Source organism: Hibiscus syriacus, unplaced genomic scaffold (assembly GCF_006381635.1).
Source record: "Hibiscus syriacus cultivar Baekdansim isolate YM2019G1 unplaced genomic scaffold, ASM638163v2 tig00002237_pilon, whole genome shotgun sequence".
Lineage (NCBI taxonomy): Eukaryota > Viridiplantae > Streptophyta > Magnoliopsida > Malvales > Malvaceae > Hibiscus > Hibiscus syriacus.
The window spans coordinates 6,336,218-6,480,396 of NW_024061918.1; the positions used below are offsets into that span (position 1 = coordinate 6,336,218).

The following is a 144,179-nucleotide window of genomic DNA, read 5'->3' on the forward strand; positions in this document are numbered from 1 at the left end:
TTTAGTCATCATTTTATGCTATTATGTTTTATTTTTAATTAACTATTGTCTTTTTATTTTATTACATTTTAATCTCTTGGTACTTTTTATTTGCATTTAATTTTGTTGGATAATTTATATTCCTTTCAATGTAGTCATAGAATCTTAATTTTAGATCAAATCCTTAGGTTTAGATTTCTTTTAAATAAATGCCTACTAGAGTAATTAGACATAATATAAAAGAAAAAACTCGTTTTTTTATTTTTTGCCTTCACGATGAAAGAAGAAATATAAAGTTGGAATAATGGACTGAAACGATTAAATTGAGGGTTTTAAAAAAGTATTTATAAAATAAATACAAATAAATTTCTTTAAAAACCAGTTTCCCTTTAAAAACTAATTTCCGTTAAAATCAAATAGAGAGAAATTTCCCTCCTAAATAAAACCTAGGTACCCGTATTTTCGAGTCATCGATACCTGATTAATATTTATTTAATTTATATTAATTTTCAAAAAAAAAATACGTAAGGCTCTTGTACATTTTCAAAAAAAAATCAATTTGGCCATCAAATTATTGTTGCATTCAATGCGACCCTCAAACTTAGAAAAAAAAACAATTAACGCGACCCTTTAACCAACAACTTCTATCATTAACCATTATGAAACTATATAATAAAAAATATTAAAAATAGTTATACAACTAAGAAGAGTATTGTAGTGAATATAACATGATATACGGAAGTAAACTTTACCTAAACTTAATGTAAAAAATTTAATAGCAAATTTACCCAACTATGGTTAATACATATTGTTCAAGACTTACACGGACCGCCTTACCTGAGGGCTTAAATTAGCTTGTTCATTCTCAATTCAATATATATATTGTTCAATTTTTTAACAATTTAATTTTCATTTTTACTATTTTTCATATTTAGTTTTTGTGTATTTTAGATTTTAAATTTAAAATAATAATTTTTTAATAAATAAACAAGCCCCTGAACTTTTTGATAATATATTTTTGTTGTTATATTTTATTTGAAAATGCCATTTAATTATACATATATATATATTATCAGAAAAAAATAATTTTTTTGAACATTTTGTTTTTTATAATATTAATTATATTTTATCATTATAATTAAATATATAGCTGCAAACATAATTTTTTTTACAAAAAACTTAAATTTTTATTCATTTAAAAAAATGAAAAAAAATTGTGATAATTTTTTTATAACAATAATTATTACATATAGTTACAAAACTTGTCATTATATAACATTTTGCACCAAAAAATAGGGAGAAATATTTCTAATAGTATAAGTTTTCATAATGATTAAAATATATAATACAAAAATAATTAATTACAAAAAACTTATATTTTATTAATTACAATATATTTTGTTACTATATAACTTTTTTGACACTAAAAATAAAGAGAAATGGTTCTGATAGTATAATTTTTTATAATGATTAAAATATATAAGTATAAAAATAATTAATTACAAAAAACTTGAATTTTAATTATTTGATGTGATAATTTTTCCTATAACAATAATTATAAATTATAATTATAAAATTTGTCAATATAACTTTTGAAACAAAAAAGTGTAGAAAAATAATTATGACAATATATGCTATCACAATAACTAAAATTTACAACTACAAATATAATTTGTCACAAAAACGTGAATATCATTATTTTGTGGTAATATTTTTTTATAATAATTATTAACACTTATTTTTGTGGCTTGATTTGGGGCTCCCCTCCTCGACTAATCCCATCACTCTAGTTAAATGGGAAGACCTCTGTCAACCTCTCCATATAGGCGGTTTGGGCCTTCGTTGAATAAATTTTCAGAACATTGCTCTCCTCTTCAAAATTTGCAATGATCTCATTCTCTCCCCCTCAGTTTTCTGGATCTTCCTCATGCGAGAGAAATATAAGATCACTGAACTATGCCCTTTTTTGATCTACCGTTCCACTTGATATACCGTTCCACTTGTTCTAATCTTTGGCGTAGTTTGGCAAACGTATAGCGTTCTTTCTACACCATTTTGGCTTGGTCAGTGGGTGACAGGTACTCTATTAATTTCTTGATTGATAATTGGGTTCCCCCGATTGGCTCACTCCTCAACGTTGCAATGACTAACTTTTCGATGGATGTTTCCTTAATTGTCTCTGATGTGTCTTCAGATGGTTGCTGGGATTGGGATCTTTTGAACACACTCTTGGACCCGATAGCTATTCATCATATGAGAAATATTATTGCTCCATCTTTTGCGGTTGGTTAGGATATTGTTTATTGGTCGGTTTCACCAAAGAGGATTTTCACTGTTTCAAGCCCTTATAAATCCTTATGCTCCTCTTCCTGGGCCGCTACGAATCCTTGTTAGTATGTAATTTGGAATGAATTAGGAGTTTTCTATGGCTCGCCATCAGAAATAGAGTGCTCACCAACTCTAACCGATACCGAAGAGGTCTGGGAAATGATTTCTTTTGGTGTTTGTGTCGAATCGAGAATGAAACTTTACACCATATCTTTCGAGATTGCATCACAGCTCGGAGCAATTGGCGGAGACTCTTCCAAGCTCACCCCTTTCCATCTTTCTTTGATTTCGATCGTGAAGCTTGGCTTATGGAAAATATTAGTTATTCTTCCCACTGTGCCGCATCCAATGGCCCTTGGTGCATTCTTTTTGCCTCCTTGGTATGGCAGCTTTGGAAGGCTCAAAATCTTCTCATTTTTCAAGATGTCTCTCATTGTCCGGAAGCTATACTTCAAGTCAGCATATCCTGGAGCAAACTTTACGATGACTGTGCACCTATTCGAAGTTCACACAGACTGCAAACCTCTTCACATGTTCAATGGTGCCCGCCGGATTTGGGGTAGGTCGCTCTTAATAATGATGGGGCTGTGTCGCCTCAAACTGGTTCAAGTTCGATTGGGGGTTCGATGACCTTCCCTCAAATGTAACTGTCGAAGTCGGATGTATTGGCTCCCATTCAAAAAAGAAAAAAAGAATAATAATATGTGGTCTCATACCCTTTCATGTGAACCTTCATTTCTTTTCACTTTAATTTCGGTATGATGTATAATAGTTATTACTATTATTATTTATATTTAAAAATAATAATATCCTTTAATTAACTACTGAATTAATTGTGTCATATGTCCCCAAAATATTATTCTTATTTTAAATTGGTTCCTAAACTTTTAAATATTTTAATCCATCCTTAAACTATGACTCCAATCTAAATTAGTCCTTAAACTTTTGAATATTTTAATTTCATTACTACACTATGACCCCCTTTTTAAATCAGTCCCTAAACTTTTGAATATTCAAATTTCATCCCTAAATCCATACATATATGTGATTATTTTCAACCACAATTTAATCTAAATTTTTTAACATATAATAATATAACTTGGCCTAACGATTTTACTAACAAAGGACATGATTAGTGTATATATATATAGTTTTAGATGAAATTGGAATGTTCAAAGAGTTTGGGGACCAATTTAGAATGAAGGTCATAGTTTGGGATGAAAATGAAATGTTTAAAAATTTAAGAACTAATTTAAAATGATAATCATAATTTAGAGGTGAAATTAAAACGTTTAAAAATTTAGAGATTAATTTAAAATAAGAATCATGCTTTGAAGACATATGATGCAATTAATTCTTTTTCAATCTATTGATTATAGTTTTAATTTATGAGTATCTATAATTGTAGGATTAACAATATTGTATAATAAATGCAACTTTGCTGGCATCCATTTGTCAGATATATAAAAAGTTAGGGTAAATTACATACAAGGTCACTTAATTACATACAAATTATAGATATATCACTCAATTAAAATATTATTACAAATAAGTCAGCTCATCGTTAAATATTAGATAGAATAGTGACATATAATAATAATTAATACTTCAAATTTATATATATTTTATTAATTTAGTCCTATTATAAAATAATAAAATATATTTAACCTTTCATATTAAAAATCTTATGATTTTAGTATTTGTTCTTTTAAATTGTTTGTTATTCTCTTTGAAATATTATATGATTATTTTTTCCTTAATTTCATAATATACTAATATTTTAACAATCTTCCTCTCCTTGCTACGCATGCAACGGTCCTTATCTGCCTTAACAGCAGGTGCATCCCATGCTGGTTCCCATGCTCTTTGCTGTTGGTGACCATGCTTTCACCGTACCTGTCAGCAAGTTTCTCACAAGCAAATTAGAAAAGAGTAGAACAAAGAGAAACAAGAGGAAGAAAAAAAGATTTTTCATTTAATGATTTTTTTTAAGGATCAATTAAAGATATTTTAAAAGTATACTCTTTTGGACTTGTGCTTAAATATAATAGCACTAGATAGCACTTCAATTAAACTCATTTACAGCCCTAGTAGCAAACCATGAATGAAACACCAAAAAAGATGATGAAGCATCAAAATGAATGGCAGACATACCAGTTTTGTAGTTAGGAATAGTTGAAAACCTTTGGAGAGGAGGAGAGGCGAAATGATGGGATCGTAGCATAGAAAATGGAGAAGATGAAAGGTAGATGAAAATGAAGGTTTCAAATTCATTTATTTGCAAACAGGGGAGGCGAAATGAAGGTAGATGCGGCGTACAAAGAAGAGAACTGGCCAAGTGAAAACAAAACGTGTGAAAGGCTAGGGTTTTTGTGTTCTCCTAAAAGTTTTGGTCTAATTAATATACTGGTCCTTGTATTCTCACGTATTTTCATATGTTGTCCCTTGTTTTCCTTTCTTTCAATTTGGTCACTGAATGTTTCTTTACTATTTCTGATCGTGGCTCACTGTTTTGTTTTAGTACAATTTAGTCATCATTTTATGCTATTATGTTTTATTTTTAATTAACTATTGCCTTTTTATTTTATTACATTTTAATCTCTTGGTTCTTTTTATTTGCATTTAATTTTGTTGGATAATTTATATTCTTCTCAATGTAGTCATAGAATCTAATTTTAGATCAAATCCTTAGGTTTAGATTTCTTTTAAATAAATCCCTACTAGAGTAATTAGACATAATATCAAAGAAAAAACTCGTTGTTTTATTTTTTGCCTTCACGATGAAAGAAGAAATATAAAGTTGGAATAATGGACTGAAACGATTAAAATGAGGGTTTTAAAAAGTATTTATAAAATAAATACAAATAAATTTCTTTAAAAACCAGTTTCCCTTTAAAAATTAATTTCCTTTAAAATCAAATAGAGAGAAATTTTCCTCCTATATAAAACCTAGGTACCCGTATTTTCGAGTCATCGATACCTAATTAATATTTATTTAATTTATATTAATTTTCAAAAAAAATACGTAAGGCTCTTGTACATTTTCAAAAAAAAAATCTTGGCCATCAAATTATTGTTGCATTCAATGCGACACTCAAACTTAGAAAAAAAAAACAATTAACGTGACCCTTTAACCAACAACTTCTATCATTAACCATTATGAAACTATATAGTAAAAAATATTAAAAATAGTTATACAACTAAGAAGAGTTTTATAGTGAATATAACATGATATACGGAAGTAAACTTTACCTAAACTTAATGTAAAAAATCTAATAGGAAATTTACCCAACTATGGTTAATATATATTGTTCAAGACTTACATGGACCGCCTTACCTGAGGGCTTAAGTTAGCTTGTTCATTCTCAGTTCAATATATATATTGTTCAATTTTTTAACAATTTAATTTTCATTTTTACTATTTTTTATATTTTATTTTTGTGTATTTTAGATTTTAAATTTAGAATAATGATTTTTTAATAAATAAACAAGTCCTTGACCTTTTTGATAATATATTTTTGTTGTTATATTTTATTTTAAAATGCCATTTAATTATATATATATATATTATCAGAAAAAAATAAATTTTTTGAACATTTTTTATAATAATAATAATAATTATTTTTTATCATTATAAATAAATATATAGCTACAAACATAATTTTTTTTACAAAAAACTTAAATTTTTTATTAATTTAAAAAAAATTTGTAATAATTTTTCTATAACAATAACTATTACATATAGTTACAAAACTTGTCACTATATAACATTTTTGCACCAAAAAATAGGGAGACATATTTCTAATAGTATAAGTTTTCATAATGATTAAAATACAAAATAATTAATTACTAAAAACTTAAATTTTATTAATTACAATATATTTTGTTACTATATAACTTTTTTGACACTAAAAATATAGAGAAATGGTTCTGAGAGTATAATTTTTTTATATTGATTTAAATATATAAGTATAAAAATAATTAATAAAAAAAACTTGAATTTTATTATTTGATGTGATAATTTTTTCATATAAAAATAACTATAAATTATAATTATAAAAAATTGTCAATATAACTTTTGAAACAAAAAAGTGGAGAAAAATAATTATGACAATATATGCTATCACTATAACTAAAATTTATAACTGCAAATATAATTTGTCACAAAAACGTGAACATCATTATTTTTGTGGCAATATTTTTTATAATAATTATTAACACTTATAGTTACAAAATTTGTCAATACATGACTTTTTTGGCGCAAAAAAATATGGAGAGAAATCTTTGTGACAATATATTTTGTCACTATAATTAAAACATATAATGAAAAAATATTTTTTTACTAAAAACTTGAATTTCATTATTTGTTGTGATAATTTTTTTTGTAGCAATAATTATAACTTATAATTACAAATCATGTCACTATATGATTTTGTTTTTGTACAAAAAATTGGAGATAATCATTTGTGACTATACATTTTTTCACTATAATTAAAATATATAATCACAAATAAAATTTGTCACAACAAATCTAAATCTTATTATTTGTTGTGACAATTTTTTCTGTCATAGTTACTAAAACTTTTAGTTACAAAATTTGTCATTATATGCCTTTAATTTGGCGCCAAAAAATTGGAGGGAAACATTTTTGATAAAAATTAGTAATAAAAATTTATTTTGTCAACATATGTTACACATGTTTGCTAATCTTGACAAATTATTATGACGATTTTAGCTTTTGTCATAATTGTATATCTTTTTTTTTTTAATTTAATGCGACGATTATTTATTTTGTCACTAAAAAACTACTAATAGTGACAAAATTAAATTTGTCACGATAGTAGAAATTTCTTGTAGTGCCATAATTAGTTTCATATGTCACAATCTGAATGGTTGTGAGAATGGAACACCAATTTTTTAACACTAATTTGAGGGGAAAAAAGAATCATATACCGATTTGAAAAGGGATAAAAACTTCAGGTGCCATCTTGTATATAAGTTAACAATATTTGTTAGGAATTAAACTTTGATTTTGATGTTTTATTCAAATAAAATTATGGGTAAACTACACATTCAGTACCTAAGTTATCAGTTTTGGTCCGTTTTAGTATTTAAACTTTCAATTTTTTCAAAATCATACTTAGTGTTTAATTTTTATTTCATTTTAGTACTCGACGTTTAAAACTTAACGCGTTTAGTACCTAAACTATCAGTTTTGGTACATTTCAATACCTAAACTTTCAATTTTTTCAAAACTTAACGTTAAAACTTGAGCGAGATACTAAAATGAAACAAAAATTAAAGTTTTTAACGGAGGGGTACTAAAATAAAACAAAAATCAAACTTTTAAGTATGATTTTGAAACTGAATTGAAAGTTTATATACTAAAACCGACCAAAACTAATAGTTTAGGTAATAAATCCGTAGTTTATCCTAAAATTATATATATGCCCTTTTTTCTAATTTTCTTTAAAAACCTATTGTCTCGTCTTTTTCTCTTCTAACCCAAACCTTAAGGTAAATTTTTAAACATATTCACTCGTCTTCTTCTCTTCTCTTCTGACCCAAGCTTAACTTGAATATTGATTTCTACTTTGAATCATAAGATTTTGATTTATATTCAATATGCATCTACATTGCTCTGTTATATTTGATTTTCTGTTTTCAGTCCTACTGATTTACTTTGTCGAGAAGGACTGTGTATTTAAAGCTCTCAATTTATCTATTTTTCTATTATACTGCTATTTGAGACTGTTATTGAATGTATATTTATATGTAATTCTTATGATGGATTAAGAAGATATTGAGGGCATGTTTGTTATGATGGGTGCATGTCAAGATTAAGAATATATTGAGGGTATTTCATTAGTCATTTAAATCATAATTACCTTTGGAAATAGTAGTGAATCTTCGGTTGATAAATGAGTTGGAAAAAGAGCTAAAGGTATTAGGTGAAGACCATTGGGGATATTTGATTTCTGCATCTGTTTGTGCATTACTCTGATGTATTTGATTTTCTGTTTTTTGATGATGTTGTTTGTTACTCTGTCTCCCATTGTTTATTTTGCTTTGTTGAGAAGATATATATTTTCTTGAAAAGCTATAGGTTTAGTTATTTTTGGTTTACGGATTGGGCCTTTGGGTTTGGGAGAATTTAAAAAAATCATTTTAACGTGCCATATTTCCCTTTTCCTTCTTCTCCACTAGCTGTTCGGTGTTTAATTTGGATTTGATTGAAGAGGGTATATGGGTAAAGTGAAAGGGAAACATAGGTTAAATGTCTACTATAAGTTAGCCAAAGAGCACGTCTATAGTTCCAGAGCATCATGGAAGTTAGTACAACTGGATGACAAGTTTAAATTTCTAAAATCAGCGCATGTTGTCCTTGACCTTTGTGTCGCCCCGGTGGTTGGGTGCAAGTGGCCCTGCAGTATACACCCATCGGCAGCCTTGTACTCGGTCTTGATCTTGTTCCCATTGCTCTTATACGAGGTGTTACCGCTCTCCAACAAGATATAACCAAATCCAATTGCAAGTCCAAGGTTAAATGAGTCATGAAAGAGCACAGGGTTATGGCTTTTGATGTCGTTTTGCATGATGGATCCCCTAATGTTGGTGGTGTTTGGGCTCAAGAAAAAATGAGCCAAAATACTTTGGTTATTGATTCTGTTAAGCTGGCTACCCAGTTTTTGGCCCCTAAAGGCACCTTTGTCACCAAGGTTTTTATGTCCCAAGATTACAGTTCCATTCTATATTGTCTCAAGCAGGTGATAAACAAAACCATAAGATATTCTCTCTGTGAAGTTTTGTTTTTTCCTTTGACACGCGTGTTTGGTTTACAGCTGTTTGAGGAGGTTAAAGTTTGGAAACCACATGCTAGTCGCCCAGAATCAGTTGAGACTTATGTTTTGGGGCTAAGGTATAAAGCCACAATAAAGATTGATCCACGTCTTCTTGATTTTAAACATTTGTTTTAGGGATCGATAGAACCACAAAAGAAGGTTTTTAATTTCATTTTAGGTTTCAAAATCTCTTAACTGACTACTTTTGTTCTCCTATTGATTGTATCTCTGCTCATTATTGTTCTTTCTGCCACATACTTGATGTAGGTGATTGATGTACTTAGGGTAACAAAACAGAAGAGACACTGTGATGGGTAAGTTTTCCCTTTATTATACAACAATGTTACTGCTTTGTTGATAATGTTTGAACATTTTCATAGAATTGATTCCTCTGCTATATGGTTTTAAGGTTTATGTTATGCTTTGTATCTAAGTACATGCCAATTTCAGTTATGAAGACGGGGAGACAATCTCAAAGAAAATGTCTACTGCTTCTGATTTCATTTGGTCTGATTCTCCTCTCGAAATCCTAGGTTCAGTTACTACCATAACCTTTGGCGATCCAACTTCATTGCCTATTAAGGATCACAGTTCTACCACAAAAGAAGTGATTATCTTTTACAGTATTGATAATCATTACCTTCGTTAATACTTGTCATTACTTACTTTGTTGCTGTAATGACAGGTCAAAGCTTTTTGTGATGATTTGCGAGTTCTACGAAAGCAGGATTTCAAGCATCTTTTGAAGTAAGAAACATAATCCTTTTCAGATTTTCTCTTTTGAGTTAATGGAAACAATGCTCTGGCCTGCGTTACTGTGCAATACTAAACTGTTGCTTATAGTTGTGGTTCTTTGATATTTCCTGAAAAGTTACTTAGGTTGTCTTTTAAGCTTTATACTTTGGTAGAAACATTCATTAATGTCAGTCAATTACCATCTTTAGGGTAAGAAAGATCTTGCGGTAGTTGATTCCACCGAGTATGATGGTGGCAACGTTGATCTGAGGGGTAGCGAAGATGAACAAAACCGAGAAGAAAGCACCGAGGATGAGTAATCCAGTGATATCAATTCTGATGAAGAACGCAGAAGGTTAGTATTTGCTTCTCATGACTGATCCTTAAACCAAACCCAAAGAAAATATGGAATGTTAAAATGATTTTTTAAATTCTCCCAAACCCAAAGGCCTAATCCTTAAACCAAAAATAACTAAACCTATAGCTTTTCAAAATAATATATATCTTCTCAAAAAAGCAAAATAAACAAAGGGAGACAGAGTAACAAATAAAATCATCAAAAAGTATAAAATCAAATATAGCAAAGTAATGCACAAACAGAGGCAGAAATCAAATATCTCCAATGGTCTTCACCTAATACCTTGAGCTCTTTTTCCAACTCATTTATCAACCGAAGATTCACTACTATTTCCAAAGGTAATTACGATTTAAATGACTAATGAAATACCCTTAATATCTTCTTAATCTTGACATGCACCCATCATAACAAACATGCCCTCAATATCTTCTTAATCTATCATAAGAATTACATATAAATATACATTCAATAACGGTCTCAAATAGCAGTATAATAGAAAAATAGATAAATCGAGAGCTTTAAATACACAGTCCTTCTCGACAAAGTAAATAAGTAGGACTGAAAATAAAAAATCAAATATAACAGAGCAATGTATATGCATATTGAATATAAATCAAAATCTTATGACCCAAAGTAGAAATCAACATTCAAGTTAAGCTTGGGTCAGAAGAGAAGAGAAGAAAAGAAAAGAAGACGAGTGAATAGGTTTAAAAAATTTACCTTAGGGTTTGGGTCAGAAGAGAAAAAGACGAGACAATAGGTTTTTAAAGAAAATTAGAAAAAGGGGCATATATATAATTTTAGGATAAACTACGGATTTAGTACCTAAACTATTAGTTTTGTTCGGTTTTAGTATCTAAACTTTCAATTCAGTTTCAAAATCATACCTAAAAGTTTGATTTTAGTTTTATTTTAGTACCCCTCCGTTAAAAACTCTAATTTTTGTTTCATTTTAGTATATCGTTCAAGTTTTAACGTTAAGTTTTGAAAAAATTGAAACTTTGGGTATTAAAATATACCAAAACTGATAGTTTAGGTACTAAACACGTTAAGTTTTTAACGTCGGGTACTAAAATGAATAAAAATTAAACACTAGGTATGATTTTGAAAAATTTGAAAGTATAAATACTAAAACGGACCAAAACTGATAACTTAGGTACTGAATGTGTAGTTTACCCATAATTTTATTTGAATAAAACATCAAAATCAAAGTTTAATTCCTAACAAATATTTTTAACTTATATACAAGATGACACCTGAAGTTTTTATCCCTTTTCAAATCGGTATATGATTCTTTTCCCCCCTCAAATTAGTGTTAAAAAATTGGTGTTCCATTCTCACAACCATTCAAATTGTTACATATAAAACTAATTATGGCACTACAAGAAATTTCTACTATTGTGACAAATTTAATTTTGTCAAAATTAATTTTGTCACTATTAATAGCTTTTTGGTGACAAAATAAATAATCGTCGCATTAAATTAAAAAAAGATATACAATTATGACAAAATCTAAAAGCGTCATAATAATTTGTCACGATTAGCAAATATGTGTAACATATACTGACAAAATAAATTTTATTACGAATTTTTATCACAAATGTTTCCCTCCAATTTTTTGGCGCCAAATTAAAGGCATACAGTGACAAATTTTGCAACTAAAAGTTTTAGTAATTATGACAAAAAAATTGTCACAACAAATAATGAGATTTAGATTTGTTGTGACAAATTTTGTTTGTGATTATATATTTTAATTATAGTGACAAAATGTATAGTCATAAATGATTATCTCCAATTTTTTGTACAAAAACAAAATCATATAGTGACATGATTTGTAATTATAAGTTATAATTATTGTTACAAAAAAATTTGTCACAACAAATAATGAAATTCAAGATTTAGTAAAAAATATTTTTCATTATATGTTTTAATTATAGTGACAAAATATATTGTCACAAAGATTTCTCTCCATATTTTTTGCGCTAAAAAAGTCATATATTGACAAATTTTGTAACTATAAGTGTTAATAATTATTATAAAAAAATATTGCCACAAAATAATGATATTCACATTTTTGTGACAAATTATATTTGTAGTTATAAATTTTAGTTATAGTGATAGCATATATTGTCATAATTATTTTTCTCCACTTTTTTGTTTCAAAAGTTATATTGACAATTTTTATAATTATAATTTATAGTTATTGTTATAGGAAAAAATTATCAAATAAAATAATAAAATTCAAGTTTTTTGTAATTAATTATTTTTATACTTATATATTTTAATCATTATAAAAAAATTATACTATCAGAACTATTTCTCTATATTTTTAGTGTCAAAAAGTTATATAGTAACAAAATATATTGTAATTAATAAAATTTAAGTTTTTTGTAATTAATTATTTTTGTAGTTATATATTTTAATCATTACGAAAACTTATACTATTAGAAATATTTCTCCCTATTTTTTGGTGCAAAAATGTTATATAGTGACAAGTTTTGTAACTATATGTAATAGTTACTGTTATAGAGAAATTATCATAAATTTTTTTCATTTTTTAAATTAATAAAAAATATAAGTTTTTTGTAAAACAATTATGTTTGCAGCTATATATTTAATTATAATGATAAAATATAATTATTATTATAAAAAACAAAATGTTCAAAAATTTTATTTTTTTCTGATAATATATATATATATATAAATTAAATGGCATTTTCAAATAAAATATAACAACAAAAATATATTATCAAAAAGTTCAGGGGCTTGTTTATTTATTAAAAAATCATTATTTTAAATTTAAAATCTAAAATACACAAAAAATAAAATATAAAAAATAGTAAAAATGAAAATTAAATTGTTAAAAAATTGAACAATATATATATTGAATTAAGAATCAACAAGCTAACTTAAGCCCTCAGGTAAGACGGTCTGTGTAAGTCTTGAACAATATATATTAACCATAGTTGGGTAAATTTCCTATTAGATTTTTTACATTAAGTTTAGGTAAAGTTTACTTCCGTATATCATGTTATATTCACTACAATACTCTTCTTAGTTGTATAACTATTTTTAATATTGTTTATTATATAGTTTCATAATGGTTAATGATAGAAGTTGTTGGTTAAAGGGTCACGTTAATTGTTTTTTTCTAAGTTTGAGGGTCGCATTGAATGCAATAATAATTTGATGGCCAAATTGATTTTTTTTTTGAAAATGTACAAGAGCCTTACGTATTATTTTTTGAAAATTAATATAAATTAAATAAATATTAATCAGGTATCGATGACTCGAAAATACGGGTACCTAGGTTTTATTTAGGAGGGAAATTTCTCTCTATTTGATTTTAAAGGAAATTAATTTTTAAAGGGAAACTGGTTTTTAAAGAAATTTATTTGTATTTATTTTATAAATACTTTTTTAGAACCCTCAATTTAATCGTTTCAGTCCATTATTCCAACTTTATATTTCTTCTTTCATCGTGAAGGCAAAAAATAAAACAACGAGTTTTTTCTTTGATATTATGTCTAATTACTCTAGTAGGGATTTATTTAAAAGAAATCTAAACCTAAGGATTTGATCTAAAATTAAGATTCTATGACGACATTGAGAAGAATATAAATTATCCAACAAAATTAAATGCAAATAAAAAGAACCAAGAGATTAAAATGTAATAAAATAAAAAGGCAATAGTTAATTAAAAATAAAACATAATAGCATAAAATGATGACTAAATTGTACTAAAATAAAACAGTGAGCCACGATCAGAAATAGTAAAGAAACATTCAGTGACCAAATTAAAAGAAAGAAAAAACAAGGGACAACATATGAAAATACGTGAGAATACAAGGACCAGTATATTAATTAGACCAAAACTTTTAGGAGAACACAAAAACCCTAGCCTTTCACGCGTTTTGTTTTCACTTGGCCAGTTCTCCTCTTTGTGTGCCGCATCTACCTTCATTTCGCCTTCCCTGTTTGCAAATAAATGAATTTGAAACCTTCATTTTCATCTACCTTTCATCTTCTCCATTTTCTATGCTACGATCCCATCATTTCGCCTCTCCTTCTCTCCAAAGGTTTTCAACTATTCCTAACTACAAAACTGGTATGTCTGCCATTCATTTTGATGCTTCATCATCTTTTTTGGTGTTTCATTCATGGTTTGCTACATGTATGCATGCATGTTAATTTTCATTTGTTTTCGTTAACATATTCTTAAAAGAGTTTGGGATTTTTTTCGTTAACATGGTTTGTATTGTTTTTGTTTGCTTTTTAGGTTATGAGAATAATTCATGCCATTCTCTTTGATGGAACTGATGTCACAGATGTTGAGGTATATTTGTTAATTTCATAAATTAAAACTATAATCAATAGATTGAAAAAGAATTAATTGCATCATATGTCTTCAAAGCATGATTCTTATTTTAAATTAATCTCTAAATTTTTAAATGTTTTAATTTCACCTCTAAATTATGATTATCATTTGAAATTAGTTCTTAAATTTTTAAACATTTCATTTTCATCCCAAACTATGACCTTCATTCTAAATTGGTCCCCAAACTTTTTGAACATTCCAATTTCATCTAAAACTATATATATATTCACTAATCATGTCCTTTGTTAGTAAAATCGTTAGGCCAAGTTATATTATTATATGTTAAAAAATTTAGATTAAATTGTGGTTGAAAATAATCACATATATGTATGGATTTAGGGATGAAATTTGAATATTCAAAAGTTTAGGGACTAATTTAAAAAGGGGGTCATAGTGTAGTAATGAAATTAAAATATTCAAATGTTTAAGGACTAATTTAGATTGGAGTCATAGTTTAAGGATGGATTAAATTATTTAAAAGTTTAGGAACCAATTTAAAATAAGAATAATATTTTGGGGACATATGACACAATTAATTCAGTAGTTAATTAAAGGATATTATTATTTTTAAATATAAATAATAATAGTAATAACTATTATACATCATACCGAAATTAAAGTGAAAAGAAATGAAGGTTCACATGAAAGGGTATGGGACCACATATTATTATTCTTTTTTTCTTTTTCTTTTTCTTTTTTATTTCTTGAATGGGATCCAATACATCCGACTTCGACAGTTGCATTTGAGGGAAGGTCATCGAACCCCTAATCGAACTTAAACCAATTTGGGGTGACACAACCCCATCATTATTAAGAGCGACCCACCCCAAATCCGGCGGGCACCATTGAACATGTGAAGAGGTTTGCAGTCTGTGTGAACTCCGAATGGATGCACAATCATCGTAAAGTTTGCTCCAGGATATGCTGACTTGAAGTATAGCTTCCGGACAAGGAGAGAGACATCTTGAAAAACGAGAAGATTTCGAGCCTTCCAAATCTGCCAGACCAAGGAGGCGAAAAAATGCACCAAGGGCCATTGGATGTGACACAGCGTGAAGAATAACTAATATTTTCCATAAGCCAAGCTTCACGATCGAAATCAAAGAAAGAGGGAAAGGGGTGAGCTTGGAGGAGTCTCGTCCAATTGCTCCGAGCTGTGATGCAATCTCGAAGGATATGGTGCAAAGTTTCATTCTCGACTCGACACAAACAGCAAGAGGAATCATTTCCCAGACCTCGTCAGTATCGGTTAGAGTTGGTGAGCACTCTATTTCTGATGGCGAGCCATAGAAAACTCCTAATTCGTTCCAAATTACATACTAACAAGGATTCGTAGCGGCCCAGGAAGAGGAGCATAAGGATTTATAAGGGCTTGAAACAGTGAAAATCCTCTTTGGTGAAACCGACCAATAAAAAATATCCTAACCAACCGCAAAAGATGGAGCAATAATATTTCTCATATGATGAATAGTTGTCGGGTCCAAGAGAGTGTTCAAAAGATCCCAATCCCAGCAACCATCTGAAGACACATCAGAAACAGTTAAGGAAACATCCACCGAAAAGTTAGTCATTGCAACGTTGAGGAGTGAGCCAATCGGGGGAACCCAATTATTAGTTCAAATATTAATAGAGCGCCCGTCACCCACTGACCAAGCCAAATTGGTGTAGAAAGAACGCTATACGTTTGCCAAACTACGCCACGGATTAGAACAAGTGGAACGGTAGATCAAAAATGGGCATAGTTCAGTGATCTTATATTTCTCTCGCATGAGGAAGATCCAGAAAACCGAGGGGGAGAGAATGAGATCATTGCAAATTTTGAAGAGGATAGCAATGTTCTGAAAATTTATTCGACGAAGGCCCTGACCGCCTGTATGGAGAGGTTGACATAGGTCTTCCCATTTAACTAGAGTGATGGGATTAGTCGAGGAGGGGAGCCCTAAATAAAGCCACAAAAATAACTATTAATAATTATTATAAAAACATATTACCACAAAAATAATGATATTCACGTTTTTGTGACAAATTATATTTGTAGTTGTAAATTTTAGTTATAGTGATAGCATATATTGTCATAATTATTTTTCTCCACTTTTTTGTTTCAAAAGTTATATTGACAATTTTTATAATTATAATTTATAGTTATTGTTATAGGAAAAAATTATCACATCAAAAAATAAAATTCAAGTTTTTTGTAATTAATTATTTTTATACTTATATATATTTTAATCATTATAAAAAATTATACTATCAGAACCATTTCTCTCTATTTTTAGTGTCAAAAAAGTTATATAGTAATAAAATATATTGTAATTAATAAAATTTAAGTTTTTTGTAATTAATTATTTTTTTATTGTATATTTTAATCATTATGAAAACTTATACTATTAGAAATATTTCTCCCTATTTTTTGGTGCAAAAATGTTATATAGTGACAAGTTTTGTAACTATATGTAATAGTTATTGTTATAGAAAAAGTATCACAAATTTTTTTCATTTTTTAAATTAATAAAAAATTTAAGTTTTTTTGTAAAAAATTATGTTTGCAGCCATATATTTAATTATAATGATAAAATATAATTATTATTATAAAAAACAAAATGTTCAAAAAATTTATTTTTTCTCATAATATATATATATATATATATATATATAATTAAATGGCATTTTCAAATAAAATATAACAACAAAAATATATTATCAAATAAAACATAATAGCATAAAATGATGACTAAATTGTACTAAAACAAAACAGTGAGCCACAATCAAAAATAGTAAAGAAACATTTAGTGACCAAATTGAAAGAAAGGAAAAAAAGGGATAATATATGAAAATATGTGAGAATACAAGGGCTCGTATATTAATTAGACCAAAACTTTTAGGAGAGCACAAAAACCCTAGCCTTTCACGCGTTTTGTTTTCACTTGGCTAGTTCTTCTCTTTGTGCGCCGCATCTACCTTCATTTCGCCTCCCCTCCTCTCCAAAGGTTTGCAAATAAACGAATTTGAAACCTTCATTTTCATCTACCTTTCATCTTTTCCATTTTCTAGGCTACGATCCCATCATCTCGCCTCCCATCCTCTCCAAGGGTTTTCAACTATTCCTAACTACAAAACTGGTATGTATGCCCTTCATTTTGATGCTTCATCATCTTTTTTGGTGTTTCATTCATGGTTTTCAACTATTCACGCGTTTATATTTTTTAGATCGGTGAACTCTTGAATCAATTTGTTTGGTTCTATGTTTATACTGACGTCGATTAAAATATTGTGTTATTGAACTTTCTAAATTTTAAATTGAGATAAATATTGAAAAAATTTCATCGAATTTATAAGTGAAATTTATAATCATATAGATTTTAAATGAAGCATAATAACGTTTAAATATTGAAGTAGTTCAGTTTTATCATTAAAATTATGAGATAAAAGAAGCATTTTGTGGAGTAAAAAAATTTAGAAGTTGTGAAATAAAATAAGAAAGAAAAACATAAAATTTGGATTCTAAAAGTATGATAATCCGACTGATTTGAAAGTTTTGGTACCAAATTTTTTTTAACGGAGGGTACTAAAATGAAACAAAAATAAAACTTTTAGGTATGATTTTGAAACTAAATTGAAAGTTTAGATACTTAAATTGACTAAAACTAATAGTTTAGGTACTAAATCCGTAGTTTATCCTAAAATTATATATAGGCATTTTTTTCAAATTTTCTTTAAAAACCTATTGTCTCGTCTTTTTCTCTTCTGACCCAAACCTAAGGTAATTTTTTTAAACCTATTCACTCGTCTTCTTCTCCTCTTCTGACCCAAGCTTAACCTGAATATTGATTTCTACTTTGGGTCATAAGATTTTGATTTATATTCAATATGCATCTACATTGATCTGCTATATTTGATTTTCTACTTTCGATCCTACTGGTTTACTTTGTCGAGAAGGACTGTGTATTTAAAGCTCTCGATTTATCTATTTTTCTATTACACTGCTATTTGAGACCGTTATTGAAGGTATGTTTATATGTAATTCTTATGATGGATTAAGAAGATATTGAGGGCATGTTTGTTATGATGGGTGCATGTTAAGATTAAGAAGATATTGAGGGCATTTCATTAGTCATTTAAATCGTAATTACCTTTGGAAATAGTAGTGAATCTTCGGTTGATAAATGAGTTGGAGAAAGAGCTCAAGGTATTAGGTGAAGACCATGGAGGATATTTGATTTATGCCTCTGTTTGTGCATTTCTCTTCTATATTTGATTTTTTGTTTATTCGTAGAGTGGTTACAGAACGCAGTACAAGCAGGCATGTTTGACGATTTTATAGGTAGCACTTCTGCAGAGAGCCCAGTTGCCAAACCTGGAAGTGGTTTGAAGACTGGCGGTAGCAATATGGGCGGTGGCGGAGGTAGCGGTAACGAAAACAAGAGAAAGAATAAAGGAAAGAAACAATGGTAAGCAATCATCAAGCGACTCGAAGGCATTGATGATTAGAAAGTCCCCTTGTAAGCATAAAACATGCAGATTTTGTATAGCATTTTATCTTCATCCTAAGAAATAGATATGGAGGATTATATTCATACTGATTTAAAATGCATGGCAAGAATAGCTGACAATAGCTTATATAACAATAGGAGAGGTTTTGCTTTGAAATGAGTGGTTTCTCATCAGTGGAATTATACGTCAAATGTGCTTGGGCTTGGGTGGGTCAGGTCAATCTAGTTTTTGGTTAATTCGGGTTTTATATTTTGGGGTCATTTTGATTCGGGTCAATTTCAATTTAGAATTGTTGAGTTTAGGTCATTTGGGGTTGAGGTTCGTGTTTTCAAGGTATGATCATTACGTATTCATATCATTTCGAGTTTAGGTCAAGTTCGGAGTTGGGGTGGTTTGTTTTACGTTTGAATTAGGCCAAAATGAAATTATAATAAAACCAAAATTTTAATTCGTTATTAGTCTCTAAACTATATGTAAGTTGTTTAATTTTTTTACTTTAATTTGGTTATTTTTAGGAGTTGTAATTTAATTTTTCGTGTCATTTGAGTCTTGACTAAAATTTTAAAATTTAAAAGTCTAGAGGTTAATTTTGACTAAATAAAAGTATGGGAATTAAATATATAACTTTACGTATAATACAAATGACCGATGTTGGAATTTCACTGTCTAATAATTCTATAGTGCAAATCTTAAACTAGGATGGTACGAGCATTAATTATATATTTAATATTTAAATATGAAAAATATAACATTCTTTGAACTTGATCAATTAAGCTTAAAATTAGAGGTTTGATCTTGTTTTAATATTAGTTTTTGAGTTTAAAGTTTGATTAAAAAGCTAACGTATATAAACACATTTAAAGATTATATTATAAAAATTACCAAACACAAGGACTAAAAAGTAAAGTTTATCTCATTTAACAAAATTTCACTTGTGAAAGACTTGAACTACACTTAAATTGTAGGAGTATATTATTTGGGGACCTTCCCGTAATTTGAAAATAATATTGAGGGCAAAACGATGAATTTACTAAAAATACGTGAGGTCAAAACGGTGAAGTGCAAAATAAATATCGGCTGCTGTCCCGAAGTGAATTCTCAGTAGCAGAACAGAAGGAAAACGAAGTCTTTCGCATCATATTCTCCGATCCTCTGGGTAAATCCTTTTCCTTTTTTTATTTAATATTTTTGTTTATCATTGCAGTCCAGTGATTTATCATCAATCCGCTTTTCATTTATTTAAACTGTATATAACTGTTTCTGTTTGAAGGATTTGTCGATGCTTAGATCTAATACGATCCATAGGTTTCAATCATCTTGGATGTGAGAAGATTAGGTTAATTTTTCTTATTTTATTTCGTAATTTGTACTAATTACTTCAAATTTTGGAATTTTTGATATATCATCTTCTTTTGAATCCAATCTCCAAAAGCTGCCGCCCTTACTTCTCTTGGGTTATTGGAATGGTAAAGTTTAGCTCTTTTTTGGTTCTCTCCAACATGCCTATGGATTTGGATTATTTAGTTTCTATTGGTTGCTTCTTGAGCAAATCTCGCTTTTTTATTGTTTCTTCGAGTTGATTCGAAAAACCTTGTTAATGCTCCTTTGGGATTCTTGGGTTTGATGTTCCTATGCTTTGTTCCAACTTCCAAGTGTTTGTCTTCTGCTTCATTAGGTAATTCACCTTGCAAGTTGCAACTTGGGGAAAAATCAATCTTTTAGGTATGATTTTGAAACTGAATTGAAAGTTTAGATACTAAAATCGACCAAAACTAATAGTTTAGGTATTAAATCCGTAGTTTATCCTAAAATTATATATAGGTCCTTTTTTCTAATTTTCTTTAAAAACCTATTGTTTCGTCTTTTTTTCTTCTGACCCAAACCCTAAGGTAAATTTTTTAAACCTATTCACTCGTCTTCTTCTCCTCTTCTGACCCAAGTTTAACCTGGATATTGATTTCTACTTTGGGTCATAAGATTTTGATTTATATTCAATATGCATCTACATTGCTCTGCTATATTTGATTTTCTATTTTCGGTTCTACTGGTTTACTTTGTCGAGAAGGACTGTGTATTTAAAGCTCTCGATTTATCTATTTTTCTATTACACTGCTATTTGAGACCGTTATTGAAGGTATGTTTATATGTAATTCTTATGATGGATTAAGAAGATATTGAGGGCATGTTTGTTATGATGGGTGCATGTCAAGATTAATAAGATATTTAGGGTATTTCATTAGTCATTTAAATCGTAATTACCTTTGGAAATAGTAGTGAATCTTCGGTTGATAAATGAGTTGGAGAAAGAGCTCAATGTATTAGGTGAAGAAGACCATGGAGGATATTTGATTTCTGCCTCTGTTTGTGCATTGCTTTGTTGATTTCTATTTTTTGATGATTCTGTTTGTTACTCTGTCTCCCTTTGTTTATTTTGCTTTTTTGAGAAGATATATATTATTTTGAAAAGCTATAGGTTTAGTTATTTTTGGTTTAGGGATTAGGTCTTTGTGTTTGGGAGAATTAAAAAAAACTCATTTTAACGTTCCATATTTCCCTTTTCCTTCTTCTCCACCAGCTGTTTGGCGTTTAATTTGGATTCAATTGAAGAGGTAATATGGGTAAAGTGAAAGGGAAGCATAGATTAGATATCTACTATAAGTTAGCCAAAGAACACGGCTACCGTTCCAGAGCATCATGGAAGTTAGTACAACTGGATGACAATTTTAGATTTCTAAAATCAGCGCATGCTGTCCTCGACCTTTGTGCTGCTCCCGGTGGTTGGATGCAAGTGGCCGTGCAACATACACCCATCGGCAGCCTTGTACTCGGTCTTGATCTTGTTCCCATTGCTCCTATACGAGGTGCCATCGCTCTCCAACAAGACATAACCAAATCCGTTTGCAAGTCCAAGGTTAAACGAGTCATGGAAGAGCACAGGGTTATGGCTTTTGATGTTGTTTTGCATGATGGATCCCCTAATGTTGGTGGTTCTTGGGCTCAAGAAAAAATGAGCCAAAATACTTTGGTTATTGATTCTGTTAAGCTGGCTACCCAGTTTTTGGCCCCTAAAGGCACCTTTGTCACCAAGGTTTTTAGGTCCCAAGATTACAGTTCCGTTCTATATTGTCTCAAGCAGGTGATAAACAAAACCATAGGATATATCTCTCTGTGAAGTTTTGTTTTTTTCCTTTGACACGCGTGTTTGGTTTGGTCTGCAGCTGTTTGAGGAGGTTAAAGTTTGGAAACCACATGCTAGTCGCCCAGAATCAGCTGAGACTTATGTTTTGGGGCTAAGGTATAAAGCCCCAGCAAAGATTGATCCACGCCTTCTTGATTTCAAACATCTGTTTCAGGGATCGATAGAACCACAAAAGAAGGTTTTTTAATTTCATTTTAGGTTTCAAAATCTCTTAACTGACTACTTTTGTTCTCCTATTGATTGTATCTCTGCTCATTATTGTTCTTTCTACCACATACTTGATGTAGGTGATTGATGTACTTAGGGTAACAAAACAGAAGAGACACCGTGATGGGTAAGCTTTCCCTTTATCATACAGCAATGTTACTGCTTTGTTGATAATGATTGAACATTTTTATTGAATTGATTCCTCTGCTATCTGGTTTTAAGGTTTATGTTATGCTTTGTTTCTAAGTACATGCCAATTTCAGTTATGAAGACGGGGAGACAATCTCAAAGAAGATGTCTACTGCTGCTGATTTCATTTGGTCTGATTCTCCTCTCGAAATCCTAGGTTCAGTTACTACCATAACCTTTGGGGATCCAGCTTCATTGCCTATTAAGGATCACAGTTCTACCACAGAAGAGGTGATTATCTTTTATAGTATTGCTAATCATTACCTTCTTTAATACTTGTCATTACTTACTTTGTTGCTGTATTGATAGGTCAAAGCTCTTTGTGATGATTTGCGAGTTCTACGAAAGCAGGATTTCAAGCATCTTTTGAAGTAAGAAACATAATCCTTTTCAGATTTTCCCTTTTGAGTTTTCTAGTGAAAGTTAAGCTATAATCAGTGCACTGGGTCCTTGATCTTTTGAGAGGAGCTTGATTTGAATTCCTATTGTTCATCAGATGAAAATATGTTAGATTTATGTGCATGAATGTGATGTGTATTGATTACCTTGATTTAGGTGGCGGATGCAATTGAGAAAAGCTCTGTCTCCTTCAGAAAAGGCTACTCCTCCAACGCCTACCACTGCTAAAGATGATGATAAAGGGGATGAGGAGAACGAAGATGATAAATTACTCAATGAGATGGAGGAGCTCACATATGCCATGGAGCGTAAGAAGAAAAGAGAAAAGAAGCTTCTTGCAAAAAGACGAGCAAAGGTTTATTGCCTTATTAAGAAAAATCTGATCCCTATGTTTATGTCTTAGTGCATGTTACCATGCAAATGGAACGAATTTTGTGATTGTACCAATGATTATGTATCCACAATATAGTGATTAAATGATGCCTGGTAATCTTTTTGAAAGAATTACGCTTCCATCTTTTCGGGGTGATGATATTTATGGTGTTCCACTTTGTTGTAGGATGTTTTGATGCGCACTCGTTTATTTGCTGATTTGGTACCTTGTTATTTTGCAGGACAAATCACGGAAGGCAACAAGAATGCAAATAGATGCCCTGGAAGATGGTTACGTTGATCATGAGTTGTTCTCTCTTTCTTCCATTAAGGTTTGTTTTACCAAGGCTGCGAACTGGATAACTCCAATAATGTTTGTAACTAGTAAAAATACAATTTATTACTGCAAGTATAAAAGACCAAAACTGACACTCATCACAAGGCTGCAGTTATGTCATTTGAACCAGGGGCATAGTTGATGTTTAACCTTATTGATTATTAATATACTGTTTCTGAACTGAGACAAGTTTTATTCTTAACATCGTTTCGGTTTACTTACACTTTGTTAATGGAAACAATGCTCTGGCATGCGTTACTGTGCAATACTAAACTGTTGCTTACAGTTGTGGTTCTTTGATATTTCCTGAAAAGTTACTTAGGTTGTCTTTTAAGCTTTATACTTTGGTAGAAACATTCATTGATGTCAGTCAATTACCATCTTTAGGGTAAGAAGATCTTGCGGCAGTTGATTCCACCGAGTATGATGGTGGCAACGTTGATCTGAGGGGTAGCGAAGATGAACAAAACCGAGAAGAAAGCACCGAGGATGAGTCATCCAGTGATATCGATTCTGATGAAGAACGCAGAAGGTTAGTATCTGCTTCTCATGACTGATATATATATATATATATATATATATATATAATTTCTAACATTCTCTGTTTGTTAACCTTGTAATTTTAATGCTAGATATGATGAAAAAATAGAAGAGATCCTTGATCACGCGTATGAAGAGTATGTGTCGAAAAAGGATGGAAGTACGAAGCAGAGGAAGCGTGCAAAAGAAGCCTATGACAAGTTAGAGGTATGAAGCTCTTAAAGTGTGTATTAGAATTTAGAACTAAAAAATATTTGATCTTTTGTAGAAACTTTAACTAATAAGTGTTAACAGACTCCTCTTTTCTGCATCAAGTACTACTTCCCTATGCTTCTCTTTTGTTAATAGAAATCCTGTTTTCGCGGTGCTAGTGTCATTCCCTTATTTATTTATGCTTTTAATAGATAATGACGAATAGTTGTTAATAAAAGCTGAATATTGTTTATTGAATTTCCGTTCATGGCTGTTCAGGGTGGTGATGGTGATATTATTTTTTCTGATCATGATTCGGATATGGAAGAGGCTGATCCTGAAGCAAATCCTCTTATGATACTGCTAGATGACGGGGAAGGACCAACTCAGGAGGAGATTACAGACAGGTGGTTCGGTCAGGATATTTTTGCTGAAGCCGTAGAGCAAGGGGATTTAGGGAAGTATGACAGTGATGATGAAATGGAGACTGATAAACGACAGGAAAGGGCAGCTATTCTAGAGAGGTCCAAAGTAAAGAAAAAACAGGAGGAAAAACTCAATATTCCGAACAAGGCCGAGGAAAAGAAAGCAAACGATGCTGCAGGCCCCAAAAGCACCAAACTCCAGGCTTCCAATGCACAGGATGATTTTGAGATTGTCCTGGCTCCAGCTACTGATTCCAGTGATGACTCGTCCTCAGATGACTCGGAAGATGATGATGTTGAGACGAAAGCTGAGGTATTAGCTTGTGCTAAGAAGATGCTCAGGAAAATGCAAAGGGATCAAATTCTCGACGATGCGTATGGTAAATATATGTTTCATGATGATGGTCTACCCAAGTGGTTCTTAGATGAGGAAAAGAGGCATTGTCAACCAATTAAGCCTGTTACAAAGGAAGAAATTGCTGCAATACGAGCACAATTCAAAGAGATAAATGCTCGACCGGTTAAGAAAGTTGCAGAGGCAAAGGCTCGAAAGAAGCGGATTGCAATGAAAAAGCTAGACAAGGTCCGCCAGAAAGCAAACATCATATCAGACCAAGCCGACATCTCTGAGCGGTCAAAGGGGAAGCAAATCGAACAACTTTACAAGAAGGCTATGCCCAAAAAGCCCCAGAAGGAATACGTGGTCGCGAGGAAAGGGGTTCAAGTTATGGCCGGCAAGGGGAAAGTCCTTGTTGATCGTCGGATGAAAAAGGATGCCCGGGCACGGGGAACTGGAAAACCAGGAAAAGGTGGTTCAAAGAAGGGAAAGAACGGAAGAGCGTGGAAAGGTAAAGGATCTGTCAAGGCTTCAGGGGGCAAGGGAAACAAAGGAGCGCGCATGCATGACTGAAGCAACTTAAGTTTTGAAAGGCACACTTTTGGATGAAATTAAACAATTAATACAAATGTTAGGACTAAAGAGCTCCAATACTTTATTAAATTGTACCTTACATAGATGTTTGATATATGCTCGGTAATCAAATAAATCTCTATTATATTCGAAGTTAACTTGGGATGGATGCTCGGTAGTCAAATGAATCTCGACTATATTCTATGTTAACTCGAGTTAAACACTTAAGTAGGGGGATAGAGTTTCACACTAAGGTGTTTAAATGCTCACTAACAGAAGTGAATTTCAAGTGCGGATAGAGCTGTTCCCATCAACGCTGAATATATGAAAGTCATCTCCATATTCTCCGGATATGAACTCTCTGCAAATTCCGAACAAGAACCAATCTACCACTAAAACAAATCCAAGTAAAAGCTATAACAAGTAATAGTTCTCGATAATCTTTTGCGATAATGGTGCATTACGCGTACCGTTGATTCTCCAAAGAATCTCCCCTTCTTGTACATAAATCTTCTCGAGTTTTTTCACCCATTTTATCCTCCCACATTGCTACCAGCTGATTCATGGAGCATGCATTCCCCGGGGGTCTCAGATACAAAATCTAGTGTTCGAGGATAGTCTATGGCACTGATGGTGCATGCTGCAACGTAGACATCCTTTACAACTTTATCCTTGACAGAATTCGCCAAAGACTGGATGGATGGTCTGCAAAAACTCTTTCTTTCGCCGGACGGGTCACTCTTGCAAAATCAGTTCTTCTTTGTGTTCCCTCCTTCATTATGCAAGCTTGCAAATTGCCGAAATCTCTCTGTAATGAGATCGAGCGAATGGTCAGGTGCTTTATTTGGGGTTCCCCCTCCTCGACTAATCCCATCCCTCTAGTTAAATGGGAAGACCTCTGTCAACCTCTCCATACAGGCGGTTGGTTAGGATATTGTTTATTGGTCTGTTTCACCAAAGAGGATTTTCACTGTTTCAAGCCCTTGTAAATCCTTATGCTCCTCTTCCTGGGCCGCTACGAATCCTTGCTAGTCTGTAATTTGGCATTTACATGTGGAATGAATTAGGAGTTTTCTATGGCTCGCCATCAGAAATAGAGTGTTCACCAACTCTAACCGATACCGACGAGGTCTGGGAAATGATTCCTCTTGCTGTTTGTGTCCAGCCGAGAATAAAACTTTGCTCCATATCCTTCGAGATTGCATCACCGCTCGGAGCATTTGGCAGAGACTCCTCCAAGATCACCCCTTTCCCTCTTTCTTTGATTTCGATCATGAAGCTTGGCTTATGGAAAATATTAGTTAATATTTTAATTTAATAATTATATCCACCAACCAGGTGGTGAAACGTGTCACCACCTTTGTAAAGGGGAAAAAGTTGTGATTATGCTGCCAAGGGGTTTCGAACTAGGGACAATTAGTTCTATTAAGCAAGCTCTAACTGATAGTTTTAAAAAAATTGAAAGTTTATATACTAAAACAGAACAAAATTGATAGTTTATGTGCTAAATACTTTAAGTTTTTAATGGTAGAATACTAAAGTAAAATGAAAATTTAATATTAGGTATGATTTTGAAAAAAATTAAATGTTTAGGTATTAAAATGGATCAAAACTTATAGTTTAGATACTAAAACGGTCCAAAACTTATAATTTAGGTACTTAATGCACAGTTTACCCCTCTAGATTTTACTTGACAAAAATGTAATTTTTAAAATAAAAAGTAAAATAATTTAAGAACAAGGACCTTTGAGAAAGTTCTGTTTCTTTTATATTTTCAGTTGTCCTCTTGTAATAATAACATCACTCCTTTTTTTGAAAATAAAAAGTTTATATCACACAACTATTTAAACTATATTAATTTTTTATTCAGATATTAGAATTTTTTTTCCAGAAACGTTTATTTATATATATATATTTATTTTATGGGTTAGGTTTACAATCAATCGACGTCCAATAATTCCTCCATTGTTTTAGAACAAAAACTTACTAAATAATTTGACTTTAATCACCTTTTTTGTGAAAATTTTCACTTTCCACGAACAAAGGTTGGATTGCACCATGCACTATAATTAAGGAAAACACTATGACACATGATGAATCACAATTCCTCGTGAAAACAATTTATATTTAGGGTAAAGTACACAAATGGTCTCTGAGTATAAAGTGTTGTTTTATTGAGTCCTTCAACTATCAAAAGTTATAAAATCACCCATCGACATGTTTCTTTGTTGAGTCCCTCGACTATTAAAAGTTACAAAAAGATCACCCGACAATTCATTATGTTCCAAATTTGTTCTTTTTTGTTAAAAAATTGACGATAGTCTAAGCTGGATATTAATCTATTGTCTGAGATATGATGAAATTTGATCTAGAATCTCAAACCACTATCATATCTCAGAGAACAAATTAAAATCAAGTTCAAATTGTCGTAAATCTTCTAATGAAAAAGGACAGTTTTGGAACATTATGAATAGTCATGTAACACCCTAATCCAGTTCGACCGAAGAACGACGAACTACAATGCCACATGGAACCACCAAAGTGGCTAACCAAAAAATTTTCTTTTAAAACAGTTGTAACCATGTTATAAAAAGTCACCCATAGCAATATAAAATAAAAAGTAATAAATTTAAGTTTACAATACAACGGAGCTCCTAAATCTTCCAAATAATACACTTATAAAATAAAAAGTAATAAATTTGAGTTTACAATACAAGGGAGCTCCTAAATCATCCAAATAATACAATGAGTTTAAATCAAAATAGAGTTACAATTGAGTACAAAAAGGGTATACAATAGTACATGCCCTATAATAAAAATCAAGACGTACTTTGAGTATTTTTGTTGAGCTGGAATATCTGGTGACGATAACGCTCCACGGACGATCTCCTAAGAACCTGCACACGGAATCACATTCCGAACGTTGAGCTTATGAGCTGAGTGCCACACTAATAAATGTACTATACTAATTCATTCACTAAATGAGCATTCTAGTGGCAGGTATGAAGACATAGGATGCTAATATGACATGTTAGGGTAGGCATCATAGTATGGCTGAGTGTTATGCATATCGGAGTGCACACCCCTCTAGCCTTCCTAAAATAACCTTGGGTATTTGGGGTAAGATCTGAAACTACATCGAAAACATACACCCGATCAACTTATTTTGTCGAGTCTTGGAGTACCTACGCCTAGTTGGCTTCTAAAGCACATTGACACTGACTGGGATATATCCGAACTGAACGATCGTCGTCTACTAAAGTGACTCGTGTGTCCTGACTATTTCCCGAGCATCAAACAAGGCTAGTTTTATTTCATCCTAGTTGTTACTGTTTCTAACTATTCTAACTTGTAGTTTTATTTCATGGCATTCTGGCATTATTGGGTCCCTCAATTATATCCCTTAAAACCCTTGGGTACTATTCATAGGAATCGATAATAAGCCCCTTAGTATTGGTACTAACCTATGGGTATCGATACTAACCCCTGGATATCGATAATACTAACTTATTGAAGGCTGATAGGAAAAGGGCTAGTATCGATACTCGTGATATGTGGTATTGATACTTTCTTGAGTATCGATATCGAATTTGACTTCGATGTTCTAAAAAATTCCTAAGAATCGATATCCATATTGGAGAGTATCGATACTCTACCCTCGGTATTGATACTTCCATGAGTACCAATACCAAACATGGCTACTGGAATCTACTAAGTGAACTTGGTATAGATTCCACCCTGTGAGTATTGATACCTTACCTACAATATCGATATCCATTATAGTATCGATACTTCTATCATAAAATCCCCTTATTTTTGGCTAGGTGAATAACAATATAGATATTGTTCTTCTAGTACCGATACTCGAGCAAAAAAAATACTCTGTTTTGGGTACAAAATGCCCCTCCAACACTCCTATGAGTTCTACTAAGGTCCCCAAATCTTATTAAAGTGTTATGTATAAGAACAGGGGGTCATATTAATCCATAAACATGTTGAAAACACCAACCACTGAAATCTATTATGAACATGTTTCATGACTCATGCAAGCTAACAAAGCATACCTAGTGTCCTACATATGGTATAGTTGAGTTAGAAGTGAGTTACCTTGAATTTCTAAGTTGATGGAAACACCCAAGGTTCAACCAAGGACTAACTCTTCCTTTCACTTAGCTTTGGAGCTTTCTCCAACTTATATTACTAGACAAGAACCAATCACAATTGTTAATAACATTGGTGGGGAGTTTAGAAAAGAGTTTAGAATGTTTCTTGAGGTTTGAATCCCTCAAAAAACGAGTTGGTTTGAATTAGGTTTTTAAACCCCCACTAAACCCATATTTTGGATACTATGGTGAAATGAAGAGATTGAGGTCTTGAATTGAAGCCTTTAAGGTGGAGGTTATGATTCTTACATTTAAAATGCTAAAATAGGATTGGAAGGCCACTAAGTTATCACCTTTGAAGATCACAAGAGGAAGAAAGAATGAGAGAAAGATGAAGGATGAAGACAAGGGTGGAGAAAAAGAGACAAAACTCTTCCACATTGACATCATCCCATATTAAGGGAATTCAACTTTTGAAAAAGGTGATGGGCAATTTGTTTCTTTGTTCCCTTAAGTCTTAACCCCATTATAAAGGTGTCCCCCTTTATAATAACTTGGGCTCAACCCAAGCCTAAATTTGCACTATATGGGTCAAGTTTTCTTATAAGGCTAATGGTCTTATCTAAAATACCCTCGAATTAACCTGAAACTATTAATCTAGGATTTAGAGCGTTACAACTCCCACTACTAGAAAGAAATTTCATCCTTGAAATTTACCTAGATAGAAGATGTGAAGGTACTAAAGCTGCATGTCTTCCTCGGTTTCCCAAGTTGCTTCTTCAAGGCCATGGTTTCTCTACAACATATTTACTAAATGAATCCTCTTGTTCCTTATCTCTTTTCAACTCTTGCTAAGATTCTGATCGGTTCCTCCTCTTAGGTTATGTCTAGGCTCAACTCGATCTATTCTAGTGGTATGACGTGAGATGGATCGGAACGATATCTCCTAAGCATGGGTACATGAAACACATTCAAAATTAGAAATCAAAATGAAAATATTTAAACATATAAGATACTAATACATATATAGGACTAAAGTGAAATATATATAATATACACAACTCGAAATAAAAGGATGACATTTCATTAAATAACTGAAATATAAACATTACAAATGAAGAGGATTAAAAGTGGTATTAACCCCGAAAGTCCTGAACACACGGAGTGAGATTACACAACAACAGGGATCAAAGTTGTAATTATCTCCTTTAACAAATGAAAACACGGGTATGGGACATCGAAACTACGTCATCTCAGTCCTTGAATATAAGGCTAACCCAAAGCCTTAACTCAGCCAACAATTTCATTTTCTCTCCTTTCAGAAAACCAAATAGAGAGAGAGAGTCAAACACTCTCCATTTACCCTCGTCGGGGAGAAAAAAAACAACCGCCACCGGCGGCACCAACGGCGGTGCACGACGGTCAGAGAGAAAAAACACCAGAGTGTTCCCTTTGTGTCCCTTAGCACAAATCTGACCTTCCCTTTTGCTTAAAACCTAACCTAGAAACATAGATATAGGGTTTTACCTCTCGGTGTCAACAAGGAAATGGTGTCCTTTGAACTTCCGACCTCAAGAACCAAGGCAGGTAGCTTCTCTTTTCTCTCTTTTAATATTTTGTTTTTCTTTTCCTTTTCGTTTTGGTTCGAATCATTTTCTCTCTGTATTTTTTTTATTTTTTCATTGCGGTTCCAATCTCCAAACCTCAAATGCTTTATCTTTATTTTTCTCTCTGATTTTTCCCCTTACTTGGTATTTCGAATGAGTGCCCCCTGAATCCTATCTGTCTCCTCCTTTTATTTTCTTCTTTTTGTTGCTTTATTAGGTAAAATAGGGTAGGTAATATTTGATTTCTGACTTGGGTGGATTAAATCCTGAAAAATCGGGATTTGCTTTTGTTTTTGAATTTGGTGCTATTTTGTTTGATTTTTGGGTTATTGTTTGACAAGTTGGACGATAGTGATGGCTCAACATGGGGGAGTAGAGTATGTGGGACAAAAATTGGTGTTTACAGTTGCCCCTCTTTGCACATTGTTGTGAAACAGGAATAGAGCAAAGAAATAAAACACCAATTTTTGGACTGTCAACAAGTCTCGAGCTCCGAATTCTTCTTATTATGAACCTTTACTCTTCTTTAAAGGCATCAGTTGAGGTTGAGCAAGCTCTTCTTTGATCGGCTCCCATTTCTTTGAATAATCATTTTTTGTTGACAACATTCTTCTTGGAGGTAATTTTGATGCTAAAAATGACGCTGCTCATTTACGTTGAGGAGATCTGGCTGCTTTCAAGTAAATTATTTGCTAAAGATGACACTGTTCCTTCTCGTTGAGGAAGTCTGATCAATTTTGGAGATAATTTGTTGCTGAAGACGACACTACTCATCCGCGTTGAAGAGATCTGGTTGTTTTCAGGTAAATTATTTGCTGAAGATAACTGTGTTCCTTCTTATTAAAGAAATTGGGTCAATCTGGGTCATTTGGGTCCTGACGGGCTACTGGAGCTAAAGCAAAAAACTGATGGGTTTTCCATGTGAGTTGTGCATTGGGCCACCGTTTGGGCTTCTTGTAATGGCTTCATTTATGGGCCTACAAAATGTAAATATTGTATTAATAATAATAATAATAATAATATATTTTTTTAGATTTGTTGTTTATTGTTAGGGAAGACAACACTGCTCATATGTGATGAAGAGTTTGGGTCATCTAAGGGTGACAAGACTCCTACATAATGAAGAAATCTAGTCAGGATATGACACTGCTCATACTATGATGAATCTTGGACATCTAAAGGTGATAACACTGCTCATACTATGATAAGTCTTGGTTATCTAGGATTGACACGACTCCTACGTGATGAGGAGTTCTGGTCGATGGATGACATTGCTCATACTATGATGAATCTTGGACATCTAAAGGTGATAACACTGCTCATACTATGATAAGTCTTGGTTATCTAGGATTGACACGACTCCTACATAATGAGGAGATCTGATCATGTGATGACACTACCCATCTGTTCATGAGTCTTGGTCATCTAAGGGTGATAACACGGTTCCACTCTGATGGGGATGGCTGGTTATCTAGGTTGACACAGTTCCTACATAATAAGGAGATCTGGTCAGTTGATGACACGGCTCATACGTGATGAAGAGTTCTGGTCATCTAAAGGTGATAACACGGTTCCTACGTGATGAGGACGACTGATTATCTAAGGGTGATAACACGGTTCCTACGTGATGAGGATGGCTGGTTATCTGGGTTGACACAGTTCCTACATAATGAGGAGATCTGGTCAGTTGAAGGGTCATATCCCCTACTGATGTCAAAATATATGTCAGAAAAGGGTGTTGGACACTATACTTAAAAAAAAGCAAGATAAGTTCCAGTAATATTTAGCTTTAGGCAGTGAAATTACGGTTCAACTGTTGAAGCTTTGTAAATTTTAGCATCCATTTCCACATGCATCTTTATAAATACAAGATTTGCCATTTGGCTCAAAAGTTTACACCTTGCCTTGTCGGTTCCTCGTGTTTCGGAACCTTGAGCGCTACCATGAACTCTCAAGTTAGTTGTGAGGATAGTTTCTTCTTAAACTCTCCCATGGAGATTATCAATCCTCGAAAAAGCACAATCTACTTTGAATTGAAGCAGGCTCTCTCGTTGTCTTTCCTGAACCAAAATCGCTCCCTTTTGGCTCAAAAGTTTACACCTTGCCTTGTCTGGCCTCGTGGATTATTTGTGGTAAGGAAATGAAAGAGGGTATGCATGCTCGTGAAGATCATAGCTAAGTAGAAAGGATTTTTTTTCTTTTTTGTTTATTTTGCCTATCATCACAAAAAAAGGAAGGGAAGGGGAAAATAAGAATAATCCTATTACAAGAAATCAATCCTTTTACCATATATACGCATAGTTTGCGGTGATTTTTCATTAGTATCTGATCGAGCAATCGGTTTTGCTTTTCTTTTTTGCTTCATTATGGTGGTAATATAGATTATCCAAATATTGGGGTCATTTCCGGTTTAATAAATTTAGATTATTAAATTTCTTAATCAAATTGAATTTATAGAAGAAATTTATGAAAAATGGGTTCAATAACCTCGGAAAAAGAAATAAAAAAACTACACTACACAAAGAAATATTTTAACTTATTTTTTTCATTTAAAAAAAAATCATTTTCTAATTTTACAACTAAACAGTTTTTTCAATGCTTTCTATTTTCTAAGAAAATGAAAATAAAAATAGTCAATATTTTATAAAACCAAACGGACCCCTTTTCTACTTTTAATCAACATAAAATAAAATATGTTTATTAATTTCAATCAAATTAGATTTCCTACTTTCTCTATTTTTTTAAGTTTACATCTTCATTAATATGAGTTAGATCAAATTCATGATGAATCTAGAGCGCACATCGCACACCGAAACAACCACTAATATGACACACCGACACACACCACTAATTAAATTATTCTTATTAAATAAATATGAAAAAAATATAATGACATTTATTATTATTTAATGTAAATTTTAGTAGGAATATAATTAAATTATATGTTTTATAATTATTTTAGAAAATTTTCTTTATTTAGGATTGGAGCACTTAACTTATTTAAGTTTGCAAAATCTTTCCAGTAGTAACCATAAAAAACAATCGTTGACAACTCTATCTAACGCTAAAAAATTATGTTCTTCGACATATATTGTTGCCGCCAAGAGGAAACTGGGATAAATAGGAAGGGAGAGATTGATTGTGCATGCTTTACGGATGGTGTAACACACCGAAAATCCCCAATTTAAAACCCTAGTAATTGAGAATTTTTGACCTAAAATTCATAAATTGAAACAAGTGACCAAACTGTAAATTGGTAGAGATTGAAGTTGTAGTTGCAAAACCCTAAAAAAATATTACTTACCTTCAAATTAACACAATTCTATTTGATATCAAACTCTCCTCTTCTCCGTTTATAACTCTGCGCAACCCTCCCCTTTTATTTTTAAAACCATAGCAGCAGAACCTCAAAAAAACCTAGCAGTAGAACCTCAAAAAAACCCTAGCAGCAGAACCTCAAAAAAACCCTAGCAGCAATCCCATCTCCCTTTAAGCCGTCGCCGCTCACTCCTTCATTGCCCTTCACGCCATCTGACCGGTCAGGTAAGCTCGTCGACCGTCTCCTTTAACTACGTTCCTGTTGTCGTCGACCTGAAGTCGCGTTCGCTCGAAACCAGTGAGCTTTTCTCGTGAATGTGCCGTCATCGCGGCTTGCTTTGACCGTCCGTGGCCATGGCGTGGCCGGAAGTGACGTGGGGAAAGTCTATCTGGTCATAAATTCAGTGGGCAGACCCTCATCAGCCTTATTTTCTTTATATACTTTCACCATTTGGCAGCTAAAAGGCCTTGGTGGCCGGCCGTTTAAGGCCATAGTGAGCATGGTCGTGAGTTCGCCATTCCTTAGGGCTGCTGTCGGTACACCCTCATCGCCGATAGTCTCACTTTTCTGTACTGGCAGCATCCGTAATCGAGCCAAATTCAACTGTCGGTTCATCGATTCGAACCAGAAAAAAATATTTTCGTCACCTTAAAAATTATTATTTAAGTTCTGAAATTCGTCATTGGAATATGAAATTATGCATCGTGATTTTCGCATGATGTTTTGATCCGGGAATCGAGTTACCACCTTCGTCACCGTTACCTGCTAACATCGAACCGACTCGAGCTGCTTGAGTTACCTGTGAGTGTGAATTTATTATTTTAGTTTGTTAGCCATATTGGGAAGTTTAAAATAAATTATTAATTGTTAAATAATGTTGTAGGCACTGATTTGGATCGACCGACCAACCGTGGAAAGTGTTATCACCTTCCTTAGCTATTTATCGAGGTGTGTCTCTATCGGTGCTATATATGATTTGTTTGTCTGTTTACTTGGTTGTTTGATAATAACTTGAAAAAATGTTTAAATATGGAATTAGTTGTGTTTATTATGATTAAGAAGGAATAAGTTATGTGATGCAAGATTGAATGTCAGAAATGTGGATTATGTGATGTGCGTGCAAATATGTGTGTAGACACTTATTTTCATCCGGATTTATTTTTATTTTATTTTATTTATATATATATATATTATAAGTTTTCAAAATGTTTTAAAAACCATATATTATATATTTTCAAAATGTTTTTAAAAACCATATATTATATAAGTTTTCAAATAATTTTTAAAATTTACAAAACAATTGTAATGAAAATACTGAAAACATCTTTTTTTATGTTTTCATATTTTCACTTATTTTTTTTCATTTTTCAAAAATAATTTTCTAATTTTACAACTAAACAATTTTCAATGTTTTCTATTTTCTAAGAAAATGAAAAAAATTGCCAATATTTTATAAAACCAAACGAACCCGTTTTCTACTTTTAATCAACATAAAATAAAATATATTTGTTACTTTCAATCAAATTAGATTTCCTACTTTCTGTAATTTTTTTTTTAATTTTACATCTTCATTAATACGAGTTAGATCAAATTCAGGATGAATCTAGAGCACACATCACACACCGAAGCAGTAACTAATATGACACACCAATGCACACCACTAATTAAATTATTCTTATTACATAAATATGAAAAAATATAATAACTTTTATTATTATTAAATTTAAATTTTAGTAAGAATATAATTAAATTATATTTTTTATAATTATTTTAGAAAATTTTATTTATTTAGGATTAGAGCACTTAACTTATTTAAGTTTGCAAAATCTTTCCAGTAGTAACCATAAAAAACAATCATTGACAACTCTATTTATCGCTAAAAATTATGTTCTTCGATATACATTGTTACCGCCAAGAGGAAACTGGGATAAATAGGAAGGGAGAGATTGATTGTGCATGCTTTACGGATGATGTAACACACCGAAAAATCCCCAATTTAAAACCCTAGTAATTGAGAAATTTTGACCTAAAATTCCTAAATTGAAACCAATGACCAAACTATAAATTGGCAAAGATTGAAGCCGTAGTTACAAAACCCTAGAAAAAATTATGACTTACCTTCAAATTAGCGCAATTTTATTTGATATCAAACTCTCCCCTTCTTCGTTTATAACTCTGCGTAACCCTCTCTTTTTATTTTTAAAACCCTAGCAGCAGAACCTAAAAAAAACCCTAGCAGCAATCCCATCTCCCTTTAAGCCGCCTCCGCTCACTCCTCCATTGCCCTTCACGCATCTGACCGGTTAGGAAAGCTTGTCGATCGTCTTCTTTAACTTCTTTCCTACTATCGTCGACCCGAAGTCGCGTTCGATCGAAACCAGCAAGTTTTTCGCTCAGCTACCCCAATTTGTTAGGGAGAGTTAACAAACACAATTATATGAATAATCCCTTTTTCCTAAAAGAAATAACTAAAAAATTTGGCAGAATACTCACTGCCATCGTTAGAATGAAATATTTTGATACAACTCTGAAATTAAGTTTCAACCATCTTATGGAACCGTTTAAAGTATCGCTAGCCCCAGACTTAGCTTTCATGAGGTATGTCTAAGTGGTTCGAGTAAGTTCATCGATGAAAGAAATAAACTACCGGAATCGATTTAAAGTTTATACTCGGGATGGTTCCCAAATGTCACTGTGAATCGTTTCAAATGGTTTGGATGATTTGTATGGAGAAGGTGGATAAATGTTTTTCGTTTGTTTTGCAAGATGAAAAATATCATAAGAAAAAGTTTTTGGGCTTTTATTGATAACTAAATGAGGGAACAACTTTGCAAGATAAAAGAAACTTGGGTGTCCTAAGCGAAAATGTAATAACATAACATCGGTGGAGGTATCTAATAAGGAGGTTTGTGATTCAAGACTTGAAGGGATATGTTATGTGATAGGTAAGGTTACCGGAAGGAGGTAAAGGCCCCCAAAAAGCTTAGCACTCCAATCACCTTCCCTGAACACGAATCCTAAAATTCACAGGTATCATAGTCAAATATCGTGGTACAATTTAAATCGGCACATAACTTACTAATGGAAATAAGATTACATATAAGATTGGGAACATAAAGAACGTGTGGTAGTAGAATGTATGGATTAATCCGAACGAACCCATATCTGTAACACGCGAAAGGGAACCATATGTTGTTCGAATCTGAGAAATGGATGAGTTCCCATTGAAGGATTGAAAGAGCCGAAGATCACATGTCATAGGATCACTTGCACCAGAATCCACAATCCACATAGAAGTGCCAGATTTGTGAGCCAAAGTAGCAAAGGAGATATTACTTGTAGGAGAGGAAGATGTCGTTACAGAAGGAGGATGTAGTTGGCCAAAGAGCTTCTGGAATTTTTCTATTTATTTCGTACTAAACGAACTTCCCTGCAATCCATGGACAAGGCACAATTACCTTGAGTATTACGTTGTTGATATTGCTTTGAAGATTTTCCATCATTCGGGTTACCATGTAGTTTCCAACAAGTGTCTCTCACATGGCCAACATTCTTACAGTAATCACACCAAGGTAGCCCCTTCTTAGATCGAGGGTTATTTTAAGAGTGAGTGAGTAGCGCAGATCCTTCAATGGACACAGAATGAGGAAGCATAATGTTGCACCGACTCTCTTCTCGTCTAACTTCAGAAAAATCCTCCCAAATCGAAGGAAGAGGTTTAAGCCCTAAAATTCCTCCTAAACTTCATTAAGATCCTGATGCAACCCTGACAAAAATTGTAATATCCGACACTTTTCCGCGATAAGAGAGTGAAGTACTGGGTGACAGACATACTTTCCTCGGTGGATGGAAACCGTTAGTCAATTCATGGTCAACGCCTACGGTTGACCAAGCACGTACACATGGACGAAGAAGCTGACGTGGCTTGTCCAACTCATGGTACATGATGATGTGGTAGATCCACTTGGACTAAATGTTGACGTGGCATGTCCACGTGTGATGCCATTTCATCAAACATTTTTTAAATTAATTAACAATTATTTTTTACTTAATTAATTATAACAAATCAAATACTGCCACGGGGCACATGTAATTTTTTTATTAAATTGAGAAGGAAGGATGGATTAAAACCCCAAAGAATACCACCCATGAGATTTGAACCTAGATCTGGTGGATAAAAAGCTCAAAGCCTAACCACTATACCAAATCACTTGAATGATATTATCATGTTAATAACAATATTTAAAGTATTGTAGCCGTTAAAACCACAACATAAACACTTTATAAATTTAAGTTTATAAATTTATTTTTTATTAAATTTAAATTACATACTTTCTAATTAAATTATATTTTAAATTTTAATTAATTTTAAATTTATAAAGTTGAAATAGAAAAAAAATTAATTTTTTATTTTAAATTTATATAAAATATTTATTTAGTATTATGTCCAAAAGATAAATTAAAATAAAAGTTTATAAACACAAGAACTTTAAAATCTTTTATTTTAAATTTATAAAGCATTTTAATTAATTTTAAATTTATAAAATTTAAACAGAAAATAGAGTATTTTAAATTTAAATAAACTATTTAAAATTAAAAATTAATTAGAGATTATGTAATTTAAATTTAATAATGTATAAATTTAAAATTAATTAAAATTTAAAATATAAATTTAATTAGAGAGTATGTAATTTAAATTTAAAAAAAAATAAAAATTTACAAATTTAAGTTCATAAAGTTATTATGTTGTGGTTTTAATGGCTATAATATACTTTAAGTATTGTTATTAGCATTATAATAGCATCCAAGTGAATTGGGCTGGTGGTTAAGCTTTGAGCCTTTCATCCACGTCAGTATTTAGTCCATGCGGATATGCCACATCATCATGTACCATGAGTTGGACAAGCCACGTCAGCATATTCATCCACATGTACGTGTTTGGTCAACAACATGCGTTGACCGTCAGTTGACTAATGGTTTCCATCCACTGAGGGTGTTTTTTAACCCAAAATGAGATATTGAGTGGTCAAATGTGCCAAAAAAACAATACGGGTAAATTTGACAATACTATCAAACGTTAGTGTTATTTTGTTGCATTATGCTAAATTATATTACATATAATTTATAAAATATTAAAAATTCATAATATTTATTAAATCTCGCATTAATCCCACCCGACATCAAATTAATGTGATTCAAGAACAGTTGGAAAGCTAAGAGATAGACATTTGTAACTCCAAAAGACATGTTGACCAAATAACATCAAGATCCTATCCAAAAACTAGTTGCATGTCTGTTACTCTGATGTTCTTATTTTCCAATGCTTTGTCGTATGGATCATTTAGAAGTGTTAGTCTATATTCTTTTGATACGAGTCTTGTGATGCATCTATCATTTGCATTGAAATGAATTTTATAAATTTTTTCTACACTATATACTCATGGGTTGGATGGATACTAACACATGCTTTAGGTTATTCGTGTTATATGTTTGATGTATTTATAGACAACAATCAAAATCGATATCAAACTAACAACAAAGGAAAAGAAAAGGATCGAGCTTAAAGCTTAGCGAGGCTTAAATTTTAACTTGTATAAAAAGTGTCAAGGTGAGTGCAATGCATACATAACATGAAGCATGGATGTTTTATACATCATTATGAAGACTTGCGATGAGTCGACCTTATTTATATTGGCATGATATATATGTCATTTATCATGTATTTAACATGTTCTAGTTATGTTAAAAGATGAATATAAATGCATGGATCACTAGTTTATATATGATGTTTATCATGAATGTTATTTCTAGTATGAAGTGTCAAATGTTAAATTAAATTATGTTGATACACTTTTCCATGGATGAAATAAATATAGACTATATGTCCAAGTATTTCATTGAAGGACAATGGTATAATTGGCATGCCATAGAGTCTAGCAGCAAGTTGCATATTTGAATTATCATTATAGTGTATATAAAGGAAACTTAGTGTATATGGTAGGCACGACCTTGTGTGTATAATGGTGGGCACAACCTTATGTGTATTAGCACTTCGGTGTATATTTTGAGTCGTATACTCAGGGTTATCATAGGCTTATATTTGGGATATGGTTATCGGTTAATAAATTATAAACATGTGAAAAAGCTTATGAGCTTTTGAAATGAATGACAAGTATATTAGTAAGAAATTTTATATATGATTTATATCATGTTAATATATGGTAACATGACTGAAATATAGGTAAAGTGATCATAATTAATTGAGTAATGTTATTTATTTATATTTATATGTTGTATTGCATTAACTATTACTATGATTGCCTCACTAAGTGTATACTTGCATGTGATGATTTTCATGTGTAGGTAAAAAGCAAGAATCATAGTAAGGATTTCTTGGCATTGTAGTTATCGAGGAGTATATCTATGTATCAATTATGACATCTATATGATTTATTGTGATTTTACTAGTTGGCATGTATACAATAGTAATAGATGATCATAAACTAGTTTAGACTTAGTTGTAATAATTTATGAATTAGTTTATGTTATTAAAATGAATGGAGATAGTTATATTAGTGTTGAAAATGTTTAAATGGATTACAGGTATAATATTCAGTAAAATAGAATAAAAATGGAGAAACCAGTTAAGGTTGAAATTAGGCAGTTTCTGAACTGCTAAGTTGCTGCTTGAAATCGAAATTAGCTTGAAAAAAAATAAAAACTGATATTACTCGATTAATAATAAATGATTAATTGTAATTTTTGAATAAATTAATTCTAATGAATATTAGTAAATCAATATGTGACATTTTGAATCATATTTAGGAATTATATAGGGTAAGGGTGTTACATTAGGAATGCTAGAGGGGTGTGCACTCCGAGATGCAGAACCCTCAGGTACACTATGATATCTACCTCGTCATGTCATATTAGCATTGTATGTCGTTATACCTATGGCACTTGTATGCTCATTTTGTGGTTCCTAGGACCCGTGGGATAGAGTTAGTCATGCTCTAAACGTGTATATGCCTCTAGAGAGTCAAGAGTACTATATAGATTAGAATGACGATAATAACCTCCATTTATTTCTAATTTTAGATAAAACCTATTGTAGATGATCCATAAAACAGTTAGGACGGTAGGGACAAGATTCATGCATCTCTAGCAGCCGACATCGGTGATGAGTTCATTCCGGACACGGACCATCATGATGTACTAGTAGATGCAGGGGTCGAGGATGTAACCTTCTTTAGGAATCTTACCTCATCCCTTGGGTAGATAGTAAGGGTTATACCCAATGTAAATCCCCATTTTTTAGTTAAGGACAAAAATGTAAGTTTTAAAAGTTTGGTGACTAAAGTATAAACTTTGTGAAAGTTTATAGACCAAAAATGTAAAATTAAAAAGTTATATATTTTAGCCCGTAAATGAACCGTTTGGCCTAAAACAAGAATTTTTGTGGGAATCATATTTTTGGCATGAGATTCGTGTTAAAATCTATAAAGCGATAAAGTTCAGTATAGAAATCGGGTAATCGGATCGAATCAGAATTTCACAAAAATTTGAAGGTGCTATATAAAGGTTGGAAACATTATTTCCATACTTTAGATCAGTGAAATTTGGCATGGATCAGTGGAATTGAAGTTAATTTGTTAGATTTGGCCGAACAAAGGAAATTTAATGAATAAAATGCAATTTTTGAAAATTGCATGGCCAAAGTAGAAATTCAAAGACAATTTGTTCATATTTAAATAAGGAATATTTTAATGGAGGATATTGCAATGGCATGGTTGAAATTATCAAGTTTTATTAATAACAAAATGGTAAACTAGTTATAAATGAAATTTAAACTCATTTATATTATTGTAAAGACGTGTATTAGTTAATTAATATAGAAAAGTCAAGAATTTTTCTCTTATTCTCTAGCAAACCGTGAACACCATGGCTAAAAGAGGTAAAAAAATTCAAGTTCATTTTTAAACTTATTCGATTGATTTTTGGATTAAGCTATAAGATAGAGAATTAATCCTCTTGAAATTCTTTATCATTTGGTATAAAAATTTCATGGAAATCATGCTTTTATGATGAGTTTGGTGATTAGGCTTTATGAAGAACATGTTTGATTTTGAAGATTTAATGGAAGATTATTATGCTTTTGATATTGTAGATTAATTTCCAAGTATGTCCGATGATTAAAATCAAGTGTAGAGTTATATAAGACATTCGACCATACCAGGGTTTATTAAGAATGATTGGATTTTAATTTAATTTGATGTTGTGATGATTGAAATAACATGAATTTGATATAAGAAAGTTGAATTCATGCTTGAAATTTAATGTAAATTAAGCCCTAGATGACTTGGGACATTCAACCATAAAGGGAAATTTAGGGCGGAATATTGAAAATTTTCCTATGATTTAGAATTGATATTAGATGTGTCCTACAAGCTTTGGAGATCAATTCGGAAGCTTGAAATAGAAAAAGGGCTATTTTACAAGTTTCGAAAATTGTGAGATATTATTGCATAATTGTGTTAATTGGGGTGTTCAATTTGAATTTTAATACTGAAATGTTGGAATTTTAAGTTAGATTAATGATTGAGGGTCAAAATGCAAATTTGGATAAGTATGATTATGGAATTCGAATAGTCTCAATAGATGGGACTTAATTGTGAGTTTTTAAAAGTGATGATATTATTTTGTTATGAAAATTACAATTCTGTAAAATTTATTAGCATGCTGATTTTTAGAGTTAAAATATTATTTTGGGATCAAATTGCAAGTTTATTAAAGTAGGTGGTTGAATTAGAAAAGTCTAAAGAAAAAGAGGATGAAATTGCAAGCCTTTTATGTTGAGGTATTAAATTGAGTACATTATCAAGGTGCTGGAATTTTAGTAAATTATGTGAAATGATCATGATGGTGAAGGATCATTATGAATTAAATGGAAAGGTTGATATGAATTCTAAAAGAATTCATAATTAGTAATTTGAATGCAATGTTGGTAAAAGTTGAAGTTTATGATGATAAAATAAATTTTTATAGAATCGAATGAGTATTTTGAGAAGTTTGAAATTTATGATGGAATTATGATTTTGTTTTATATCGATTAAGTATCGATTTTATTTCTATAGACTTTTATATTATTAAGTTTAGATTATGTTTGTATGATACTAACATATAGTTTGAATATTTTATGTTATTATATGATGTTGTCATACCATGATCAATCTAGTGACCCAAGTGACTTGAAAGTGAAGGAAAAAGTGTGGGATGAGAAGATTATCGTAGGAAAAGTTCGATAGTGAGGCAAAAATGAGTGCATATTTAATTTTTATTTATGTTATCGAACAAACATTGACTTGAATGAGTGATGGAGTTACTATGGTAAGAAGTGACTCCTAAATATTATTAGATTTGTGATTCATGTATAAATGTCCATTTGATACATTAATAGAATTATGTAATAAGCTAAGGATGTTAATTAAGGAAAGTTGCCTAGAAATTATGATTTGAATAGTAAGTTTAGAAAATCATCATAAATTATACATAAGTGGTTAGAGAATGATCTATATACCGTTGGATTTTTATTTCAGCCTAATTTCATTTAAAACAAATGGCTACTGATTTCGAGGTGTATACAAAAAGATATGAATTTTTAATCGAGGATAGGTCAGAAAATAGGGCAGCAGATTATTCTCAAAATAGTTTCTATAAGTGAACTTTGAAAATTCGCTATAAATTGTACAAGTTGAACTAGAAGAAGTAACTTATATGGTTAGATTTGTATTCGAGTCTAGTTTCCAGTGGTATAAATGGAATAATTTTTTAAATATTTATATTAATATATAATAATACTTCTTTGAAGGTAGTGGAAACTGCTAGATATTGAAATTTCGATAAATTTTGTAGTCGAAGCAATCGAAAGCAAAGGATTAAACCTATAGCTTAGTGAGACTTATATTTTGATTTATAAATAAAGTGTCAAAATGAGTACAATTAGTTTATTTAATTAATTTGATTGAGTGCGACTTGTGATAAGTCAATCTCGTATTATTTTAAAGTATAATATATATTTTAAATATGAATTATTTACATAGTGTTTGTATAAAGTTTTATGGATGATTTAGGGTATTAACTGACCATGTTCTATTTTGACGATGATGAAGTAAAAAATTGATTTTGAATTTGAAATATGGATTATGAAGCAAATAAGATAGGATCTGAAAGCCCATTTTGTATTGCATTGAGAGTCGTAGGTACAATTGGCATGCCATGAGGTGAAGTGATTCTGATTATGATATGGTACATTTGTATACATTATGAGTAACACCGTTGGTGAACATTATATAAATGCACATGGAGTGCATTATTCTGATACGATGATAGCATCGTGAAGTACTTATTTCACACACTCATTTGACTCACTAGTACCTTATATTCTCTTGCATATACATTGGGCTAAGAAGGTAAATGTGAGAGTGATGATAAGTATATAAAAGAAAAGAATATGGAAAATGAAATAAAAGTTCTGAAGTATGAATGAAAAGAATATAATTGTTTATTGTATTTGATGTTATTTTACATGATTGTTGATAAAATCATAAGATGATGATTTTAAGGTTTTATGAGGAAAACAACTTGAATAGCTCGGTTTGAAAGTTTAAATGTTTTTAATTAAATTATACATTTATGGTTTAAAGTATTTTATGATAATTATATTTTATCTTACCTTAGCTATGTTATTGCCTCACTAAGTATTTCTTAGCGCGTTATGATTTTCATGCGTAGGTTCGGATAGAAAAGGAACGTGAAGTGAGGAGCCTCTTGAGCATCTTTTCAGAAAATCATACCTAATATAAATATCAGTAAGACATCTTATATTTGACTTATTAGTGGCATGTATATTATATATGTACGTTGCCTTATTGGATTTGTTTTTAAATGATTTATAATAGTAAATTAGGACCATTTTATTTTGGCTAGTCTAGTTATGTTTGTATTTATGAATGAATAGTATATATATGTGTGTGTGTGTTTTAAATGGTTTTCTAATTAAGTAGTGTTTCAGCAATTTTATATAATTTATGAAACAACACTAAACTGCCTAATTGTTGCCTAAAATTAGATTTGTTTTAGGTGAAAATTATTATTTATGACTTTACGCGATTAACGAAATAATTTAAAAGTTGGTAAAGGGATGTTTTGTAATGAAACAAAATTTTAAGAGTCTATCATCAATGAATGTCTATAGTGTTAATGCAACATCTTTAACTCGTATCTCGAGAAGTATACATGTTATGGGTGTTACACCCAACGCCTCAGCTACACCACCTCCCTCACCAGTACCTCCATCTTAATCAATAGTAGCATCTTATGAGTCCCATTAAAGAGACTCTACGGATAAAAGATCACTGAGTTTTTTGGTTTAGGAGATAATGATCTCATAGAAGTATATTAGTGGATTAGAAAGACCCTCCACACCCTCCAACAACTGTACCTTAACCCTAATAGTAAGCTCGAGTACGTCAGTGCCCTGTTCAAGGGTGATTCCATTGACTGGTGAGAGACGATAGAGTTGGCACTAGAGCCAGTGAGGTCATCTTGGGAGATGTTCTTGTTCGAGTTCCACCAGAAACACATAGGAGAGGCTCACACTGGTAATCTGAGGGAGAAATTTCTATATCTGGCTCAAGGGGATCGTATCATGATAGAGTACAAGCGAGAGTTTCTCAAGTTCAATAGATACGTTCCTGATTTGGTTTTGACAGACGATAACCACTTTCATGGATTCAAAAAAGACCTATACCTTGATATTTTGTCGCTCTTTGTAGCCAACTCTCCTAGGGTCTGTGCTGAGTTATCCTGCCATGTGAAGGAAATTGAGAGGGTCTTGAGTAAGAGGGCTAGATAGTCCAGTGAGACTGTGGCACAATCCAAGAGAGCTAATCAGTCGACAAGTCCATCGTAGACTCTATCTAAGAGGTTTAGAGATAGTCAGAGTATGTGGATACCCCCAACAGTGCAGTCGAGAAAAGCTGGTCAGAGTTCAGACCACGGAGGTAGGTTTGAGTCTATGAGGAGACCCCTGACGTTAGTCTCTGGAGCAAGCATCGTTGATTTAGTGAGAGTCTTCACTCATCATATATGTGCTCATTATGGAAGAGGCACCCATGGATTTACCAGCAGTGATCGAAGGGTACTTCAGTTGTGACTACTTTGATCACTTCATCAGAGACTGCCCAAGGACTCATGAAGTAACTCTAGTAGTGACTCAGAGGTCGGCTTCGTCTGTGTAGAGGGTTCGAAGACCAGTGAGGGGTAGTAGTACTACATCTGAACAGTATAGAAGATGGATAGCCAGATCAGTGGCCAATGCAGATCTGAAGGTAACCTCCAAACAGTATACGGTGAGAGACTGTGAAGTGTGTGATGCAACAGACATGATATTAGGTACATTAATAGTGTTTTCTATTCCAGTTACTGCATTGATAGATCTCAGTTCCACTCACTCTTATATCTTCTCCAACCTAGTTCAAGATATAGAAATCCCAGCCAAAGACATAGAGGTAAAATTTTGAGTATCGAGCCCTCCAAATCTAGATGTTCTAGTAGATAAGATTCACCGGAGATGCCTAGTAGAAATTCAAGGTCAGACCTTCCTAACAGACTTGATGGAGTTACTATTCTGAGAGTTAGACATAATCTTAGGTATGGATTGGTTAATTAAGCACGATGCCATATTGAAATAAAAAAGTAGACATGATGGTAATAAGTTAGTAATGACTAGTTAGAAGTCGGGCCAATACAAGATCATACTGGCTATAAAATCTCAACGGATAATCGATCGGGGATGTGAGGCCTTCTTAACTCATGTGGTCGACACTCAAATTTCAAATCCAATACTCGAGGATATCCGACCACTGCTAGATTTCCCCAATGTGTTCCTAGAAGAATTATCGGGTTTACCACCCAACCGTGAACTGGAATTTGGCATCGAGGTAATTTCGGGTTTGGCTCTAGTGTATATTGCTCCCTATTGTATAGCTCCAATGGAGCTGAAGTAGTTAAAGGCTCAAATTCAATAATTATTAGAGAAAGGCTTCATATGACCGAGCATCTCTCTGTGGGGAGTGTTTGTCTTGTTTGTTAAGAAGAATTATGGGTCGATAAGGTTGTACATCAACTATAGGCAGTTGAACAAGTTAACCATCAAGAACCGTTACCCACTTCCTAAGATAGAATATATCTTCGACCAGCTGAGGAGAGCATGTGTGTTTCCCAAGATTGATTTACGGTCAGGTTATTATTAGTTGAAGATGAAAGATACCGATGTGGTGAAGACAACCGTTAAGATGATGTATGATTATTATAAGTTCTTGGTAATGTCGTTTAGACTTATCAATGATGCGAATATATTCATGGACCTGATGAATCGAGTCTTTCACCCCCTATCTAGATCAATTCATAGTGGTATTCATGGATGACATCATTATGTATTCTCGATTAGAGGAGGAACATGATTAGCATCTTCGCATCATCTTGCAGACGCTTTGAGACTGTCAATTGTATGCTAAGTTTGGAAAGTATGAGTTTTGTTTTCCAGAGGTTTCATTCATAGGCCATGTTGTGTCAGCATAGAACATTCGAGTTGACCCACAGAAGTTCAGGCAATTGTGGAGTGTGAGCCACCTAAGAATTTTTTTGAGGTATGTAGTTTCCTAGGTTTATCCAGGTACTATCATTAATTTGTTTATGTTTTTTATGATAGTTTCCCCACTAACCAAATTGTTTCAAAAGTAAGTTCCTTTTATGTGGGATAAAAAGCGACAAAAGAGCTTTGATCAATTGAAGACCATCTTCACTCAGGCCCTAGTGCTGACTTAACTAGAATCGATTAAGGACTTCATAGTTTTTAGTGACGCTTTGTTTAATGGTCTTGGATGTGTCTTGGTGTAGAAAGGTAAGGTCATAGCTTATACATCCAACCAGCTTAAACATCATGAGTGCAATTACCCTACCCACAACCATGAGCTAGCAACAATGGTGTTTGAATTGAAGATTTGGCGATACTACATTTTTAGCGAGAAATGTCACATTTTCACTGATCACAAAAGTCTTAAGTATCTACTCGCATAGAAATAGTCTTAAGGACTATGATTGTATGATAGAATACCATATGTGTAAAGAAAATTGTTGTGATTGAAGCCTTGAGCATGAAGTTGATGATAGAGTTGCAAGCTCTCCAAGCACGATTGAGCTTGACTAGTGAAGGTAGGTTGTTAATTGAGTTGTGAGTTAAGTTAGAGTTAGTAGGTGAGACCAAGATGCCACAGAGTTCAGATGATCAGTTAAGGGCTCGGGTTGAATAGGTTCGTCGAAGCAAGGCTTTGAGTTGCGTGATGAGGGTGTGTTATACTTTAAGGGTCAATTATGCATACCCATGGACATTCATTTGCACAGTAAAATTCTTTACAAGGCACATTGCAGTCCACTCTCAGTTAACCTATGCAGTAACAAGATGTATTAGGAGCTTCGACAGTTTTATTAGTGGACGGGCATAAAGGGAATTGTCAGAGTTTGTCGTTAGATGCTTAGTGTATCAGCAGGTTAAAGTGGAACACCAAGTCCAACCACCGGGTGACACAAAGGTCAAGGACAGCATGCGCTGATTTTAGAAATCTGAAATTGTCATCCAGTTGTACTAACTTCCATGATGCTCTGGAACGGTAGCCGTGTTCTTTGGCTAACTTATAGTAGATATCTAATCTATGCTTCCCTTTCACTTTACCCATATCACCTCTTCAATTGAATCCAAATTAAATGCCAAACAACTGGTGGAGAAGAAGGAAAAGGGAAATATGGAACGTTAAAATGAGTTTTTTTTAATTCTCCCAAACCCAAATGCCTAATCCCTGAACCAAAAATAACTAAACATATAGCTTTTCAAAATAATATATATCTTCTCAAAAAAGCAAAATAAACAAAGGGAGACAAAGTAACAAACAGAATCATAAAAAAAAACATAAAATCAAATATAGCAGAGCAATGCACAAACATATGCATAAATCAAATATCCCCAATGGTCTTCACCTAATACCTTGAGCTCTTTTTCCAACTCATTTATCAACTGAAGATTCACTACTATTTCCAAAGGTAATTATGATTTAAATGACTAATGAAATACCCTCAATATCTTCTTAATCTTGACATGCACCCATAATAACAAACATGCCCTGAATATCTTCTTAATCCATCATAAGAATTACATATAAACATACCTTCAATAACGGTATCAAATAGGAGAGTAATAGAAAAATAGATAAATCAAGAGCTTTAAATACGCAGTCCTTCTCGACAAAGTAAATCAGTAGGACTGAAAACAGAAAATCAAATATAGAAGAGCAATGTAAATGCATATTGAATATAAATCAAAATCTTATGATTCAAAGTAGAAATCAATATTCAAGTTAAGCTTGGGTCAGAAGAGAAGAGAAGAAGACGAGTGAATAGGTTTAAAAAATTTACCTTAGGGTTTGGGTCAGAAGAGAAAAAGACGAAACAATAGGTTTTTAAAGAAAATTAGAAAAAAGGGCCTATATATAATTTTAGGATAAACTACGGATTTAGTACCTAAACTATTAGTTTTGGTCAGTTTTAGTATCTAAACTTTCAATTCAGTTTCAAAATCATACCTAAAAGTTTGATTTTTGTTTTATTTTAGTACCCGTCCGTTAAAAACTTTAATTTTTGTTTCATTTTAGTATATTGTTCAAGTTTTAACATTAAGTTTTGAAAAAATTGAAAGTTTAGGTATTAAAATGTACCAAAACTGATAGTTTAGGTACTAAACACGTTAAGTTTTTAACATCGGGTACTAAATTGAAATAAAAATTAAACACTAGGTATGATTTTGAAAAAATTGAAAGTTTAAATACTAAAACGAATCAAAACTGATAACTTAGGTACTAAATGTGTAGTTTACCCATAATTTTATTTGAATAAAACATCAAAATCAAAGTTTAATTCCTAACAAATATTGTTAAATTATATACAAGATGACACCTGAAGATTTTATCCCTTTTCAAATCGGTACATGATTCTTTTTTCCCCTCAAATTAGTGTTAAAAATTGGTGTTCCATTCTCACAACCATTCAGATTGTGACATATGAAACTAATTATGGCACTACAAGAAATTTATACTATTGTGACAAATTTAATTTTGTCAAAATTAATTTTGTCACTATTAGTAGCTTTTTGGTGACAAAATAAATAATCGTCGTATTAAATTAAAAAAGATATACAATTATGACAAAAAACTAAAATCGTCATAATAATTTGTCACGATTAGCAAACATGTGTAACATATGCTGACAAAATAAATTTTATTACGAATTTTTATCACAAATATTTTCCTCCAATTTTTTGGCGCTAAATTAAAGGCATATATAGTGACAAATTTTGTAACTAAAAGTTTTAGTAACTATGACAAAAAAAAATTGTCACAACAAATAATGAGATTTAGATTTGTTGTGACAAAATTTGTTTGTGATTATATATTTTAATTATAGTGACAAAATGTATAGTCACAAATGATTATCTCCAATTTTTTGTACAAAAACAAAATCATATAGTGACATGATTTGTAATTATAAGTTATAATTATTGTTACAAAAAAGTTGTTACAACAAATAATGAGATTCAAGTTTTTAGTGAAAAAATGTTTTTCATTCTATGTTTTAATTATAGTGACAAAATATATTGTCACAAAGATTTCCCTCCATATTTTTTGCGCAAAAAAAGTCATATATTGACAATTTTTGTAACTATAAGTGTTAATAATTATTATAAAAAATATTGCCACAAAAATAATGATATTCACGTTTATGTGACAAATTATATTTGTAGTTATAAATTTTAATTATAGTGATAGAATATATTGTCATAATTATTTTCTCCACTTTTTTTGTTTCAAAAGTTATATTGACAATTTTTATAATTATAATTTATAGTTATTGTTATAGAAAAAAATTATTACATCAAATAATAAAATTCAAGTTTTTTGTAATTAATTAGTTTTATACTTATATATTTTAATCATTATAAAAAATTATACTATCAGAACTATTTCTCTCAATTTTTACTGTTGAAAAAGTTATATAGTAACAAAATATATTGTAATTAATAAAATTTAAGTTTTTTGTAATTAATTAATTTTGTAGTTATATATTTTAATCATTATGAAAATTTATACTATTAGAAATATTTCTCCCTATTTTTTTGTGCAAAAATGTTATATAGTGACAATTTTGTAACTATATGTAATAGTTACTGTTATAGAAAAATTATCATAAATTTTTTTCATTTTTTAAATTAATAAAAAATTTAAGTTTTTGTAAAACAATTATGTTTGCAGCTATATATTTAATTATAATGATAAAATATAAATATTATTATAAAAAACAAAATGTTCAAAAATTTTATTTTTTTCTGATAATATATATATATATAATTAAATGGCATTTTCAAATAAAATATAACAACAAAAATATATTATCAAAAAGTTCAGGGGATTGTTTATTTATTAAAAAATCATTATTTTAAATTTAAAATCTAAAATACACAAAAAATAAAATATAAAAAATAGTAAAAATGAAAATTAAATTGTTAAAAAATTGAACAATATATATATTGAATTAAGAATCAACAAGCTAACTTAAGCCCTCAGGTAAGGCGGTCCGTGTAAGTCTTGAACAATATATATTAACCATAGTTGGGTAAATTTCCTATTAGATTTTTTACATTAAGTTTAGGTAAAGTTTACTTCCGTATATCATGTTATATTCACTACAATACTCTTCTTAGTTGTATAACTATTTTTAATATTTTTTATTATATAGTTTCATAATGGTTAATGATAGAAGTTGTAGGTTAAAGGGTCACGTTAATTGTTTTTTTCTAAGTTTGAGGGTCTCATTGAATGCAACAATAATTTGATGGCCAAATTGTTTTTTTTTTTTTTGAAAATGTACAAGAGCCTTACGTATTTTTTTTTGAAAATTAATATAAATTAAATAAATATTAATCAGGTATCGATGACTCGAAAATACGGGTACCTAGGTTTTATTTACGAGGGAAATTTCTCTCTATTTGATTTTAAAGGAAATTGATTTTTAAAGGGAAACTGGTTTTTAAAGAAATTTATTTGTATTTCTTTTATAAATACTTTTTTAAAACCCTCAATTTAATCGTTTCAGTCCATTATTCCAACTTTATATTTCTTCTTTCATCGTGAAGGCAAAAAATAAAACAACGAGTTTTTTCTTTGATATTATGTCTAATTACTCTAGTAGGGATTTATTTAAAAGAAATCTAAACCTAAGGATTTGATCTAAAATTAAGATTCTATGACTACATTGAGAAGAATATAAATTATCCAACAAAATTAAATGCAAATAAAAAGAACCAAGAGATTAAAATGTAATAAAATAAAAAGGCAATAGTTAATTAAAAATAAAACATAATAGCATAAAATGATGACTAGATTGTACTAAAACAAAACAGTGAGCCACGATCAGAAATAGTAAAGAAACATTCAGTGACCAAATTAAAAGAAAGAAAAACAAGGGACAACATATGAAAATACGTGAGAATACAAGGACCAGTATATTAATTAGACCAAAACTTTTAGGAGAACACAAAAACCCTAGCCTTTCACGCGTTTTGTTTTCACTTGGCCAGTTCTCCTCTTTGTGCGCCGCATCTACCTTCATTTCGCCTCCCCTGTTTGCAAATAAATGAATTTGAAACCTTCATTTTCATCTACCTTTCATCTTCTCCATTTTCTATGCTACGATCCCATCATTTCGCCTCTCCTCCTCTTCAAAGGTTTTCAACTATTCCTAACTACAAAACTGGTATGTCTGCCATTCATTTTGATGCTTCATCATCTTTGTTGGTGTTTCATTCATGGTTTGCTACATGTATGCATGCATGTTAATTTTCATTCGTTTTCGTTAACATATTCTTAAAAGAGTTTGGGATTTTTTTCGTTAACATGGTTTGTATTGTTTTTGTTTGCTTTTTAGGTTATGAGAATAATTCATGCCATTCTCTTTGATGGAACTGTTGTCACAGATGTTGAGGTATATTTGTTAATTTGTACATCGCTCTCCTGTATTGGAAGTATACTTGGCCTAATTTGATGAATGTTGCACTTTTTTTTAACAAACTCCAATTCTATTTAAATAGTATTTTCCACGAGTCGTTTAGCAATTTTCGAATCTCAGAAGGGACTGACGAGTCCTACAACTTATATTTCAGCAAACGAGAGTCGCTAGGTACACTTAACAGAGGCACATACAAACACATAAATCTCAATGAATTGGGTGTGGATTGAACTTTACAGATTCTCTATAGATGAGCTCCTTAATGTTTTCTTCTGTAACAGATGTGAAGATACTAATTTTTTTTATCCATATTATTATTATTAATATTATTATTATTATTATTATTATTATTACTATTATCATTATTATTATTATTATTACTATTATTATTATTATTATTATTATTATTATTATTATTATTATTACTATTATTATTAAATATATTAAATACATATAAATATTATTAAAAATAAATAAATAAAAAAAAAATATAATTATAGGCCCAATTACAACTGGACCGGCCCAGTTACAAACCAACCAGAGCCGGTCCAAATCCAACCAGAAACCCTAAATATTTGGGTTTCCAGTTAGGGTTTCCTAACCCTAATTTACCCAGCCGCCTCAGCTCACAGCCGTTGGATCTGGCAAGATCCAACGGACCAGATTGTCCCAGATGGAAACCCTAGGGTCTGATACCCTAGGGACACGCGGCCGCCGTTGCTATCTCGCCGCCTCCGCCGCTGCCACGTCCCAACCGAAGACTCCAGAAGACAGAATACCAGCCGTCCACGCCATGGCTACTCGGTGAGTCACCACTGGTAGTCCGGTGACTCACCGAGAGCCCTTCTTCGGACCGGTTCGACGGCTACAACGGTGGTGGCTATAAAAGCCACCACCCCATCTGCAAGAAAAAACCGGAGAGAGACAGAAACTAGAGACAGAGACAGAGAAAAAAAAAACAGAGAAAAAAAAAACAAATATACCAACGATCTCAGTCAACATCAACGCAGCAAGGAAAAAAAAGAAAAGAGAGGAAAGAAGCTTACCCTGTCAACGGAGAACCACAACCGTCGCCGGATCTCACCAAAAATTTCGAAAAGCCGAAGGTATTATTTTAGATCTGCTCCGATTGGGAGCCGTTTAACGAAAAAAAACATCGGAACCGTCATTAGGACGGTCCGATCTACATTTAGGGTAAAAAAAAATTTTTCCGGCCACCGAAGACGGTGGCCGGCGGCGGCGGTTGACGGCGGATGAACGCCGGCTAACGGCTGCCGGCCGGCTGGGCTTCTCTCTATTTTAGAGAGAAGCGAGAGAAACTTCTCTCTCTCAGATAAGAGAGAGAGAAGGAAGAAAAGAAATGAAATGGCTGGCCCTTCGGGCCAGCCGGTTTGGACCATATATAGTCCTTCCCGAACGACGTCGTTTCGGGAAGGACTATGCGCGTAAATATAAAATAGTTAAATCCCGTCCGTAGTCCTCCCAACTTGTAAATTTTATATTTTGGTCATTAAACTGAATTTATGATAATTTTAATTCAGTATTTGAATTTTAATTTTATTCATTTTAGTCTTTTTTATTAAAATAATATATTTAGGATAAATAACAGATTTAGTCCCTTATTTTTAATAAATAATATTTTAATCCCTGGTTCATATTTTTAATTTATCTTATTCTAATATCTGAATTTTAGATAGTTTTATTTTAGTCACTAAATAAAATAAAAAATAATAACATATTTAATCCCTATAGTTTTGATTAATTATGAATTAGATTTTTAATTTTATTTTTACTATAATTTAGTCATTTATTTTATATGTTTTAATTTATTTTATTATTTTTAAAAAATATTGTTTTAGTAGAATTTTTCTTTTATTATATTGTTAAATATTTTATATATATTCATAAATATATATAATAAATAATAACTTTTAAATATTTATTTTTAATATCGAAGAAAAGGACAGTCTTAATACAACTGGATGTCCTATTCTGATATTTTAAAATTAAAAATTAAACAATATTATTTAAATTAATATTTATCAATATCAAAGAAAAGAGCTGTCTTAAGGCACCTAGAAGTTCTTTTCTGATATTTTTAAATAAATAAATATATTTTTGAAATAATAAGATTAAAAATTAAATATATTTTAAAATTTTTAAAATTTTAATAATAGAGACAATTTATAATTAAAAAAAAAGTACCAATTTTGGGCGTTGTAGGGGTGCTAATCCTTCCCTAAACGTAACCGACTACGAATCCCTTTTATTATTAAAAAGAACGAATTCTTGGTTAAAACGCAGATCAGTTTATCTTTTAATTGATGTTTTCTTAAAAACTCTTTTAAAAGATATTTTTTAGGTATTCGATCTACCTGACCCAAAAGGCCGATGGCGACTCCCAAATTATTTTCAAAACCATTTATTAACATCAATTTTCCCGCCAAACAAATAAATTCGTGCCCGGACGAAAACCGGTTACGACAGCTTGGCGACTCCGCTGGGGACCGGTCAAACTTTTAAAAAATCAATTATAAATTGTCTCTATTAGTTAAAAATTAAAAATTTATATATTTAATTTTTAATTCTTTTTTTCAAATTTTTTATTTATTTATTATTTTTATAATATTTATATGTTTTATTTTTGCAAGTATTTTATTTCAGTATTTATTTTTCTGTCAGAGGTATGAATATTTCTCTTCACACACAACACTTGCATTGCATAACATAAAACTCTATAATTGAGTTGTCCCTTTTAAGTGGGAGTGAAAGCGACGTCTTCGTGAGAATTTATTCTCCGTGTCAGACCTAGCAAGTAACTTCCGGGGTTCATATGCTCTATATCTTCGTGAGAATTTATTCTCCGTGTCAGATATAGAGAAATGTATCCCCTCGAATTGAACTCGATCCACTTTAGCCTGTGATGGACTAGGATTGAGGGTTAGCAACCCAAGGGGGCACTAACAAGGACAATTCGGGTACCTTTATTCTTAGATCTGAAACCTTGCATATAAAAAACCCTTAGAAACTCTTCCGATCAGAAGTCATGCCGAAATTTTGTCCAAAATAGGTGTACACACAGGAGAAATGAATTCTGACTTTCTTGTTAATTTATTTATTATTTAAATTACATGTTTATTTAAATTATTTAAATTTAGAAAAGCATGTTTAAATAAAAATTATTTATGTAAATGTTAGATTTCTTTATTATGTAAACTAATTTATTTTCTTTTTGTGTGTTCTTTATTTTTCTGTTTGCATTGCATCATACAGGATAAAAGACATTGATCCTTGTGTTAATTGTCTCATTGGAAAGCCTTCATCTATGGATAAAAAGTGTTCAAATCAAGTAATTCTAAACTCAGAAGTAAGGCAGTGGGCTGAGGACTTACAAAGACAAGAAGGAGACAGTCTGCAGGATGATTATATATCTGACTTGGCCAGCTATGCTCCAGTTTCACTAAAAAGAAATGATATGCAAGATTTGCGAAGCATTTGGGAAAGTTGGGATTCAAACAAAAAATTGCAGTTTTATCAGACTTACGGAGACATCCCATATTTGCTCTATGTTGAAGTTGATGATGAATTACTCAGAGCCCTAGTTCAATTCTGGAATCCAGGGTACAATTGCTTCACTTTCAATAAGGAGGACTTGGTCCCTACTATTGAAGAATACACAACTTTACTACATATAGATGGGGCTTTGGAGAGTCGAATCTATTCAAAGTCAATTAAAACTCAACCCTTTCGAGTTAAATTAGCAAAGATTGCTGGGGTACGAGAAGAATGGGTGGCATCCCGTACAAAACAAAAAGGCGAAAGTGAAGGCATTGCTTGGACCAACATCAGAGAAATTATTCAGAGCCATCCAGATATTAAAGTACGATTCGATCTATTTGCTCTGGGTATATATGGTATGGTCATCTTCCCAAAAGTATTGGGATATATTGAAGCTGCAGTGGTAGACTTGTTTGAACAGCTACCGAAGAAGATTAATCCTGTTTCTGCAATCCTAGCAGAGACCTTCAGATCATTAAATGCTTGCAGAAGGCTAGGAGGTGGACGATTCTCAGGGTGTACTCAGTTGTTATATGTTTGGATCCGTAGTCATTTCTGTAGGACAGAAAAGGTTTCATACCGACGCTTTAATACGGATTATTCACCATTAAAAGAATTTCTGGAGCAGGAATGGCCTAAAGAAATTAAGAAAGATATGTGGATTAATGCCTTTCGAAATCTGCAAAGCAATGACGTTGTTTGGCGAGCCCCGTGGCAAATACAAAGAGAATTCTTTTACAGGTGTGGTGATTACAACTGGATAATGCTGCTCGGATTATGGGGAGGAATTGGATATGCACCACTTCTGGTTATAAGACAGTATGAAGGTCGTCAATTTGTACCTGTTACTGCTGGACTACAGTCATCTGAGTTCGCATTCCACAGCAAAAATTATAAAAGAAATATCATGGAAGCCGTTACAGCTTGGAAAACAACTTTTTGTATCCGAGCTAAAGCAGCAAAAGAAATGCTAACTCCTGATTATGAAGAATGGAGATCTGTCAGGAAAAACGAAAATATTCCTCTACCAGATCAAAATGAGGATATTTCTATGGAAGATCGCATTAAGGTGGTTCCATCAGAGATTGAAATCTTGAGAGCTGAGTTTGAAGAAGAAAGAGATGGCTGGTCGAAAGAGTTAGAGCAAATGAGACAAGATAAAGCTATGTTGGGGGTTGACATTGACTTTCATTCATCACAATGTGCAATGTTGAGAAAAGATAAAGAAAAAGGTGAGGATGAGTACAGAGCCTTACAGAAAAATTACCAGGAGTTATATAAATCCCGAAAAGCATCAGGACCCAGCCAATCGACGGTACAGATGACCAGAGAATTGAACATTGAGAAAAGACGAGTTGAAGATCTGAAAGGAAAGAATAGCCGTCTACTCAAAAGCCTGGAAAAAGGAAAGCAAAAAATGGAAGATTTCGAGGTTGACAGGAGAGCGAATTATAAAACACAAGGCTGAACACCGCGAGATCATGAATGAAATGCAAAGAGAAAGGGATCGAGCCAAAGATTTAGAAAAGATGAAGAATGAAATCTTTGATAAATTTGAAGGCGAGAAAAATATCATGTTCAAGGGATTTGAATCTGAAATGAACCAGTTGATTGCTGAACTTGAAGTCAGAGGCCAAAAGATGGAAGAATCCAATGTTGAAAAAGAAAAATGGGAGCTAGAAAGAAAAAATTTCAACACCAGACTTGAGGTAGAACAAAAAGTGGCTAGCAATTGGATGCAAAGATGCAGAAACAAAGATGTTCAAATCCAGAAGCTTAATCAAAGAACACAAGAAGCACGAACAAAACTGGAAGAAGATCTGGATCAGTCTAGAACCAAAAACTCAGAGTTTAATGCTTACATTTTGCAACTGGAAGAATCATTGTTTCAAGAAAAGGTTCGTCTAGGACCTAATGATCTCAAAGAAAGTAATGAAGAAAATGCTTCACTGCGAAGACGCATTAGAGATCTTGAAAAAATTCTGCACGATTGTCAAGTCAGGATTACTGAGTTAGAGCAGACTCTTGAAGGAACAAATGAACAATGGCAAAAGTCAACTGATTTTTATGTTGAAAGAAGTGAAGAAAGAAGTAATATGGTGTTCGAGGCCATGGTACAAATGAGCGAAGTTGCTAGATATGTTGGGGAACTAGCTGTTGAAGCCAAAATAATTGAGCATCAAGTTGATCCAGTTTCTAAGTATGGAAAGAAGGTTTCATGGTTAATGAAAGAAGTTATAGAGCTTAATAGGAAAGCTATGCCTTATCTGTAGTTATGAACTATTATAAAGAAACTTTTGTATGCCGATGAAAGTTGTTCTATGACAGTTAACTTTTTGGGATCAATGTTTTTACATACATGCATTTTGCATACATTCATCATTCATTTCATAATTTTCGCTATGAATTATTTTATTAAGTTAAATTTCATTAATTAAAATTTGAAAAAATAATATTAGAAGATTTTTCAATCGCAGTTACTCTGGCCAAAAGAGAAATACTACATCACTACGGTACTAGACAAGCTACTAGGAGAATTATGGAGGATAAAATACAGCGTATTGAGGAACATCATCATAAAGAACAAGAAGAAATGAGAATGAAGTTGGAAAAAATTGAAGCCAGTATTGCAAATTCACAAGACAGTATGATGAAGAAAATAGAGGATATGTTTAAAAGGCAAGCTATCAGTGGAAAAATGCATGAAAATCCTGTATCTTTTGACCAAGATCCTATGTATCCTTTAGGTTTTCCACCAGAACCAATTTATCATTCTGGTACTACCCCTATACAAATCAATGCTCGTACATCTGCATTACAAGAAGCCAAACCACATGAAGAGCAACAAGTGGATCCTGCATCTTCAAGCAAAAATCCGCTTATATCAGATGTGAAAATAGGGGATCTTAATACTGATCATTTGATCCCAGATTTGAATGAGCTGAATGAGAAACAAAAAGTAAATGAAGAATTAACCAGACAGATCAAGAACTTAGAAGAACGAATGAAATCTGTGGAAATAACTGAATCATTCTATGGGTTTGATGCTAGTGAGTTGAGTTTGGTTCCAGACCTAATCCTCCCTATCAAGTTCAAAGCTCCCGAATTTGATAAATATGATGGTACTACATGCCCTTCATCCCACATTACTATGTTTTGTCGAAGAATGGCAGGATATGTGAAGGACGAAAAATTGTTAATTCACTGCTTTCAGGATAGTTTGACAGGACCGGCTTTAAAATGGTATACTCAATTGACCAAAGCCAACATTAGATCCTGGAAAGATTTGGCTAAAGCATTTTTAGAGCAATATCGCCATGTAACAGACATGGTTCCTGACAGATGGACTCTCCAGAATTTGGAGAAAAAGAATAACGAAACATTCAGACAGTATGCCCAGAGATGGCGTGACACTGCGGCCCAAGTTCAACCACCTTTGTCGGAAAAAGAGGCCACAGTAATGTTTGTCCATACATTGAAGGCCCCTTATTTAAACCATCTAATGGGGAATGCAACTAGAAATTTTGCAGATTTGGTCATTTCTGGAGAATTAATTGAAAATGTCTTGAAAAGTGGCAAGATTGAATCAAATGATGGGTCTAGTTCCAAAAGACCTATGTACCAGAAAAAGGAGAATGAAGTCAACAATGCAAATTCCTACAGCAAGGATTCATCGAAAAGTGTTACAATAACCCAGCCAAGGGTTAAGAAAGAGGAAACAAACACTAATCGAGCAGAGTCCAGAGGATCTCGAAAGGAAAATGAAAGGTTGTCTTTTACACCTTTACCAGTACCATATGCAGAGATCTATGATTCGCTGTTAAAAGCAGATGTTATACGGCCCTATCCTTTGGTTCCCATGCAACCACCATTCCCTCCTTGGTATGATACAAAGGCACACTGTGTTTACCATGAAGGAATTACGGGTCATTCCATTGAAAACTGTTTAGCATTCAAAAGGGTGGTTCAAAATTTGATCAACACTGGGAAGTTGGAATTCAATACACCATCTGCATCAAATCATCCATTGCCAAATCATGGAGATAAAAACGTGAATGCAATTCAGGAAGAGAACAGAAAGAAAGCAAAGACTGACATTTCTGAAATTAAATCTCCGTTTGTTTGGATATTCCAACAACTTTCTTTAGCCGATATAATTCCACAACAATTCAGGCCAAAGCAGAATGAAGGCAAGAATTATTGTGAATATCATCAGGAGAAAGGGCATAAAATTCAACTATGTCCTGAGTTTAGAGATTTGGTGCAAAAATTGATGAACAACAGAGAAATAGAATTCTTTGAAGAAGAACCAAGAAAAAAAGAAGATGATGTTTGCTCATCAGAGGATTCTAAACCAAGTCAGAGAATAAATGATCCTGTGATCATCAATGTAAAATCATCTACGACGATTCCTGTACCAATAAAGCCAAAAGTAGTTATCACCACTCCTCTACCATTTCCATACAAAGATACCCGCAGGGTACCTTGGAATTATACTACCAATGTTTCAATGGTAGGAGGATCTGTTTCTCTAGAAAAAACAGAAGAGAAAATACAAAGCCTGAGTACAACATCGACGTCTGAAGCAGTGAGCGAGGTCGGTTTCTTTACAAGAAGTGGGAGATGTTACTCTCCCGAAACACCCAATGCTTCAGAACAAGTGAAAGCCAAAGGAAAAGCCATGGCAAGACCTCAGGAGGTATTTGAGGATGAATCCCTTCCAGCATTTAATGAGCCTGTGACAGAAAAACAAGCTCAAGAATTTTTGAAATTTTTGAAACACAGTGAGTATAGTGTGGTTGAACAACTACACAAACAACAAGCGAGAATTTCTATTCTTGATCTCTTGATGAATTCAGAAGTGCATAGGAATGCTTTGATGAAAATTCTCAATCAAACATTTATCCCCGAAGATATATCCCTCAATAAACTTGACAGAATTGTGGGACATATAGCCGCTGACAATTACATAACGTTCACAGATGATGAAATACCAGAAGGCGGAATGGGGTCAGTAAAAGCTTTGAACATCACGACACATTGTCATGGTCATGTGTTGCCAGGAGTATTGATTGACAATGGATCCGCTCTCAACTTGATGCCCCTAGTTACACTTCAAAGAATGCCTCTGGATCAATCACACATGAAGAGTTATCAGAATGTGGTACGAGCATTTGATGGTACTCAAAAAGAAGTGCTTGGGAAAATGGAAATACCGTTGTTAATTGGCCCAGTTGTGTACAATATTGACTTTGTAGTGATGGACATCCACCCTACATATAATTGTCTATTAGGAAGGCCATGGATTCATTCAGCAGGAGCCGTTCCTTCTTCATTACATCAGAAATTGAAATTTGTTGTTGAGGGACAACTAATATGCGTCAGTGCTGAAGAAGAAATCATTGCGTCTGTAACAAGCGATGTTCCATATATCGACACCAATGATGAGGCTCTTGAATGCTCTTTTCAAGCTCTTGAATTTGTAAATGCAACCTTTATTGTAGAAGGAAGCAAAATTCCATATCCCAGATTGTCTGATTGCACCAAGATGACGGTACAACAAACTTTAGGCATCGGAGCTAAAGCTGGGAGAGGTCTAGGAAAGAATCTTCAAGGGATTTCAGTTCCTATCAGTATACAGATGAAAAAAGACCGTTTTGGGCTAGGGTTTAAGCCCAATCTTCAGCAAAAGAACAAAGAGATGAAAAGAAGATGTGAAGACAGAAAGGCAAAATTGAAAGGGGGAGAAATCCTTTGGAAACACATGTCTTTCCCACAGTTGAAGACCACATTCAGATCAGGGGGAACAATTAATGTAGAACAGCAGCTTGTTGAAGCCTTTAAAGAAGAGAAGTTGACGAAAAATCAAGACATAGTTGAAGAAGCTATGAATGTATTATTTATCAATATGATCATGAATGACAACAAGACTGGCAAGTACTTGGATAGGATTCGCCCATGTTTTCCTGGAGAAACACTCACCAATTGGACCACTGAAGATCTTCCTATAGTTTTTAATATTAATGCAGAGTAATATTCAGAACTAATCTTTATGTTTAGCTCAAAAATATAAAACTTTTTGTTACCTTGTAAAAGAAATTATGTTAAATATAAGAAGTTTTCTTTAAAATTTTCAGATGGCAATCATTCTTTACATTTTCTTACATTTTTACATTTATTTATTTCATAAATTTACTATATTCTTTCGGAAATATGTCCGACTTAAATTTGCAGGTGTCACCGTGTTAATAGCATGTGTATTCCTAAATTTAATCCAGTGATAAATTTAGAGCAGCCTATATGTCTGGAAGAAATCAATGGTTGTGAGGATGAACTGGAATGTGATATTCCTACTGAACTATTAAGATTGGTAGAAAAAGAAGACAAACAAATTCTACCCCACAAAGAAAAGATTGAGACTGTGAATCTGGGAACAGATGAAGAAATAAAAGAGGTGAAAATTGGTACCATTCTGACAGTCCAGATAAAACAAGAATTGATAAATCTCCTTCAAGAGTTCAAAGATATATTTGCCTGGTCTTATCAAGATATGCCTGGTTTGAGCACAGATATAGTGATACACAAGCTTCCAATTAATCCAGAATATAAACCGGTCCAACAAAAGCTCAGAAGAATGAGGCCAGAAATGTTGTTGCAAATCAAAGAAGAAGTGATGAAACAAATCAATGCAGGTTTCCTACAGGCATCTAAATATCCAGAATGGGTAGCCAACATTGTGCCCGTACCAAAGAAGAATGGGAAGGTTCGAATGTGTGTGGATTACATAGATCTCAACAAAGCTAGTCCGAAAGATAGCTTTCCATTACCCCACATAGACACATTGGTGGACAATACTGCAGGACACGCATGGTTTTCATTTATGGATGGCTTTTCAGGATATAATCAGATAAAAATGAATCCTGAAGACATGGAAAAGACGACATTTATAACCATGTGGGGCACATTCTGTTATAAAGTGATGCCATTTGGATTGAAAAATGCAGGGGCAACGTATCAAAGAGCCATGGTAACTTTGTTTCATGACATGATGCACAAAGAGATTGAAGTATATGTAGATGACATGATTGCCAAATCTCAAACTGAAGAAGAACATATTCAAAATCTGAGAAAGCTTTTCCAGAGATTGAGGAGATATCAATTAAAGCTCAACCCCGCAAAATGCACTTTTGGGGTAACTTCCGGAAAACTTTTGGGATTTGTAGTCAGCAAAAAAGGAATCAAGATTGATCCAGATAAAGTCAAAGCAATTCAAGATCTTCCACCACCCAATACAAAAAAAGAAGTTCGAGGCTTTTTGGGAAGATTAAATTATATATCTCGGTTCATTTCTCAATTAACTGACAAATGTGATCCAGTGTTCAAATTACTTCGAAAGAACAATCCTGAAGTCTGGAATGAAGAATGTCAAGAAACTTTGGATATTATTAAGAAATATTTATCCAATGCCCCCATTTTAGTATCACCAATGCCTGATAGACCATTAATTCTCTACTTGACGGTCTTCGAAAATTCGATGGGATGTGTATTAGGACAGCATGATGAATCTGGAAGAAAAGAAAAAGCTATATATTATCTGAGCAAGAAATTTACTGATTGTGAAATTCGATATCCACCAATACAAAAATTATGTTGTGCTTTGGTGTGGACTACTCGAAGACTCAGACAATATATGTTATACCATACTACTTGGTTGATATCAAAACTTGATCCTTTGAAATTCTTAATGGAATCACCAGCTTTGACAGGCAGAATGGCTAGATGGCAGATGTTATTATCTGAGTTTGATATTATATATGTCAACCAAAAAGCGATAAAAGGAAGTGTCATAGCTGATTTTCTGGCCAGTCGTGTATCAAATGATTATCAGCCTTTGAACTTTAATTTTCCCGATGAAGATCTGTTGTGCATATCCATGAATAAAGAAGTCAAAACAAATGATGAATTTGCAACTTGGAAGCTTTATTTTGACGGAGCATCTAATGCTTTGGGTCGAGGAATTGGGGCGGTGCTAATTTCTCCAGAAAATGTTTATTATCCCTTTACAAGTAGACTGGAGTTCTTTTGCACCAATAACATGGCGGAATATGAAGCTTGTGTCATGGGATTGAAAGCAGCTATAGAAAGAAAAATCAAATTTCTCAAGATATATGGAGATTCATCTTTGGTGGTGTATCAATTGCGAGGAGAATGGGAAACAAAAGATCCCAAATTGTTGGAATACAGAAATTTTACCCTTGAATTAGTGAAGGAATTTGAGAAAGTTACCTTCAATTATCTCCCTCGAGAAGAAAATCAAATGGCAGATGCTTTGGCTACATTAGCTGCTATGTTTCAAGCAACTAAGAAGGTTGATATGATGCCAATCAAAATGCAAGTATATGAAATTCCTGCACATTGTTATAGTGTGGAAGAAGAGATAGATGGTAAACCATGGTAACATGATATCCTGCAATATATCAAAAATCAAAGTTATCCACCAAATGCATCGGAAATTGATAAAAGAACCTTGAGAAGAATGGCTGCTGGATATTTTCTTGATGGAGAGATTATGTATAGAAGAAGCAGTGATCAAATGCTATTGAGATGTTTAAATACCAGCGAAGCTCGAGGCATCATTGAAGAAGTACATAGTGGAATATGTGGAACACATGCAAATGGTCTTTCCATGGCCAGAAAAATAATGAGATATGGATATTATTGGGCTACCATGCACACAGATTGCATTGATTATGCAAGGAAATGTCATAAATGCCAGATATATGCAGACAAGATTCATGTACCCCCATCTCCTTTACATGTAATGACAGCACCCTGGCCATTTTCTATGTGGGGAATAGATGTCATTGGAGCAATCACACCAAAAGCATCGAATGGACATTGCTTCATCCTTGTGGCAATTGATTATTTTACCAAATGGGTTGAAGCTGCTTCATATACCAATATTAAGAGGTCCACAGTCTGCAAATTCATAAAGAAAGAGATAGTTTGCCGGTATGGCCTACCAGAAAGGATCATTACAGATAATGCTCTGAACCTGAACAACAAAATGATGACTGAACTTTGTGCACAGTTTAAGATCAAACATGCAAACTCAGTGGCATATCGTCCAAAGATGAATGGGGCAGTTGAAGCAGCAAATAAGAACATCAAGAGAATCATTACAAAGACCACTGAAACTTACAAAGATTGGCACGAAAAGTTACCTTTTGCTCTATACGCATACCGAACTACTGTTCGAACATCTACTGGGGCAACACCGTTTTCTCTAGTCTACGGAATGGAAGCAGTCTTACCAATTGAAGTTGAGATTCCATCGCTTCGAATATTGAGAGAAACAAAATTGGATGAATCTGAATGGATCCAAGCTAGAGTTGATCAATTGAACCTTATTGAGGAGAAAAGATTGAAAGCTATTTGCCATGGACAGATGTATCAAAAACGGATGATGAAGTCTCATGATAAAAAAGTACATCCAAGAGAATTCCAAGAGGGTGATCTAGTATTAAAAAAGATCTTGCCTATACATAAAGATTTCCGTGGGAAATGGATGCCTAATTGGGAAGGGCCATACGTTGTGAAAAAGGCCTTTTCCGGAGGAGCGTTGATCTTGGCAGAAATGGATGGAAAAATTCTGAGAAATCCAATAAACTCAGATTCTGTCAAGAAATATTATGCTTGAAAAAAAGAAAAAAAAAAAAGAAAAAGGTGGGTCAAGGTGAAAACCCGCAAAGGGCATCTTGTAACCAAAGGGAGGATTTGAGTTGAAAACCTGAAAAGGTGGCTCAAATGCAGGTTGATATTAGACATCCGACAATTGAATTCTCTTAAGATTTTGACAGTTTGGGAGAAACTTCACATCTACAAGCATTTTGACAACGTTTGAGATCTTCCAGACAAAAGCTTACATCATTACTCTAAATTGTGTCAACTTGATTAATTTAGAAATACTTATGCTTATAATTTGTTGAGACATTTGAATTTTTATTCTTATGCTTGCCATAACTTTGAATACAATTATATCTATTTCAAGTTCAATTTATTTGAGATTCAATTTATTTTTGGAAATTCAATTTATTCTTTTCTATTGAATTAACATAATTTTGAAATAATTTAAAGATTTCTGAATATCACTTTATGTTAATATTTAAAAAAAAAAACATGGAATACAAAGTAAGCAAATCATCACTAGCTTAAAGCCATGAATATCAAGATTGTTACAAGTGGTGCTACCGACAACAAGGTCGAATCCGCCAAATCTACTCATCAATTGCTCCAACTGATCATCATTCAGTTCTTACACATCTGTTTTCAAAGATATACTAAGGCAATAGAAAGCAACCTTTTGTAGCATTGATTCCGGCAAAAAGAAACAAGACATTGATATCACTGGAAAACATGTCTCTATACAGATCCTTGTGTATGTTTTTTTAAAGGAAACCTAGAAACATTTCCACCTCATCAGGTTCAAGTGGAGTAACTTTATTCCTTCCAACCTCTACTAGATTCCATTTTCAGCACTCATCAAGAACATACTTCTGGACACTCGAAGGAAGGCCATCATTTCTTTGTCAATGGAAAAGCATCAGCACATGGAGGAAGCAAAATAAGAGAAAATCTGTTCTTAATTGGTAAAATTATGAATATAACCCTTTTCAGTGTAGTAGTATGGAAATACTTCGAATCTACAAATTCTGGCTCTACATCAAATAAGTATTGTGATATCCTAGTCCAAACATTAACTGAAAGATGAATTTGCTCATAGCATCTTCTGGAAGTGTTCTTTGAGTTATCTGATCTGGTTGGACAGAATCAATCATTGAATTTAGAAGATGAATTTGTTAATAGCATCTTCTGGAAGTGTTCTTTGAGTTATCTGATCTGGTTGGACAGAACCAATCATTGAATTTGGAAGATGAATTTGCTAATAGCATCTTCTGGAAGTGTTCTTTGAGTTATCTGATCTGGTTGGACAGAACCAATCATTGAATTTGGAAGATGAATTTGCTAATAGCATCTTCTGGAAGTGTTCTTTGAGTTATCTGATCTGGTTGGACAGAACCAATCATTGAATTTAGAAGATGAATTTGTTAATAGCATCTTCTGGAAGTGTTCTTTGAGTTATCTGATCTGGTTTGGCAGAACCAATCATTGAATTTGGAAGATGAATTTGCTAATAGCATCTTCTGGAAGTTTTCTTTGAGTTATCTGATCTGGTTGGACAGAATCAATCATTGAATTTGGAAGATGAATTTGTTAATAACATCTTCTGGAAGTGTTCTTTGAGTTATTTGATCTGTTTTGGTAAGAACTACAGAACCAATCATTAGAATTAAAAGATGAACTGCATGATCTTCTTCATTAAGAAGTTTCTTTTCAAGTTTCTTTTGCTTATTCCTTTCCCAAAAATCATAGCACAAGTTTCGCCTTTGCTTGTAACTGGGATCATCACATAATGGCTTCCCACCTTTTACCGGAAGAAAGCTATTTGAAGTTTCAACTTCTGAGAATCACATTTTTGTCAAGTATAACAGTTTATCTCTTCATCAGAATCAGAAGTCAAGATTTCTCGGTATTAGAAGAACTATCGATATCTGTGAAATCATCTTGAAAGGTCACTTCATAATCAGATAAGTTGTTATCAGAATCAACATGTTGCCAGAATGCAAGCTTTTCAAGAGTTTATACTATTGAGTTTTATTCTCAAGAGGTTTTGTGACATTATATCTACATCTACATTTGTCAAAGATGATAGATTCTTTGATTTGAAGAAGACAAATATATTGGGTTTTTACAATTGAAGAAATACTCAATTCACCCGTATGAAATCAAACAACTTAATATTCATGCATCATATTTAGGCATTTGCAAAAATAGATGCATTTTCATTCATTTTTGTTGAATTTCTAACAGGAATTTCAAAAATTTTAGCAAAGATTCAAATTTATCATTTGAAGGATCAGCTTTTCGAGTTCATAATGAGAAGAACTCATCTGAAGAAGGAAGAATAAGTTCATAATGAGAAGAATTTGTTCAACCTTTTACCTGAATCCATCATTTGGTGGATCATCTTTTCCAGTTCGAGTTCATAATGAGAAGAACTCATCTGAAGAAGGAAGAAGAAGTTCATAATGAGAAGAATTTGTTCAACCTTTTATATGAATCCATCATTTAATGGATCAGCTTTTCCAGAGAAAGTTCATAATGAGAAGAACTCATCTGAAGAAGGAAGAAGAAGTTCATAATGAGAAGAATTTGTTCAACCTTTTACCTGAATCCATCAATTGATGGATTATCTTTTCCGGAGAAGTTCATAATGAGAAGAACTCATCTGAAGAAGAAAGAAGAAGTTCATAATAAGAAGAACTTGTTCAACTTTTGGCATAATTCTATCACAGAAGGAGATAGATTAACATCAGCCTTTCTAGAGAAAGTTCATAATGAGAAGAACTCATCAAGAGCTTATTCAACCTTTTGAATGACTCTATCACAGAAAGGAGGTCATCATTATCCCCAGCAGAAAGTTCATAATAAGAAGAACTTATTTGGAGAGAGAGAAGAATTTATTCAATATCTCCATTATGATCAAAGTAAAGTCAAATGGATAAAAAATTTTATTATCTTTTCATCTTTGCCCTATTCTTGTTAACACAAGAATGAGCAAAGAGGGGCAGCTGAAGATACTAATTTTTTTTTATCCATATTATTATTATTAATATTATTATTATTATTATTATTATTATTACTATTATCATTATTATTATTATTATTACTATTATTATTATTATATTATTATTATTATTATTACTATTATTATTAAATATATTAAATACATATAAATATTATTAAAAAAAAATAAATAAATAAAAATATATAATTACAGGCCCAATTACAACTGGACCGGCCCAGTTACAAACCAACCAGAGCCGGTCCAAATCCAACCAGAAACCCTAAATATTTGGGTTTCCAGTTAGGGTTTCCTAACCCTAATTTACCCAGCCGCCTCAGCTCACAGCCGTTGGATCTGGCAAGATCCAACGGACCAGATTGTCCCAGATGGAAACCCTAGGGTCTGATACCCTAGGGACACGCGGCCGCCGTTGCTATCTCGCCGCCTCCGCCGCTGCCACGTCCCAACCGAAGACTCCAGAAGACAGAATACCAGCCGTCCACGCCATGGCTACTCGGTGAGTCACCACTGGTAGTCCGGTGACTCACCGAGAGCCCTTCTTCGGACCGGTCCGACGGCTACAACGGTGGTGGCTATAAAAGCCACCACCCCATCTGCAAGAAAAAACCGGAGAGAGACAGAAACTAGAGACAGAGACAGAGAAAAAAAAAACAGAGAAAAAAAACAATATACCAACGATCTCAGTCAACATCAACGCAGCAAGGAAAAAAAAGAAAAGAGAGGAAAGAAGCTTACCCTGTCAACGGAGAACCACAACCGTCGCCGGATCTCACCAAAAATTTCGAAAAGCCGAAGGTATTATTTTAGATCTGCTCCGATTGGGAGCCGTTTAACGAAAAAAAACATCGGAACCGTCATTAGGACGGTCCGATCTACATTTAGGGTAAAAAAAAAAAATTTCCGGCCACCAAAGACGGTGGCCGGCGGCGGCGGTTGACGGCGGATGAACGCCGGCTAACGGCTGCCGGCCGGCTGGGCTTCTCTCTATTTTAGAGAGAAGCGAGAGAAACTTCTCTCTCTCAGATAAGAGAGAGAGAAGGAAGAAAAGAAATGAAATGGCTGGCCCTTCGGGCCAGCCGGTTTGGACCATATATAGTCATTCCCGAACGACGTCGTTTCGGGAAGGACTATGCGCGTAAATATAAAATAGTTAAATCCCGTCCGTAGTCCTCCCAACTTGTAAATTTTATATTTTTGTCATTAAACTGAATTTATGATAATTTTAATTCAGTATTTGAATTTTAATTTTATTCATTTTAGTCTTTTTTATTAAAATAATATATTTAGGATAAATAACAGATTTAGTCCCTTATTTTTAATAAATAATATTTTAATCCCTGGTTCATATTTTTAATTTATCTTATTCTAATATCTGAATTTTAGATAGTTTTATTTTAGTCACTAAATAAAATAAAAAAATAATAACATATTTAATCCCTATAGTTTTGATTAATTATGAATTAGATTTTTAATTTTATTTTTACTATAATTTAGTCATTTATTTTATATGTTTTAATTTATTTTATTATTTTTAAAAAATATTGTTTTAGTAGAATTTTTCTTTTATTATATTGTTAAATATTTTATATATATTCATAAATATATATAATAAATAATAACTTTTAAATATTTATTTTTAATATCGAAGAAAAGGACAGTCTTAATACAACTGGATGTCCTATTCTGATATTTTAAAATTAAAAATTAAACAATATTATTTAAATTAATATTTATCAATATCAAAGAAAAGAGCTGTCTTAAGGCACCTAGAAGTTCTTTTCTGATATTTTTAAATAAATAAATATATTTTTGAAATAATAAGATTAAAAATTAAATATATTTTAAAATTTTTAAAATTTTAATAATAGAGACAATTTATAATTAAAAAAAAAGTACCAATTTTGGGCGTTGTAGGGGTGCTAATCCTTCCCTAAACGTAACCGACTACGAATCCCTTTTATTATTAAAAAGAACGAATTCTTGGTTAAAACGCAGATCAGTTTATCTTTTAATTGATGTTTTCTTAAAAACTCTTTTAAAAGATATTTTTTAGGTATTCGACCTACCTGACCCAAAAGGCCGATGGCGACTCCCAAATTATTTTCAAAACCATTTATTAACATCAATTTTCCCGCCAAACAAATAAATTCGTGCCCGGACGAAAACCGGTTACGACAAGATGGTTGCTCGAAATCAAAACTGAATGGCCTTGGGCAAACAGGCTCCACGTTGATGTCGTGAAAAGGTGCCAAGTAAGGGTGGCATAGAGCCTCGTCGACTGTAATGCGCATATGAATTTTGCAATGAGAAGAGTGTTGTTATAAGTTGTTAGGCTGTAATCTAGATGGAAGTAAAGGATAACAAATATGGTAATAAAGCGGGTAAAACAAAAGACAACTTAGGTACACTAGCATTGAATCTGAGAAGTTGCAAACCATCATTTCTTTTCATAATTTGGAGTCCTGAATATTGTTAGATTTGGAAACAAATTATAATATGTAATCACTACAAGTTTCTCTAGGCTTAGACTTAGATTTGACACAAGTGTCAGATACGGATTTATGGTATGACATAGGTGCATTATAAAAAAAAAGTGTTTTCATGTATTTTTGGAGGGTCAACATAGTCTATAGGCATAAAAGGTGTGCTTATTTGTACAAAATGAGTTTAATTGAAGTGTTATCTGGTGCTATTATATTTAAGCACAAGTCCAAAAGAGTATACTTTTAAAATATCTTTAATTGTTCCTTAAAAAAAATTCATTAAATGAAAAATCTTTTTTACTTCCTCTTGTTTCTCTTTGTTCTACTCTTTTCTAATTTGCTTGTGAGAAACTTGCTGACAGGTACGGTGAAAGCATGGTCACCAACAGCAAAGAGCATGGGCACCAGCATGGGATGCACCTACTGTTAAGGCAGATAAGGACCGTTGCATGCGTAGCAAGGAGATGAAGATTGTTAAAATATTATTATATTATGAAATTAAGGAAAAAATAATCATATAATATTTCAAAGAGAATAACAAACAATTTAAAAGAACAAATACTAAAATCATAAGATTTTTAATATGAAAGGTTAAATATATTTTATTATTTTATAATAGGACTAAATTAATAAAATATATAAATTTGAAGTATTAATTATTATTATATGTCACTATTCTATCTAATATTTAACGATGAGCTGGCTTATTTGTAATAATATTTTAATTGAGTGATATATCTATAATTTGTATGTAATTAAGTGACCTTGTATGTAATTTACCCTAACTTTTTATATATCTGACAAATGGGTGCCAGCAAAGTTGCATTTATTATACAATACTGTTAATCCTACAATTATAGATACTCATAAATTAAAACTATAATCAATAGATTGAAAAAGAATTAATTGCATCATATGTCTTCAAAGCATGATTCTTATTTTAAATTAATCTCTAAATTTTTAAATGTTTTAATTTCACCTCTAAATTATGATTATCATTTGAAATTAGTTCTTAAATTTTTAAACATTTCATTTTCATCCCAAACTATGACCTTCATTCTAAATTGGTCCCCAAACTTTTTGAACATTCCAATTTCATCTAAAATTATATATATACACTAATCATGTCCTTTGTTAGTAAAATCGTTAGGCCAAGTTATATTATTATATGTTAAAAAATTTAGATTAAATTGTGGTTGAAAATAATCACATATATGTATGGATTTAGGGATGAAATTTGAATATTCATGTAACACCCCAATCTTTAGTTAATTAATATTCACATGGTTTACTTAGTTATAATGTGGACAAAGTGTTGGGTGGAATAGGAATAAAATAAGGATAGTGGCAACCCATAATTGAAAAAAAAAATATAATAAACAAGTGCTTAGTGGGATTGAAACGTGTTATGCAATAACGGAGCATGCCTTTGTTAACTAGTGGAGGGTATTATGCTATATTAAACTATTAAAATTATTTTATAACTATAGATGGAAGAAATCATATTCTCCATTGGGGGGGACGAAACCAGTACTCAAAAGCACCAACAAACAAGCTTTGTTTTCGGCCACCAGAGGAACAACATTTCTCGGTCTTGGCACCATCGAATGGTTGCTAGCAGCGAACAAAAGCCTTTTGTTTAGAGAAAATTGAAGGGTTTTTGGTAGATCTACAACCATCTATAAAGTTTCAAACTAAACGAAGGTTATATTCTTGATGAGGAAGATAAGGTGCTTCAGGAAGTGTATTTGTGTTTCGAACGACGGTCGGAGAGGTGGCCAACACGTTAGTCACCGGCGTTTGATTTCTATTGGACCGGTGAAGTTTTCTTGCTTTACTTCGGAGCATTATGTTAAGGATAAAAAATGCATGATAGAATAAAAGAAAGTGAGAAAGGTAGGAATGTTAGAGAGCACGTGAGTTTAGGAAATGGTGATAAAGGATGAAGGGTAAATCGTAGCATAAGTCCTCCAAAGTTGGTGAGTACTTAACTTTGCCTTCTAGTTACCATATGGTTATGAATATTGCTTAATGATTTTAATAAGATTATTTTGGTCACTAAATTTGGTAGCTAAGTATTAAATTGACCCCATAAACTCTAATTTTGTCAATTAGGTCCCTCGATTTTTAATTTAAATTTTAATAAGCTATCTTTATGGAAAGGGAAATTATTTGGATACGAGTTAGAAATTTTGATGGCCTGGATCGTGAGGAAAATATTGAAAGTTGATTTCAAGATCAAGGACACTCGAATGGGAATTTAATGGTCGATCAGTATGGCACAGAAATCGAGGTAATATTTTACTACCTCTTTATGCTTTATGAAACATGTTGATATTGGTAAATGCATTAATAAGATAATGTTGGTCACTTTTGTGGAGTTGGTTAATTTATACACTCGATATGAATGTGGTAGAAATTCGGTAACTGAATACAGATCGAATAACTAATATAAGAGATTGAGGGATTGTTAGAATTAAATTACAAGTTTTGTGATTAGTGATAAAGAAATCAGCCTTGGATTTATAGTTTATATTTTATATCAACAAAGGTTAAATATTAAAGGTACTTGGATGAGAAATTATGAGAATACTCTAATGGGGTAAAATTACGAAATTACCCTTATGTTGTAAGATGACAAGAATTGTCCCTGGAAGTTGGTTAATAACTTTGAAAAGACATATTGATATGGTAAAAATTACTGATGTGCATAAGAAATGTTAGTTTTGCATAGGAAATGCGAATAACCGGTTTTTAACCCCAAGAGGGTTTATGCAAGATACTAGAAGTATGTTAAGGAATCATTTCAGGATTAGAGAATGTTCGAGGAAGCAATTAACCATAGAATCTCTAAATTATATTATTTCTATTAAGAGTTAATACCGAAACTATCTGGTTAAGAAATTACGAAAATGCCCTTGAGAGGTAAAATAGTTCGAGTTGACCTTGAATGAGAAAGTACATTGAGGATTAGTACTTAACTCGATTAAGTACGGATCTGATTGTTAAGATCCTGACTTAGTGCAGAAAAATTCCTGATATTCCGTTGGTAAAAATCTGAGAAGACACTTCACCTGAAAATATCTGGGTTATGAGTAAATACCTAAAGAACAATTTATCGGGCGTGTTCTTTTGTCAGAACTATTCAAAATGACTGGAAAATATGATACGTTTGAATCAAATAATAAGATCAGATGGATGGAAAGGATTGGAATACATCGGATCCGTCAGAATAGTTTGATGGGACTGACATATATGATAAGTTTGAATTTAATAATAAGATCGGACGGAATGAGTTATTGGACTACAATGGATCTGTAAAATGACCAGAATACCCTTGTAATAGAAATGACCCAAGAATATCACCAAGCTCATGAATGATTGGTTATCCTCGAGCTCTGTAATGAATGGAATAAAACTAAATGCCAAAATGACCAAAATACCCTTATGGCCTATACTAAGTAAATGCCTTGGATTAATTAAGGAATCCAAATAAGTATAGGTATTGGATTACCTTTAAAAGTAATGGAACACAATTTAAGTGAATAGATCAACCCTAAAGCTATGTCAATACCTGAATGACATAGATATTACTTGAATGCGTATTCGTCTTCTCAAGTTTGGCTCGATGATAAATTTTAGAAGTATTCAGCTCAGCTCTTGATCGTATTCAGTACTAAGAATTGGATGTTTCTTCGAAAAATCAACCACGAAGACCAAATTGAATGGAATGGAAGTACAACATGTATCTGAAATTCAGGAACGTTTGAATTACTCTGAAAAATCCTGAAGTAACTGGAATGGACATGACTGCTAAATGAACTAGGTAACCTCAATGACTGAGGATTTAATAAGTGATTTGGATAAGTCTGGAAACTCTGATGAGTTTACGTAGTGTACAATTACAATGGGTTATGAACAAATTAATCAAGTATGTCAGCATTTCATGATATTGTGGAAGCGTGGAAATGAAATAAAGACATTAGAAGATTTATTCAGCGATGATTCCGAAATTGGTCTACGAACAAGAAATTGTGGTATTAAAGAGTAAATACCCTAGAAGGAAAATGAATTGACCAGTCGACATAGATTGTTAAGGTTCTGAATCTTCGTTCTCAAGTTGTTCGATTATCCGATCAATTGACATGGATGTAAAGGATTTTGAATACTCTTCTGATTACATACAACTTCTGAAAACTGTCTGAATAAGATAATATCCTGATAATTCACATTCTGAATAACTGATGATTCTGTCAGTTAATGAACTCTTCCAATAGTGATTCTAAATTCCAACATTCTATCGACATACTGAAGAACTGTGTTTCTCTGCCTGATACAATACCTCTAAATAATACATGTAAACTCTGGTGTGTTCCCTAATTACATGAATATTTTATCTGATTTCAAATTTGAATTCTGTTATGATACCTGACCTGGATTCTGATCTGATATTGACATGGATTCTGATATGATACTTGACTTGAATTATGTTTTGATTTTTGATATATCCGTTTACGGACGGAACATGTTTTATTGGGGGTATTGTTGGAGGAAGATTACTTGGAGGTTCCTCGGCTGTGTGCTCAGGGCCTTACTTACCGGTTCCTCGGCTGTGTGCTCTGGACCTTACTGTTCGTGACGGGGTTGTACGGTTCTGGGGAACCTACACATTTTATTCGTGACGGATGGGGGTATATATATATATATATATATATGTTTTAAAAGAACTGTATCTTTTTATTGGTTTTGCGGGAATACACTAGATAACCTATCTTGATCTCCTGAACCTAGATATCCGAAATCTTTCCATCTAAATTGAATACTATCTGTTACTACCCGAAATATCAATGGGACCTCAGCTCAGCCTAAAAAAATCTGTAGATATCTGAACCAATAAGAAAACATATGTTTATCTGTATCTGCACGTTCTTCAGCATCATCTGGTAGTTCTGTATTATTGAGCTTTCCAAAGCTCACTCTATTACTCACCTTTTCAGGTTAAAAGAATTGTACCAGTGCATCTATCAACTTCAGTAAGGGAGTTCTTCCGGCGTTGTTTGCAGAGTACGGTACATGTGATTAGGGGGCATGTAATTGTATTTTGTTTTATATACGAGTCTGAAAATATGCTTTTATTTCTGAATACTGATAAATGATTTTATAAGTTACATGTTTAATAAAAGTTTTAAATTTTTCGCTATTTTTACAGTGGGTCGCTCCGGTGGCCTTAATGTGACACTCCAGATTGGATCGGGTTACCCGCATCGGTCTGAGGTGGTTACATTTAGTGGTATCAGAGCTATGGTTTGAGTCAAAAATTTTCAAGTTAGACCGGCTAGTCGAATGTCAAAATATGTCTGATCAATACATGCCCCTAAACTGCAATCGTACCTCTCTGAGCTGGAACTCCAGGGTTGAGTCCCTATCTGTAATAAGTAAACCGAAGTTTTTATCCATAAAGGAATACTAGTAACTTTTATCTGAATTTTGTGAAGTACCTCACGAGCCATGTGAAAGTTACTAATCTGAGAAAATTTCGATCCAACTCCGAACATGAAATTGGGATACGCTACTACTCTATGAGCCTATTCTCGTAACCGAGACTGAATTGATTCCGCAAGGAAATTTTCGTTCGAATTCTTTTATTGAAATGAGGAAAAGTTCTGATGAGAATGTATACTCAACTCGTTAAGGATTAGTAGAGGACACGTACTTTTGTAAAAGTTACTCGAAGATATGAAAGAACTTATGGAAGTTTTATTTATGCAATTTTGTGACAAGAATGAATTTCGAGTACAAAATTCTTTTAAGGAGGGGAGAATTGTAACACCCCAATCTTTAGTTAATTAATATTCACATGGTTTACTTAGGTATAATGTGGACAAAGTGTTGGGTGGAATAGGAATAAAATAAGGATAGTGGCAACCCATAATTGAAAAATAATAATATAATAAACAAGTGCTTAGTGGGATTGAAACGTGTTATGCAATAACGGAGCATGCCTTTGTTAACTAGTTGAGGGTATTATGCTATATTAAACTACTAAAATTATTTTATAACTATAGATGGAAGAAATCATATTCTCCATTGGGGGGGGGGACGAAACCAGTACTCAAAAGCACCAACAACCAAGCTTTGTTTTCGGCCACCAGAGGAACAACATTTCTCGGTCTTGGCACCATCGAATGGTTGCTAGCAGCGAACAAAAGCCTTTTGTTTAGAGAAAATTGAAGGGTTTTTGGTAGATCTACAACCATCTATAAAGTTTCAAACTAAACAAAGGTTATATTCTTGATGAGGGAGATAAGGTGCTTCAGGAAGTGTATTTGTGTTTCGAACGACGGTCGGAGAGGTGGCCAACACGTTAGTCACCGGCATTTGATTTCTATTGGACCGGTGAAGTTTTCTTGCTTTACTTCGGAGCATTATGTTAAGGATAAAAAATGCATGATAGAATAAAAGAAAGTGAGAAAGGTAGGAATGTTAGAGAGCACGTGAGTTTAGGAAATGGTGATAAAGGATGAAGGGTAAATCGTAGCATAAGTCCTCCAAAGTTGGTGAGTACTTAACTTTGCCTTCTAGTTACCATATGGTTATGAATATTGCTTAATGATTTTAATAAGATTATTTTGGTCACTAAATTTGGTAGCTAAGTATTAAATTGACCCCATAAATTCTAATTTTGTCAATTAGGTCCCTCGATTTTTAATTTAAATTTTAATAAGCTATCTTTATGGAAAGGGAAATTATTTGGATACGAGTTAGTAATTTTGATGGCCTGGATCGTGAGGAAAATATTGAAAGTTGATTTCAAGATCAAGGACACTCGAATGGGAATTTAATGGTCGATCAGTATGGCACAGAAATCGAGGTAATATTTTACTACCTCTTTATGCTTTACGAAACATGTTGATATTGGTAAATGCATGAATAAGATAATGTTGGTCACTTTTGTGGAGTTGGTTAATTTATACACTCGATATGAATGTGGTAGAAATTCGGTAACTGAATACAGATCGAATAACTAATATAAGAGATTGAGGGATTGTTAGAATTAAATTACAAGTTTTGTGATTAGTGATAAAGAAATCAGCCTTGGATTTATAGTTTATATTTTATATCAACAAAGGTTAAATATTAAAGGTACTTGGATGAGAAATTATGAGAATACTCTAGTTGGGTAAAATTACAAAATTACCCTTATGTTGTAAGATGACAAGAATTGTCCCTGGAAGTTGGTTAATAACTCTGAAAGGACATATTGATATGGTAAAAATTACTGATGTGCATAAGAAATGTTAGTTTTGCATAGGAAATGTGAATAACCGGTTTTTAACCCCAAGAGGGTTTATGCAAGATACTAGAAGTCTGTTAAGGAATCATTTCAAGATCAGAGAATGTTCGAGGAAGCAATTAACCATAGGATCTCTAAATTATATTATTTCTATTAAGAGTTAATACCGAAACTATCTGGTTAAGAAATTACGAAAATGCCCTTGAGAGGTAAAATAATTTGAGTTGACCTTGAATGAGAAAGTACATTGAGGATTAGTACTTAACTCGATTAAGTACGGATCTGATTGTTAAGATCCTGACTTAGTGCAGAAAAATTCCTGATATTCCGTTGGTAAAAATCTGAGAAGGCACTTGACCTGAAAATATCCGGGTTATGAGTAAATACCTAAAGAACAATTTATCGGGGGTGTTCTTTTGTCAGAACTATTCAAAATGTCTGGAAAAGATGATACGTTTGAATCAAATAATAAGATCAGATGGATGGAAAGGATTGGAATACATCGGATCCGTCAGAATAGTTTGATGGGACTGACATATATGATAAGTTTGAATTTAATAATAAGATCGGACGGAATGAGTTATTGGACTACAATGGATCTGTAAAATGACCAGAATACCCTTGTAATAGAAATGACCCAAAAATATCACCAAGCTCATGAATGATTGGTTATCCTCGAGCTCTGTAATGAATGGAATAAAACTAAATGCCAAAATGACCAAAATACCCTTATGGCCTATACTAAGTAAATGTCTTGGATTAATTAAGGAATCCAAATAAGCATAGGTATTGGATTACCTTTAAAAGTAATGGAACACAATTTAAGTGAATAGATCAACCCTAAAGCTATGTCAATACCTGAATGACATAGATATTACTTGAATGCGTATTCGTCTTCTCAAGTTTGGCTCGATGATAAATTTTAGAAGTATTCAGCTCAACTCTTGATCGTATTCAGTACTAAGAATTGGATGTTTGTTCGACAAATCAACCAAGAAGACCAAATTGAATGGAATGGAAGTACAACATGTATCTGAAATTCAGGAACGTTTGAATTACTCTGAAAAATCCTGAAGTAACTGGAATGGATATGACTGCTAAATGAACTAGGTAACCTCAATGACTGAGGATTTAATAAGTGATTTGGATAAGTCTGGAAACTCTGATGAGTTTACGTAGTGTACAATTACAATGGGTTATGAACAAATTAATCAAGTATGTCAGCATTTCATGATATTGTGGAAGCGTGGAAATGAAATAAAGACATTGGAAGATTTATTCAGCGATGATTCCGAAATTGGTCTACGAACAAGAAATTGTGGTATTAAAGAGAAAATACCCTAGAAGGAAAATGAATTGACCAGTCGGCATAGATTGTTAAGGTTCTGAATCTTCGTTCTCAAGTTGTTCGATTATCCGATCAATTGACATGGATGTAAAGGATTTTGAATACCCTTCTGATTACGTACAACTTCTGAAAACTGTCCGAATAAGATAATATCCTGATAATTCACATTATGAATAACTGATGATTCTGTCAGTTAATGAACTCTTCCAATAGTGATTTTAAATTCCAACATTCTATCGACATACTGATGAACTGTGTTTCTCTGCCTGATATAGTACCTCTAAATAATACCTGTAAACTCTGGTGTGTTCCCTAATTACATGAATATTTTATCTGATTTCAAATTTGAATTCTGTTATGATACCTGACCTGGATTCTGATCTGATATTGACATGGATTCTGATATGATACTTGACTTGAATTATGTTTTGATTTTTGATATATCCGTTTACGGACGGAACATGTTTTATTGGGGGTATTGTTGGAGGAAGATTACTTGGAGGTTCCTCGGCTGTGTGCTCAGGGCCTTACTTACCGGTTCCTCGGCTGTGTGCTCATGACCTTACTATTCGTGACGGGGTTGTATGGTTCTGGGGAACCTACACATTTTGTTCGTGACGGATGGGGGTATATATATATATATATAAATATGTTTTAAAAGAACTGTATATTTTTATTGGTTTTGCGGGAACACACTAGATAACCTATCTTGATCTCCTGAACCTAGATATCCGAAATCTTTCCATCTGAATTGAATACTATCTGTTACTACCCGAAATATCAATGGGACCTCAGCTCAGCCTAAAAAAATCTGTAGATATCTGAACCAATAAGAAAACATATGTTTATCTGTATCTGCACGTTCTTCAGCATCATCTGGTAGTTCTGTATTACTGAGCTTTCCAAAGCTCACTCTATTACTCACCTTTTCAGGTTAAAAGAATTGTACCAGTGCATCTATCAACTTCAGTAAGGGAGTTCTCCCGGCGTTGTTTGCAGAGTACGGTACATGTGATTAGGGGGCATGTAATTGTATTTTGTTTTATATACGAGTCTGAAAATCTGCTTTTATTTCTGAATACTGATAAATGATTTTATAAGTTACATGTTTAATAAAAGTTTTAAATTTTCCGCTATTTTTACAGTGGGTCGCTCCGGTGACCCTAATGTGACACTCCAGATCGGATCGGGTTACCCGCATCGGTCTGAGGTGGTTACAATTCAAAAGTTTAGGGACTAATTTAAAAAGGGGGTCATAGTGTAGTAATGAAATTAAAATATTCAAAAGTTTAAGGACTAATTTAGATTGGAGTCATAGTTTAAGGATGGATTAAAATATTTAAAAGTTTAGGAACCAATTTAAAATAAGAATAATATTTTGGGGACATATGACACAATTAATTCAGTATTTAATTAAAGGATATTATTATTTTTAAATATAAATAATAATAGTAATAACTATTATACATCATACCAAAATTAAAGTGAAAATAAATGAAGGTTCACATGAAAGGATATGGGACCACATATTATTATTCTTTTTTTCTTTTTCTTTTTCTTTTTTATTTTTTGAATGGGATCCAATACATCCGACTTCGACAGTTGCATTTGAGGGAAGGTCATCGAACCCTAATCGAACTTGAACCAATTTGGGGTGACACAACCCCATCATTATTAAGAGCGACCCACCCCAAATCCAGCGGGCACCATTGAACATGTGAAGAGGTTTGCAGTCTGTGTGAACTCCGAATGGGTGCACAATCATCGTAAAGTTTGCTCCAGGATATGCTGACTTGAAGTATAGCTTCCGGACAAGGAGAGATATCTTGAAAAATGAGAAGATTTCGAGCCTTCCAAATCTGCCAGACCAAGGAGGCGAAAAAAATGCACCAAGGGCCATTGGATGCGACACAGCGGGAAGAATAACTAATATTTTCCATAAGCCAAGCTTCACGATCGAAATCAAAGAAAGAGGGAAAGGGGTGAGCTTGGAGGAGTCTCGTCCAATTGCTCCGAGCTGTGATGCAATCTCGAAGGATATGGTGCAAAGTTTCATTCTCGACTCGACACAAATAGCAAGATGAATCATTTCCCAGACCTCGTCGGTATCGGTTAGAGTTGGTGAGCACTCTATTTCTGATGGCGAGCCATAGAAAACTCCTAATTCATTCCAAATTACATACTAACAAGGATTCGTAGCGGCCCAGGAAGAGGAGCATAAGGATTTATAAGGGCTTGAAACAGTGAAAATCCTCTTTGGTGAAACCGACCAATAAACAATATCCTAACCAACCGCAAAAGATGGAGCAATAATATTTCTCATATGATGAATAGCTATCGGGTCCAAGAGAGTGTTCAAAAGATCCCAATCCCAGCAACCATCTGAAGACACATCAGAAACAGTTAAGGAAACATCCATCGAAAAGTTAGTCATTGCAACGTTGAGGAGTGAGCCAATCGGGGGAACCCAATTATCAGTTCAAAAATTAATAGAGCGCCCGTCACCCACTGACCAAGCCAAATTGGTGTAGAAAGAACGCTATACGTTTGCCAAACTACGCCACGGATTAGAACAAGTGGAACGGTAGATCAAAAATGGACATAGTTCAGAGATCTTATATTTCTCTCGCATGAGGAAGATCCAGAAAACCGAGGGGGAGAGAATGAGATCATTGCAAATTTTGAAGAGGATAGCAATGTTCTGAAAATTTATTCGACGAAGGCCCTGACCGCCTGTATGGAGAGGTTGACAGAGGTCTTCCCATTTAACTAGAGTGATGGGATTAGTCGAGGAGGGGATCCCCAAATAAAGCCACAAAAATAACTGTTAATAATTATTATAAAAACATATTACCACAAAATTATGATATTCACGTTTTTGTGACAAATTATATTTGTAGTTGTAAATTTTAGTTATAGTGATAGCATATATTGTCATAATTATTTTTCTCCACTTTTTTGTTTCAAAAGTTATATTGACAATTTTTATAATTATAATTTATTGTTATTGTTATAGGAAAAAATTATCACATCAAATAATAAAATTCAAGTTTTTTTGTAATTAATTATTTTTATACTTATATATTTTAATCATTATAAAAAAATTATACTATCAGAACCATTTCTCTCTATTTTTAGTGTCAAAAAAGTTATATAGTAACAAAATATATTGTAATTAATAAAATTTAAGTTTTTTGTAATTAATTATTTTTGTATTGTATATTTTAATCATTATGAAAACTTATACTATTAGAAATATTTCTCCCTATTTTTTGGTGCAAAAATGTTATATAGTGACAAGTTTTGTAACTATATGTAATAGTTATTGTTATAGAAAAAGAATCACAAATTTTTTTCATTTTTTTAAATTAATAAAAAATTTAAGTTTTTTTGTAAAAAATTATGTTTGCAGCCACATATTTAATTATAATGATAAAATATAATTATTATTATAAAAAACAAAATGTTCAAAAAATTTATTTTTTCTCATAATATATATATATATAATTAAATGGCATTTTCAAATAAAATATAACAACAAAAATATATTATCAAATAAAACATAATAGCATAAAATGATGACTAAATTGTACTAAAACAAAACAGTGAGCCACGATCAAAAATAGTAAAGAAACATTTAGTGACCAAATTGAAAGAAAGGAAAACAAGGGACAACATATGAAAATACGTGAGAATACAAGGGCTCATATATTAATTAGACCAAAACTTTTAGGAGATCACAAAAACCCTAGCCTTTCACGCGTTTGATGCTTCCCCTCCTCTCCAAAGGTTTGCAAATAAACGAATTTGAATACTTCATTTTCATCTACCTTTCATCTTTTCCATTTTCTAGGCTACGATCCCATCATCTCGCCTCCCCTCCTCTCCAAGGGTTTTCAACTATTCCTAACTACAAAACTGGTATATATGCCCTTCATTTTGATGCTTCATCATCTTTTTTGGTGTTTCATTCATGGTTTTCAACTATTCACGCGTTTATATTTTTTCGATCGGTGAACTCTTGAATCAATTTGTTTGGTTCTATGTTCATACTGACATCAATTAAAATATTGTGTTATTGAACTTTCTAAATTTTAAATTGAGATAAATATTGACAAAATTTCATCGAATTTATAAGTGAAATTTATAATCATATAGATTTTAAATGAAGCATAATAACGTTTAAATATTGAAGTAGTTCAGTTTTATCATTAAAATTATGAGATAAAAGAAGCATTTTGTGGAGTAAAAAAATTTAGAAGTTGTGAAATAAAATAAGAAAGAAAAACATAAAATTTGGATTATAAAAGTATGATAATCCGACTGATTTGAAAGTTTTGGTACCAAAACTTTTTAACGGAGGGTACTAAAATGAAACAAAAATAAAACTTTTAGGTATGATTTTGAAACTAAATTGAAAGTTTAGATACTTAAATTGACTAAAACTAATAGTTTAGGTACTAAATCCGTAGTTTATCCTAAAATTATATATAGGCATTTTTTTCAAATTTTCTTTAAAAACCTATTGTCTCGTCGTTTTCTCTTCTGACCCAAACCTAAGGTAATTTTTTTAAACCTATTCACTCGTCTTCTTCTCCTCTTCTGACCCAAGCTTAACCTGAATATTGATTTCTACTTTGGGTCATAAGATTTTGATTTATATTCAATATGCATCTACATTGATCTGCTATATTTGATTTTCATTAGTCATTTAAATCGTAATTACCTTTGGAAATAGTAGTGAATCTTCGGTTGATAAATGAGTTGGAGAAAGAGCTCAAGGTATTAGGTGAAGACCATGGAGGATATTTGATTTATGCCTCTGTTTGAGCATTTCTCTTCTATATTTGATTTTTTGTTTATTCGTAGAGTGGTTACAGAACGCAGTACAAGCAGGCATGTTTGACGATTTTATAGGTAGCACCTCTGCAGAGAGCCCAGTTGCCAAACCTGGAAGTGGTTTGAAGACTGGCGGTAGCAATATGGGCGGTGACGGAGGTAGCGATAACGGAAACAAGAGAAAGAATAAAGGAAAGAAACAATGGTAAGCAATCATCAAGCGACTCGAAGGCATTGATGATTAGAAAGTCTCCTTGTAAGCATAAAGCATGCAAATTTTGTATAGCATTTTATCTTCATCCTAACTTCAAATAAATAGATATGGAGGATTATATTCATATTGATTTAAAATGCATGGCAAGAATAGCTGACAATAGCTTATATAACAATAGGAGAGGTTTTGCTTTGAAATGAGTGGTTTCTCATCAGTGGAATTATACGTCAAATGTGCTTGGGCTTGGGCGGGTTAGGCCAATCTAGTTTTTGGTTAATTCGGGTTTTATATTTTGGGGTCATTTTGATTCGGGTCAATTTCAATTTAGAATTGTTGAGTTTAGGTCATTTAGGGTTGAGGTTCGTGTTTTCAAGGTATGATCATTACGTATTCATATCATTTCGAGTTTAGGTCAAGTTCGGAGTTGGGGTGGTTTGTTTTACGTTTGAATTAGGCCAAAATGAAATTATAATAAAACCAAAATTTTAATTCGTTATTAGTCTCTAAACTATATGTAAGTTGTTTAATTTTTTTTACTTTAATTTGGTTATTTTTAGGAGTTGTAATTTAATTTTTCGTGTCATTTGAGTCTTGACTAAAATTTTAAAATTTAAAAGTCTAGAGGTTAATTTTGACTAAATAAAAGTATGGGAATTAAATATATAACTTTACGTATAATACAAATGACCGATGTTGGAATTTCACTGTCTAATAATTCTATAGTGCAAATCTTAAACTAGGATGGTACGAGCATTAATTATATATTTAATATTTAAATATGAAAAATATAACATTCTTTGAACTTGATCAATTAAGCTTAAAATTAGAGGTTTGATCTTGTTTTAATATTAGTTTTTGAGTTTAAAGTTTGATTAAAAAGCTAACGTATATAAACACATTTAAAGATTATATTATAAAAATTACCAAACACAAGGACTAAAAAGTAAAGTTTATCTCATTTAACAAAATTTCACTTGTGAAAGACTTGAACTACACTTAAATTGTAGGAGTATATTATTTGGGGACCTTCCCGTAATTTGAAAATAATATTGAGGGCAAAACGATGAATTTACTAAAAATACGTGAGGTCAAAACGGTGAAGTGCAAAATAAATATCGGCTGCTGTCCCGAAGTGAATTCTCAGTAGCAGAACAGAAGGGAAACGAAGTCTTTCGCATCATATTCTCCGATCCTCTGGGTAAATCCTTTTCCTTTTTTTATTTAATATTTTTGTTTATCATTGCAGTCCAGTGATTTATCATCAATCCGCTTTTCACTTATTTAAACTGTATATAACTGTTTCTGTTTGAAGGATTTGTCGATGCTTAGATCTAATACGATCCATAGGTTTCAATCATCTTGGATGTGAGAAGATTAGGTTAATTTTTCTTATTTTATTTCGTAATTTGTACTAATTACTTCAAATTTTGGAATTTTTGATATATCATCTTCTTTTGAATCCAATCTCCAAAAGCTGCCGCCCTTACTTCTCTTGGGTTATTGGAATGGTAAAGTTTAGCTCTTTTTTGGTTCTCTCCAACATGCCTATGGATTTGGATTATTTAGTTTCTATTGGTTGCTTCTTGAGCAAATCTCGCTTTTTTATTGTTTCTTCGAGTTGATTCGAAAAACCTTGTTAATGCTCCTTTGGGATTCTTGGGTTTGATGTTCCTATGCTTTGTTCCAACTTCCAAGTGTTTGTCTTCTGCTTCATTAGGTAATTCACCTTGCAAGTTGCAACTTGGGGAAAAATCAATCTTTTAGGTATGATTTTGAAACTGAATTGAAAGTTTAGATACTAAAATCGACCAAAACTAATAGTTTAGGTATTAAATCCGTAGTTTATCCTAAAATTATATATAGGTCCTTTTTTCTAATTTTCTTTAAAAACCTATTGTTTCGTCTTTTTTTCTTCTGACCCAAACCCTAAGGTAAATTTTTTAAACCTATTCACTCGTCTTCTTCTCCTCTTCTGACCCAAGCTTAACCTGGATATTGATTTCTACTTTGGGTCATAAGATTTTGATTTATATTCAATATGCATCTACATTGCTCTGCTATATTTGATTTTCTATTTTCGGTTCTACTGGTTTACTTTGTCGAGAAGGACTGTGTATTTAAAGCTCTCGATTTATCTATTTTTCTATTACACTGCTATTTGAGACCGTTATTGAAGGTATGTTTATATGTAATTCTTATGATGGATTAAGAAGATATTGAGGGCATGTTTGTTATGATGGGTGCATGTCAAGATTAATAAGATATTGAGGGTATTTCATTAGTCATTTAAATCGTAATTACCTTTGGAAATAGTAGTGAATCTTCGGTTGATAAATGAGTTGGAGAAAGAGCTCAATGTATTAGGTGAAGAAGACCATGGAGGATATTTGATTTCTGCCTCTGTTTGTGCATTGCTTTGTTGATTTTCTATTTTTTGATGATTCTGTTTGTTACTCTGTCTCCCTTTGTTTATTTTGCTTTTTTGAGAAGATATATATTATTTTGAAAAGCTATAGGTTTAGTTATTTTTGGTTTAGGGATTAAGTCTTTGTGTTTGGGAGAATTAAAAAAAAACTCATTTTAACGTTCCATATTTCCCTTTTCCTTCTTCTCCACCAGCTGTTTGGCGTTTAATTTGGATTCAATTGAAGAGGTAATATGGGTAAAGTGAAAGGGAAGCATAGATTAGATATCTACTATAAGTTAGCCAAAGAACACGGCTACCGTTCCAGAGCATCATGGAAGTTAGTACAACTGGATGACAATTTTAGATTTCTAAAATCAGCGCATGCTGTCCTCGACCTTTGTGCTGCTCCCGGTGGTTGGATGCAAGTGGCCGTGCAACATACACCCATCGACAGCCTTGTACTCGGTCTTGATCTTGTTCCCATTGCTCCTATACGAGGTGCCATCGCTCTCCAACAAGACATAACCAAATCCGTTTGCAAGTCCAAGGTTAAACGAGTCATGGAAGAGCACAGGGTTATGGCTTTTGATGTCGTTTTGCATGATGGATCCCCTAATGTTGGTGGTGCTTGGGCTCAAGAAAAAATGAGCCAAAATACTTTGGTTATTGATTCTGTTAAGCTGGCTACCCAGTTTTTGGCCCCTAAAGGCACCTTTGTCACCAAGGTTTTTAGGTCCCAAGATTACAGTTCCGTTCTATATTGTCTCAAGCAGGTGATAAACAAAACCATAGGATATATCTCTTTGTGAAGTTTTGTTTTTTTCCTTTGACACGCGTGTTTGGTTTGGTCTGCAGCTGTTTGAGGAGGTTAAAGTTTGGAAACCACATGCTAGTCGCCCAGAATCAGCTGAGACTTATGTTTTGGGGCTAAGGTATAATGCCCCGGCAAAGATTGATCCACGCCTTCTTGATTTCAAACATCTATTTCAGGGATCGATAGAACCACAAAAGAAGATGATATATCAAAATTTTAGCTGGATTTGGATTATTTAGTTTCTATTGGTTGCTTCTTGAGCAAATCTCGCTTTTTTATTGTTTCTTCGAGTTGATTCGAAAAACCTTGTTAATGTTCCTTTGGGATTCTTGGGTTTGATGTTCCTATGCTTTGTTCCTATGCTTTGTTCCAACTTCCAAGTGTTTGTCTTCTGCTTCATTAGGTAATTCACCTTGCAAGTTGCAAGTTGCAACTTGGGCAAAAATCAATCTTTTAGATATGATTTTGAAACTGAATTAAAAGTTTAGATACTAAAATCAACCAAAACTAATAGTTTAGGTACTAAATCCGTAGTTTATCCTAAAATTATATATGGGCCCTTTTTTCTAATTTTCTTTAAAAACCTATTGTTTCGTCTTTTTTTCTTCTGACCCAAACCCTAAGGTAAATTTTTTAAACCTATTCACTCGTCTTCTTCTCCTCTTCTGACCCAAGCTTAACCTGGATATTGATTTCTACTTTGGGTCATAAGATTTTGATTTATATTCAATATGCATCTACATTGTTCTGCTATATTTGATTTTCTATTTTCGGTCCTACTGGTTTACTTTGTCGAGAAGGACTGTGTATTTAAAGCTCTCGATTTATCTATTTTTCTATTACACTGCTATTTGAGACCGTTATTGAAGGTATGTTTATATGTAATTCTTATGATAGATTAAGAAGATATTGAGGGCATGTTTGTTATGATGGGTGCATGTCAAGATTAATAAGATATTGAGGGTATTTCATTAGTCATTTAAATCGTAATTACCTTTGGAAATAGTAGTGAATCTTCGATTGATAAATGAGTTGGAGAAAGAGCTCAATGTATTAGGTGAAGAAGACCATAGAGGATATTTGATTTCTGCCTCTGTTTGTGCATTGCTCTGTTGATTTTCAGCAAACGAGACTCGCTAGGTACACTTAACAGAGGCACATACAACTTATATTTATGGTATGACATAGATGCATTATAAAAAAAGTGTTTTCATGTATTTTTGGAGGGTCAACATAGTCTATAGGCATAAAAGGTGTGCTTATTTGTACAAAATTAGTTTAATTGAAGTGCTATCTGGTGCTATTATATTTAAGCACAAGTCCAAAAGAGTATACTTTTAAAATATCTTTAATTGATCCTTAAAAAAAATTCATTAAATGAAAAATCTTTTTTTCTTCCTCTTGTTTCTCTTTGTTCTACTCTTTTCTAATTTGCTTGTGAGAAACTTGTTGACAGGTACAGTGAAAGCATGGTCACCAACAGCAAAGAGCATGGGCACCAGCATGGGATGCACCTGCTGTTAAGGCATATAAGGACCGCTGCATGCGTAGCAAGGAGAGGAAGATTGTTAAACTATTATTATATTATGAAATTAAGGAAAAAATAATCATATAATATTTCAAAGAGAATAACAAACAATTTAAAAGAAGAACAAATACTAAAATCATAAGATTTTTAATATGAAAGGTTAAATATATTGTATTATTTTATAATAGGACTAAATTAATAAAATATATAAATTTGAAGTATTAATTATTATTATATGTCACTATTCTATCTAATATTTAACGATGAGCTGACTTATTTGTAATAATATTTTAATTGAGTGATATATCTATAACTTGTATGTAATTAAGTGACCTTGTTTGTAATTTACCCTAACTATTTATATATCTGACAAATGGGTGCCAGCAAAGTTGCATTTATTATACAATACTGTTAATCCTACAATTATAGATACTCATAAATTAAAACTATAATCAATAGATTAAAAAAGTATGTAATTAAGTGACCTTGTTTGTAATAATGTTTTCATGTATTTTTGGAGGGTCAACATAGTCTATAGGCATAAAAGGTGTGCTTATTTGTACAAAATGAGTTTAATTGAAGTGCTATCTGGTGCTATTATATTTAAGCACAAGTCCAAAAGAGTATACTTTTAAAATATCTTTAATTGATCCTTAAAAAAAGATTTCATTAAATGAAAAATCTGTTTTTCTTCCTCTTACTTGTTTCACTTTGTTCTACTCTTTTCTAGTTTGCTTGTGAGAAACTTGCTGAGAGGTACGGTGAAAGCATAGTCACCAGCAGCAAATAGCATGGGCACCAGCAGCAAAGAGCATGGGCACCAGCATGGGATGCACCTGCTGTTAAGGCAAATAAGGACCGTTGCATGCGTAGCAAGGAGAGGAAGATTGTTAAACTATTATTATATTATGAAATTAAGGAAAAATAATCATATAATATTTCAAAGAGAATAACAAAAAATTTAAAAGAACAAATACTAAAATCAAATACCCTCAATATCCCCAATGGTCTTCACCTAATACCTTGAGCTCTTTTTCCAACTCATTTATCAATCGAAGATTCACTACTATTTGCAAAGGTAATTACGATTTAAATGACTAATGAAATACCCTCAATATCTTCTTAATCTTGACATGCACCCATCATAACAAACATGCCCTCAATGTCTACTTAATCCATCATAAGAATTACATATAAACATACCTTCAATAACTGTCTCAAATAGCAGTGTAATAGAAAAATAGATAAATCGAGAGCTATAAATACACAGTCCTTCTTGACAAAGTAAACCAGTAGGACCGAAAACAGAAAATCAAATATAGCAGAGCAATGTAGATGCATATTGAATATAAATCAAAATCTTATGACCCAAAGTAGAAATCAATATTCAAGTTAAGCTTGGGTCAGAAGAGAAGAGAAGAAGACGAGTGAATACGTTTAAAAAATTTACCTCAGGGTTTGGGTTAGAAGAGAAAAAGACGAGACAATAGGCTTTTAAAGAAAATTAGAAAAAAGGGCCTATATATAATTTTAGGATAAACTACGGATTTTATACTTAAACTATTAGTTTTGGTCGGTTTTAGTATCTAAACTTTTAATTCAGTTTCAAAATCATACCTAAAAGTTTATTTTTGTTTCATTTTAGTACCCCTCCGTTAAGAACTTAACACTGAATCCAAAAATAGGTAACACTGACCCCATCGAGTTAATGTATTGAACTTCCCCTATCAGAATAGGTCCCAACATGACATGCAAAATGACGTAAAATCCGTAGTCCGATTCGATTAAGAGGTATCACATGATTAAGTTTTCCAAAGCTTAATGTTGAAATCCTAATTTGGAATTTGGGCTGGGTCAGACCCACCTGATCGGGTCTGCTGGGTCAGGCTTACCCGATTGAGTTTCCTACCGGGCCTTTGCTGGACTTTGGATTGGACCTGAAAATAAAAAAATAACAAAGAAAACTAAGTAAATAAATAAAATTAAATAAATAATAAAAAATAATATTAATATAATATATAGTTTTAAAACATTATTAAAATTATATATCATATAAGCGTTTTTAAAATAATTGTTTTCAAAACCATATAATATAATATATTTTCAAAAATATTTTAAAATTATATATTATATATATTTTTAAAAATGTTTTAAAACTATATATTATATATATATTTTTTCAAAATGTTTTAAAAATTATATATTATATATATGTTTTCAAAATGTTTTAAAAACTATATATTATATATATTTTTCCAAAATGTTTTCAAAATTATAAATATTTTAAAACTATATATTATATAAGTTTTCAAAATGTTTTAAAAACAATATATTATATATTTTCAAAATGTTTTTAAAAACCATATATTATATAAGTTTTCAAAATGATTTCAAAAATCTATAATATATACATTTTCAAAAATCGTTTTCAAAAGTATATATTATATATATATTTCAAAAAATCATTTGCAAACTAATATATATATATATATATATAATAAAAAAATCTTGACGAAAATGAGTGTTGACACACATATTTGCACGCACATCACATAATCCACATTTCCGACATTACATCTTGAATCACATAACTTATTCTTTCTTTATCATAATAAACACAACTAATTCCATATTTAAACATATTTTCAAGTTATTATCAAACAACCAACTAAACAGACAAACAAATCAAACATATGTAGCACCGATAGAGACACACCTCGATAAATAGCTAAGGACGGTGATAACACTTTCCACGGTCAGCCGGTCGATCCGAATCAGTGCCTACAATAATATTTAACAATTAATAAATTATTTTAAACTTCCCAATAAGGATAACAAATTAAAATAATAAATTCACACTCACAGGTAATTCAAGCAGCTCAAGTCAGTTCGATGTTAGCAGGTAACGGTGACAAAGGTGGTAACTCGATTCCCGGATAGAACTTCCTGCAAAAATCACGATGCATAATTTCAGATTCCAATGAGGAATTTCAGAACTTAAATAATAATTTTTACGGTGACGGAAATATTTTTTCTAATTCGAATCGGTGAACCAGCAGTGGAGTTTCGCTCGATTACAGATGCTACCAGCACAGAAAAGTAGGACTGCCAGCGATGAGGGTGTACCGACAGCAGCCCCAAGGGACGGCGAACTCACGGCCACGCTCACCGTGGCCTTAAACGACCGGCCACCAAGGCCTTTTAGCTGCCAAACGAGGAAAGTATATAAAGAAAATAAGGCTGATGAGGGTCTGTGCAATGAATTTCTTACCAGATAGACTTTCCCCACGTCACTTCCGGCCACGGACGGTCAAAACAGGTCGCGACAACGGCACATTCGCGAGCAAAGCTCGCTAGTTTCGAGCGAACGCGACTTCGGGTCGACGGTAGCAGGAACAGAGTTAAAGGAGATGGCCGACAAGCTTACCTGACCAGTCAGATAGCGTGAAGGACAATGGAAGAGTGAGCGGCGACAGGAGATGGGATTGCTGCTAGGGTTTTAAAAACAAAATGGGAGGGTTGCACAGAGTTATAAACGGAGAAGGGGAGAGGTTGATATCAAATAAAATTGCGCTAATTTAAAGGTAAGTCATATTTTTTTTCTAGGGTTTTGCAACTACGGCTTCAATCTTTACCAATTTACAGTTTGGTCACTGGTTTCAATTTAGGAATTTTAGGTCAAAATTTCTCAATTACTAGGGTTTTAAATTAGAAATTTTTCGGTGTGTGACACCATCCGTAAAGCATGCACAATCAATCTATCCCTTCCTATTTATCGCAGTTTCCTCTTGTCGGCGACAATGTATGTCGAAGAACATAATTTTTTAGCGAAAAATAGAGTTGTCAACGATTGTTTTTTATGGTTACTACTGGAAAGATTTTGCAAACTTAAATAAGTTAAGTGCTACAATCCTAAATAAATAAAATTTTCTAAAATAATTATAAAAAATATAATTTAATTGTATTCCTACTAAAATTTAAATTAAATAACAATAAAGGTCATTATATTTTTTTCATATTTATTTAATAAGAATAATTTAATTAGTGATGTGGTGTGTCATATTAGTGGTTGTTTCGGTGTGTGATATGCGCTCTAGATTCATCCTGAATTTGATCTAACTCATATTAATGAAGATGTAAAATTTAAAAAAATAGAGTAAGTAGGAAATCTAATTTGATTGAAAGTAATAAACATATCATATTTTATGTTGATTAAAAGTAGAAAACGAGTCCGTTTGGTTTTATAAAATATTGACTATTTTTATTTTCATTTTCTTAGAAAATAGAAAACATTGAAAAAAACTGTTTATTTGTAAAATTAGAAAATGATTTTTGAAAAATGAAAAAAATAAGTGAAAATATGAAAACATAAAAAAGATGTTTTCGGTATTTTCATTAAAATTGATTTGGAAATTTGAAAAATATTTTTTAACTAAACTTACACATGTTTAAATCATTCTAAAAATATTTTTTAAACTATATATTATATATATTTTTAAAAAAAATTAAACTATATATTATATATATATATTTTTTCAAAATGTTTAAAAAACTAATTTACATAATATATATTATATATATTTTTAAAAATGTTTTAAACTATATATTATATATATTTCTAAAAATGTTTTAAACTATATATTATATATATTTTTAAAAATGTTTTAAAAATGTTTTGGAAATTAAAAAAATAATTTGAAAACTTATATAATATATGGTTTTTAAAAACATTTTGAAAATATATAATATACGGTTTTTAAAACATTTTGAAAACTTATAATATATATATATATATATAATAAAAAAAATCTGGACGAAAATGAGTGTCTACACACATATTTGCACGCACATCACATAATCCATATTTCCGACATTACATCTTGCATCACATAACTTTTTCATTTTTAATCATAATAAAAACAACTAATTTCATATTTAAACATATTTTCAAGTTATTATCAAACAACCAAGTAAACAGACAAATAAATCAAACATATGTAGCACCGATAGAGACACACCTCGATAAATAGCTAAGGATGGTGATAACACTTTCCACGGTCGACCGGTTGATCCAAATCAGTGCCTACAACAATATTAAACACATAATCCGGTCGAAGGCAGTAGGAATCAAGGTAAAGGAGTTTTTAATGACGAATTTAAGAACTTAAATAATAATTTTTACGGTGACGAAAATATTTTTTTCTGGCTCGAATCGGTGAACCGACATTGGAGTTTCGCTCGATTACGGATGCTGTCAGTACAGAAAAGTGGGACTCTGGTGACGAAGGTGTACCGACAGTAGCCCCAAGGGACGGCGAACTCACAGCCACGCTCGCTGTGGCTTTAAACGGCCGGCCACCAAGGCCTTTTAGCTACCAAACAACGAAAGTATATAAAGAAAATAAGACTGACGAGGGTTTGCCCAATAAATTCCCGACCATATAGACTTTCCCCACGTCACTTTCGGCCACGCCATGGCCACAGACGATCAAAGCAGGCCGCGACGACGGCACATTTGCAAGCAAAGCTCACTAGTTTCGAACGAACGCGACTTCGGGTCGACGGCAGCAGGAACAGAGTTATAGGAGACGGTTGACGAGCTTACCTGACCAGTCAGATGGCGTGAATGGCAATGAGGGAGTGAGCGACGACGGCTTAAAGGGAGATGGGATTACCGTTAGGGTTTTTTTTGAGGTTATGCCGCTAGGTTTTTAAAAATAAAAGGGGAGGGCTGTGCAGAGTTATAAACGGGGAAGGGGAGAGTTTGATATCAAATAAAATTGCGCTATTTTGAAGGTAAGTCATAATTTTTTATAGGGTTTTGCAACTACGACTTCAATCTTTACCAATTTACAGTTTGGTCACTGGTTTCAATTTAGGAATTTTAGGTCAAAATTTCTCAATTACTAGGGTTTTAAATTAGGGATTTTTCGGTGTGTTACACCATCCGTAAAGCATGCATAATCAATCTCTCCCTTCCTATTTATCCTAGTTTCCTCTTGGCGGCGACAATGTATGTCGAAGAACATAATCAGCGATAAATAGAGTTGTCAAGGATTGTTTTTTATGGTTACTACTGGAAAGATTTTGCAAACTTAAATAAGTTAAGTGCTCCAATCCTAAATAAATAAAATTTTCTAAAATAATTATAAAAAATATAATTTAATTATATTCTTTCTAAAGTTTAAATTAAATAATAATAAATGTCATAATATTTTTTTCATATTTATTTAATAAGAATAATTTAATTAGTGGTGTGCATCGGTGTGTTATATTAGTGGTTGTTTTGGTGTGCGATGTGCGCTCTAGATTCATCCTGAATTTGATCTAACTCATATTAATGAAGATGTAAAATTAAAAAAAAAAAGTAGGAAATCTAATTTGATTGAAATTAATAAACATATTTTTTTATGTTTATTAAAAGTAGAAAACGGGTCTGTTTGGTTTTATAAAATATTGACTATTTTTATTTTCATTTTCTTAGAAAATAGAAATCATTGAAAAAAATTGTTTAGTTGTAAAATTAGAAAATGATTTTTGAAAAATAAAAAAATAAGTGAAAATATGAAAACATAAAAAAGATGTTTTCAGTATTTTCATTGAAATTGTTTTGGAAAATTGAAAAATAAGGAAACATGATATTTAGATTTTTTAACTTAACTTACACAAGTTTAAATCATTATAAAAATAATTTTTAAATTATATATTATATATATTTTTAAAAAATATTTTAAAACTATATATTATATATATTTTCAAAATGTTTTAAAAACTATATATTATATATATGTTTTCAAAATGTTTTAAAAACTATATATTATATATATATTTTTAAAATGTTTTCAAAAACATATATTATATATATATTTTCAAAATGTTTTAAAACTATATATTAAATAAGTTTTCAAAATTTTTTAAAAACCATATATTATATATTTTCAAAATGTTTTTAAAACCATATATTATATAAGTTTTCAAAATGATTTCAAAACTATATAATATATACGTTTTAAAAATTATTTTCAAAACTATATATATTTTATATATATTTCAAAAATCATTTGCAAACTATAATATATATATATATATATATATATATAAATAAAATAAAAAAATACGGACGAAAATGAGTGTCTACACACATATTTACACGCACATCACAAAATTCACATTTCCGACATTACATATTGCATCACATAACTTATTATTTCTTAATCATAATAAACACAACTAATTCCATATTTAAACATATTTTCAAGTTATTATCAAACAACCAAGTAAACAAACAAACAAATCAAACATATGTAGCACCGATAGAGACATACCTCAATAAATAGCTAAGGACAGAGATAACACTTTCCACGGACAGCCGATCGATCCGAATCAGTGGTACAACAATATTTAAAAATTAATAAATTATTTTAAACTTCCCTATAAGGCTAACAAACTAAAATAATAAATTCACACTAACAGGTAACTCAAGCAGCTCGAGTCGGTTCGATGTTAGCATGTAACGGTTACAAAGGCAGTAACTCGATTCCCGGATCAGAACTTCCTACGAAAATCACAATGCATAATTTCAGATTCCAATGACGAATTTCAGAACTTAAATAATATTTTTTACGGTGACGAAAATATTTTTTCTTGTTCGAATCGGTGAACCGGTAGTGGAGTTTCGCTCGATTACGGATGCTGTCAGTATATAAAAGTGGGACTGCCGATGATGAGGGTGTATCGATAGCAGCCCAAAGGGACGACGAACTCACGACCACACTCGTCGTGGCCTTAAACGACTGACCACCAAGGCCTTTTAGCTGCCAAACGACGAAAGTATATAAAGAAAATAAGGCTGACAAGAGTCTTCCCAGTGAATTTCCGACGAGATAAACTTTCCCCACGTAACTTCGGGCGAACGCGACTTCGGTTCGATGACAACAGGAACAGAGTTAAAGAAGACGGTCGACGAGCTTACCTGACCGGTCAGATGGCGTGAAGGGAAATGGAAGAGTGAGCGACGACGGCTTAAAGGGAGATATGATTGCTGTTAGGGGGTTTTTTGAGGTTCTGTTGCTAGGGTTTTAAAAATAAAAGGGGAGGACTACGCAGTGTTATAAACGGGGAAGAGGAGAGTTTGATATCAAATAGAATTGCGCTAATTTGAAGGTAATTCATAATTTTTTATAGGGTTTTGGAACTACGACTTCAATCTTTACCAATTTACAGTTTGGTCACTGGTTTCAATTTAGGAATTTTAGTTCAAAATTTCTCAATTACTAGGATTTTAAATTGGGGATTTTTCTGTGTGTGACACCATCTGTAAAGCATGCACAATCAATCTCTCCCTTCATATTTATCCCAGTTTCCTCTTGTTGACGATAATGTATGTCGAAGAACATAATTTTTTAGCGATAAATAGAGTTGTCAACGATTGTTTTTTATGGTTACTACTCGAAAGATTTTGCAAACTTAAATAAGTTAAGTGCTCCAATTCTAAATAAATAAAATTTTCTAAAATAATTATAAAAAAATATAATTTAATTATATTTCTACTAAAATTTAAATTAAATAATAACAAACGTCATTATATTTTTTCATGTTTATTTAATAAGAATAATTTAATTAGTGGTGTGCATCGGTGTGTCATATTAGTGGTTGTTTTAGTGTGCGATGTGCGCTCTAGATTCATCCTGAATTTGATCTAACTCATATTAATGAAGATGTAAAATCAAAAAAAAAAAATGAGAGAAAGTAGGAAATCTAATTTGATTGAAAGTAATAAACATATTTTATTTTATGTTGATTAAAAGTAGAAAACGGGTCCGTTTGGTTTTATAAAATATTGACTATTTTTATTTTCATTTTCTTAGAAAATAGAAAACATTGAAAGAACTATTTAGTTGTAAAATTAGAAAATGATTTTTGAAAAATGAAAAAATAAGTTAAAATATGAAAAAATAAAAAAGATGTTTTCAGTATTTTCATTAAAATTGTTTTGGAATTTTGAAAAATAAGGAAACACGATATTTAGATTTTTTAACTTAACTTACACAAGTTTAAATCATTCTAAAAATAATTTTTAAACTATATATTATATATATTTTTAAAAATGTTTTAAAACTATATATTATATATATTTTGCAAAATGTTTTAAAAACTATATATTATATATATGTTTTCAAAATGTTTTAAAAACTATATTATATATATATATATTCAAAATGTTTTCAAAATTATATATTATATATATATTTTCAAAATGTTTTAAAACTATATATTATATAAGTTTTCAAAATGTTTTAAAAACAATAACAACAACAAATCCCTATTCTCATATGCAATGGGGTAAGGGGGAGGTATGGTAGTAGGCTGCCCCCAACGCCAGGTTGAGGCAGCTTCCGTGGGAGACCTCCGGCAGTCATAAAATTAAAAAGAAAGATAAAATGCAATGCATGTATAGATAAATAAATAGTTGAACCTTCTTCATACGCAGTCTTCATATGTGCGTCTGTAATGGGAAGTAATCCCTGGAAATAAATCCATGCGTAAAAATCTCTGCATATAGACAGAAACGTAAGACACGACTAAATTTAAAAGAGGAAACATGGAGAGAATGATACACAGAAGTCAACAATAGCAAGCTACGAGAAGGAATAAAGTCAAATGTGTTAAAACCTAACTAAGGCAACACTAATCCGCTACCCTAGTTCTAAGCCTTCATAAATTCCAATGACAGAAACGTATAAAAAGTAGAAGTCATGAAAATTACTACAAAGGCATAAAAGAAGACAGAGATGATATACCCTATGGATGTGACCCGCACTACTCAGTTACCCTGGTCTTAAGTCTCCATACTTTCCTGTCAGAGGTCATGTCCTCGGTAAGGGCTAAATCCTTCAAATCAGATCTCAAGCAGTCTTCCCACTTCCGCCTTGGTATTCCTCTCCTTCTGGCACCGTCGACTGTAATCGACTCTACCCTCCTAACCGCATCCGACGGTTGTCGCCGAAGGACATGCCCAAACCATCGTAGTAATATATTATATATTTTAAAAAAAAATTTAAAAACCATATATTTTATAAGTTTTCAAAATGATTCCAAAACTATGTAATATATACATTTTCAAAAATCGTTTTCAAAACTATATATATTATATATATATTTCAAAAATCATTTTCAAACTATAATATATATATATAATAAAAAAATCCGAACGAAAATGAGTGTCTACACACATATTTGCACGCACATCACATAATCCACATTTCCGACATTCATCTTTCATCTCATAACTTATTCTTTCTTAATCATAATAAACACAACTAATTCCATATTTAAACATATTTTCAAGTTATTATCAAACAACCAAGTAAACAGACAATCAAATCAAACATATGTAGCACTGATGGAGAAACACCTCGATAAATAACTAAGGACGATGATAACATTTTCCACGGGCGGCCGGTCGATCCGAATCTGTGCTTACAACAATATTTAACAATTAATAAATTATTTTAAACTTTCCAATAAGGCTAAGAAACTAAAATAATAAATTTACACTCACAAGTAACTAAAGCAGCTCGAGTCGGTTTGATGTTAGCAGGTAACGGTGACGAAGGCAGTAACTCGATTCCCAGATCAAAACTTCCTGTGAAAATTACGATGCATAATTTCAGATTCCAATGACAAATTTTAGAACTTAAGTAATAATTTTTATGGTGACGAAAATATTTTTTTATGGTTCGAATCGGTGAACCGACAGTGGAGTTTAACTCGATTACAGATGCTGCCAGTACAAAAAATTAGGACTGCCGACAATGAGGGTGTACCGACAACATCCCCAAGGGATGGCAAACTCATAGCCACGCTCGCTGTGGCCTTAAACGGCCGGCCACCAAGGCCTTTTAGCTGCCAAACGACGAAAGTATATAAAGAAAAAAAGGCTCACGAAGGTCTGCCCAGTGAATTTCCGACCAGATAGACTTTCCCCACGTCACTTCCGGCCACACCATGGCTACAGACTGTCAAAGCAGGCTGTGACGATGGCACATTCGCAAGCAAAACTCATTGGTTTTGAGCGAACACGACTTCGGGTCGACGACAGCAGGAACGGAGTTATAGGAGACGATCGACGAGCTTACCTGACCCGTCAGATGGCGTGAAGGGCAATGGAGGAGTGAGCGGCGGCGGCTTAAAGGGAGATGGGATTGCTGCTATGGTTTTTTTGAGGTTTTGCTACTAGGGTTTTAAAAATAAAAGGGGAGGGCTGCGCAGAGTTATAAACGGGGAAGGGGAGAGTTTGATATCAAATAAAATTGCGCTAATTTGAAGGTAAGTCATAATTTTTTTCTAGGGTTTTGCAACTACGGCTTTAATCTTTACCAATTTACAGTTTGGTCACTGGTTTCAATTTAGGAATTTTAGGTCAAAATTTCTCAATTACTAGTGTTTTAAATTGGGGATTTTTCGGTGTGTTACACTATCCGTAAAGCATGCACAATCAATCTCTCCCTTCCTATTTATCCCAGTTTCCTCTTGGCGGTGACAATGTATGTCGAAGAACATAATTTTTTAGCGATAAATAGAGTTGTCAACGATTGTTTTTTATGGTTACTACTGGAAAGATTTTTCAAACTTAAATAAGTTAAGTGCTCCAATTCTAAATAAATAAAATTTTCTAAAATAATTATAAAAAATATAATTTAATTATATTCCTACTAAAATTTAAATTAAATAATAATAAAGGTCATTATATTTTTGCATATTTATTTAATAAGAACAATTTAATTAGTGGTGTGCATCGGTGTGTCATATTAGTAGTTGTTTCGGTGTGTGATGTGCGCTATAGATTCATCCTGAATTTGATCTAACTCATATTAATGAAGATGTAAAATTAAAAAAAAAATTAGAGAAAGTAGGAAATCTAATTTGATTGAAAGTAATAAACATATTTTATTTTATGTTGATTAAAAGTAAAAAACGGGTCCGTTTGGTTTTATAAAATATTGGCTATTTTTATTTTTATTTTCTTAGAAAATAGAAAACATTGAAAAAAACTATTTAGTTGTAAAATTAGAAAATGATTTTCGAAAAATGAAAAAAATAAGTTAAATATGAAAACATAAAAAAGATGTTTTCAGTATTTTCATTAAAATTGTTTTTGAAATTTGAAAAATAGTTCGAAAACTTATATAATATATGATTTTTAAAAACATTTTGAAAATATATAATATATGGTTTTTAAAACATTTTGAAATATTATAATATATATATATATATATATATATATATATATATATATATATATATATATATATATATATATATATTTATATATGTACAACTAATTCCATATTTAAACATATTTTCAAGTTATTATGAATCAACCAAGTAAACAGACAAACAAATCAAACATATGTAGAACCGATAGAGACACACCTTGATAAATAGCTAAGGACGGTGATAACACTTTCCACGGTCGGCCGGTCGATCTGAATCAGTTCTTACAACAATATTTAACAATTAATAAATTATTTTAAACTTTCCAATGAGGCTAACAAACTAAAATAATAAATTCACACCACAGGTAACTCAAGCAGCTCGACTCGGTTCGATGATAGCAGGTAACGGTGACGTAGGCGGTAACTCGATATCGGATCAGAACTTCCTGCGAAAATCACGATGCATAATTTCATATTCCAATGACGAATTTCAGAACTTAAATAATAATTTTTAAGGTGACGAAAATATTTTTTCTGGTTCGAATCAGTGAACCGGCAGTGGAGTTTCGCTCCATTACGTATGCTGTCAGTACAGAAAAGTGAGACTGTCGGCGACGAGGGTGTACCGACAGCAGCCCAAAGGGACGACGAACTCACAGCCACGCTCACCGTGGCCTTAAACGCCTGACCACCAAGGCCTTTTAGCTGACAAATGGCGAAAGTATATAAAGAAAATAAGGCTAACGAGGGTCTACCCAGTGAATTTCCGACCAGATAGACTTTCCCCACGTCACTTCCGGCCACGCCATGGCCACGGACGGTCAAAGCAGGCCGCGACGATGACACATTCGCGAGCAAAGCTCGCTGGTTTCGAGCGAACGTGACTTCGTGTCGGCGACAGCATGAACGGAGTTAAAGGAGACGATCGACGAGCTTACCTGACCGGTCAGATGGCATGAAGGGTAATGGAGGATTGAGCGGCGTCAACTTAAAGGGAGATAGGACTGCTGCTAGGTTTTTTTAGGTTCTGTTGCTAGGGTTTTAAAAATAAAAGGGGAGGGCTGCGTAGAGTTATAAACGGGGAAGGGGAGAGTTTGATATCAAATAAAATTGTGCTAATTTGAAGGTAAGTCATAATTTTTTCTAGGGTTTTGCAACTACGGCTTCAATCTTTACCAATTTACAGTTTGGTAACTGGTTTCAATTTAGGAATTTTAGGTTAAAATTTCTCAATTACCGGGGGTTTAAATTGGGGATTTTTCAGTGTGTTACACCATACGTAAAGCATGCACAATCAAACTCTCCCTTCCTATTTATCCCAGTTTCCTCTTGGCGGCGACAATGTATGTCGAAGAACGTAATTTTTTAGGGATAAATAGAGTTGTCAATGATACTGCAAAAGATTTTGCAAACTTAAATAAGTTAAGTTCTCCAATCCTAAAAAAATAAAATTTTCTAAAATAATTATAAAAATATAATTTAATTATATTCCTACTAAAATTTAAATTAAATAATAATAAAGGTCATTATATTTTTTTCATATTTATTTAATAAGAATAATTTAATTAGTGGTGTGCATTAGTGTGTCATATTAGTTGTTGTTTCGGTGTGCGATGTGCGCTCTAGATTCATCCTGAATTTGATCTAACTCATATTCATGAAGATGTAAAATTTAAAAAAATTAGAGAAAGTAGGAAATCATATTTGAGTGAAAGTAATAAACATATTTTATTTTATGTTGATTAAAAGTAGAAAACGAGTCTGTTTGGTTTTATAAAATATTGGCTATTTTTATTTTCATTTTCTTAGAAAATAGAAAACATTGAAAAAATGTTTAGTTGTAAAATTAGAAAATGATTTTTGAAAAATGGAAAAAAATAAGTGAAAATATGAGAACATAAAAAAGATATTTTCAGTATTTTCATTAAAATTGTTTTGGAAATTTGAAAAATAAGGAAACACGATATATAGATTTTTTAACTTAACTTACACAAGTTTAAATCATTCTAAAAATAATTTTTAAACTATATATTATATATATTTTTAAAAATGTTTTAAAACTATATATTATATATATTTTCAAAATGTTTTAAAAACTATATATTATATATATATTTTCAAAATATTTTAAAAACTATATATTATATTTTTTTTGAGAAAATCGCCTCAGTGACCAAAAATGCCTTATAATATACGATTTTAACCAACTTTTTTTGGATTTGCCAAAATGACCAACAAAATCGCAATGCGAAATAAAAATCGCAACGTGATCTCCAGAATCGCAAATCAGTTTCAGAATCGCAACGCGATTCTGGAAAATCGCAATTCGATAGTACAAATTCGCGTTGCAATTTTCCAGAATCGCAACGCGAATATGAAAAGCGCAACGCGAACATATAAATCTCAACGCGATTCTGACTATCGCAACGAGTATCCGTAAAAATCGCAACGCGTATCCGTAAATCGCAACGACAATACGTAAAATCGCAACGCGTATCCGTAAATCGCAACGAGAATACGTAAATCGCAACGTGATTCTGAAATCGCAACGAGAATCCGTAAAATCGCAACGCGTATCCGTAAATCGCAACGAGAATCCGTAAAATCGCAACGCGTATCCGTAAATCGCAACGACAATTCGTAAAATCACAACGCGTATCCGTAAATCGCAACACGGTTTTTAAAGCGCCATTAGAATCGCTACGCGTATTTTATTTTCAAATTCCAAACACGAATATTAATTATCGGAACACTGAACCATCCACAGTATATCCCGTAATCGCAACTCATAACCTAAAACCTAAAATCACAACTCAGTCCCATCTCCATCTCTCACTCTCTACGGCGAAATCCGTCCCCATCTCCGAAGATTTCCGTCCCCATCTCCGGCGAAATCCCTCACAACCATTCACGGTCAGAAATCCCTCACAATCATTCAGAAATGGAAAATCAACCTCCGAGGGTTAGTTTTTTTAATTATTTTTATTTTGAAAATTTTGCATTATTTTAGGTTTTTCATATTGAAATTGATGATAAGTTTACTGGTAATTTCAATAATAGATTAACCATTTCACTTAGATTTCTTATTAAATTCATTCGATTGTTGCCAATACTGCTAAACTGTTTAGTCTTTAACCCTGTGAAGTTAGTATTTGTCTTTGTTTTGTCTTTTGGTTGAAGTAATACAATCCATTCAAGTTTCAATTTGCAGAAGAAGAATAGTTTCTAAACTTAAAATCGCAACACGAAAATGACTATCGCAACGAGAGAAATGAAAATCACAACGAGAGAATCGCAACGCGAAATGAAAATCGCAATGCAATTTTGGTTTCGCGTTGCGATTCTCTCGTTGCGATTTTCATTTCGCGTTGCGATTCTATATTTGAGATTTTCATTTCGCGTTGCGATTCTCTCGTTGCGATAGTCATTCTCTCGTTGCGATTTTCATTTCAACCAAAAGACAAAACAGTGTTGCAAATTTTAGTTTCAAGAATAAACTACTACTCTTTATGTTTATTGTTTTTGGTATATCTTCACAGTGTAGTTTTTGGTATATCTAACTTGGTATGTTTATTGTTTTTGTAGAAATTTTTTTCGGCTTCATTGACATTAAGGAATAAAGTTAGCCTAGCCACTACAATTGCTTCGAAGCTTTCACCTGCACAAAGAAAATTGTTTGAGGAAACATGCTTCGGGCCATGGCTGAGAGTACAACATCCGGCTGGAGATGCTAATTTGACCCATTTGTGGCTTCAGACCATGACTAGCGATCTACCCGACAGTATACAACGTGGTGAGGAAGAGATATGGTTTCATTTTCCACCGGCGTATACTTGTTTTGGGCGGAAGGAGTTCTGCTTAATCACTGGTCTACGATACGGACAAGATGATGTAGGCTGGTACACTCATCATATCGCCCGCCCATCATGGTTATCCCGGGTTTTTCCTGATGAGTCAATGGAGAAGCCGAACTTACACGTCGACGACCTGAAGAAATTGTTTAATAAGAAAGATGGTTTTACTCGGATGGATGACGTCGATGTTGTCCGAGTATGCCTTCTAGTACTTTTGTATGCCGGCTTTTTAGGCATAGAGGCCAGACAACCTATTCCTCAGGAGCTAATATTATTGGTAGAGGACCTAAATGCATGGAATTTGTTTCCGTGGGGTTCGTATATATGGAAAGCTACCTGGACTAAGTTGTCGTCTGCCTTTGATGACCGCAAAAGTTTGCATGGTGATGGGTCGAAATACACTTTGTCAGGCTTTGTTTGGGCCTTTAAGGTAAGAATTTCTATATAATGTTTCCAAAATTATAATTAATTATTTAACAGTTACTGATGTTTGTTATTATATTGTTTGTAGATTTGGATATTCGAGGCTTTCCCCAGCATGCGGACATATGCATTAAAAACTTCAAATGATATTCCTAGGGCTATTTCCTGGAAGAGGAAACGTCTGTTGGATTGGGAAGACTTAATACCATATGCGACAATAAATAATGTAAGTTAACACAAATACTTTCATATATAAATAAGTTATTAATAGTAGACGTTTAACTTTGTTTGAGTTTTTATATTGTTAGGAGGCCAACACTCCATTACAAAGACTGACACCCACGGAGGATGAGCTTGCCACTGATTGGTGGCAAGCTAGTCAGCGTTTTTTTGATGGCACAGATGATGAGCAGCCTCCACTTCCTCCACTTCGAGAGCCATCACCTCACCCAGAACCATCACCTGATCGACCCGACTATACACCTCTACAACGAGAGCAATCACCTATCCCGTCACATCATCGAGCCTCTTCTCCACCATCACCTCATGATAGGCGACCGACAAAGATGCCACGACTTCTATCTCCCTGTTCTCCACCTCCACCTCCACGGGATGAGTCAAGGGAGTTACGTGATGAGGTCAATGCCTTGCGTGAGGAGATCGGTACTCTACGCGATAACGATGGTGCATGGCATGTGGAGGTGTCTACATTACGTGGTGAGGTTGCCGCTCTACGTGAGATGGTAGTATCGTTGTAGAATGAGGTTCATACTCTACGCAACGAGGTAAGTTTAAGATTTTCCATATTTAACTTGATGATAAATTTACTCGTAATTTCACTTAGATTAACCATTTCACTTAGATTGCTTAGTAAATTTATTCGGTTGCTGCCAATACTGCTAAACTGTTTATTCTTTAACACTGTGAAGTTAGTATTTGTCTTTTGTTTTGTCTTTTGGTTGAAGTAAATTTATTCGGTTGCTGCCAATTCTGCTAAACTGTGTATTCTTTAACACTGTGAAGTTAGTATTTGTCTTTGTTTTGTCTTTTGGTTGAAAGTAAATTTGTTCGGTTGCTGCCAATTCTGCTAAATTGTGTATTCTTTAACACTGTGAAGTTAGTATTTGTCTTTGTTTTGTCTTTTGGTTGAAAGTAAATTTGTTCGGTTGCTGCCAATTCTGCTAAACTGTGTATTCTTTAATACTCTGAAGTTAGTATTTGTCTTTGTTTTGTCTTTTGGTTGAAGTAATGCAATCCATTCAAGTTTCAATTTGCAGAAGAAGAAATAGTTTACTTTCGCAACACGAAACTTAAAATCGCAACGTGAAAAATGACTATCGCAACGCGAAACGAAAATCGCAACGAGAGAATCGCAACGAGAAATGAGAATTGCAACGAGAGAATCGCAACGACAAAATCGCAACGCGAAACCAAAATCGCGTTGCGATTTTCGTTTCGCATTACGATTTTCTCGTTGCGATTTTCATTTCGCGTTGCGATTCTCTCATTGCAATTTTCATTTCTCGTTGCGATTCTCTCGTTGCGATTTTCGTTTCGTGTTGCGATAGTCATTTTTCACGTTGCGATTTTAAGTTCCAGAAACTATTCTTCTTCTGCAAATTGAAACTTGAATGAATTGCATTACTTCAACCAATAGACAAAGACAAATACTAACTTGACAGTGTTGCAAGTTTGAAACATATTTGTCTTTGTTATCTGATGCATTTTGTGAACTATGATAGAATAATGACTTGGGTGAATACAATGCAAGTTTGAAACATATTTGTCTTTGTTTTCACTGTTTAAATATCATGTCTGTTTATTTACTGATTTTTGTATTTGATTATTTAGCGGCCCGATAAGGTGGATGCTTTACGTCGGGTTTTTCTTGCACGACGGAGTTCACGCATCAGACGGCGTGCACGTGCTATTAAGTCTCCGTACACTCCAATAGTGCAAAGACACCGCAAGAAGAAGCCCGACTCGCCTGTCATCCCTCAAGAGTCCACTCCTATCGTTGAAGAGGCCCCTATCATTCCTCGAGAGTCCCCTCCCACCGTTCAAGAGGCCACTGTCATCGTTGAAGAGGTCCCTCCCACCATTCAAGAGCCCGATTCACATAGCGTCATATGTAAGATTCTTGAGAAACCCTCTGACGTGCCGGACATGATGGATGAGAGTTGGCTCTCGTATAAGTTACCGGCCAGTACCATTCCGGTATCTGAAGTGGAGAGGAGACAACTACTGGACACAATTCTGGATAACACCGTTTGGGCTAAGACCGCAGTTGATTTTTATCTACATGAGCGGAGCCAGGGGTGTTTCACTGACATATGTAAGCTCTGACGTGCCGGACATGATGGATGAGAGTTGGCTCTCGTATAAGTTACCGGCCAGTACCATTCCGGTATCTGAAGTGGAGAAGAGACAACTACCAGACACAATTCTGGATAACACCCTTTGGGCTAAGACCGCAGTTGATTTTTATCTACATGAGCGGAGCCAGGGGTGTTTCACTGACATATGTAAGCTCAACGATGATATCTATTTGTTGCTTGATCGGTCTTGGTGGGGCGTATTATTAGGGGTCGAAGACAATGGCTATTTCGATGGGGGGGTAAGTCTTATATTTTTCTTATATTTCAATTTGATTAATTTGTTTTTTAAATTTATGTAAGTCACTAATATATGTCTTTTTTTGTAAAACAACATATCGATGCGTGGGTGACACGTCTTCTAATAATTAGGAAACTTAATAAAAATAAAAGAAATACACGATATACAATTATGCCGACGTCTTTTAACGCCGTTCACTTGAAGAATCAACGAGATGAATCATTTGCGTTGGGCAATGGACAAGCTAAACTTTATCCTGCATGGTGGGAGGTCGATAAGGTTAGTATTTATTTTAGATTGAGTTTAAAGGTATTCATAAATAAGTGCGCAAATGAATGAATTATTACTTATGATTGCAGGTGTTTATCCCTGTTTTGGAACGTAAACATTGGCTTCTTGTTGAGCTTCAGCTCCCATCCCTTAAGACAATAGTATATGACAGCCTGATAAATTACATATCATTGGCTGATTTAAGAGATATTATTAAGGGATGGAGCTCTCATTTGGATAAATTCTTGGATGCGATAAATTATTGGACTCGTTCTGGAAACAAGAAGCCAAAGAAGCTCAATATTACAGTTATCAGAGACGAGACCGCGCCACAACAAACGGAATGAGCCAGAGGGGATTGTGGTCCTCTCGTATGCTTGGCGTTGGAGCGTTTGATCACAGGAAGTATAAAGTATCTACCTCCCACCGATAGAGATAGAGCTGCAGTAGGCTTGTGGTTTCGGCATTATATGGCTAGATCGATATATACGAGACGCTGCCTACCTACATCCGCGTTATAAAAATGTCCATAAACAATTGGTAAGTTTATAGGCTTTTGGTTTGAAAATGTTTGGTTAAGTACCTAGAATTCAATAATTTGTTGTTTGTAGGTTTTAGATGTGTAGAAAGTGTTGTTTGAGCAAATGTTTGGTTTCTGCAGGTTAATATCAGAAGTGAGCTGCGTGAAAATGATGTATGGCTGCAAAAGTTGATTTAATAGTAGATGAGGAAATAAGAATTATTGCTTATTTTTTTATTGTTTAATTGATTTGTAAAAGATGATTTGTAAAAGTTGATTTGTTTAATTGATGTGAACATAATTCTTATTTGTGCTTGTTTAATTGATTGAAATGTAATGGTTGATTTTGTTGATTTCAATCTGCATTATGTTGAAGGCAAAAATGACTATCGCAATGCGAAATGAAAATCGCAACGAGAGAATCGCAATGCGAAACGAAAATCGCAACGCGAAACTAAATTCGCGTTGCGATTTTCATTTCGCATTGCGATTCCCTCGTTGCGATTTTCATTTCGCATTGCGATTCTCTCGTTGCGATTTTCATTTCGCATTGCGATAGTCATTTCCGCGTTGCGATATTGATATTCGCGTTGCGATTTTCACGTTGCGATTTTCATTTCGCATTGCGATTCTCTCGTTGCGATAGTAATTTCCGCGTTGCGATAGTCATTAAGATGATTGAGAACGTCATTTCCGTGTTGCGATAGTCAAATGAATGCCTAATAAGTGATAACAACTGAACAGATCATAGCAATTTTCAAACTCAAGTTACTAATACATGCCTAACTGAAAATGTTAAAAGTTCACACATAAAATCCACATAATATAACGTTTGCATTTAAAAATCACCTAAGTTAACAGTCCCAAAAGGTGAAGCCGGTTGTGATTGGGATTTTAAAGATGATTGCCTTTTGCTTGACACCATATGAGCTTTGGATTTTGATGAGGATCTATATTTTGGTAGAGGAAAAGATGATTGTGATGGCACTGGTGATCCACATGTCAACCTTGTATGACCACTTTCCTTGCACCGACTACATGTCGATCTCTTCTTCTCTTCACCCTTAGACGGTATACGATCGTGACTTTTTGGTTGGCCAGGTAGCCTTCTGTCCATGGCTGGTGGCAAAACTGTTTGTAAGTCATCTGGTATGTCCCACTCAGAAGGATGTGGAATAGGGTAGACAATCTCGGCATAAGTCTGTCGATAAACTTCTATAGTGTAGAAATCCATAGCGTATGCGCTTGAATCATCTTGGTTTAGATGAAGAGCAACTTTTATAACATGGCCACACGGATAACCAGATGTTTGCCATTTCATACAACTACACGTCTTTGCATTTAGATCGACCAGCCCATTTAAGTTATTATCCAGTACTTGAAACAAAGTGTTTGAACATGGTTCAACTCTTCATGATGTTGACTTCACAACACGTTTCGTTATCTTTTTTTCAGTCCATGGTGTAACACGATGTTCCAATGTTCCTGTAAATTTAAATAAACAATACTTAGTAAAATATATGATAAGTTACGATTTTAAAGAAATAATTACCTGCATGGTTTCTTTTCTTGTAGTACCACTGTTGAATAGAGGCTCGAAAAAAACTCCATTAACATAGTAATAGGTAATTTTCGGGAATGACGACTTAGAGCGTTAATTGATTCTGTACTATTAGGCGTCATGAAACCATATCTTGCTCCAAGTTGATGTACTCTTGACCATCTTTCAAACCCGACATCTTCTAGTGTTTGAGCACACTGAGGTAAAACACGTCTTAAACAATTTATATGCTTATTAAAATCCACTTCCCGATAAGCTTTTACAACCTTCCAGTATGTCCATTTGTGATTTTTTATACCAGCAGACCTTGATTTTAGATTTCTATACAAATGAACACCACAAAGTCCATGAAAAGCATCTGGGAAACACCTTCTAACAGCGTTGTCAATTGAGTTTGCCCTATCGGATATGATTGTCAGATTGCTAATAGGACCTATGCAATCCCTAAGCTGCCCCATAAACCATGTCCATGAATCAGAGGTTTCAGATTTGCCAACCCCGTAAGCTATTGGCAATATCCCATTGTTAGCATCCATACCTACTGCTAATAAGTTTACTCCAAGGTATCGACCTTTCAAATGTGCTCCGTCAACTATAATAACTAGGCGCATGCAAGTAATAAACGAACGAATCTACAAAATAATATACATAAGAAATATAATCATTTAAATGTGAAATGCATGTAACTAACAAAAATGAGTCAACAAAATTATATTGATTTACTAACCGCAGCACCAATGGCGATAAACAGCAACTCAAAGCGTCCATCTCTATCTGTTTTGATATGAGTTACCGACCCAGGATTTTTCAGCTTTAAATTGTGACAATAAGCCGGCAGTTGGGCAAACGATGCTTCTGGCGACCCCCTCAACAATTCCAAGGCATAACATTTAGCTCTCCAAGCTTGAGAATATGAGATACTAATCTTGAACCGAGCATTCATGTCAGTCATAATTTCATGTCCCCGATATACTCTGCCATTCAAAAACATTAACTCAGCCAGAAAACCACCCAACACCTTTTTGTTTGACTGTCTATGGTTAGGAAAAACTTGGGTTCTTGAACATGTCTGTTTATCAATAAAAGTCCTAACTTGAAACACTTCGCAATCTTTTATCCTCTTTGCAATCATACGCCATGTACAGTTTTTGTCAATCATACACCTTGTTTCGAAACGATCTTTGCTTGATTTGTTAACTTTTAGTTGATAGCCATCTTCCACACATTTCGTATACAAAGCTATCTTCAAGTCTTCCTTTGTATCAAAACAATCATCTTTCTTGACACGAATAACTTTTGTGTAACAATCAACTGCGTTATTTACCAACTCTTCTTCCGATATCTGAAGTAATTCTGACATATTCCAGTTATACTCCCGTGGCATTTTCTTCTTTTTCTTTTCTTCGGGGAATTCTTCTCCTTCTGTTTCTTCTTCAGGGTTATATGAATTACAGAATGGATGTTCAACATGTTCATTCACATTCGTAACTTCCTGCTCATTATCATCAACAACATCTTCTTCGGCAACGCCTGTTTCATAATCAAAATTCGGGTATTGACCAATATCAAAATCATTACACGCCGGGTTTGATTCTTCTTCTGAAACATCATCAAAATCCGAGTATTGACCAAGATCAAAGTCCGGGTATTGACCAAGATCAAATTTCGAATACTGACTAGTACTCACAATTTTTTCTGTTGGCTCATAATCGTCTAACTGGTCAATACGAAAACCAAAATTTGGTGCTAAAAGTTGATTGGGATTTGGATTAGGGAAAGGTTGTGGGTTTTGAGATTGTGTTTGATATTGTGTTTGGTATTGGAAATGTGGTGAAACAAAAAAATTCTTGGTGATGAAACTGTGGTGGAACCATTAAATTTTGAGGTTGATAACAACGTTGTACATTGTGAGCACCATAAACTGGGGCTGAAGAACTTAGTTGATTACTACCCGCTACTGACCCAACTTCACTACTTCTAGGTTCAACAACATACAATGTAACATCATCTTGCGAAACTCTAATGTAAGCAATGAATCGTTCAATATCTTCATTGTCGGATAACAAATAAACTTTACCTTTTCTCTGATAAGATAACCTCAATCCACTTAGGGGCTCTAAATTCAATTTCTTTGAAACACGTAACATTAGAGTTTCATAAGTTAACTTTTGTAAAGACAATTTTAGTTGAAGATTCATAGGTAAAGGCATATATTGTAAAACACCATGAACATTCTCCCATGACCCTCCAAAACACAAATCTATCCAAACATGATCAACATTAGATGATTTCATGGTTGTAAATTAATTTACTAAACAGACGAGCTGCGAAACTAAAACCTGTTGCCGGATGGGGAAGGATGTCGTTGGATATAGGAACGGATGTCGCCGGAGAGAGTGATAGATGGAGATGGAATGAGTTGCGATTTAGGGATTTAGTTTATGATTTGCTGCTGTTGCGTAGTTATATACCCAAAATTTCAGTGTTGCGATTTACAGATTCTCGTTGCGATTTACGGATTATCGTTGCGATTTACTTATTCTCGTTGCGATTTACAGATTCTCGTTGCGATTTTACGTATTCTCGTTGCGATTTACGGATACGCATTGCGATTTACGTATTCTCGTTGCGATTTACAGATACGCATTGCGATTTACGTATTCTTGTTGCGATTTATGGATACGCGTTGCGATTTTACGTATTGTCGTTGCGATTTACGGATACGCGTTGCGATTTTTACGAATACTCGTTGCGATAGTCAGAATCGCGTTGCGATTTATATGTTCGCGTTGCGATTTTCATATTCGCGTTGCGATTCTAAAACTGATTTGCGATTTTGGAGATCGCATTGCGATTTTTATTTCGCATTGCGATTTTGTTGGTCATTTTGGCAATCCAAAAAAAGTTGGTTAAAATCGTATATTATAAGGCATTTTTGGTCACTGAGGCGATTTTCTCTTTTTTTTTTTGTGATGATAGGCAAAATAAACAAAAAAGAAAAAAAAAATCCTTTCTACTCAACTATGATCTTCACGAGCACGCATATTCATTTCCTTACCACAAATAATCCACGAGGCCAGACAAGGCAAGGTGTAAACTTTTGAGCCAAAAGGAAGCGGTTTTGGTTCAGGAAAGACAACGAGGGAGCCTGCTTCAATTCAAAGTAGATTGTGCTTTTTCGAGGATTGACAATCTCCATGGGAGAGTTTAAGAAGAAACTATCCTCACAACTAACTTGAGAGTTCATGGTGGCGCTCAAGGTTCCGAAACACGATTTTTGCATATATTTTGGCCTGAATAGGGGTTGTTGATGCAGCAGCGACACCACGTAAGACTCTCGGTGCACCTGCATTTTGAAGGAGGCTAGAATGGTGCATTGTATGCCGTCCTCCAGGCAACGTAAACTGCAAAATGTATTGTAAAATGAGAATAAAACAAATATATATTTTTTTAATTGATAAGATAAAGAGAATAGGTACTTTCCTGCGAAGGAGCAAATGCAGAACAGGACTTTAGTATAGAAGAAGGGTCCCTTAACATTCTGAGAAATCTGTCAATCTCGGCTCCACTGGAGTGAAACGTAAAAAAATAAATAAATAAACATAACATTTTTAGAATACACAGATGAATCAAGAAGGTAAGCTATGAACATGAAACTTGTGAAAATTTCGTTTCCAGAGATAGGGGAGGTAAGTAAAGTAACTATCTTGCAGAAAACATATAACATAGCACCTAACAAACTTTTTATGCAAATGGCAAATCTTGTATTTATAAAGATGCATGTGGAAATGGATGCTAAAATTTACAAAGCTTCAACAATTGAACCGTAATTTCACTGCCTAAAGCTAAATATTACTGGAACTTATCTTGCTTTTTTTTGAAGTATAGTGTCCAACACCCTTTTCTGACATATATTTTGACATCGGTAGGGGATATGACCCTTCAAGAAATCTCCACATACATGGAAAAACTGGAAAAAAAAAAAGGATATACCTATGTCGGTTACATATCTGTATCCGACCCTAACACCCAAATCAAAACAAAATAGGCAGGAACTCCTCAAAGTGTTCTTTGGTATTTGCAGGCATACTGCAGCATGCCATTGAGGAGGATCAATACAACCTTGGTGTAAGATTGGCAGCATTTTCATCGTCATATACTTTTTACCCATTAATTTGTTTTCTCAAGCCAATAATTTAAAGCCTGATTTGATTTCCTACAAACAGACTTGTAAAGGCATTTCCTACAAAATGTTCTGAGTAGACATACTGAATTTCATACAAAAATGACAGAACAACGTTCAAAACAGTTGATCTCACCTACAGAAAGGCCGGAATGGTGTTTGAGTCACTTACTAATCAAGTGCAAGCATTAACTTTTACAACAAAGTCCAGTTTGGTCTTATTAGTTACTGGTACAAATATTGGTGTTTCAAGAATGCACAATGGGCAACATAAGTCTCACATCAAGAAAGTCTAACATCTTAGGGTAATTTATAAAGTCCATAGGCTAGCCTCCCTTCAGCAATTTCCTAGTGAGATCCACTGCTCTTCCTATGGGGTTGGATCTAGTTGACTATTGAGAGAGAGAAAAAAAGGGAGAGATGAATGTGATGACAGAGGCCATGGGTAGTGACCAGTGCATGTAAATATCATGTTGTCTACAATAAGTAATTTACTATATGGTAGTAAATAGATTAATACAATATGTAATTTACTACCACAAACTCGTTCAAATTTACCAGTTGCATGCCAAATGCTAAGGCCAAAACATTAAAACCTGCATCTTAGATGTCCTGCTTCTTGTATTCTTATGGCTTCTGCTATCTATCTGTGCCAAAGCAGTGGGGACCAATGATGAAGCTGCAGTATGAAAGGATTGTGGATCGTAGAATGAGTTTACAAAGCCTTCAACATGCTTTAAGGTGATCCTCCCAACCCCATCCGTGTTCAGAGTCTTTGAACTTCCAGATGCGTCTATCCTGTAAATAGTTAAGCCAAAAATTAGATCTCAAAAGTAAATTTTTGAAGCATTCTCCTACCAGTCAATACCACTTTTTAGCAAAGCTTAAATATTATTTTTTGCTTCATTTTAGACGCTGTCTGGTTGTCCATCCATGAGAACTTGCAGAAAATAGATCTTTTTATCTATATATTTGAGGCTCCCAATCATTGAAACTAGGAATCCAAATTGCCAACTAGCAAAAAGTAGTTTGACATACCTTCCATCGAATATGTAAACTAAGGCTAATGCATCCATAAAACGAGCCATTTTTGATATTGATGAAGAGCATAGATGAATGAGAGGTTTAACTCCACCATCTTGTACTATATGGAGAGCATTTTCACAATAAAAGGCCAAATTCCAGAGTGCTCCAGCAGCAGTCTCGTGGACATCCTGAAAACCAATCATATACGAAACCTTAGTTTATGGTTAGAATATTGATAAGAGCCTAGGGTTCTATCGAAAGGGAATTCGGAAAACTAACAAGAAAAAAGTAAGATTTGATCATTTCGAGGGGATCAACGTCCAAACAATTGCCAAAAGGCTTTTTGTATATTTGATTGTTTGAGAAAAATAGTCATAGGACATTACATATTTATAGGGTCCATAATCCTTGGTATTGTACAAATACCCCTTATTGGCCAAACTCTTAAGGATAAACACTGAAGTTAATTACCCTAAATACCCCTTATTGGCCAAAGCCTAACATTAATCTAACCTGTCAATTTACATCAACTTTAAATTCTCGGTAATCAGGGCCAAAAGCAATTGTACTAACAGTAACATAGAGAATATTCATAAAACCACAGTTAATGCTAGAAAAATCTTAAACTAATTTTGAAAATAATGAATAATCTAAGCAAGCAAAGAGTGAGAAGCTTACTTCAATATCTGAACGTGCTAAGACAATAAGTGGAGCAATACCACCTTGTCTTCCGATAGCAATACTGCATTAACAGAAAATACAGCAATTAGAATCATAAATTGCTAAGATACATCCTTCAAGAAAAAATTAATATACACTGCTATAATGTATATTGAAAAGGCTATCTATAACCCAAAAAATAAATCAAAAAGAAAAGAGATTGCTTCTTTCAGTTTGACATAAACTGAGGCCTAAATAATCGTAGATCAAACATTTTGTCAAGACACGGAACTCTGAAGATGAATTACGTCTAGAGTTTTAAGGTTTACACATGTAAATCCTTCAAACTCTAAACTAAATAGCATGAACAAGGTCTAGTTACTCGCATTTGGTTTACAAGAAAAGATCTTTTTACAAGTATACATCACCAAAGCAAAGGGGAACTTTCACCTAAGAACTTGTTCAGCAAATATTATCACGTAAGTTGAAACATTAAACAATTACGGTCAAGAAGTTTCCTCAAATACCTGTTAGTTTCTAATACCGACAATCCCCAAAGGGCACCTGCAGCTCTTTCTTGAAGACCTCGGGAAGCACTCGAGCTAGATTGAGCGAGGGCAACCTAATGATGCAAACCAAAATAAAAGTTTCAACAACCTGCAAGAGCTGATAGCCGAAAAATTCATATACTTGTGCAAAACCACAACCTAGGTGAGGGTTATCAGTTCAAGAAGTGGAATCATAAATTATATTAATATTTGGAGTTCTTATAGATGGTGTTGCTAATAGAATCATCAAGGCAGAGAACATTAACCTAAAAGCTTCTCGATATCAAACAAAATTATCTTTAGCACCTGCATTTCCTTCCATTTTTTATCATCAGACACGCCTATGAAGCTTCTCAATATCAAACAAAATTACCTAGTATCGCCATAGATAATGCAGCAATGCTGCCACATCCATTATAAAGAAAAGAACGATTATCATAATATGAGTCTCTTGAACTGCTGCTTTGCATATTAATTATTACCTTATTTTATGTTTGAAATCATGCATATTGAGTCTATTTTAATTGATTCAAGTCATGAATTCTACAATAATTCATAAGAAAATATAAAGACGAGAAAAGAAAGGCAAATTGACAATCTTGTCAACATTCATATTGTTAGAATAAAAGTAATTAACTGCAAACTAGAAATTTGCATGGTCAAAACCATTTAATAGCTTTTAACATGCAACGGAATACTTGAGATAATTTAATAATTGATGCATCATATGTAAAACAAATAGAATAATAGTTTACTTGAAATTTGCAAATATGAAATGATCAAAGTTTTGACATGCAATTCATCATATCAGTGCCTCAACACCACCAGCTGCCGCAATTGCTTCTCGATTTTTGCCATCAAATGAAAAATTCCACAAAGCACCAGCAGCTTCCTGCCTGCTTGTGAGTAGGTATGAATAAATGAAATGGCATTTGGAAAGATGGATTTATGAGTCGAGCATAGCTTAGTACATGCAATTACTTACATGAACATTTAAGGTAAAATTCCAAGTGTCATAGTCGACAGTAATAAATGTTTAAAACATGCAAGATGCATTGACATTTACTTGAGTTTCACTCAGAGGTGGTTAGGATTGCCGCAGGCGAAATGAAGCAAAGTAGATTACCTAACACCTTCATTTTCAGAATAGGCAAGTTGCACCAGGGCTTCCAGCGCACCTTCCTCTTGTCCGATAGCAGCATTATTGCTGTTGCTATCCCCATGAGCAGCCAAATTAGCCAAGGCACGAGCAGCCTATCCAAGAGGAGAAGAAAGTTCTATTTAGCAAGAAAAATTACAAGCTATCTTTTGAAACATTAGTTTGCATAGAAATACATAATTAAGCTGATACTCAAGAATGGTTGGGAGGCAACTGAATGAAGTTAAGGGATAAGTCTTCACCTTAAAAAGACATTCCATTTGCAGGCATATTATTGACCAGGGATAGCACGCCAACTTAAAATTGAAATATAACAAATTTTCAAGTCTTAAAATAAGAAACTTGATAAGGGATCCAGCTAAATATTGCATTACCCCATTCCACGCTACATAATAATACAGTAGAAGGAGCTATAATCTTTAGGCATTCTGAGTGAAAGTATTAGATGCATATTCATGGTAAATGCAAAGGTACTCGCAGTTTAGTGTCTTAGTTTACTTGGCATTATATCAGCCTAGCATGGAAGTGTAGATAACAGAGAAACCCAATTTATGGAGTAAGTTTCCCACTAGAACTAGAATACCTTATAGTATATTATTCTAATACAACATGCTAATAGTTAGGATTAGAATTAGAATTAACTTAAAATACTAGGTAATCCTATACAATCGTACAACTCACACTCCCCCTCAAGCTGAGGAGTAAATGTTGAAAAGACCCAGCTTGGATACGATCTTATCAAATGTGGTTTTGGGAAGCACCTTGGTGAGGATATCCGCCCATTGGTTTTTGGTAGGAATAGGGTGAGCATTCGATCGAGTCAAGTCGAGTCAAAAAAATTTCGAGTTATTCGAGTTGATGAGTTGTATTTTACAACTTGAACTTAACTTGAAATGTTCTCGAGTCGAGTAATTCGAGTTTGTACTAATTTTGTTATAATTATTTATAGTATTATGTCAATGATTTGTTTCAATTTTTCGACTTTCTCTAACCATATAATATATATATATTATATTCTTTTCACATTATAATATTATGTAATATATAAATAAATCTAAAATTATAAAATATATTCATAATATTATATTTCAAAGAAAGTATTTTGAGGGTAAAATATTGATGAGAGTACAAAGGAGTCAATGAATTGATGAAAAAAAAAGAATTTGCAAACAACTGTAGTCAAAAGACCAAATTGAATAAAATGCAAAGTTAAGGGACTAAATAAAAACACATAGAGTACATTTTTAGTAAAAAAGTAGAAATTAAAGTTACATAGGTATTCTATTGTGGTATATGAGCATGCGGTTCAAATTTGGTAAAAACAGACTTAAAATAAAGGATGAATTGAAGAAATAAGGAAATTATGGAAAATTGAGGGACTAAATTGAAAAATAAAAAAAATTATTATCAAAAAGAGGAATTGAAATTACATATGTATTATATGATGTTTTAGGAGCATGTGGTTAAAATTTGGTCAAAATGGATTTAAAATGAAGGAAGAAGTGAAAGAATAATGAAATGAGAAACTAAATCGTAAAACTGTCAAAATACTTAGTCAAATTTTTTATTTTTCGAGTAACTCAATATTTCAAAATTTTAACTAAACTCGAACTCGAAAACCAAATTGATAATTTGATTCAAACTCAAATAACTCGAATCGAATAATTCAAAATTGAAAAAAATAAATCGATTTTTCGAGTCGAGTCGAATTTTGCTTACCCCTAGGTATGAACATAATTTAGTCTTACTAGTCCACCATTCACCTTTTCCGAGATGAAATGTCTACAAATCTCCATATGCTTCATTTGACCATGATGAACTGAATTCTTCGCAATACTTATTGTCGATTTACTGTCACTTTGAAGTTCAAGATACTTGTTTTTACATAAACCCAACTCAGTTAACAATCTTTGTAACCAAATCCCTCACAAATATCGAGTGTCATTGCTTTATACTATGCTTATGCACTACTTCAAGAGACCACAACTCACTTTTTACTTCTCCAAGTGACAAGATTTCCCCAAACAAACGAACAATAACTGGTTGTAGATCTTTTATCAGTTAATTCTCCCGCCCAACTCGAAACAGAGAATATTTTCACCGTTCTATCTTTACTCTTCTTGAAAATCAATCCATGTTCGGTGTCATTTTCAAGTATCTCAGGATTCAGTTCATGGTCTCCAAATGTTCTTCTCTTGGATTGTTCATATATCGACTCACAATACTGACAAAAAAGGCTATATCAAGCCTGGTAAGTGATAAGTAGATGAGTTTGTCTACTAGCCTTTGGTATTGTTCTTTATTACTGGACTTCCCAATTCTTCTCTTCTTAACTTAAGATTTGCATGCATGGGCGTTTCGACTAGCTTGCATCTCATCATTCTTGTCTCTGATAGTAGATCTAGAGTGTACTTTATTTGATTGAACATTATCCCTTCTTTCAACCTTGCAACCTTCATGCCTAAGAAATATCGCAAATTTATCAAGTCTTTCGTCCCAAATTCCCTTGCTAGTAACTTCTTCAATCTTTCTATCTCCACAGAGTCATCACCAGTTATGATGATAGCATCTACATAGACTATCAACATAGCCTTCTTGTTTAAAGTTGTTTTGACGAACAAGGTATGATTCCAATGACTTTGCTTGTATCCGTCTTGAATATTACCTTCGTGAATCTGTCAAACCACACTCTTGGAGATTGTTTGAGTTCATATAAAGACTTTAGTAGTCGGCACACTTTTCCTATACCACCCTTCACACCTGTTGGGATTCACATATACACTTCCACCTCTAAGTTACCATTTAAAAAGGCATTCTTGATGTCTAGTTGATGAAGCACCTAGTCCTTATTGACTGTCAACGATAGTAGCACCATAAAGTGTTCAATTTTGCTACAGAGCAAATATTTCTTGAAAATCAACTCCCTGGGACTGAGTAAACCCTTTCGTCACTAGTCTCGCCTTGTATCGTTCAATACTGTCATTCACATTGTATTTCACCGTGAACACCCATTTACAGCCGACAGGTTTCTTGTATTTCGAGAGATCAACTATAACCCACATGTTGTTGTTTTTTAGTGCGATTAGTTCTTCCTCTACATCATTTTCCACTTAGGGTCCTTCAATGCTTCTTTCACCCTATTTGGAATGATAATGTTGTCTACATTGGTTGTAAAATTCTTGAAACAAGGCATCAGTTTTTCATATCCAACATATCTATGAATTGCATGGTTTGTGCATCTCCTAACTCTCTTCCTCTGAGCAATCGACAAATCATTGTTATCAATCAAGGCATTTAATTCATTAGAGGGACTCGAGTTACCTTCTTCATCTCCCAAGGGATTCAGGCTTTGTTCTGGTTCATGAGAGTATTCATGATGTGTGGGAAACTCGGGTCAAGGTTCGGAAGTAGGCCCATGCACTGGTTTTTGTCTTCTCTTGTAAAAAAACAATTTGGTATGTTCGATTTGAGGCAAAGTGGGCTGGTTTGGTGCTGCTGGTCGGTCTAGGTGGGATGGACTTGGTAAATTTTTTGGTTTTGTCGGGTTCGGTGATGCTGGCTAGTCAAAAAGGAGCGTGGTTGTTCAGTCCAAGGATAGTTGGTTTGGTGGCGTGGCTAGTTCGTTCAAATTTGGTTGATTCGATGTCGTTGGTCGGTTCACATAAGATGGCTGAAGTAACTAAAATTCACTATACGACTCCCCCTGAATTATAGTTTTATGGAAAAAAATTAGTTTTCTCAAAGAAGGTGACATCCATTGTAACAAAAACTTTCTTAGTTTGAGGACAATAACATCGAAAACCCTTTTGAGTGGAAGAGTAACCAAGGAACACAGACCGAAACGCTCGAGGATCTAACTTGGATCTAGAAAGAACATTATTATGTGCAAAGACAGTACAACCAAAGACTAAAAGTGGTAAAGAGGAAGCCATAGGTTTAAAATTTAGAAAATGTTGAAGGAATACCTCTCGTAGACACTGAAAGCGCAAGGGTTTTTTGGGTAGTCGATTAATCAAGTATGTAATGATTAAAAGAGCATCCCAAAAAGAACAAGGAACGTCCGTAGAGAACAAAATAGAATGAGTGACCTCAAGAAGATTCCAGTTTTTCGCTCAGCTACCCCACTTTGTTAGGGAGAGTTAACAAATGCGGTTATATGAATAATCCCTTTTTCCTAAAAGAAAGAACTAAAAAATTTGGAAAAATACTCACTACCATCGTTAGAATGAAATATTTGGATACAACTCTGAAATTAAGTTTCAACCATCTTATGGAACCGTTTAAAGTATCGCTAGCCCCAGACTTAGCTTTCATGAGGTATGTCTAAGTGGTTCGAGTAAAATCATCGATGAAAGAGATAAACTACCAGAATGGATTTAAAGTTTCTACTCGGGATGGTCCCCAAATGTCACTGTGAATCATTACAAATGGTTTGGATGATTTGTATGGCGAAGGTGGATAAATGTTTTTTGTTTGTTTTGCAAGATGACAAATATCATAAGAAAAGGTTTTTGGGCTTTTATTGATAACTAAATGAGGGAATAACTTTGCAAGATAAAAGAAACTTGGGTGTCCTAAGCGAAAATATAATAACATAACATCGGTGGAGGTATCTAACAAGGAGGTTTGTGATGCAAGACTTGAAGGGATATGTTATGTGATAGGTAAGGTTACCAGAAGGAGGTAAATGCCCCCACAAAGCTTAGCACTCCAATCACCTTCCCCGAACTCGAATCCTAAAATTCACAGGTATCATAGCCAAATATCGTGGTACAATTTAAATCGGCCGATAACGTGCTAATGGAAATAAGATTACATACAAGATTGGTAATATAAAGAATGTGTGGTAGTAGAATGTATGGATTAATCCGAACGAACCCATATCTGGCAACACGCGAAAGGGAACCATTTGTTGTTTGAATCTGAGAAATGGATGAGTTCCCATTGAAGGATTGAAAGAGCCGAAGATCACATGTCATATGATCACTTGCACCAGAATCCACAATCCACATAGGAGTGTCGGATTTGTGAGCCAAAGTAGTAAAGGAGATGTTACTTGCAGAAGAGGAAGATGTCAGTACAGAAGGAGAATGTAGTTGGCCAAAGAGGTTATGGAATTTTTCTATTTGTTTCGTACTAAACGAACTTCCCTACAATCCATGGACAAGGCACAATTACCTTGAGCATTACGTTGTTGATGTTGCTTTGAAGATTTTCCATCATTCAGTTTGCCATGTAGTTTGCAACAAATGTCCCTCACATGGCCAACCTTCTTACAGTAATCACACCAAGGTCGCCCCTTCTTAGTTGAGGGTTATTTTAAGAGTGAGTGAGTAGCACAGATCCTTCAATGGATGCAGAATGAGGAAGTATAATGTTGCACCGACTCTCTTCTCGTCTAACTTCATAAAACTCCTCCCAAATCGAAGGAAGAGGTTTAAGCCCTAAAATTCCTCCTAAACTTCATTAAGACCCTGATGCAACCCTGACAAAAATTGTAATATCTGACACTTTTCCACGATTTGTTTAAACAATCGAGCATCATCCACACATATCCATTCATCAGATTTTAATAGATACAGTTGTTTCCACAACCGCGATAGGAGAGTGAAGTATTGGGTGACATACATACTTTCCTCGGTGGATGGAAACTGTTAGTTAATTCACGGTCAACGCCTACGGCTGACCAAGCATGTACACATGGACGAAGATGCTGACTTGGCTTGTCCAACTCATGGTACATGATGACGTGGTAGATCCACTTGGACTAAATGTTGACGTGGCATGTCCACATGTGATGCCATTTCATCAAACATGTGTGATGTCATTTCATCAAACATTTTTTAAATTAATTAATAATTATTTTTTACTTAATTAATTATAACTAATCAAATACTGCCACGGGCACATGGAATTTTTTTATTAAATTAAGAAGGAAGGATTGATTAAAACCCCAATGAATACCACCCATGGGATTTGAACCTAGGTGTGGTGCATAAAAAGCTCAAAGCCTAACCACTATTTAAAGTATTGTAGCCATTAAAACCACAACACAAACATTTTGTAAATTTAGGTTTATAAATTTATTTATTATTAAATTTAAATTACATACTTTCTAATTAAATTATAATTTAAATTTAATTAATTTTAAATTTATAAAGTTGAAATAGAAAATAAAAAAAATAATTTTTTATTTTAAATTTATAAAAAATATTTATTTAGTCTTATGTCCAAAAGATAAATTAAAATAAAAGTTTATAAACACAACCACTTTAAAAACTTTTATTTTAAATTTATAAAGCATTTTAATTAATTTTAAATTTATAAAATTTAAACAGAAAATAGAGTATTAAATTTAAATAAACTATTTAAAATTAAAAATTAATTAGAGATTATGTAATTTAAATTTAATAATTTATAAATTTAAAATTAATTAAAATTTAAAATATAAATTTAATTAGAGAGTATGTAATTTAAATTTAATAAAAAATTAAAATTTACAAATTTACAAATTTAAGTTTATAAAGTTATTATGTTGTGGTTTTAATGGTTATAATATACTTTAAGTATTGTTATTAGCATTATAATAGCATCCAAGTGAGTTGGGCTGGTGGTTAAGCTTTGATCCTTTCATCCACATCAGTATTTAGTCTATGTGGATATGCCACATCATCATGTACCATGAGTTGGACAAGCCACGTCAGCATCTTCATCCACGTGTACGTGTTTGGTCAACAACAAGTGTTGACCATCAGTTGACTAATGGTTTCCATCCACTGAGGGTGTTTTTTAACCCAAAATGAAACGTTGAGTGGTCAAATGTGCCAAAAAACAATAAGGGTAAATTTGACAATACTATCAAACGTTAGTGTTATTTTGTTGCATTATGCTAAATTATATTACATATAATTTATAAAAATATTAAAAATTCATAATATTTATTAAATCTCACATTAATCACGCCCGACATCAAATTAATGTGATTCAAAAACAGTTGGAAAGCTAAGAGATAGACATTTGTAACTCCAAAAGACATGATGACCAAATAACATCATGATCCTATCCAAAAAGCAGTCGCAAGTCTGTTACTCCGCTGTTCTTATTTTCCAATGCTTTGTCGTGTGGATCACTTAGAAGTGTTAGTCTATATTCTTTTGATGTGAGTCTTGTGATGCATGTATCAGTTGCATTGAAATGAATTTTATAAATTTTTTCTACACTATATGCTCATGGGTTGGATGTATACTAACAAGTGTTTTTGGTTATTCGCGTTATATGTTTGATGTATTTATAGACAACAATCAAAATCGATATCAAACTAACAACAAAGGAAAAGAAAAGGATCGAGCTTAAAGCTTAGCGAGGCTTAAATTTTAACTTGTAAAAAAATAACAAGGTGAGTGCAATGCATACATAACATGAAGCATGGATGTTTTATACATCATTATGAAGACTTGCGATGAGTCGACCTTATTTATATTGGCATGATATATATACCATTTATCATGTATTTAACATGTTCTAGTTATGTCAAAAGTTGAATATAAATGCATGGATCACTAGTTTATATATGATGTTTATCATGAATGTTATTTCTAGTATGAAGTGTCAATGTTAAATTAAATTATGTTGATATACTTTGCCATCGATGAAATAAATATAGACTATATGTCCAAGTATTTCATTGAAGGACAATGGTATAATTGGCATGCCATAGAGTCTAGCATCAAGTTGCACATTTGAATTAGCATTATAGTGTATATAAAGGAAACTTAGTGTATATGGTAGGCATGACCTTGTGTGTATTATGGTGGGCACAACCTTATGTGTATTAGCACTTCGGTGCATATTTTGAGTCGTATACTCAGGGTTATCATAGGCTTATATTTGGGATATGGTTATCGGTTAATAAATTATAAACATGTGAAAAAACTTATGAGCTTTTGGAATGAATGACAAGTATATTAGTAAGAAATTTTATATATGATTTATATCATGTTAATATATGGTAACATGACTGAAATATAGGTAAAGTGATCATAATGAATTGAGTAATGTTATTTATTTATATTTATCTGTTGTATTGCATTGACTATTACTATGATTGTCTCACTAAGTGTATACTTGCATGTGATGATTTTCATGTATAGGTAAAAAACAGGAATCATAGTAAGGAGTACTTGACATCCTAGTTATCGAGGAGTATATCTATGTATAAATTATGACATCTATCTGATGTATTGTGATTTTACTAGTTGGCATGTATACAATAGTAATAGATGATCATAAACTAGTATAGACTTAGTTGTAATAGTTTATGAATTAGTTTATGTTATTAAAATGAATGGAGATATTTATATTATTGTTGAAAATGTTTAAATGGATTACAGGTATAATATTCAGTAAAATAGAATAAAAATGGAGAAACCAGTTAAGGTTGAAATTAGGTAGTTTTTGAACTGCTAAGTTGCTGCTTGAAGTCGAAATTAGCTTGAAAAAAATAAAAACTGATATTACTCAATTAATAATAAATGATTAATTGTAATTTTTGAATAAATTAATTCTAGTGAATGTTAGTAAATCAATATGTGACATTTTGAATCATATTTAGGAATTATATAGGGTAAGGGTGTTACATTAGGAATGCTAGAGGGGTGTGCACACCGAGATGCAGAACCCTCAGCTACACTATGATATCTACCTCGTCATGTCATATCAACATTGGATTTTGTTATACCTATGGCACTTGCATGCTCATTTAGTGGTTCCTAGGACCCGTGGGATAGAGTTAGTCAGGCTCTATACGTGTACATGCCTCTAGAGAGTCAAGAGTACTATATAGATTAGAATGATGATAATAACCTCCATTTCTTTCTAATTTCAGAGAAAACCTATTGTATATGATCCAAAATACAGTTAGAACGGTAGGGACAAGATTCATACATCTCTAGCAGCCGACAACGGTGACGAGTTTGTCCCGAACACGGACCATCATGATGTACTAGTAGATGCAGGGGTCGAGGAGGCAACCTTCTTTAGGAACCTTACCTCATCCATTGGGTAGATAGTAAGGGCCATATCCAATGCAATTCCCCATTTTTTGGTTAAGGACAAAAATATAAGTTTTAAAAGTTTGGTGACTAAAGTATAAACTTTGTGAAAGTTTATGGACCAAAAATGTAAAATTGAAAAGTTATATATTTTAGCCCGTAAATGAACCGTTTGGGCTAAAACAATAATTTTTGTGGGAATCATATTTTTGGTACGAGATTCGTATTAAAATCTATAAAACGATAAAGTTCGGTATAGAAATCGGGTAATCGGATCGAATCAGAATTTCACAAAAATTTGAAGGTACTATATAAAGGTTGGAAATATTATTTCCATACTTTAGATCAGTGAAATTTGGCATGGATCAGTGGAAATGAAGTTAATTTGTTAGATTTGGCCGAACAATTGAAATTTAATGAATAAAATGTAATTTTTGAAAATTGCATTGCCAAAGTAGAAATTCAAAGACAATTTGGTTCATATTTAAATAAGGAATATTTTAATGGAGGATATTGCAATGGCATGGTTGAAATTATCAAGTTTTATTAATAGCAAAATGGTAAACTAGTTATAAATGAAATTTAAACTCATTTATATTATTGTAAAGACGTGTATTAGTTAATTAATATAGAAAATTCAAGAATTGTTCTCTTCTTCTCTAGAAAACCGTGAACACCATAGCTAAAAGAGGTAAAAAATTTCAAGTTCATTTTTAAACTTATTCTATTGATATTTGGATTAAGTTATAAGATAGAGAATTAATCATCTTAAAATTATTTATCATTTGGTATAAAAATTTCATGGAAATCATGCTTTTATGATGAGTTTGGTGATTAGGCTTTATGAAGAACATGTTTAATTTTGAAGATTTAATGGAAGATTATTATGCTTTTGATATTGTAGATTAATTTCCAAGTATGTCTGATGATTAAAATCATCAGAGCCCCATGTATCCTCCTTTTTTAGTGCGACAAATCACTGGTTTGGGAAGGGCGGTGGTGGCCGCCTCCTCCACTGACCTTACTGCTTCATGCTCTCCTTTGGTCGCTTCTCTCATGATATCATAAGCTCTTTTGTTCTTTGACCAAGGAATTGGTCGGTCCCGTCTAGTTTTTTTGGGATTAGGGTTCGTTCGGCTTTCTTCCCCAAATTTGCTTCTCGATTGTTTGGGTGTTCTCTTTTAGCTTGGTGAGATCATTTTTCTTTCTCGTCCAACTGTGTTTTTGTTTCCTGCTGCTAATTGTTTGCTGTTTTGTTTCTCGAGATTTCGCTTTTGTATGAATTAGTTTCATAGTTTTGAGTTACTGTGTGGTTTTCTAGTCAGCTTCTGGAGTTAGATTGGATAGTTAAATCTGCATACAATCTGTTTGTGTTAAAGCCATAATGTATATGTGTATTGCTCGCTTTATATTATTCTATATGTGGGAGAGAGTTTCAGGTCTTTCGTCGGAATCTGTTTCTCTGTTTGTGGATATTCTTCAAACTCTCTTCACTGGTAAGGCTTTTGGCAGATAGTGGGTCGCTATGGTGAGGCTCTGAGTGTGTTTTTTTACATAGAAGAAGAGTCGTGTAGGCATTGGGTTTGGATCCATAAATGATGTTGGCTCTGATAGAGATGTTCTCAAGGATTTAGTATCTCCAGAATGGTTTGAGGTTGGTGAGTGACTGTCAGGGTTGTGGTCCTTGTGGAGGTTTAAGGCTTTGGTCTTGAGGTTTTTGTCGTGGTTTTTAGTGGAGCTGGAGTAGTTTTTCAAATAGCCGAGGTTTTCCTGCGAGAGCGAACTCAGTTGATCGGACGAAGTTAGAAGATGAAGCGGTGGTAACATTTTGTGTGGGTGAGTCACCGGGCGTTGTTTTCTCAGCTACGAAAGGTGGTGATTCAAAGTTTGGAGCTCTATGAGCTCTTGGGTAAGCTTGATTTGGGAATCAAGGAGGTTGTCGGAGATGGTGCTCTGACATCCAGGCACACGCATGCTGCTCCTTTTGGTGGTAATAAGGAGGTTGTCAGGTGATTGTAAATTCTTTTTCGAGCTTCAAGGTTTTTTATTGGATTAGAGTCAGCATGGTATGGGCGTTAAAGTGGAGCAGGGCGTGGCGTGGTGAGTAAGAGGAGCATGGGTGGAGTTTGCGTGGTGCTAGCTGCGTGGAAGCCATGAGTGGTACTAGCTGCGTGGAAGCCATGAGTGGTGCTCCCACTTTTGTTAAAAAAATAAATCTATAATTAATGGTTTGCTCTAATTTTAGTACAGTGGGGTTTGACGTGGTCTTTAGTAGTGCCCTTAGTTTCATACCATTGCTTTTTCTATTTGTGTATTGTCATAACCATTTTTTTAGGTGGAACAATTGTTTATTTGTTTTAAAAACAGTTATGACTTTAATTTTGAAAAATGGGGTAATTTGGAATTAATTTGGATTAAATAGATAAGAGTCGCCATCGACCTTTGGGTTAGGTAGGTCGAATACCTAAAAATGTCTTTTAAAAATAATTTTAAGAAAAATCATTTTCTAGGACGAAAGTTGGTCTGCGTCACCAAAGATTCTATTAAGTGGATTCGGGAATCGGTTACGTGTGGGGAAGGATTAGCACCCCCACAACGCCCAAAATTGGTACTGTGTCGCTTACACGTTGTCGTACATGGTGGAAATTATGAATCGAATATAAAGTTAAAGTATGATCCAATTATCGAACATTGATTAATTTGCTTCGAATTAGTTATTCAAAGAAAATTCTTTAACTCGATAGAAAATCTTGAAATTAGCAATCCTCCGTCGGGAAAGCTATTTCAACTATTTTCATTGTTAAAGAATATTCTGTCATCATTGGTTAAAAAAAATACAAATCAAATATAAATTGATTATAGACATTTGCATAAATTAAACAAATTGCTATTTAAAGAAACTTGTATTGAATTATTCAAGGTGAAATACGAAATGAATTGATTAGCAGAATAAAATTAATTTATTTCAAGTTCACATTTCGTTCGAACGTCATATTGGATTATATCACTTCGATCAAGTGGTGCTTTCCATGCCCATTCTATAAATATCGTTCTCGTAACCATTAATATTTAAGAAAATCAAATTCAATGTAAAATAAAATATTTGCAACATGTACATACATAAAGGACAAATGAAAACAAATAAATATTAAAAACCGAAATACAAATGAGCAAAAAGTAAAAATATAAACTTACAAGGACCAAAATAGCCAACACATAAACTCAAAAGACCAAAATAGTACAAATAGGAATTTAAAGGACTAATATGGCCAAAATATAAACTTAAATGGCTAAAACAGTAATTACATAAAGTTAATGGGCTAAAAAGTAAAAAAAAAAACCTCAAGGACTAAACTGAAAAAATAGAATCTTAAGGACTAAAATAAATAAAACAGAAATTTAAAGGGCTAAATTAGGAGAAACAAAAATTAAAGGACTAAACAGTAATTACAAATAAACCAAAGCCCATATTGCAAATATTAAATATCCCAGGTACCAGAAATAACAATAACCCATAAATAGTATTTAAAACTAAAATGAAATTTCACAGAAACTTGGAGGATCAAAATGTAATTAAACCAAATGCCAAAACAGTGACTAAAATATAACAATTGCAAATATGGTGGCTAAATTCAAACATCCATAAAATATCACAGCACACGAAATTAGTGACTAAAATGAAACTATTACAAACATTGTGGCCAAAGTTAAATGTTAATAATAATAACATAGCATGTAATAATAGGAGTAAAACATAAGAACCGAAAATAAAGTGCTCAAAAACTAATAAAATAAGACTTCATTTAATGGCTGAAATATGCGATTACAAACTATAAGGGACCTAACGTGTAGTTAACCCATACTCCGAAAACACGCATAAGGTCCCCCCAGAACGACGTCGTTTCGTGTTATATATATATATATATATATATATAACAAACAAAGGCCAAAAACGACTTATCTCCCATTTGCCTCACTTTGAAAAAACAGAGGGGGTTAGAGATTTTTAAACTCTCTCAACTCCCTCATCGAGGAGAGAAAGCCTTCATCGCCGGTGGTGCCTCACGACAGAAAACGGTGGCCTACGATGGCCGGAGTGAGCAAAACACTCCCAAAACGCGCACCTCGTTATCCCGAACCTAAACCCTAGCCCCTCCATACCTTAAACCTCTCTTAAAACCCTAGATCTATGGAAAAAAAGCTCTTTACCTTCGGTGATGGGGTTTATCGGACTCTTGGTGAGGTCACAGCTACCAAGTCCGGGTACAAGGTGAGTTCTCTCTTTCCCTTTTTTCTCTCTTTTCTTTTGATTTCGCTCCGTTTTTTCTTTTTGATTTTCTTTTCTTTTCTTTTTTTTTAGTTTCGATTTTTTCTCCTTTCTTTTCTGGAAACCCATCCCCCTTTTTATTTGTATGTCTGATTTAATGGTGATGGATGAAGCCCCAAACTAGGGAAATGATTTCCCTATATTTCTAGGATTTTTTCAAATTTTCTAGCTGTTGATATGATTTTTGTCACTGTTTGATGGTTTAGTGGGTCACTATTGGTACAGGGAAGGACGACGGTGGCGTCAAGAGCGGCAGCAGTAGGCAGAGGCGATAGAATCACATAGGGTTATGATGAAACCCTAGGTTAATCGGGTCGGGTTAGTCCATATCCGGGTCGGATGAATCAACTGGGTTTCCATCAGTTTGGGCTTGGGTTGTAATCGGGATTGGGTTTGAGTGATCCGGGCTTCGGGATTGGGCCCTATATCTGGGCTGCTGGGACTTGTTGTAATTAGGTTGGTCTCAGTTGATGTAGTTGGGCTTGATGTACTGGTGGGCTTAATAGCCTGCAACAAAATATACATATTTGTATTAATATAATAATAATAATAATAATAATAATAATAATAATAATAATAAAATTAATAATAATATTAAAATTAAATAGAAAAGACTCGGACAAAAACGGGTGTCTACAGCTGCCCCTCTTTGCAAATTCTTGTGTTAACAAGAATAGGGCAAATACGATAAGACAACACGTTTTTGTCTGGTTCTCTCCCTTTTATGCTTAGAAATTGGATAATGTTGGTTGTTGGGGACGACACTGCTCATACGTGATGAAGAGTTCTGGTCGTCTAAGGGTGACTCGGTTCCTACGTGATGAGGAGATTTGGTCGGGGATGACACGACTCATACGTGATTAAGAGTTCTTTGCCATCTTTAGGAAGGTGATAACACGGCTCATACATGATGAAGAGTTCTGGTTATCAAAGGTTGACACAGCTCCCACGTGATGAGGAGATCAGGTCGGTGATGACACGGCTCATACGTGATGAAGAGTTCTGGTCATGTGATAACACAGTTCCTACGTGATGAGGACGACAGGTCATCTATAGGTGATAACACAGTTCCTACGTGATGAGGACTTCTGGTTATCTAGGGTAGACACAGTTCCTACGTGATGAGGAAATCAGGTTGAGGGATGACACGGCTCATACGTGATGAGGACGTCTGGCCATCTTTAGGGATACTGGTTTCAAGGTAAACCAACTTAAAGGTGATGTTTCAAAAGAAACAGACTCAAGGATTGTAAATTTTGTTTCCAAAGAAACAAACTCAAGGATTTTTCTCAAAAGAAACTGTATTGAGACAAAATTTGTTTTTTTTAAGAAAATAGTCTCTAGCGAGACGACACTTTGTTTCAAATGAAACATACTCAAATATTTTTTTAAAAGAAATTGTCCCGAGTGGAAAAAAGTTTTGTTCTCAAAGATTTTGTGTTTCAACAGAAACTATTCAATGATTTTTTCGCGGAAAAACTGTCTCAAGAGAGATAAAATTTTGTTTCAAAAGAAACAGACTCAAAGATCTTTTGTTTCAAAAGAAACGACTAAAAGATGATGGATTGTTTCCAGTGAAACAAATTCATAATTTGGTATCTTGAGGAAAATTGTCTCAAGTGAGACAACACTTTGTTTCAAAGGAAACAGACTCAAAGATTTTTTCCAAAAGAAACTGTCTCAAAAGAGTCAAAGCTTTGCTATCAAAGATTTTGTATTTCAACAGAAATTACTCAAAGATTTTTTTCTCAAAAAATTGTCTCAAGAGAGACAAAATTTTGTTTCAGAAGAAACAGACTCGAAGATTTTTTTCAAAAGAAACAACTCAGATTTTTATTTCAAAAGAATTTGACACAAGGGAGACAAAATTTTGTTTCCAAAGAAACAGACTCAAAGATGGGATACGTCTTAAGTGAAACGAAATTAGTTTCAAAGAAAACAATCTCAAAGGTTAGTTTTTCATTAGAAACTGTTTTAAGAGAGACAAAATTTGATTTTTTTAAGAAACGACTCAAAGATGATTTGTTATTTCACGACAAAATGTCTCAAGGAAAATAAGATTTGTTTCAAGAGAAACATACTGAAAGATTACAAATTTTTGTTTCTAGTAAAACAATTTCAGAAATTGTGTTTAAAGGGGAAACTGTCTTACATGAGACGAATCAGTTTTGAAAATCTCAAGTGAGATTAATTTTGTTTCAAGTACAACGAATTTAAATTTGTATCTCAGAGAAAAAATGTCTCAAGAGAGACAAAATTTGTTTTGAAAGAAATTGTCTCAAGCGAGACAAAATTTGTTTTAAAATTCTCAAAATTTGTGGAAAAATGTCTCAAGCGAGACAAAATTTTGTTTTGAAAAAACACTCTCAAAGGTAATATAGAGTCCGTTTGTTCCTGCATGTTGAGCAAATGTCTTGATTGTTGACTTCAGGAAGTCAAATCATTGTTTCTTCAAGTTAGAGATATCTGGTCATTTCCGAGCTTTGATTTCCTGAGAGATCAAAATGATGCATTTTTGACTGACTATCTTCGATGTTATTATGGATGTCAAGATGAAATTTATTTGATTTTTTATTGAATTTGTCCTCAAGTGAGGAGAAAAATGTTTTTAATACACATGATGCTAAATGTTTGATGCAAAGATGAAAACTCATGTAACATGTATGTATGTGCTGATGTATGTAAGTATTGATGTATGTTTTCTCGATTTGGAAGGAAAATAGTTGCGAGAGAAGTCTTCACTTATCATTGATTTAGTTTGTCTTCATTTCCACCAGTGTGTACTCTTGCAAACTTTGACCTGAGACAATTTGTTTTCTTTGCCCCATTAAATTTTGCCCCAAAAATTTGGCCCCAAAAACTTGGCTTTCTCTTGCCCCAGCTTCGATCTTGAGCTTCGGAGAGATATTTGTTGAATTCCAAGATATGCCTCCAAATAGATTATCTTGTTTGAAAATGTTTTTCTTCTTTTGAAAACAACTTGACGAAGAAAGAATATGTTGTTTTTCATTATCAAATAATGCCCCTTCTTCGACCTCACAATTGGAGCAAATCACAAAAATATGAATTCATTGAATATCAAAAATCAACTGCTCTTTTAATATTTGATAGCTTCAAATCTTTGACAAATATCAAGATTGAAAGGTTGGTTTCGAGGTTAGCTACCTAAATTCTAAGGTTTGTTTCATAGATTTGGTCATCGTGAAGATCATGTCATGTCTTTTTAGTGGTTTGGCATTTTGATCGGAGGCGAACAAAATGACATAACTAGCACAGTCAATAGCTAGACTTTTCAAAACACTTCTGTTTCAGTTCTCTGAAATCTTTCATTTGTTCAAGTTTCGTAGGTTCACCTAGTCATGGTAGTGCAGAAATATCGGTCTAAAAATGAGATTTTTGAGTGCTCGTGTGAGTTCGACTGTAACAGGTGTTCCTCAACTCCCTTAGTCCATATTCACCGAAACTCCTTATTTTAGTAAATTTGATTTAATTTGCCATTGTTTGGCTAGCTGAATTCAACTTTATTGTACATATATTTTATAATTGCCTTTCTCCGGCTAGCTGAAGGATTCATGTCGTCACAAAGTCTTCGACTTGACAACCACAGTGGAGCATACACCAGATTGCCAAATACCTGATCAATGTCATGGTTTGAATGTAATCTATTCATAAAGTCAGGGCTTTCGAGTTTCCTCTATAACCCATTGCTTTAGCGGAATAGCTCAGCTTTATTGTATACATATATATATTCTGGGTATACGGATTCCATTTCTTAAGCTCGCTGAGGAAAACCTGTTATAGTCCCCGTGTTTGTTGAAGGTCAGAAAATCTCATCGTTAGAGTTCAATTCCCAAGCAATCGAACTAAACTAGATTCACCTACTTGACCATTCCATCTGATAAGATCATTATCATCATTAAACGTCATTAACAGAAGTAGAAAGCAATTAGTTTTGCAATCTCATGTGCTAGTTGCCCCATTTTGTCCACTTCTGACACATACCTGAATGTCAAACTCTTTGATTGCTTTTTCATGTGAAGAGAAAACTAGTTAGGTCCCTGCAAGAAAATGATATGTACTCTGGTGTACCTCTGGAGTAGGATCGAGGAGTTATTGTTTTTCAGGGTTCAATCTTGTCATTTGTCAAAGATTCACAACCTCAATTATAAAAAAACTTTTAATTAAAATGATATTCAAAGAATTCAAGATTAAAATTTGCTCATTGTTCATTTCCTAAGAAGGAAGCATTTTATTGAAATTGTTCAAAAGTCAAGTGATTTACAATCATTTAAACATAAGAAGAACAAAAGAAAAAAAAATTCAAACAAGATGTCAGGAATGTGAATGCAACAAAATCTCCTGATGGATGCCCCGGCCGACTTCCGATCAGAATGCCCCATCACACATTGAACGTTAATGCCCTTGAATCGATCAGATCTTGGACCTTGCACTTTAATGCCCTACAATTCTCAGTGGTATGCCTTGATATCCCAATGTGATAGCTGTATATGGCGTTAATATCATGGCCTTCAGGATATGGGTCAGTTCTTGGTTTGGATTGAATTGGAATCACCAGGTTGTTCTCAATTAGCACTAGGAGCAATTCCTCATATGTCATCGGAATTGGATTGATGCATGTCTTTTTACGAAAAACATTATGAGACACGGTCCCCAGACTAGTTAAATCCACTAGACTGACCTCAGCTCTTTCCTCAATGTCAGTATGGCTAGTACCACATATCTGGCCATTCTTGATAGCTCTTTCAATCATTTCTCCACACATAACGATGTCAGAGAAACTCTTAGTGGCAACCCCTATCATGTAGTCGATATAAGGAGACTGTAATGTGTCAATGAATAGAGTGATGAACTCTCTTTCAACCATCGGTAGATGTACTTGAGATGCGACCTTCCTCCATTGTTGAGCATATTGTCGGAAGCTCTCATCACTCCTCATCTCTATATTCTATAGCGTTGTTCGATCAGGGGCCATATCAATCATGTGGTTGTAGTGGCCCAGAAAAGCACTAGCCAGATCCTTCCAAGAGCGAATTTGATTACGACTCAATTGGTTATACCACCTAGAAGCGGGTCCAGTCAAACTGTCTTGGAAGCAATGGATCAACATCTGATCATTGTTGGTGTATCCAGTCATCATTCGGATAAACATCGTGAGATGTGCATTGGGACAACTGGTTCCACTATACTTTTCAAACTCGGGCATCTTGAATTTGGGCGGGAGCACCAAGTCGGGAACTAACACTAGTTCTTTTGCATCCATTTAGTTGTGAGAGCTCTGTCCTCTCATTCCCTTGAATGTTTCTCTGCACCACTGTTTCAAATTCTCAGGGATCTCATTCTTGGCTTTTCTTGTTGCTTCAGGAGCTAATATGTTATGATCAGTGGCAGAGAAACCTAATAAGTGGCTTGGAAGCTTGTGGGGTGAAATGAGTGGTGTGAACTATCCTGTGCCTTCACACATTTAACTGTTTCACGGGTCAAGGAAATCTTCTCTTTGCCTTTTCTTTGGTTGAGCTCAGCCATCTTTGCTACCATTTGGCCAACTAGGTCTTTTTGGTTTTTCAAGATACAATATATAGTGGTCTTTTGTATCTGCTCCATTTTAACCTCCCACTCTGCTTGCATCTTTTGTAAACTCTCGTTCAGCTCTTTTTTCAGTCTCTCAAATTTTGCATCCATTTTCAATACTGTGTGAATGCAGTTGCACAATTAGAAGCGCTTACTCAAAGTCCCCACAGGATATGATTAATGCATGTAAAAATGCTTAAATGGATGTCATGCAGATGTAATGATGCAAAATGTAAATGCAAAAATGTTGATCCCAACGATGAATATTTTAGAACAATTTTCACCAGAGATAAAAGATTTCACATTACAAGACAGTCCACTTTACAAACATGTCTTCGTTTACATGTTTGAGTATGGAGTGGATCATTGCTTCGTCTCGGAGCTTCGTCCTCGAAAATGATGCCCCTTAAGCGTTAGGTAATCTAACTCCATTACTGCCCCGACGGTGGTGAAGTCAATGCGTCACTCTTTGATATTAGCGATGAAATAATTGTGGATGAGAATCTACTGCTGGATTACTCCTCGGATCAATAGATCATCTTTTTAGTCTCGAATGTTGCATGATCTTCGAGCTCACTGCTTCGTCTTGGATATATTTGGAACTGATGCCCCTCAATGCTTTGTAAAACTAACTTTGTTAATGCCTCGGAAGTGCCAAAGTTAGTGCGTCGCTCTTTGATGTGTAGCGATGACATGATTGTAGATAAGAATCTACTGCTGGATTACTCCTGGGATCAGTGGATTGTCACTTCAGTCTCGAATGATGGACGATCTTCGAGCAAATCTCATTCATGTACTTTTAACTTCTTTCAGTCTTCAATGCATGTCTCTATATACGACTGCTTGATTGAATACTTTCACCTCTTCTTGTAAAAATTTTCTCATGAATATCCCCTTGCGGATCAACATTTTCGCATTATGTCATGTAGATGAAATGCAATGCACAGAAGAATGAAAAAAATAAAACAAGCAAATGAGAAAAAATGAGTTAGCAACACAAACACAAGAGAAAAACGAATTAGTACAAATAAGATAATTGATATAGTTAAAAGATGATATCTACAGATAAATATAACACCTACCCCGTCATGATATCTACCCAAACATGCTTTAATTAAATAACATTCCTACCCGGACATGCTATCTACCCAAAATGATTTTTCGAGAAATTAATCCTAACTGCATGGTATCTAGTTCGCATGCAATTATTTAACAAAATTTAAATCAAAAGGAAAGGTTCAGTCGTCCTTTGTGTATACCTAATTTGGGTACCTACTGACGGACAGAGGTTCGGTATGACTATACCTAGGGTGATCGCTCTACGGTTCACTACATGCAGGGTTCCGGCCGCTCTATGAGGAAAGGGTGCTCGAATTGTCCTTGATGTCGGTGCCCCCTTGGGCTACCAGACCCTCGATCCTCACCCATTACAGGTTTCGAACAGAACGAGTTCAATTCGAGGGGATTCACTGCCTTATACCCATACGAGGAATATCCCTACGAAGGTATAAGGTAAGTATCTCATGGGTTATTTGCTAAAACTCATACGAAGAATAAATTCTTACGAGAGTAAAGCATTCACTCTGACTATTTGAATCGAAGCTCGTGTCTAGAGCTTATATTATGCACATGTATGTGATGTGTGTGAGGAGGAACGTACCTACCTTTGACTCAAAATGAAAACGAAACAAGGAAACAAACTTGATAAAACCTTGACGAATCTGAAAACAAAGATTAAATTGTTAGTATGACAGATAAAAATGAAGCAATTAAACACTTCAATAAACGAATCATAAGTTAACTAAAGACTCAAACTCATAATTTCGACCACAATGACAATGTGTAAGCGACCTACAGCTTGACTCACTAAAAAAACTTCCCCAGTGGAGTCGCCAAGCTGTCATAACCATTTTTTATGTGGAACAATTGTTTATTTGTTTTAAAAATAGTTATGACTTTAATTTTGGAAAATGGGGTAATTTGGAATTAAATTGGATTAAATAGATAAGAGTCGCCATCGACCTTTGGGTTAGGTAGGTCGAATACCTAAAAATGTCTTTTAAAAATAATTTCAAGAAAAATCATTTTTAGGACGAAAGTTGGTATGCGTCACCAAAGATTCTATTAAGTGGATTCGGGAGTCGGTTACGTGTGGGGAAGGATTAGCACCCCGATAACGCCCAAAATTGGTACTGCGTCGCTTACACGTTGTCGTACATGGTGGAAATTATGAATCGAATATAAAGTTAAAGTATGATACAATTATCGAACATTGATTAATTTGCTTCGAATTAATTATTCAAAGAAAATTCTTTAACTCGATAGAAAATCTTGAAATTAGCAATCCTCCGTCGGGAAAGCTATTTCAACTATTTTTCATTGTTAAAGAATATTCTGTCATCATTGGTTAAAAAAAATACAAATCGAATATAAATTGATTATAGACATTTGCATAAATTAAACAAATCACTATTTAAAGAAACATGCATTGCATTATTCAAGGTGAAATACGAAATGAATTTATTAGCAAAATAAAATTATTTTATTTCAAGTTCACATTTCGTTCGAACGTCATATTGGATTACATCACTTCGATCAAGTGGTGCTTTCCATGCTCATTCTATAAATATCGTTCTCGTAACCATTAATATTTAAGAAAATCAAATTCAATGTAAAATAAAATATTTGCAACATGTACATACATAAAGGACAAATGAAAACAAATAAATATTAAAAACCGAAATACAAATGAGCAAAAAGTAAGAATATAAACTTACAAGGACCAAAATAGCCAACGCATAAACTCAAAAGACCAAAATAGTACAAATAGGAATTTAAAAGACTAATATGGCCAAAATATAAACTTAAATGGCTAAAACAGTAATTACATAAAGTTAATGGGCTAAAAAGTAAAAAATAGAAACCTCAAGGACTAAAATGAAAAAAATAAAATCTTAAGGATTAAAATAAATAAAACAGAAATTCAAAGGGCTAAATTAGGAGAAACAAAAATTAAAGGACTAAACAGTAATTACAAATAAACCAAAGCCCATATTGCAAATATTAAAATATCCCAGGTACCAGAAATGATAATAACCCATAAATAGTATTTAAAACTAAAATGAAATTTCACAGAAACATGGAGGATCAAAATGTAATTAAACCAAATGCCAAAACAGTGACTAAAATATAACAATTTCAAATATGGTGGCTAAATTCAAACATCCATAAAATATCACAGCACACGAAATTAGTGACTAAAATGAAACTATTATAAACATTGTGGCCAAAGTTAAATGTTAATAATAATAACATAGCATGTAATAATAGGACTAAAACATAAGAACCGAAAATAAAGTGCTCAAAAACTAATAAAACAAGACTTCATTTAATGGCTGAAATATGCGATTACAAACTATAAGGGACCTAACGTGTAGTTAACCCACACTCTGAAAACACGCATAAGGTCCCCCCAGAACGACGTCGTTTCGTGTTATATATATATATATATATATATAACAAACAAAGGCCAAAAACGACTTATCTCTCATTTGCCTCACTTTGAAAAAATAGAGGGGGTTAGAGATTTTTAAACTCTCTCAACTCCCTCATCGGGGAGAGAAAGCCTTCATCGTCGGTGGCGCCTCACGGCAGAGCACGGTGGCCTACGGTGGCCGGAGTGAGCAAAACACTCCCAAAACGCTCACCTCGTTATCCCGAACCTAAACCCTAGTCGTTCCCTACCTTAAAACTCTCTTAGAACCCTAGATCTAGGGAAAAAAAGCTATTTACCTTCGGTGATGGGGTTCATCGGACTCCTGGTGAGGTCACAGCTACTAAGTCCGGGTGCAAGGTGAGTTCTCTCTTTCCATTTTTTTCTCTCTTTTCTTTTGATTTCGCTCCGTTTTTTCTTTTTGATTTTCTTTTCTTTTTTTAGTTTTGATTTTTCTCATTTCTTTTCTGGAAACCCATCCCCCTTTTTATTTGCATGTCTGATTTAATGGTGATGGATGAAGCCCCAAACTAGGGAAATTATTTCCCTATATTTCTAGGATTTTTTCAGATTTTCTAACTGTTGATATGATTTTTGTCACTGTTTGATGGTTTAGTAGGTCACTGTTGCTGCAGGGAAGGACGACGGTGGCGTCAGGAGCGACAGCAGTAGGTAGAGGCGGTAGAATCACATAGGGTTATGATGAAACCCTAGGTTAATCGGGTCGGGTTGGTCCATATCCGGGTAGGATGAATCAGCTGGGTTCCCATCAGTTTGGGCTTGGGTTGTAACCGAGATTGAGTTTGAGTGATCCGGGCTTCGGGATTGGGCCCTATATCTGGGCTGCTGGGACTTGTTGTAATTGGGTTGGTCTCAGATGATGTAGTTGGGCTTGATGTACTGGTGGGCTTAATAGCCTGCAACAAAATATACATATTTGTATTAATATAATAATAATAATAATAATAAAATTAATAATAATATTAAAATTAAATAGAAAAGACCCGGACAAAAAACGGGTGTCTACAGCTGCCCTCTTTGCACATGCTTGTGTTAACAAGAATAGGGCTAAGACGATAAGACAACATATTTTTGTCTGGTTCTCTCCCTTTTATGCTTAGAAATTGGATAATGTTGGTTGTTGGGGACGACACTGCTCATATGTGATAAAGAGTTCGGGTCGTCTAAGGGTGACTCGGTTCCTACGTGATGAGGAGATTTGGTCGGGGATGACACGACTCATACGTGATGAAGAGTTCTTGGCCATCTTTAGGAAGGTGATAACACGGCTCATACGTGATGAAGAGTTCTGGTTATCAAAGGTTGACACGGCTCCCACGTGATGAGGAGATCAGGTCGGTGATGACACGGCTCATACGTGATGAAGAGTTCTGGTCAGGTGATGACA

General features: G+C 33.2%; 2 protein-coding genes and 2 long non-coding RNA genes across 5 annotated transcripts; 3 read left to right on the forward strand and 1 right to left on the reverse strand.

The window, feature by feature from the left end:
• Window positions 1-18,967: 18,967 nt before the first annotated feature.
• On the reverse strand, window positions 18,968-86,649 carry LOC120142527. Its single transcript, XR_005517862.1, has 4 exons — window positions 86,618-86,649; window positions 78,163-78,165; window positions 73,611-73,627; window positions 18,968-19,164 (listed from the first exon to the last, which is right to left on the reverse strand). It is a non-coding gene; the product is annotated as an uncharacterized LOC120142527 (long non-coding RNA).
• On the forward strand, window positions 21,704-25,965 carry LOC120142495 (adoMet-dependent rRNA methyltransferase spb1-like). Its single transcript, XM_039157149.1, has 11 exons — window positions 21,704-22,247; window positions 22,330-22,488; window positions 22,598-22,644; window positions 22,781-22,937; window positions 23,016-23,077; window positions 23,262-23,460; window positions 23,720-23,809; window positions 23,945-23,951; window positions 24,208-24,346; window positions 24,447-24,561; window positions 24,826-25,965. The coding sequence occupies exons 1-11, from the start codon at window positions 21,726-21,728 to the stop codon at window positions 25,879-25,881; spliced, it is 2,553 nt and encodes an 850-aa protein (XP_039013080.1). The 5' UTR covers window positions 21,704-21,725; the 3' UTR covers window positions 25,882-25,965.
• On the forward strand, window positions 53,674-73,441 carry LOC120142511. 2 transcript variants are annotated; one of them, XR_005517861.1, is made up of 4 exons: window positions 53,674-53,828; window positions 54,000-54,056; window positions 72,527-72,599; window positions 73,193-73,441. It is a non-coding gene; the product is annotated as an uncharacterized LOC120142511 (long non-coding RNA). The 2 variants fall into 2 exon arrangements; XR_005517860.1 differs by lacking the exon at window positions 73,193-73,441 and having other exon boundaries at window positions 72,527-72,847.
• Window positions 86,650-87,688: 1,039 nt separating the features above from the next.
• Window positions 87,689-89,985, forward strand: LOC120140422 (adoMet-dependent rRNA methyltransferase SPB1-like). Its single transcript, XM_039155412.1, has 3 exons — window positions 87,689-87,723; window positions 89,145-89,705; window positions 89,788-89,985. Exons 2-3 carry the CDS (start codon window positions 89,184-89,186, stop codon window positions 89,983-89,985), a joined length of 720 nt encoding a protein of 239 aa, XP_039011343.1. The 5' UTR covers window positions 87,689-87,723; window positions 89,145-89,183.
• Window positions 89,986-144,179: the final 54,194 nt, after the last annotated feature.

What these genes read in the sequence shown, in the direction of transcription:
- LOC120140422 (XM_039155412.1), top strand. Translation starts at nt 89,184, where the DNA reads ATGGGTAAAGTGAAAGGGAAGCATAGATTAGATATCTACTATAAGTTA. An exon ending in TTCTATATTGTCTCAAGCAG is followed by an intron (nt 89,706 to 89,787) that starts GTGATAAACAAA and finishes TTTGGTCTGCAG; the next exon opens with CTGTTTGAGGAGGTTAAAGT.
- LOC120142495 (XM_039157149.1), top strand. Translation starts at nt 21,726, where the DNA reads ATGGGTAAAGTGAAAGGGAAGCATAGATTAGATATCTACTATAAGTTA. An exon ending in CGATAGAACCACAAAAGAAG is followed by an intron (nt 22,489 to 22,597) that starts GTTTTTTAATTT and finishes TACTTGATGTAG; the next exon opens with GTGATTGATGTACTTAGGGT. An exon ending in CAGAAGAGACACCGTGATGG is followed by an intron (nt 22,645 to 22,780) that starts GTAAGCTTTCCC and finishes TGCCAATTTCAG; the next exon opens with TTATGAAGACGGGGAGACAA.